We start from the raw sequence: 144,179 nt of genomic DNA, 5'->3' as shown, positions 1-144,179 counted from the left end.
CTCGTGCAAATTGTGCAGTTTAAATCTGCTCTCTCCGGAGTGTGTGTATACATGAACGTACTCCAAGAGAAAATTTAAAAAAACTTTCTTCTCTTTCAAATATGTTCGATTCTCTGCAATTTTCCCCAAGCTCCTTCTCAAGATCTGTTGCTTGATCAGTCCTACTCTTGCTTGCTCACTTGCTTTCACTTCCTACAAAGATCAAAGTCCCTACTCGGTATTGCTAATCCCAAGTTTCCTAGTGCTAGTCGTTTCTTTTGCTCTCTATAGAGAGCCAAAACGCTCCCAATGTCCAACGTTGCCCGATTTTTGATGCTTTTAGTGCTTCTAATTCCGATCTTCGCTGCCCAATTTTCTTTGCAAATTCTTGCTCGTGGCCTGCTACTACTGCGCTAGACTCTGATCCCCCCTTGCTGCTCAGTCCCACCAAGCTACCGAATTGCACACACAATCACTACATAGTGCTCCAATTTTAAGCTCTTGAGCACTTGCTCCCGGTTGATGCCAATTCATTTGGTGCCCAAGCTTTTGAGCCTTGAATCTCCTTGGTTCTACCTTCTTCTTAAGCTTGATGTAGATCTCCAAGCTCATGGTTTCCCCGCAAATCATGCTCTTGCTGAGATTCTCTGAGAATTCTCAAGATCCCCAAAGCCCAAGAGGGGTTGTGCACGTGTTGAGAGCTATGACTCCGAGATACACCCGATCTCCTCCGGTTCAATTCCACCTTCGGTCCAAAACTGCTCGAGGAAGCTCCGTCAAGCTTCCATAGCTGCCACGCTCAAGTCGAGCTCCGTTGCTTCCATCTTTTGTCAAGAAGCCATCACACATACCGATTGCTAGTGTAGCTCTGATACCAATTGAAGGAATCATGTGCACAGATGCCTGCATCTGTGGTGCAGATGTGATGCGGTGTGCATGTGAGAAGGGGAGAGGGAAAGAGTAGACCGCTGTGTGGGTGGAGTAGGGCTCAAATGAGTTACTCCTTATTGTTGTATATATGTACAACTACTAAGGTGAGTAGTGGATGGGCGCCCATAACCTCGGTGGTCGGGCAAGGCATAGACGCCTTTACCCCAACACCTAGCCCCCAAAGAGTCCTTTTGCCAATAATCTGGTCCCACAAGGTGTCAGCTCCATTCTTGAATATGTGCATGGGATCCAAGACATGTTGTATTTTTTAAGTCCTTCCAATATGGAATACCTTGACATACCTTTTGGTGGAGTAGTCGAGGTTGGATCACTGTTGTAGTGCTCTTCCCAAATAGTTTCCCAATCAGCCATCGTGCGCTTTAGTGCCATCCTCCCATTTGTTGGAGCCTTGTATTTGCTATGACTTTGGGACAAGAAATGATGTTTGTTTGGATAGATTACCTTGCGCAAGACATATGGCCTCTCCATCACCACCCAATGATGGCCCACAAGTAGGACATGCATTGTGGCCCGATGTGTACTCATATCACATTGTTAGAGAAAAGCTTCAAACTTCAAATGGTAAGGGGAGAAGAATGAACATAACATACCAAAAATCTCTCCAAGCCCAGGAAGTCATGCATAGTCCACATAAAGATTCCCCTCACAATGGCCTCTCTCCACTCCTTTGGAAGTGAGACATCTACAACGAGGATGCCTCTCCATAGCTCCTCCAGCTCCTCGATGAGGGGGCTCGAGGTAGACATCAATACTCACCACCTTGTACTTCCTTGGCACAAGCAAAGAAACAAGTATATTGCCCTTCTTGGTTGTCTCCCGTGGTGGAATATTGTTGTCATTAAATATCTAATATCTAACCAACCCAAATAATTTTCTCCTATTAAACCGATCATTTAATATGGGATAATAAACGGGAACAAGGGTTAGAATATAGACATGTGCTTACGGATCTATCTCAACACGGGGCCAATGGTAAAGGGGCCCAAATGAGAGATGGTCTGTCAAAGAGCAAGGTTAACTAATGAAGTTTAAAAGACCTTAGGGTTAGCTTCATTAAATACCTCCAATGGTTAGTGTTAAAAGTCCTTTAACCTTAAGCAAGCTAGGACTGAGCTTGAGGTGGGAACCTGACCTAAACTTAAGCAAGCTAGGGCTGTGCTTGAGATGGGAACCGACCTAAACTTAAGCAAGCTAGGGCTGTGCTTGAGGTGGGAACTCCACTAAGGTGCTTATCATGCTTGATGACTAAGGTACTTGAGGTACTTGTCACATTTAATGAGGAAGTTGCTTGAGAAGCTTCCTATGCATGGGGGGTAAGATGCTTGAGTCAAAAAGATAACCTACACACTTAATGAGGAAGTTGCTTGAGAAACTTCCTATGCATAAAAATCTCAAAGTTAGGGGAATTCTAAAAGAGCACATGGGACACATGTCAGACTCTCACTAAGCTTAACCACATGGTGTGCTTGAATGCTATTGATTGGGCTAAAGAGGAGTCCAATGAGATTCTACTTCCATCTAACAAATATCTAGATATTTTCAAGCTCTCTCTCTCTAAGGGGGTAAGGAGGACAATTGTCAAAAGACTACCCATGTGCTTGACTGCAAGTTGCATGTGATTGGCTAGGGGGAGAGGGGTCCAATGAGCTTGTAGAATATAGAAATTTCTCCCAAAGCAAGGGAGGGGGTGCTAGGGGGATATACTCCACACACACACACACACTCATTTGCAAGGCCATTCTCACTTGGTTAAAGTGGAGGAACACCACCTCCTTCTCCAAGCTTGTGAGACTGAAAGCCTACACCAATACTCTTGGCTATGGAATGCAAATCCAACCAAGAGTCATGCTCCAATGCTTAAGCTTGCCATCTTCTCCATCTTCATTACTATGCTATTATGTATGCTAGCAAGAAGAGTAATGATAAAAGAGGAACTATTTCTTTCTCCTATGGAATGCTTCTTCTTCCTCTTCCCTATCCTCATTCCTCGCTAGCTCTCTCCACCTTCAAAGGTGTTTGAGACCTTGGGACTGAGGCTTGGGATAGATAATGCTTTCTTCAAGTTTATGTTATGCTTGTGATGCATGAAGCTTTCCATCTTCATTGCATCACCTAGGTGACAAGGAACACAAAGATTGTATTGTACCAAGTCTCTCTTGATGGGAGAAACTTTCATACAAATGCCTATTGGAGGGGGGACCGGCACCATATGAATCCGGTCCTCAACTATTGTCATGTTCTCTAAACTCTCTCTAAGTATTGTTCATGCCAAGTTAACTAAGTACCATGTTTATGTTGCTACCATCGATTAAGTTCACCCGCTATGCTCACAAAGTAATCTCTCAAAAGTGCTTCACCTAATTTTCTAATTCCGCTACTCTGAAAGTTCATAGGCCATTTCCATTACATTGGTATCAGAGCGTTTGGTTTCTCTTTTCTTGCTTAAGAAGAGAGGTCCTTAAGTAGCCTATTAATAGTTCATTTTTTTAATTATATTAGGGTAAGTGGGATTGGGATCTATTATCGATTTTGTTGAGCCCACTATGTGGGATATGGTGCACACCTCGGGAGCTTTGGTCTTAATAATGGAGTCTTTTAAGATTTGCCTATGGCTTTACCATTATTGAGCCATAAGAAGTCCGAAAGGAGCTATCCCTTGGCAACTTCGCTATGTTAGACTCACTCCACTACTCTCTATAATTGACCAATTCGAGCCGTGGGTGTAGATGCTTAAGTGCCTATTTTCAAAGGCTAAGAGGAGTAGCAACTAAGGTTTTGAATTGCCAAAGCATACACTAAGTAAACACCTAAGTTTAATTAGCATGGCTGACAATAAGCAAGAGAGTAGAATAAACATTAATAACTTTGCTTTTGCACATGAAGGTGTTAATGATGATGTCCCCCATGTTTGTTAATTATCTTGTTACTAGGTTGCAACAAGCTATGGGCAACCCCTCTTTGCAAGCCAAAGTTACTCAACAACTTCGTGCTTATGGGATTTCCTTTCCTCTCAAAGAGGAGAGAGAACTTAGGAGGCCTCTTGGTGAGACCCCTAAAAGAAGACTCTCTCCCATACGAGAGGAGGAATCCAAAGAACGAGAAAGTAATGACTCCCTAAGTTCCTCAAAAGATGTGGCTCCATGAAGATGGTGGTCTAGACGATCGCCAACTCCTCCCAAGAGGAAATGGGTAACCTATAGTCCTTCCCCTCGTCACTCCAAAAGGGAAGAGAGGAAACAAAAGGAAGAAAAGGGCAAGAAAGAGGTCACCCTCTTCTCCTTCTTCTTCACCTTCCTCCTCTATTGATGAAAGCTATGGATATTCTCCTAGAGAATACAAGAGGGGAGGACATCGCAAATCTTACCCTGCACCGCGAAGGTCACAAAAGCTAAAGAAGTTCAAAGAGGGAGGAAAGAGTATCTCTTTTCTCACCTATGATGGCACCTTTGGTGCTACCGACAAAGTATTCACCTTCATCCAAAAATTTGATGGGCCTTTGGAGACGAGGGCTTCATGGAGTCCTCCAAGCTACACCATGTAGCTATGCACTTCCAAAAATTGGCTCGTCAATGGTGGGCTAGCCTTCATGGCAACGACGAAGGCCCAAAGACATGGAAAACTCTACGAGTTTCCATCATGAAGCAATTCTTTGCAAGTGATGCAAAGGAAAAAGTGCTTACCAAATGGTGAAGTTTAAAGATTCTCTCTCATGGGTCTATCCACAAATATGTGGACAAGTTTTGGGATTTACATCTCAAGGCTACTATCTTTCAAAAGATAGACTTTGTCGAGCAAAAGCAACAATTCTGTGCGGGATTACCCAAAGAGATGGCCAAGTATGTCAACTCTCAACGGCGTGGTTCTATCACCAAAGTAATCCACCACACCATGGTTGCTTCGTGCATCAATTTCCAACAAGGGGCTAGACGGAATGTCAAGCTCATGGAAAATAAAGACAAAAATGATGCCAAGCAAAAAACCAATGCCCAAAATTCTTACCAAGGCTACTCCAACAACAACAACAATTGGGCCAAGGAGAAGGAAGTTTACAAAGGTAAATCTCCTAAAGAGCTAGAAGATTTTAGTAAGGACCACATAAGTGTGGGGAGCAAGGCCATGTGTTAGCAACAGTTAGCACAGGCTATAGCAAATATGCATCAAGCGGGAGATATCTATGGTTATGCATAATATTTCCACTCACTTTGTATAAGTCTTGGGCTCACTTGGAGTTTTAAAGTTGTATATGGTAGTTTGAGGGTTCAAGCTTAAACCCATAGTAGAAGGGATTGTGGTGAAAGCCCTTAAAAGGAAGCCTTTATGCAAGAGGCTTCATTCTTGAGTATCCACTCTTGAGAGCTCCCTCTCTGTTGAGTGTTCACTCTTTGGCCTAGCCTTAAGCTTAATGTCTATGCTTGAGAGGCTAGTGCTAACCATTGTAATTAGTGTAAGCTCTTCTTGATTAATCTAATTCTTATTTTCTCATTAATCTACTTCTTCTCTACATTTCATCTTGTCATGAAGTAGTATTACACTTTTATTATTCTAGATTTGAGAGATGTATGTACTTCTTGCTAGTAACCACTCTTATCTCTACGAGCAATTGATTTGTGATATTTAGCATCACAAATTAAGTTGATTAAGGTGGGTCTTAATCTTGTAATTTGTGTGTGTGCCCTATTCTTTGCTTGTGTGTGTAGATAGGTTTTATGAAGCTCTAGCACCATTCACCTCGTGTGTGTAAGCTATTGATGAAGTGCCATAATTGACATGTGGTAATTAGTGTGTGTGCCCTATTCTTTGCTTGTGTGTGTAGATAGGTTTTATGAAGCTCTAGCACCATTCACCTCGTGTGTATAAGCTATTGATGAAGTGTCGTAATTGACATGTGCTTGTCATTAGTGTGCTTGCAGTTTCTAGTCTATGGCAAGTCGGACTTCGGTGGCCTTGATGTGTATAGGAGATTAATTGATTAGTGATTAGAGTAGGTTTAGAGTTAGTCTTTCCATGGCTAATCTCTACTTGCATTGGAGAGGTGATCTTTGAATCCTCTGTCCTATTCATCCGATGCTCGTGCTTCCATACCCTAGCCGGGTTGCCGGATCCACGGATTTGATAATTTTGTGTGGGTTGCGATTAGGTCGTGCTACAATGCCTCCCTACATTTGGCGCCGTTGCCGGGGATCGATAACCTAAGCTAGTGAGTTTAGGATGTGTAGAATAGAGTAATTTCACTACTAATTTTGTTGGTTTTTGAGTATGTATAACTCGTTTTTTGGTTTGATTTGATGATGTTGTGCAAGAAATTGATGCTAATGTTGAGTTATGAATACACCAAACCTCCAATGCCACCCCCAATTTCACTAATTTCATGCTAACCCTTGCTAATTTCGCTTCTTTCCATTCTAATTTTTACTTATTTTGACTAGCCTTGCTAACCTAACCACTAACATTTGAAGTGTAAAGTATGTGAAATCCCCTTGCAAGAGGTGGAATCATCACTCTAATCAAGTTAATTGTACCAATTTATGCTTAATTTGATGATTTGAGTGTTTGATTTTGACCTACAAATGGTCAATTTTGGAGCCGATTTGATGGTGCAGACACTTGTGTGTGCAATGATGCGACTTCGCGTGGAGCAAAGGAATAGCTTGGAGTGTAATTACGATGTAAGTGCACTCACTTGTTATGTCAATTCTTGATTGATTAATGAGGTTCAATGTTGCTAATTATTTTCTAAAATTAGGTGTGTAACACAAATTGACCTACACTTTGCACCTAAGTTGATGCACTTGAAATAAAATTGATAGTCAAATCTTGACTAATGAACTTTGCGTGTATCCAAATAATGCTTAAGTCTCATCAAGAATTCATGTGTGTGAATAAAAATCATTGTGTGTGTGCATACACCAAAGAGAGAAAAAACTATCAAAATTTCAAGTGTGTGTGCACCTAATTTTTAGTGTGTGCATGCATATAAAGTGATGGAATTGATGATACATGAGTATGCAATCATGTAAATGATGAGTATGTGAGGCTAATTCAAACATCGGATAAGCCTAAATGCCAAAAAATTGGGCAAAAATTAACTGTGTGTGCCCATCTATGACCACTTGATTTTTAATGATTGATGGTCAATTGGGACACCTTAATGGTTTTTGATTGTAAAATGTTAATGAAACGTGTGTGCAATCATTAGGTGTAAGCCTAAATGCATTGCAAATTGAGCCAAATTTGAATTTTTGTGCTTAATTTTTGACTGTGTGCATTGCTTGATTGGGTCGAAATAGTGTTAATTTTTTAGAAATTAAGCATGCATGCATTCATTTATGCTTGATTGAGTTTGAAATTTGTGCATTCCAATGTGAAATTGATGTGATTTTTGCATAAAATTTTGGCCTAAATTTGGGTGTGTGTGCCTACTCAATGGCATGTGCAATCCGGTGTTTGAATGAATAATTGGTATTTTTTACCAATTATGATGATTAATTTGGCCATATAGTTGATGTGAGTGCCTACTTAATGGCATTTGATATCCAATTTGGAATGAATGATTGGTGTTGATCACTACTTATAATGATTGAATAGACCTAAACCTTTGTGTGTGTATCGTCAAATCAATTGAGAGGAATGACTCAATTGCGCATAATTGAGAATGATTTTTGAGTTGTATGCCAATTCGATTGGATATGGTAAAAATTTCATGAAATTGTGCATTTACGAGTCGCCATAATTATGAGCATGTAGCCCTGCAAACCAAAATGAAAAGCCGATTCAGTTTGAATGATTAGAGCTTTTGAATATGAGCAATTCATATTGCAATGATTATGATCCATTTTACAATGGTCAATGAGAGAACATATGCGATGGTATTGCTTAAGGGTGTGCTCAAATGAGTAGCATTTTGCATTGTTTTGGACTTGAAACTTGATTATTTGTGCGCACGTGAATCCGAATTAGAAGCATGTGTCCAAGCAAGCAGGTGATTGAAGCAAATGAGAGATTAAGTTATCATGTGCATGTGGTTAAATTTTGGAAAATTGTGAGATGTGATCGGAGGAATTAAAACTAGCATGAACATAAGTGCTAAGTATCGATACACATTTGAGTGGCCTTATATATGTTCATCATCAATGAATGATTTGTGAACATTGCAAAATGATATTTGATCGTTTTTTATGGTTGTGTGTGCTCAATGTTTAAATTGTTAATGAACGTGGCCGATCTTGTGACAGACGGATAAACAAGCTATCACTTTCTCTCTTTAGTTACACATCAACGTGAACATCCCTTTAAGGATATTTCTTTTGAATCAAATGAAAAGCTTGTACCCACTTGTCCTCCCGCTTCGGCATGCTCTGACCTACCCGTGACCTGCCATACCCCGGAATTTTTGGATGTGCTCGCCATTGTAAATACATACTCACACCTTGCTGTGGAAACCTTCTCTTGAGGTAGTTTTCAAAAATAAAAATAAAAAATAAAAACAATGAATGCTTGGCTGGCCGCTAACAAAACAACACACCTACACACACAATACATGGATCGGACCTGCCAATTATGCACACACACACATAAGCTGAGTCCCGCAGCCACACATGCTTATTTTGGCAGCTTGTGACCAACACACAAACACTCACGATGCCCAGCTGCTTGGAATGGCGCTCACCACACCCCCGTTTTCCCTGGTCTTGCCTTGGCCTTGACCCCACGCACACACAATTTCTATTTTCAGAAACGCCAAGTCGGCGACTCGGCGATGGCCTTTATTGTAGCTGCTGGTGTGCAGCTAGCCTGGCCCCCATTCCCTGTTGCAAATACTGTGCCTCATGACCCACCCACTTGCATTAGTTCTTGTCGCTGTCTACTGCCTCGAGCTAAAGCTTAAAATCATAGACACGAACCTCTCCACCTCAATCGACCTCGCTGTGATGATAAGCCCGATTCCATTGACTGAACCCCACACACAAATCCATTTCCAAGTACATGTTGATCAACAAAGATGACATTGAGGATGTGCGTCGAGAAGTCCAGATCATGCATCATCTGGCTGGCCAACCTAACATCGTTGAGCTCAAAGGTGCTTATTATGAGGATAAATACTCTTCGAATTTGGTGATGTAGCTCTATGCTAGTGGTGAATTATTTGACCGTATTATCTCTAAAGAAAAGTACACAGAAAGAGCTCCAGCTTCATTACTCGTGACTTTAGTGCAAGTTATTCAAACATATCATTCCCTGGTGTAATGCATCGTGATATGAAACCTGAAAATTTTGTCTTTTTCAGCAAGGATAAAGGATCTCCTTTGAAGACCACTGATTTTGGGCTATCTGTGTTTTTCAAGCGGCCAAGCGAGACACTCAGAGACATTTTGGGTAGCGCATATTATGTTGCTCCAGAGGTTCTTCGTAGAAATTATGGTCCAGAGGTAGACTTATGGAGTGCTAGCGTCTTACTATACATTCTTCTCAGTGGTATTCCCCCATTATGGGCAAAGTCAGAGCAGGATATCTTCAAAGAAATCTTGGAGGGCAATGCAGATCTTTCAAGTGACCCCTGGCCATCTATCTCTTCTGGCGCTAAGGACCTTGTGAGGAAGATGTTGAATAAAGATGTGAAGGAGCGGCTGACAATTCAAGCAGTCCTTGGCTTGCTACAGCCTGCACTGTTACAAACTTGCCTTGTTGACCCCATTCTCTCTCACACACATTCACGTTGATTGGCTCATTGGCTCATTACCTAGCTTGCAAGCTTGCGAGCAAATCCACCTGCAGTGCAGCGGCGTAGTCCCATCCTCGCAACCCCCATCCTCACCCATGGAAAATAAAGACAAAAATGATGCCAAGCAAAAAACCAATGCCCAAAATTCTTACCAAGGCTATTCCAACAACAACAACAATTGGGCCAAGGAGAAGGAAGTTTACAAAGGTAAATATAAACTCTCTCCTAAAGAGCTAGAAGATTTTAGTAAGGACCACATAAGTGTGGGGAGCAAGGCCATGTGTTAGCAACAGTTAACACAGGCTATAGGAAATATGCATCAAGCGGGAGATATCTATGGTTGTGCATAATATTTCCACTCACTTTGTATAAGTCTTGGGATCACTTGGAGTTCCAAAATTGTATATGGTAGTTTGAAGGCTCAAGCTTAAACCCATAGTAGAAGGGATTGTGGTGAAAGCCCTTAAAAGGAAGCCTTTATGCAAGGAGGCTTCATTCTTGAGTATCCACTCTTGAGAATCCACTTTTGAAAGCTCCCTCTCTCTAGAGTGTTCACTCTTTGGCCTAGCCTTGAGCTTAATGTCTATGCTTGAGAGGCTAGTGCTAACCATTGTACTTAGTGTAAGCTCTTCTTGATTAATCTAATTCTTATTCTCTCATTAGTCTACTTCTTCATTTCATCTTGTCATGAAGTAGTATTACTCTTTCATTATTCTAGATTTGAAAGGTGTATGTACTTCTTGCTAGTAACCACTCCTCTTCTTCCATAAGCATTAAATTTGTGATATTTAGCACACTAATTAGGTTGATTAAGTTGGGTCTTAATCTTGTAATCAGTGTGTGTGCCCTATTGTTTTCTTGTGTGTAGATAGGTTTTATGAAGCTCTAGCACCATTCACTTTGTTTGAGTAGCTATTGATGAAGTGCCGTGATTGACATGTGGTAATTAGTGTGTGCTTATCATTAGTGTGCTTGGGGTTTCTAGTCTATGGCAAGTCAGACTTTGGTGGGCTTGATGTGTGTAGGAGATTAATTTATTAGTGATTAGAGTAGGTTTAGAGTTAGCCTTGCCATGGCTAATCTCTACTTACAATGGAGGGATGATTTCTTGAATCCTCTATTCCATTCGTCCGATGCTCATGCTTCCATGCCCTAGCCGGCCACGGATTGATAATTTTGTGGGTTGCGATTAGGTCGTGCTACAACACCTCCCTACACCATGGTTATCGTCCTTGCCCCAAGAGAATTGCCCGCAATGCGACTCCTAAAGTCTCTATGTTTGAAACTCCAAAAGAGGATGCTCATTGCCAAGGATTTCTCCTTTCCTATGCTTGGGGAAAGATGCAAGAGCATGATGCCTTTATTTTGTTTGACCCTAGTTCAACTCACAACTGCATATCCACGGAGTTGACCACTAAGCTAGGCATACAAGCCCACAAGATGGGAGATGCATTGAAAGCCAATGGAGCTATCAAGGGACAAGACGTCTCAGTTACTTCTTTCATTGGAAAATTAAGGCTTCATGTCCAAAGCTATTTGGACAAAGAGGATTTCTTCATCTCCCCTCTCAAACATGAGAATGTTATCGTTGGGGCACCATGATTTAACCACATGGCTTCCAACATGAAGCTCCTTGAAAGGAGAATCTACTTCACCTACAGGGAAAAGAGCATGGACATAGATGTTTATGAGTTGGGAAACACCATATCCTTGCAATAAAGGGAATCAAGAGGAATTAGAGTTGTCTAATTTCCTAAATGGATTCCAAGATGTTTTCATTGATGACATGCCTAGTGAGCTATCTCTAAAATGAGGGATGATGACCATGCAATTGAGCTCTACCAAGAAGCTCACTGCCTAACAAGCCTCCTTATCGAGTTTCACAAGCCCAACAAGAGGAGATCATGAGGCAAGTACATTAAGTGGTGAAAAAAAAAGGGACGGTGAGGTCTAGCTCCTCTCCATTTTGTTCACCATTGCTTTTAGTGCAAAAGAAAGACGACACATATCACATGTGTGTCGACTATAGGGCACTAAATAAGATCACTATTGAAAAAATAGATTTCCCGTGCCCCAGGTAGAAGATCTATTTGATAATTTACAAGTTTTGGCGTGACAAATGCTCCAGATGCATTCAAACTCTTTAGGCCATTCAAATTCTCTTGAAGAGTACAACAGACACCTCCAGGTAATCTTTCAAGATTGTGAGAGAGAATAAGCTTTTCATTAATAAAAAGAAAAGAGAATTTTTCCTACAAGAGATTCACTATTTAGGTCACATTATCTCTAAAGATGGCACCCATATGGATGCAACAAAATTAGAGATAATAAAAGGATGGCCTAATTCAAGGAATCTATAGGAGGTACGAAGCTTCATAGGTATGTGTGCATACTATAAATGCTTCATAAAAAAAATTCTCTCTAATAGCAGGCCCATTACATGACTTAACAAAAAAAGAACGTTAAGTATTCATGGACTGCAAAAGTGCAAGAAGATTTTGAGAAGCTTATCTCTCAACGTGTGTTCACACTACTAGATCTCTCAAAGCCATTTGAGGTCCAATCTGATGCTTGTGGTGATTGCCTTAGAGATATTTTGCTTCAAGAAGGGCATGCCATAGCATATGAGAGTCAAAGACTCAACTTCAATAAGTGAGTATTGGACAAATACAAAAAAAAGCTACTAGCTATTCTATATGCCCTAAACACGTGGAAACACTATCTCTTGGGGACTCCATTCATCCTACAAATGGATCACAAAGCCTCAAGAACTTCATGATGCAAACCAAGCTCTTCGACAAAAAAATGAGATGAGTCCTACTGACCAAGACTTTAAGTACGTAATTACAGCCTTTGCAATAGGGAAGTAACAAGGACCATTCACCTTGAAGGATGGTTATCTTCCAAATGGCAATAGGCTATGTGTTAATCACCCATACAATAAGAATGTCATGTATGAATCCCATACATCTCTTTATGTGGGGCAAAGAGGAAATCCATAATCTACTCTTCAAGGAGTAGAAATGTATTTATGTTGGTCTACCATGAAAAATAAACATACAAGAGTATGTTTCAAAATGCGTGGTACACCAAAAGTTGAAATTTGATCGAGGGAAGCAACTTGGATTGTTTCAATCGACAGGCTTAAGAATAAAACGCACTCTATGCCTGTCCAAAAGACTATTGAGGCACATCAAATGGCAGCCCTCTTCAGATCTCAAATTTTCAAGCATCATGGATTTCCAACACCCATAGTGTCGGACAAAGATCCTAGAATGACCAGTAATTTCTAGAAGGGTCTCTTTGAGAATCTAGGAAGTAGATTAAATTTCTCTTTCGGCCTATCATCCACAAATGGATGACCAAAGTGAAATAACTAATTTGACGATTCTTGATCTACTAAAAGCCTATGTCATGGAGTAGATCAATGTTCTCAATGATAGAAGTACCTACCTCTTATAGAGTATGTGTACAACAATATTGTACATACTTCTATGGGGAAAGTACCTTTTGAGGTTAAATAAGGAAGATCCAAAAGTCCCTTACTACTTAAAGTACATGGGAAGATCTCCGCTGCTGACGAATATAGCCGAGACCTACAAGAATCCTTTCCAAAGATTAAAGGGGTTATATCCATCTCACATGAAAGGAAAAAAGGTTGCTGCTAATAAGCACACAAGAGCCTTAGCCTTTAAGGAAAATGATTGGGTCTTACTTAAGTTTCCTAAGGCTCGATTGAGGTAAACAATGGGCAAAAATCCAACGGGTCATCAAAAGTATTATGCTAAACTAGCAAAAGATATTACTGTCCTTTTTAAATTCTTAAGCTAATCAATGATATGGCTTATTAATTAAAGTTACCCAACCATTGGCTCATGCACCATGTTTTTCATGTGAGACTACTCAAGCTCTACAAAGGAGAGCCTTCAAATGAACCAATTATTGAAGGCCCTCCCGAAATCGAAGATCAAGAAGACGTACTACAACCCGAAGCTATCCTTCAGCATGAAGACAAGGTACTACGACATGGTAAACCCCTAGCCATACCTAGTGTCATCCAAGAAGAAAGTGACTTAAAGTCATGTGAAAGTGGGCGTACTCACTTCTTGTTGGAAAGACTGTTTACAGAGGGACTACCTGACCCTATCAAAGAAATGGAGATCCCATCTTCCCCACATCAAGGTGTCGTTAAATATTGCCAAATTGATGGATTTCATGGCTTCAGAAGTTAGAACCACCATAATGTCCAAACTATATGGAGACCATGAGCTCTTCGAGCTTTCCTCAATGGAGAAATGAAGGTTGGGCTACCAAAAATTGCACAGATGGATGGAGCTATGGAGATGCCAATAGAGGAGGAACACTTAGATCCACAACCCAACCTAGATGAAAATCCTATTGTAGAGATACCTCTTAACAAGTTTAGACAATACTTTGAGGGCGATGAATCCAATGCAACCATACCAACCACTACCAAGGGATTAACTGTGAAGGGAATCCTTGATGGTGGCGCTGGGGTTAGCATTGTGACCAAAAATTGATGTGAAACTATGGGAAGACCTCACCTTGGGACCACAACCATAGTAGTAAAGATGGCCAATGGGTCTATTGTTAAAGCTATTGGGATGCTAGAAGATCTCAAGATCAAGGTCTTTGGACATAAAATAAGAAATACCTTCATTGTTATGGATTTCCCCAAGCACACTATGGCATCCGAGATTTGGTGCATGACTGGTCTAAAAACCATGTCTACTTGCAGTTCCAAGATTCTGCCATTCGAGTGGATCTTGTAACTAGTCGAGCACATCCTCTAGGAAACACGTTTATAATTGATCATAGATCTGACACCACAATTCACTCGGCCCCATTGCAGTATTGTTACACATGATGTTGGGGAAGATTCTCCTTATATGGATATACTACCTGGGATGAGTGATTCAGACAATGTGGATTGGATCCACTTAGCAGCAACCATATACACTTGGGGAAATAGGGAGACAACCTGGGTAACACCTAAGGGGGACAAAATGCCACCACTCATACCCTTACATATGCAGAAGCAATGCATATAGCTTCTGATGACCTACAAGATGAAGATTTGACTGGTATCGAAACTAGTAGCATCTCACAAGACTATAGCCCACACGATTTGGGGTTAGAATCATCAATTGAAATTGACTATGATGAAATTTGAGTTAAATCTTAGTGCAAATGTGGGACAAACCATTCAGGGCCTAGTGGTACCCTAGATGACAATCTATCCAAGGGAGCAGAAGACACAAGTAGCGATTCATCTAGTGATTCTTCACTAGAGATCGGTCGTGATCGAGAATTAGACAAGAAGAGTAAGAGATACAAGAGGCGACGATATCGAGCAAATGTGCGTGCTAGAATAAATGAAAAGAAATCTACCACAGAATGGCTTAATTATATAGGGGCATGTGATGCTCATCCGAAGTTGGTAGATAACTGGGGTGAATACCTTCAAAGCGTTATGTGGTGTAGTCCACAACCCATTGACATCGCACAACTAGAGGCTACAAAGAAGTCAAAGTTGAGTCGTACCGTAAGGACGACAAAATCGAGAGTTAGCTCAACAACAAAAGGAATCGGAAGTGAAATCACAGTCCACAGAACAACAGGACCCCACAGACTTACACTAGCTCAACTGGGAGAACATAAATTGGACTACTCCATTAGCTTTGCAAGTCGTCAATTGAATGATGCCGAGAGAAACTACACCACTACAGAGCGAGAAGGTTTAGCTATGATTTATGCAGTAAAGAAATTCCACTACTACCTTCTTGCCAACAAGTTTGTTTTCTATGTGTATCATCAAGCCTTGTTGTATCTAGTAAATAAACCTTGTTCCACAAGAAGAATTACACAATGGTTGTTAATTCTCCTTGAGTTTGATTTTACCGTTGTGGTGAGACCTGGTAAAAGACATGTCATGGCAGATCATTCGTCTTGCATACCTAATGGTGAAGCCCCTACTGGAGGAGTCGATGATGAATTGCCCGATTCTTCCTTATTTCTAGTCGAGACCATGACTGAATGGAGTGAGAAGATCCTTGAGTTTGATTTTACCGTTTTGGTTAGACCTGGTAAAAGACATGTCATGGCGGATCATTTGTCTCGCACACTAATGGTGAAGCCCCTACTAGAGGAGTCGATGATGAATTGCCCGATACTTCCTTATTTCTAGTCGAGACCATGCCTGAATGGAGTGAGAAGATTGTGAACTTTCTAGTTAATGGTTTTCCACCCAAAGAGTAGCTCAAAAACTGTTAAAAGAATGTGAACCTTATTCTCTCATTGCAGGAACTCTCTACAGGCTAGGGAAGGATTATATTCTTAGACGTTGTGCCCGTGAGGATGAGTATTTATACATACTGCAAGAAGCCCACATGGGTATAGCAGGAGGAAACTTCTCGGGGGAACTAACAGCTAGAAAGGTGTTACAATCAAGCTATTAGTGGCCTACCTTATTCAAGGATGAATCACTTTTTGCAAAAGGATGTGATGAATGCCAATGTTACAAGATCACACAACGAAAGGATAAGATGCCCTTACATCTTGTTAAAAGTGACTCAACCATTTGAAATATGGGGTTTGGACTTTGTAGGCCCAATTATCCGACAGCTTGTAGCACTCAATCTCGATATATTAACGTTGCCACTGACTATGTGACAAAGTGGGCGGAAGCCAGGGCGACACGTAAGGCTGATGCAAGGTCAACTGCCAAGTTTCTCTTTGAGAACATTATTACAAGAGTTGGTTGTCCCTTTGAGATTGTGAGTGACAATGGCACTCATTTTATAAATGGAGTGATAAAAGAACTCACTACCAACTTCATGATAGCTCACCATAAGTCCACTCCTTATTATCCACAAGCAAATGGCCAAGTTGAGAGTACCAACAAGACCTTAATCTCTATCTTGACCAAAACGGTGGAAGCTCATCGTACAGATTGGGATTTGAAGCTGACTTCAGCCCTATGGGCTTATCGTACTTCTTACAAAGTGGCGATTAATTGTACACCATTCAAAATGGTATATGGCCAAGAAGCAGTTATGCCATGGGAGTTTGTAATTCTTAGTATGCGCGTAGCTTCACAAGAAGGTTGGGATGGTAACCCTTTAGTTGAGCGCTTATACATCCTTGAGAGGTTAGATGAAGAAAGGAAATTGGCTATGCAAAACGCACTTGTGGAGAAAGATAGGAGGAAGAAATGGTTTGACCGTCATCTAAACAACTAAGATATCAATATTGGTGATAAAGTTCTTATGTATGGAGTGCGTAACGAAAAGAAAAAGTTGAAATATGTGGAAAAATGACCATATAAAGTATGTGAAATCACACCACAAAGAACCATTCGTGTGGAGACTCTAGATGGAGTTGAAACCATTGGATTCCTCAATGGGAGTAATTCAAAAGGTACTATGATCCTCTAAGCCAGGAAGAGTTACAAGCCATCCATCAAAAGAAAGCAGCCAAAGAACAAGCAGAGCTTAAAAAGATCCAAGCAAGAGTTGAGGCTCGAGAAAGACAACAACGTCTTAGATGCCAACAAGAGGCTAATCTGGGAATCACGGAAGCGTTTTTGAGGACACCGATGATGAATCATTGGAATCTGAGCCACCTCTACGATATCCAATTGAACTAAATAGCCTCTATGGGAGAGTACTATATAACGCATTATTAGATATATAAGCTCAACATAATTTATTATCCTATGGAGTTTGGTGTCAGTTAGGGAAGCTACCTCTGTATGAGAGTATTATCCAAGTCAAGGGTGTCAACAAAAAAAAAACTGCGGTTTTTGGAATCTGGCACACCTCTGTCAGTTATGACAATGGGGTTGTAGCTCAAGACTTTTTGGTCATGCCTGTTGGAACTATGGAGGGTAATTGAAACCTAAGACGTACGTGGATGATAGCCACCAAATTCACTATTGATTGGGGGAATGGGGGTGTCACAACACAGAAACCAACTCTTAGCCTTGCCACTCAAGCCATAGTCCCTGAGATATTGCCTCTTAAGGAAATAAAACCCAAAACATTGCATGTCCAAGAGGTTGAACCATATGTCCCCATAGCCCAACTCTCTAGAGCTTCAATTGTTGTAGTTGAAATAAAGCTTGAGACACACAAGACCCATCCTAATATAACAAAGAAAATATACAAGTGGGTCCCTAAAGCTTCTTTAGCGACCATAGCTAGTGCTAAAAGATAGGAACCTGGTAAGAGACGTCCCATTCGCCCCAAGAAATATAAAGAAATGTTGCATTGGATTCCTAGAAAACTATTGGAAGCCCAAGGCTACTATGAAGGAAATGATCAAATCTGGGTGCGAAAACGTAAATTGTGCTCTTACCTATCACCTGGCCCATGTGAGCCCAATCCCGTAGCTCCAAAACGAATTGAAGATCGTGGAAAGGAAAAAATCACGGAATGCTACACACCCGCTCTAAAGCTAGTTTGGGTACCGAAGAAAGAACGATTTGTTTCACCTAGCTCAGGAATAGGGAAGTCAAATGAAGCTTCTTGCTCTTCATGTAGTTCATATACAAAAACAGAAGCTTCAACACAACCTCCACCTACCATTGTACATATCCATACAAACAAGAAAGAGTTTGCACCTCCCATTGTAAGCTCACCACCTACAACAACGTTGCAAATAAAATCATGGGAGAGTACCTTACCACCCTTGCAACTATATGAAACGCATAGGGCGGTCAAAAACTATTGGTTAAAGCCTTCACCCATAACAACTTGGAACAATTGGTTTCAAAAGGTGACGACATCATTCCAAAAGGTATGATCTACCCAAGGAAGGGGGGAGTGTTTGCTGACATTCATCGTTCACTCACTTCTCTCTCAACCTTCCTCCCTGACCTCTCAATCTCCAATCTTAGGGAATGTCTATATAAAGCCTCATACTCACAAGACAAAAAAAAAAAAAGTAAAGAGCAAGAGCAATTAGCAAACGAGTGTGCACAATACAAGTCAAAATCATTGACCCAAACCCACACATGTCACATCCAGTACACTGAAACAGAAACCTATGTCATCAAACACCTTTGATCCTCATCACTCAAGTGATGGAGGGTAGGTAGGATTAGTACGATAGGAGTGTTTCTGTTTTAGAGTTTAGTGATTAGCAAAGTTCTTTTTTCCCACTGATGTGCCTCTGGAAGGTGGATGTTTGGTGGTGACTATTGTGCAGTTTGTGACTACATAAGGATGCCTTCGAAGGACAACGACAATGGATGTTGTAATGGAATTTGCCTATTCAATTTGAGAATAGCGGAATTTAATGAGAGTACTTTCAAGAAATGATTTTGTGAGCATAGCGGGTAGACATAATTGAAGATAGCAACATAATCATAGCAATTAGTTAACTTGGCATAGACAATACTTTTGCAAGAGAGAGAGTTTAGAGAACATGACAACAGTTGAGGACCGGATTTATGTGGAGCCGGTCCCCCCTCCAATAGGCATTTGTATTATGATTTCTCCCATAAAGAGAGACTTGTTACAATACAGTCTTTGTGTTCCTTGTGACCTAGGTGATGCCATGAATATGGAAGGCTTCATGCATCACAAACATAACATAAACTTGAAGAAAGCTTTAACTATCCCAAGCCTCAGTCCCAAGACCTCAAACACCTTCGAAGGTGGAGAGAGCTAGCAGGGAATGAGTGTAGGGAAGAGGAAGAAGAAACATTTCGTAGGAGAAAGAATTAGTTCCTCACTTATCATACTCTTGTTGCTAGCATACATAATAGCATAGTAATGAAGAAGAAGAAGATGGAAAGCTTAAGCATTGAAGCATGGCTCTTGGTTGGATTTGCACTCCATAGCCAAGAGTGTTGGTGTAGGCTCTCAACCTCTACTTGCTTGGAGAAGGAGAGGGAGCTCTTGCACTTTGTATAGTACACAATGAGAGTGCTTGTGAGTGTGTGTGGGTGAGTATACCCCCTAAGCACCCCCCCAGCTTGCTTGGGTCGACCCCCCCTTGTAGATCATGCTTGAAGCTCATTGGACCCCTCCAGGCCTAGCCAATCACAAGCAGAGCCTATTACAAGCAACAGGGATAGCCTTGGGACAAGTGTACCCCTTTCCCCTTTGAGAGAGAGGACTTGATAAATGCAAAAACAATTAGATAATTCAAGTAATTTATCATTGGACCCCTTTAAAGCCTAGCCAATAGGCTTCAAGCAACACATGAAGGTAACATGGGTAGGGACCTGACATGTGTCCTTGCTGCCTCTTCAAGCTGGGGCTTCCCTTGTGAGTGTGAGTGTGAGTGTGTGTTCTCTCTCTAATCCCTAGGAAAAGGGCTCGCCCCCCCTCTTGTAGGGATGCTTTTGACTTAGGAGCTCAAGCACCTTAGTCATCAAGCATGACAAAGCACTTGGACTAGGGGGTATTCCCACAAGCATCTCAGGCAAGCATGTCAAGGCACCTCAAGCACCTTAATCAAGCGGCAAGTCAAGCACCTCAAGCATGGAGTAATTCAAGCACCTCAAGCAGGACAAACACCTCAAGCACGACAAGCACCTCAAGCAGGACAAACACCTCGAGCTTGGGCCGGGTTCCCACCTCAAGCTCAACCCTAGCTTACCTAAGGTCAAAGGACTTTTACACACATTATTGGAGGTCTTCAATGAAGCTAACCCTAAGGTCTTATGCTCCATTGGTTAGCCTTGCTCTTGATAGACCATCTCCCATTTGGGCCCCTTTACTATTGGCCCCGTGTTGAGATAGATCTATAAGCACATATCTATATCTTAACACTTGTTCCCGTTTATTCTCCCACATTAAGTGATCAATTTAATATGAGAAAATCATTTGGGTTGGTTAGATATTAGATTTTATGACAGATGTTTACGTGTTACAACGGATGTTCTCCATTATATCAGGTGTACTACTTCCTTTTATCTATGCTTTCCAGAGTTACATGTTTGCATCTTGTCATTTGAGTTTCTAACAATGCATAAACTGTATGAAGTGTGACATTGCCAATTTAGATGCTATAATTTTTTCAAACTTCTAGTACCTTGTCTTATCTTTGAGTTTGGTCTATTAGTTGGCTTTAAGTAGGTATCAAGATCTTAGGTTAAACTAGGCCACTTAATTGCTGACTTTAATTCCTAAATAGTCTATTAATTATAGTAGCTTTAGTAATGTTTTAGGCTATGAGGATATAGTTCTCTCTAACTTATTCCACCTAAGTGTGACTTGTGTTGTGGAAGTCCATGTGTTAAGCTGGTATTTGAGACCTCGAGTCTCCCAGCTGCTTGTATTTGAGACCTCGAGTCCCCCAACTACTTGTAGCAACTATGACAACAACAACAACAAAAAAAAAACAAAAGAGAAAAGAGAAAGCAAATAGCACAAACTTCCTTGTATTTTATGTCGATCACACTTAAGTGGTATAAGTGACAAGATCACCAGTCTTTAGACCCCGACGAGCATTCCTAGGGTTTACTCTTTAGTCAACATTTTTTAATTAACGTTGGTCAATCTAGTACTTACTTTTAGCCCTAGCTCTTGTGTACTTCTCTTAGAGTCAACCGAATAGACCTTAACTCAATTGCATTTTATTCAAGTACTACGCTTGTTCTAGTTGGCAATGTTACAATTCATGAATTTATTTATTTTTGGCATTTCTTAGAATATCATGTATGCATCTCACTTATTACACGCCTGCACATGCTACCTTGCTTTCACAATGTTGTTTTTCTTCTGCTACTACTGGTACTCCTATCGTGGATCCCGATGCTGCACTGTTATATTTCGAGGGCGGAATCTACATCAGGAAGGGGGGCATGTTAACCACCGGCGTCCATTTCTAGTAGTCATGGGCCGGGCTTGTCGGTCCAATAGGAAAAGGGTAAGAGTGATCGCCGATGAGAGGCGCACTCTAACTGGAACATTCAAGGGTTAGTTGGCTAAGCATGGGCGCCCAAGTGTGAATGGACAAGCTCATATAAAAGGCATCTAAACCTAAAAATCACTCATTCTCTCATTTGTGCAATTGAAGAGTGCTCTTACTCCATCTCCATCTTCTTCTTCATCTCCTTGTGTGTGTGTGTGTGTGTGTGCACGTGAGAGAGAGAGAGACCACACAAGCAAACTCCTTCATATCTTTCCCTGAGTCATTATCACTGCTTTCTTCATCATGCTTCCCTTTGCCTTTATACTTTGTAGATCTTTTGGCTTTGCCTTTGGATCAACAATCTTTAAACAAATGACCACACTTCCCACAATTGTAACAACGGCTATTGGTCTTCTTTCTAGAATTTGAAGTAGCAAGTGCTTCACGACCTTTGTCAGAAATTTGAATTTTGCCTTGAGTTACTAACACGGCTTCCTCCTCAATGAGAAAAGAGCCAAGATCATCAAATTCCAGCTTTTCCTTTGTGATTTGTAGCCAAAGTGTCCTAGACACCGTTTTGAACTCCTCATACAATTTAGTGAGTACCGAAGCAACTAATTGAGTACTCGCTAGTGCACCTTTCATAGTCGATAGTTGATCATGAATAATTGTAGCCTTCATAAGGAAAGAGTGCATGGAACTTCCAGTTGGAAACTTGATGGAAAATAATTGTCCAAGAAGGGTGACTACTCGCACCGTATAATCCCAATCAAACATTTGAACGAGCTTAAACCACATATCATTGGCAATCTTGAAAGTCTGTATGGCTAGACAAAATTCCTTTGTAAGAGATTCCACAATAGTCAACATTGCCTTTGCATTCATGGCATCTCTATCAACAAATGGTTTTTAATGCTCATCATCCTAAAGGCGAGTGTATCTATTGTTTAGATCCCTCGTAGGACATGGCTACAAGCTGTCGACAATGTCCCATAGTCATTTTTGCATGAACCAAAGTCACATGATCAAATTCCGATGGGCATAATTATCACCGCTCAGTTTGTCGTTGGTGCTTGAGCAAGGGGGGCATGTTGCAAATGCAAGATCTGGACACTTGAATTGCTTCTTTCTCGTAATCCAAAAGGCCTCAATCAAATCCAAGCCACTCCACAAAACTTGTGCTCCTTGGTTCACACCTCCCTTGGTCTCGAGTTGATGTTCTTCCCCTCGTAATTCCAACAAGGAAGAGAAGAATCAAAAGAAGAAAAGGGAGAGAAAGAGGTCACCCTCTTCTCCATCTTCATCTTCCTCCTCTTCTGATGAAATAAGTGGCTTATCTCCTAATGAGTTCAAGAGGAGAGGACATCAAAAGTCTTATGCTGCTTGGAAAAGTTCCTACAAGCTCAAGAAGTTCAAAGAGGGAGGAAAGAATATTTCTTTTGTTACCTATGATGTCACTTTTGATGCCACGGACAAAGTCTTGGCCTTCATCCAACAATTCGATGCGGCCTTTGGAGATGGGGGCTTCACAGGGTCCTCTAAGCTACGACATGTAGCTATGCATTTTCAAAATTTGCCCGACAATAGTGGGCTAGTCTACGAGGTAATGGCGAAGCTTCAAAGACATGGAAAACTCTAAGAGTTTCCATAATGAAGCAGTTTCTTGCAAGCGATGCCAAAGACAAACTTCTTATCAAATGGCGAAGCTTGAAACTATCTCCCAACGAGTCTATCCACAAGTATGTGGACAAGTTTTGGGTTTTACATCTCAGAGCTACGGTCTACCAAAAGATAGACTTTGGAGAACAAAAACAACAGTTTTGTGTTGGGGCTACTTGAAGACATGGCCAAGTATGTCAACTCTCAAAGTCCTAGGACCATCACTAGAGTCATCCACCATACTATGGTCTCTTCACAAATTAATTTCCAACAAGGGGCTATGAGGAATTCTAAGCCCATGGAAACTAGAGATCAAAATGAGCCTAGAGGGAAGAACAATGCTCAAAACTCTTCCCAAGGCAACTCTAGCAACACCAACAACAAAACCAAGGAGAAGGGAGTCTACAAAGGTAAGCATAAACTTTCTCCTGAAGGGTAAGAGCATTTTTGCAAGACAACCATTGTTTCAAGTGCGGGGAGCAGTGACATGGCTATCACACCTGCCCCAAAAGAAATGCACACAATGAGCCACCTAGGGCTTCTATGGTTGAAGCTCCAAAAGAGGATACTCATTGCAAAGGATCGTCCCTTTCGTATGCTTGGGGAAAGGTAAGGGAGCATGATGCCTTTATCCTTTTTGACCCTGGCTCTACTCGCAACTTCATATTAATGGAGTTGGCCACTAAGTTAGGCATACAAGCTTTTGAGATGGGAGACATTGTGACTGATGATGGGGATTTCAAGGAACAACACGCCTCTGTTACTCCCTTGATTGGGAAATTGAGGCTTCATGTCCAAAGCTACATCGACAAAGAGGACTTTTTCATCTCCCCTCTCCAGCATGAGGATGTTATCTTAGGGGCACCATGGTTCAACCGCATGGCTACCAATATGAAGTTCCCTGAAAGGATAATTTATTTCAACTACAAGGAAAAGAACATGTACATAGATGCTCATGAGTCGAGTCGTACTATACCCCTCGTAAATACGCTTGCTTTTGATAAGTCAATGAAAGCTTAGTTTTCGCATACATGATTTTTGTTAAAGAGTCCATAAATTATCCTAACGTTTTACTAAATCAAAGTGGTAGGAATCAAGAGGAATTAGAGTTGTCTAATTTCGTAAATATATTTCAAGATGTTTTTATTGATGACATCCCTCGAAAGTTACCTCCAAAACGAGGGGATGATGACCATATAATAGAGCTTCTACCTGGGAGATCACCACCCAATAAGCCTCCTTATCGAGCTCAACAAGAGGAGATCATGAGGCAAGTACATGAACTGGTTGATAAAGGGATGGTAAGGCCTAGCTCATCTCCATTCTGTTCACCAATCCTTCTAGTACAAAGAAAGATGGTACCTATCGCATGTGTGTTGACTATAGGGCACTAAATAGGATCACTATCAAGAACATATTTTTTGTGGCGCGGGTAGAAGATTTGTTTGATAAGTTATTACAAGGGTCTACCTACTTCAGTAAGATTGACCTTAAAAGTGGCTATCATCAAATAAGGATAGTGAAGGAAGATATCACTTTTTGCACAACATTTGGTCTTTATGAATATTTTGTCATGCCTTTTGGCTTGACAAATGCTCCGGCCACATTTAACCATTTAATGGAGAAAATTTTAAGGCCCTACCACAAGTTTACTGGAGTATTCTTTGATGATATCATCTACTCTAATTCTCTTGAGGATCATAAACAAGATCTCCAGGTAATCTTTCAAGTTTTGAGAGAGAATAAACTTTTCACTAATCAAAAGAAGAGTGAATTTTTCTTGCAAGAGATTCAATACCTAGGCCTTGTTATCTCTCAAAATGGCATCCGTATGGATCCAACCAAGCTAGAGGTAATAAAAGGATGGTCGAATCCAAGGAATCTACATGAGCTACAAAGCTTTATTGGTATGTTTGCATACTATAGATGCTTCATAGACAAAATATCGCAAATAGCAGGACCATTACATGACTTAACAAAAAGTAATGCTAAGTATACATGGATTGCAAAAGAGAAAAATGCTTTTGAGAAGCTCAAAGAGAAGCTTACCTCTCAACCTGTCCTTACACTAATGGATCTCTCAAAACCATTTGAGGTCCAAGGTGATGCTTGTTGAGATTTCCTTGGAGCAGTCTTGCTTAAGAAGGGCATGCCATATCATATGAGAGTCGAAGACTCAATTCCGATGAGCGAGTATTGGGCATATACAAAAAGGAGATTCTAGTTGTTCTACATACCCTTGATACATGGAAGCATTATCTTTTGGGGATGCCATTCATCCTACGAATGGATCATCAAAACCTTAAGTACTTCATGATGCAAACCAAACTTTCCTACTACAAACAAATGAGGTGGGCAAATTTTCTTTCGCGATTTAACTTTCATATTGCTCACATTGCTAGCAAGCAAATCAAGTAGTTGATGCATTATCACGACAACCAAGAGAAAATGCGGTGTCTATAGCAACTCACAATTATCTATCTTTCATGATAGATGAGTATGCTACTGACCCCGATTTCAAGGATGTCATTTCAGCCCTTGCCTTAGGGAATAAAGAGGAACCATTCACCTTGCAGGATGGTTACCTCCTTCATGGCAATAGGCTATGTGTTACTAACTCACTTCGTGAGAAAGTAATGTACGAATCCCATGCTCCTTCTTATGCAGGGCATAGAGGGATTCAACCTACTCTTTGAAGAGTAGAGACTTACCTCTATTAGCCCACTATGAAAAGAGACATACAAGAGTATGTTTCAAAATGTGTAGTGTGTCAAAAGAGTATGATAAAGGGAAGCAACCTGGATTGCTTCAACCATTGCCAATTCCTATTTGACCATAGGAGAGCATATCCATGGATTTTATCTTTGGATTGCCCAAGTCTATCCATGAGAAAACATGAATATGGACAATAGTCAGGAGGTTTAGCAAACAAGCTCATTTTATACCTGTCAAAAAGACCATTAAGGCACATCAAATGGCAAATCTCTTCATATCTCAAATTTTCAAGTACCATGGCTTGCCAACATCCATAGTGTCAAACAAAGATCCTAGAATCACCAGTAATTTTTGGAAGGGTCTCTTTGAGAATCTAGGTACAAGGTTAAATTTCTTATCGGCCTATCACCCTCAAATGGATGGCCAAAGTGAAATAGCAATCCTTACGATTCTAGATCTACTAAAAACCTATGTTACAGCTGATCAATGCTCACAATGGGGGAAGTACCTACCCCTTGTAGAGTATGCATACAACAACATTGTACATGCTTCTACTGGAAAGGCACCTTTCGAGGTCATAGAGGGAAGATCTAAAAGTCCCTTGCTACTTAAAGTACATGGGAAGATCTTCGCTCTACTGATGAGTATAATCGAGATTTGCAAGAATCTTTTTGAAAGATTAAAGAGGCTATATCCATCTCAAAGCAAAGACAAAAGGTCGTTGCTGACAAGCATCAAAGAGCCTTAGCCTTTAAATAAAATGAAGGATCTTGCTAAAATTTCCCAAGGCTCATCTAAGGCAAATTACGCGCAAAAATCCGACGGGCTACCAAAAGTATTATGCTAAGCTAGCCAAAAGCTTGTGATTGGCTAGGCCTTGGCATGGGCCAATAGGGTGGAAGCTAGTGCTAAGGGAGAGAGGGGTCGACCAAATCAAGATGGGGGGGCTCCTTTTTGGGCATACATTCACACACACTCACACATTCTCTCGTGAGTTGAGCAAGAACTCCATCTCCTTCTCCAAGCTTGAGAAGTAAAGAGCCTACACCAACACATTTTGGCTATGGAATGCAAATCCAATCAAGAGTCAAGATTCAAAGCAATGCTTATCATCTTCTTCATCTCCATTACTATGCTATGCTATACTCTAAGAGTAATGATATGTGAGGAGACTACTTCTTTCTCGTAAGTATACATCTTCTTCTCTTCCCTTCCCTCACTCCGTGCTAACTCTCTTCACCTTTGAAGGTGTTTGAGGTCTTGGGATTGAGGCTGAGGACAAGTTCATGTTTATTGCAAGTTGATTACAAGCATAATATTGGTGCATGAAGCTTACCATCTTTATGGCATCAACAAGGTCTCAAGGAATACAAAGAGTGTATTGTACCAAGTCTCTCTTTATAGGAGAATCTATAATACAAAGCCATTTTGGAGGGGGGACCGGCTCCAAGTAAGTCCGGTCCTCAATTGTTGACAATTTCTCTCTCTCTCTCTCTCTCTCTCTCTCTCTCTCTCTCTCTCTCTCTCTCGCAAGTATTGTTCATGCCAAGCTAGCCGGGTATAATTTTTATTTTGCTATCTTCAATCAAGTACTTTCCTTATGTTCATTAAGGATTCTCTTAAGGAAATTCTCACAACTATCACTTTAATTCGGCTACAATCAATGTTATTAGCCTTATTCCGTTACATAGTGTATCTCTAAAATTGAGAAAAATGAGGGGTCTCCAATAGGAACCTAAAGCGATTAAACCTACCATGCTAGACGACCACTCATAATCAATAAGTGATCATGCTCTGGAACAAGTAGTAGGGAAGGAGACCAACAATTTTCTTGATTATGACTTAATTATAACTCGTGTCAATAAGAGTTGGGCACACTCACGTTGCTTATGAATGGGTAAACATAAGAGTTGAGGGACATGGAAGATGGTATGCTTGTCAAGAAACCTTACCATCAAAGGTCAATTACCCATTGTCAAGTCCATTCTTGTGCCACATTTAAAATGTCCAACAATAAATCTCACAAGATCCCGTTGAAGTAAAATAAAATAATTAATCCATTGATTGAATCAAATTATCGATCCATGTAGTCACATTGTCAATCCACACCGTCATGTAACTACCAAGAGGAGTTTTAGGGTGTGAAATCTTCATTGTTATTTATGGGTGCATAAAAGGAAGGAGAGAGAGAGAGAGAGAGAGAGAGAGAGAGAGAGAGAGAGAGAGAGAGAGAGAGAGAGAGAGAGAGAGAGAGAGAGAGAATATTAAGTAGGTGAAAGAAATTTTGGTGCACCTTGGGTGGAGTATCACCATGAGAAAGCTAGACGAGTAGCCTCACAATCATCACATGGTTGTCAATAGGCATTCTACTTGCAATGTGTGGGGTAGAGTCTTCTCCTAACTCCTATGTTTTGAAAAGCTTCTTACCACCTTGGGGACTAAGTTGAGACTTAAGTCTTTAGGGTGGACATTAGCCCATTTAGTGGCATAGAGGCTTGTCTCTCTTCCTATCAAATTGGATTTTAGGGATAACCTTACTTTTGAAGTTTCAAAGGTTCCATTTTTTGAGGAAACTCTACCGAATTTTTCCATGAATCGTCAGGTGATATTTTACCTTTTATCTCTTGGAGACACCATGCCAAATGATTGTGGAGGTGCAGGGAGCTCGGAATAGGCATGCCTTCTTCTATATATTCTTGTTGTGAGCTTGAGGGCACATTTAGTGGGTCAACATATTCTTCTCCTACATCAAGCAAGTCTTTGGGAGAATCATAGATTTTCAAACCCAAGACAATACTAAAGGACTCAATTGGAGGCTTTTGCTTCTTAAGATCTTCTATAAACGTATCTTTCACGTCTAGCTACACTATCTAAATCTATTATTTGCTTTTCCTTGTTTGCCAAAAAATCCTTTATGTTGTCACTTCATCCTCATAGTTCTTGACTTGTTCATCTTTCTCATCACTTGTGGGTTTGGACCCTACAAGGAGAACTTGCCGTTGAGGTTTGTCATCATCCAATTGCTCTTATAGTTGAACTACTTTTGTTTGAGTAGTAATAGAGGTACTTGGACTAGAAGTGGTTGCCATGTAACATAGAGTGGCTCACAAGGTCAAGAGAGAAGTTCCAGTGGATTCATATGCAGTCTCCAAATTTCACATATGTTTGGAAATATTCTTCATTTTATTTTCAAGGTTGTACTCATCAATATCTTCTTTATCTTCTAGATCAAATTTGAGTTGCTTTTGTATGGCATCATACTTGTCGTTGAGCTTGGCCTTGGATCTTTCTTGCCTCTAGTATATGAGAGAGCTCCAATTTTTTATTTTGTTGTGTAAGAAGTTTGACTTCTCTTACAATATATTGCACACATACAATCTGTTAGTGTTCCCTTGTGTCAAAATTTGGATCTAGTGCTAGGAATGCTTTGACTTGCTTTCCTTTCTTTGAACTTTCTCCTTGGTCCTCACACCCATCGTCTTCCATCTTATCACTTTCTTTGTCTTGGTTGCGGTCTTGATCTTTATCTTTATCACCATCTCTATTGTCTTGATTAATGTCCATACCTTCTTTTTCCTTCTCTTGCTCTCTATTTTCTTTCACTTTGATTTTTGAGGGTTTGAAATTTTTTCTTCAAACCATTGGTTGTGGTCTCATCAACTTCACCTTCATGTTACTTCTAACTTGGATCTTTATCAGCTTCTTTGTAAGACCCACTACCAGATGCTTCATCATCAATCTATTTAGTCTTTCTTTGACCCTCTTTAGGGGTACTTGTTGCTTCAAATTCTTTTGTTTCATTGTTGTTGGAGGAGAATTATCCCTATGGGGAGACAAGGGTGGGGTGTTGTGAGGTGTTGAGTGTCTAGATTCATCCTCTTTTAGCTTGCCACCTCTGCTTTCCACCTTTGAGATAATGGTGGGTGTTGTGAGGTGTTGATTGTCTAGATTCATCCTCTTTCAGCTTTTTATAGGCCTCATCATCTGCTAGAGCCACCTCGAATTTCCACCTCAATTCTTTTCAAAGCTTTTCATGCAATTTTTTGGCAAGATCTAATTCTTTGCTTTGTTTCTTCGGCATTTTTTAAATTCCTTTTTGTGCTCAAGTGACTCAAAACCCTTGTTCTTCATCTTCGTCATCAATTTCATCTTATCGCCTCTTGGCCCTCTAGGCTCCTTTTCTCTTCCTTTCTTCCATTTGCTTCGGTGCAGACTCCATTTTGAGTCTTTCCTTTGTTTTAGAGATTTGATCTTTAGGTAGTTAATGTCTTGCTCTTTGTCACTTAAATGATGCTCAAAATGATTTTCAAAGTCTTTTCTACAAGTGGGGGGTAATGTAAGGACATGGGGCCTACAGGCAAGGCCACCGACACAGTCAGACAATGTGTATGCTAGGGGGAGGCTATAAGATAGCATGGTTGGGTGGAGAGTAGCACACACATTAATCTTGTCCTTTCACTACTCATCTTCTTTATCGGTTTTGTCCAAATCCTTTTTACTTCCCTTAGCCAATGAGCTAGCCGACCTTATTTCCCCTTTATATGATCTAGTTGTAGCAAAGAAGGATGTCTCCAAGACTTTGATAGGCTTTTTATGGTGCATGGTAGCTTGAATAAGCTCCAATCGTGTAGGTGTAGGAAGCAATTGTTTCCTCATGGCTATTGTTTGATAGGATATGCTTAGGACACATGGACCCTGTTTGGTATGCTTTTTATTCCTTTAGGTTTGCATTCACTAGAGAGTTGAAGAGATATTTGCTAAAGTAACAATGGACTATCATACCTAGATGTAGGAAATAGATGTTGCATCATGCGTATCCATTGATGTATGTTTGGTATCTTTCTAATTCCAATAGGGTGGCATCCAGTGGAGAATTGAAGAGATTATCCAACAAAGTAACAACGGACTATCTAATCTTCAAAAGGGCTACCATGGCCACAATAAGATGCCTCAATGATCGTGTGTATCATGTTTGCTTTGGCACCCTAAAAATATTGTAAGATGATTGGTAGTGGCAACTCCGTGTCTTTGTTAACAGAATCTTTGAAGGTAAAGTTTTGACCTGTCGCCTTCACGAAGGCTATGTCTTTGTCAAGAGGTTGGGTGTTTCCAACGAAGTTGTAAGTGTCCTTGGGAATGCTCAAGGATTCCATGATGAAATCTGTGGTGATTTTTCACTATTATAGTTCACCATTGTTGGCATTAATTATGGCATGAACGTCAAAGGAAAGGGTGGTCATGAACTCATGTGCTCTGATGTAGTCAGTGCCCTATGGCTATTGAGAAATACTTCTCAAACTACATTATATTTCATAATTCCATCACTGGTAGTTCCCACTAACGTCTGAATACGTTAAGCGAAACAAGAGTGTCATACTTGGTACATCAATCCTACCACTTTATACGTACATGGAAAATCTCCTAAGATCTCATGAGAATCTTACAAGGCTCAAATGAGTTCCTGATCGATCCAAAATGGCAAAATACAGCTTACGATATGTGGGAAACGGGAGGAAAAGTGGTTAGAAAGGCGGGCGGATGGGTATGAGGGCCTAGAACATCATTTGCCTCTTCAAAAATCCCAAAAAAGGCTACATATCCATGCTCATACGCCCACAACTTGAACTCTTCCACCTCCTCTTAGAAATTCAAATTTACTATTTCTGAAAGGGAGAAAAAGTAATCTGCGATAAATCGCTCATAAGTTGCTCACACAAGAGCGGATCTCAAAACTATTTTTTACCAAAATTCAGCTCTTTTCAAGCTCTACAACGTCGTAGGTGAAGTTGAAAGCTAATCTAGAGATTCAAGAGGTCATATGATAAGATTCATAGAGACCATTATGATTTTCAAGAACCTTTCCTAGTATTTCATATACTACTATGCTATGGGGCCTCTTCTTCTGAGGCTCATAACCACAGCCCTATGGATTCCACTCCTTCTCCTATATATACTTGTACTGATTATTTGTTGATGCTTTCAAGAAGAGAAGACGACATACAATGATCAAGGAATCCACTAAGTTACTTAGATCAAGCTTCTCTTTTTTGTAAAGAGCTCGAAGAGTATGAGTAATGAAAAGCCTTTTGAGGGGAGGCCCGCAATATTGTGTCGGCTCATGTAGTAATCTTTTTCCTTAATTTTGGTTATAATCATGCTAGTAATACATGTGTGAAAATGATTCTTGGTTATGCACCCAAAAATGTAATCGATGCTAAGGTAAATGTATGCCTAAAACAAGCTAAACTTAAGGTTTCAATGTTGGTGATTCACAATAAAAAAACCAATACTCGCATGTGAAATCTAAGTGCATTAAATGCTTGCTTTCCAAGGCTGTCTAGTTTGCATGGTTGTCATATAATTGAAGCATGTAAGCTATGTTAGGTAAAACAAAATTAGAGGAGGCTATTGAAACACTCAAAAAGATAGAGAAAAGGCAGAGAAGAAGACATTTTGTACTTATAAGACAACACTTCACAAAAAGGGTCATAACTTCCATGCCATTTGTCAGAATGGTGTAATACAGGTCTCAATGGAAAGCTCTCTTTGAGCTAGCTCTTCATGTTTATGCTATTGTTTGTATATTTTGATAAGTTATGCTATTTTTAGCAATGTATCTTTGCTCGACAATTATTCTCATGAGTATCAAAGAAGATGATAGAGAAGTTAGTCTTCAAGCATGAGTCATGCACTATATTATAGTTTTTCTCACAAGAAGCAGGCAATGTTTCTAAGACTTTGGCACGCTGTTATGGGATGAAGATGATATTCCAAAGTAGGAATAAGATGATGCTTCTTGATTGAGACTACTCTTTGTAATCTACATTTCTGATCATGCAAGGCCACCTTATTGGCAAGATGAATTATGATGATTGTATTTGATTTGATATAAGCTTCATGTACACAAAAGCCCTAGGGGGGTGTCGACCGTTTCGACCCTCAATAGTGTAGCGTCTCTGTCCCTCTCTCTCTCTCTCTCTCTCTCTCTCTCTCATATTCTCTTTTATGCTGAAGGTCAAAATCAGCTTGCTCAAGTTTTGCACTATTACAAGGTGAGCGATGATGGTGGTGGGCTAAAGTGAGTTGCGAGGTAAAAGCGTGACATTGAAGATGGCTCAATCCTAAACCTGTCTACTTGTGGCTTTGTTCATAGGCCACAAGTATCTTGAACACACTTAACTTGGTGCAAAGATTAAAGTAGTTGTTTGCTCATTTTTCTCCTTGAGCTTTCCTTACTTCCAAGTGGCTTATGGACAAAGAAAAAAGGTCAGTTGCGATACAAATTCCAAGGGGCTTCCACACAAGGAGGGTCTTTCTCACTTATTTTGCATCCCATGCTATAGCTCCAGTGTAGTGCTTTCCTTAACCATTTACTTTCTCTTGCAAACTTACATGATACTACAAAAGACTTATATGGGCAAAAAAACTCAGTGTTAGGAGCTCGAAGTCCATCTTGATCGTGGAGAGTGAGTGGTATTGCTCTTGCTATTAGGAAGCTTGACGTTTCTACCAAAAATCCATAAAATTTCTTTGAGGGTTTCCAATTTTACAGCACACAATGCCGGTTGGAGGCACCCAATGAGTGTGAACGGACAAATGTAATCTCATTGCGTCCCTCAAAACCCTAGCAAACATTTCTGTCCACCTTCTTTCTGCGATCAAAGCTTCCTCCTGTCGCAGCGACTTTGTGAGCCGAGATGGTAAGTGTTCTGCCTCATCTTTGTCCTCGCTCCAGCCCAGACCGGTGCTTGCTGGAAGCCCTCGTAAGCACGTTTGCATCACATTCGTGCCTGATTTTTGTGTCATTATGTGGAGCAGGGCAAGGGTACAGGAAGCTTTGGTAAGAGAAGGAACAAGTCGCACACCCTGTGCCGCAGATGTGGGCGCACCAGCTTCCATATCCAGAAGAGTCGTTGTGCTGCTTGTGCCTATCCTGCCAAGCGCATTCGCCATTGTTCGTGAATTAGATTCTATTCGGAACTTGTTTATCTTCTTCCCCCATAAGTGGATCACAGGTTTTTTTGTTCTTTTTAGATAACTGGAGTGTAAAAGCGATCAGGAGAAAGACCACAGGAACTGGAAGGATGCGCCATTTGCGACATCTGCCGCGGCTTTTCAAAAACAACTTTAGAGAGGGTAAGCATACTCGATGTGTCTTTTTGTAATGAGCACTAAGTTTTGCTATTTGTGTTGTGTCCTCCTTAAATTGTCCCCATTTTCCTGGCTGCAGGGACGACTGCGCCATCTAAACAGTCTAAGGCTGCAGCGATGGCTTAGGATCATTTGATGTCTTTGAGGAAGATGTACGGAGATTCCTTTATCAAGAGAGGTGCATGTGAACTGAACCTTCCTGAGGGGATACAATGTCATTACAATTTCGACCTTTGTAGCTATGGAGCTTTTTTTGATTATTGGCCTCCTGTTACTGGATGCTTTACCAATTTGAGTTTTCTACAGGCCAAGTTTTGGTATTTCCAAGCTCTACTGGTGGTTTCTAAGTTTACTAAGTGAAGATGTAGCTGTCTGTTGTTATCAACTTGGGTGACTTTAACGGTGCTACCAAAAATTTGGCAGCTGGATAGGGTGTTTGTAGCTCAAAGGTAATGCAATCTCAGGAAATGTGTTTCAGACTAACAGGAATCAACACCTTCATTTGAATCCAATGAGTTTAATCGTGTTTATTGCCTGTTCATCGGTGATTCTGCTTGATGGATAGGGTGTTTGTAGCTCAAAGGTAATGCAATCTCAGGAAATGTGTTTCAGACTAACAGGAATCAACACCTTCATTTGAATCCAATGAGTTTAATCATGTTTATTGCCTGTTCATCGGTGATTCTGCTTGAGGTTTGGAGTGTAAGCCTGTATTGTCGCTGGCAACCAGTAAGGGGCCTTTTGTGAATCTGGATGGCTTCTTGGCCCACTCAAAATTGATTTCATGCATCACTGCATTCCATGAGTGGGTTATTATATCATTCTAGTTTCCCATCATTGGTAAAAGGCGGGATTTCATGCATGCTATGAGTGGGTTATTAGATCAGTGAAGTTTGCCCATCGTTAACGATAACAGTTTCCGGCTTAGTCCTTGTAAAGTTGGTCACAAGCTTGCTGCCTTCAGAGCATGGTCTCCCGCTTTTGTGATCAGTCTAAATTGACCATGCAATGCACAATGTCCGTGTCTCTTCACTTAATTAGTCAAATTCTTACTGGGCTAGTTAAAAGTAATCAACATAGTTCCCACAGTTGTATGAGTGAATCTTGTTATCTTGTTATTGGTGAATTCTAATGTGTTAACAAGGCAAGTTTGTAGCCACCCTGAGAGAGAGTTCAATCTCCCCCTCAGTTTATTTAAGAAATTGGGATGGAAATAAATACATAACTTGGGAATTGTGGAAAGGAGATGGATTGATAGATCATTGTGGACTGCAGAGTAATGTGTAGCAAGAGCTAAAAATGTGGAGAATGAAAGGAGAGCTGAGATTGTATAGCTGATGAGATGACTCGCTGGTGGCCCAACTCTGTTTCTTGAAATGTAGAGAATGATAGTCAAGCTGGGTGACCATGATAGTGTGGAGTACACTCATGGGGATGGACTAGAGGTGTGCAGTCTCATCTACGAGGAAAAGACAGTTTTCTAGTTTAGCCCAATGGATGGGGTATATATTCTATCTAAACCAAGTGACAGATATAAAGCACTTTACACCCTTTTCTCTTCTGATTAAGCATAGGGTTGAGTAGATGAGTTTATTAAGTATGAGTAAATTAGAGTGGTGGTCAATGAGCTCAACCTTAGGCATGTCTTTTCCTCCTGATAAATCAGTAAGTCTGGAAGTTCATCAAGGGGGGTGTGGTGGCAGGATTGTTCTTGAATGTGGTCAGCACTGGCTCATTTGAGGAATTTTCATTAAGTGTATCACTAGATTTTGAATCCCAGAAAAGAATGGTGCTCTCACACACGCAATAGTTGAAATGGTGCTCACACATGCAATAGTTGAAATGGTGCTCTCTCTACCTTCTCTCTAGCACTGCTGTACGAATTTCAAAACCCATTGGTATGCCATTGTTTGATTTTGATTCTGTGGCTCATCAAGGCAACATGTTATCCTACATAGCACTTGTAAAGCCTTACCGCTTAAAGCTACATTTTGGAGTGTTGTAATTCTTCTTTCTGCACGCAAGTGTTGATTTGGTTCAAATGGTTGGTATTCTTGTATAAGTACACATCTTTGTTTTCTGCTTTTGGAAGCCTGCAATGGCCTTCCTAACCTATAGACTGAAGTTGACTGCATGCTTCTCCCTAAGCGTCAACAAGGAAATGTTTCATGTGAAGAGTTTTGCAAATGTATACCTCGAGCAAGCTAACGTGAGGATCTATTACGTTCTGTCTCTTGGGTGTATGTGTGCACATGTTAGTAGGTACCTTTGGTTGCATTATGTGCATGCATTGATTGAATAGACTAGGGTGTTGTCCTTGTGATTGTAATTATTAAACATAATTAGTATTAATTATCGAGAATAATGTGTAACAATTGCAGGCTGATTGAGTATCCAGCTTTTGAAACAGATTCTTGAGCATTTGATCAGCTTAGAGGTGTCAGAAACAAAAAGTGAGGATACCTAGGAGTTCAACACACCAAGGGGAGTCTCTAGACAAAATTTTATTCAATTATGAGCAAAAAGACATCCTACTCGTAGGATGTCTAGGAGCTTATTTTGAAATTTTGACAATACCACTGTGTTGCTAGAACCAAATTTTGCTTCATTCTGAGAAGAAAAAAATTTGGGCGTAGGATGTATCTAGGGGGTTTTTGAGCAGGAATTTGGGAATTCTGACACCACCAATGTGTTAAGAGGGTAGGTTTTACCCTAGGATCATGTTGACTTGAGTGTTTTCACATGTTTTTTATGTCCAAAAGTCAAAAGGCAAGTCAGAAAGCGAAAAATTCATAAATTGCTTGTTTGGAGTGATTTTGACATTCAAATTAAATTCTGAGTAAACCAAGGTGTTGCTATACTCAAGGGGAACCTTTGAACCAAATCTTGCTTCATTCTGAGCAGGAAAAAATTTGGGCGTAGGATGTTTCTAGGGGGTTTTTGGGCAGGAATTTGGGAATTCTGACACCACTAGTGTGTTCAGAGGGTAGGTTTTATCTTAGGAACATGTTGACTTGAGAGTGTTTTCTCATGTTTTTGATGTCCAAAAGTCAGAAGGCAAGTCAGAAAGCGAAAAATTCATAAATTGCTTGTTTGGAGTGATTTTGATATTCAAATGAAATTATGAGCAAACCAAGGTGTTGCTAGACTCAAGGGGAACCTTTGAACCAAATTTTGCTTCATTCTGAGTAGAAAAAAATTTGGGCGTAGGATGTCTTCAGGCCAGTTTTAGGGTCCAACTGTAATTTTGACCATACAGGGGTGATCACAGTGTCACAGAGATCCCAAATCTTCTTTTAAAATTGAATTTGGACTCATTTTGACCGTTCTAAACTGCATTTCACTATTTTGGCCATAACTTTCACAAACGGTATTGGATTGGAAAAGTTTTTATATCAAAACGTAGCCTGAGAGCGACACTATAGATCTTAGAGCAAAACTTGAACTAAATGTATGACTTTGTTAGGTCAACTTTGAAAAAAACGTCATTTAAAGCCTCAAAATGCATCCGGAAGTCAGGTGTGTTTAAAACCGACAGTTCGAAAGAATTGTGAGAAAACGGTCACGGTTTTGAACATAGTTTTGACTTTTTCCTAGGAGAGGGGCTAGTGAGCCATAAGCGAGGTCATCGGCTAGAGTCAACCCAAGCTTTGGAACAGACCGCTCAAATCGACCTATAGCGGACACGAGTGCATGTGAGATTTTCATTATCAGAAAGCTGAAATTTGAAACCAGATTTGGTCTCTAGGCCTTCTAATTGACCATTAAAGATAGCTAAGTTAGCAGATTGAAATTATCTTTTGGGAAAACCATTGGTCACCCGCGGGAAGGTGTAAAAGTAACTACGTTCTAGTGTAAAATTTGAGCGTCCATACACAAATCTGGTAGCAGTAAGACCATACACAACGACTCTTGATTTTGCAACAACAGTCGCAAGTTTTGGAGAACTTTAACACAAGATTTTTGCTAGCAAATTGCTGCAACTTGTGCATAAGCGAACTTGAAAGTCACTTCCAAGCACACGGAACAAGTGTGGCCGTCAAAGGCACATCAAGAATTTTTGCATTCATTGTGAAAAAGTTTGCCAGCTAAATAGAATTTTGCAGATTGTGTGCTAAAGTGAACACAAGTTAGCTCGACTCAAGAATCGCTATGAAGGTTGTAGTATAGTGGTAAGTTGCATAACTTATCACAGTGCTTCCAATAGATCGAGACCTGCTAAAAAGCTCTAGGCAAAGCAAGCAGCCAGACAAGTCAGTATCAGCCTTGACAAGCAAGGGAGCTAAGGAGTTCAAGCAGTGTAAGCAAAGCTCAGTTCAGAAAACTCAGAGATTAAGGCATCCACAAAAGCTGAAGGACCTCAAGCGAAAAAGACCGACACAAGGGTGCTAATAATTTTTATTAGCATTGAGGCAAGCAATTAGAGCTATCACTGAACAGGTACAACAAGGGAGTCAAGACGAAAGTAATGGCGTCTCAAAGGAATCAAACCAGTCGAGATGAAGCTTCAAGTACATCCACAGAAATTGCAAGAGAGCAAATTTGGATCTATCTGATTGGCCACTACAAAGGACTGCCATGCTATGAGGATGTCAATCGAAATTTGTACATCAAGACAAAGAAAGATACAGAGGAAACTCGGACATCTCAACATGTGGAAGTTGAAACAGCAAAGAATGTACTACACCCACATCCAGATTTCATGGAAGATTGTCTGGGATCAATTTACATGAGGCACGGAAAATACATCGACAATGAGATAGAAATGTTGTACAAGGATCAACTTACAGAACTCTACGCATATCCTCCAAGTATTTTTCTATACAAAGCTCAAGATGGGAAAGGGCAAATTGGTACCCTCTATGTAGATGAGGACGGTCGCTACTACAAAGCTGCCACAAATCATGAAGTTCCTGCAGAGAGTAACCAATATTTTGCAGCTGAAATATTTGGATCAAGAGGGGAAGACTACAAATTTGAAGGTGGTAATGTTTATCATCTAGTCATGGCTTTACCTCTTGATATGCAGCTATAAGAGTTAACAACTATAGCTGTCACTGCACAAATGAGTGGCACAACACAAGGCACAACATGGAAAGACACGGCACGAGTCTCGTGCGCCGCACCAGCACAAGACAAAGCACAAACACACCAAATTGCACAAACAAGGAATACGCCGGAAGTACCAGCTATGAAGATAGCACAACTTCAAAAAGAACTAGTTCGGTCTCAAGAGCTACTTAACAAAGCACAAGAAGTCATATCATCAGGCATTAAACAGATACCAACATCAGATATGGAACCCTCTCGACGGATGGCGGGAGTTCAAACTCAACAAAGAGACCCTATCTCTTCAAGATTAAGAAGTCCAGTTTTACAAGAAGCAGTGTCCTTTTCAGGCGCCCAAGTGGAATTTCAAGAAGCATTGGAAGATGCTGAGCCGGAGGAGGAGAGACTACTGGAAATTCACAATGCCAAATGTAGAAGGTCAGGTCAAGATGTCATTGTGGTCGAAAAATACGGTAGGCATTATGAAATAGCCGATGTGAAAAATATGGATGAGTTTAGCATTTGTGGGCAACCTGTAAGTCACATACTTGGACCCCATCCAAAAGCACCATCCGAGGAAACGGAAAACAAAGATTCGGTTCGATCTTCACCCTTGGTGCAAACCTCGCCAAAATCAACTCGGAAACATAGCCCTAAGGCTATGCAAAAGCCCCACGTCAAAGACCATATGCTGATGGAAGAATTAGCATTACGACTGCTAGAAAGCATGGATATTGATTTGATCTTGTATGCAAGCAATAATGGAAGCTATTTTCAACTTCTCAAGGACAAGACGGTGGAGGATAAAGAGACGAAGCTAGTGGATACACCTAAGTCAGTCGTAATCTATAGGTTCATGCATGCAAAGAAGAGGTCATATCTGTATCTAGATACCACAGGAAACCATTATCAGCAGTATTATGGAGAGCTGCCTCGTCCAAAGGGTGCACATGTTGAGATAGCGACATATTGCAACCAATGTGCCATTGGTCATTTAGTGAAGGACTGCCCAGCAAAGCTCTACATGGAAAAGAAGAAGCAACAAGCCAAAAGCAAAGTTCAGACAGTGACAACAAGGGAACGGGAGCAAGAATCCCCAACGAGATCTCCGGAAAAGAAGCAGATCTTGTCGTAGAGCACAAAAGATAGGCTCAAGACATAGTTGCTTGAAGTCAAGGGTGTTAACGACATTATCATAGAGAATCAGGCTTTCAAAAAAGATCAATTGAATCAGTTGATTCAAGATCGCTTAAAGAACCTCAGTGAGGACAAGTCAAAGCATCCACAAGGTGATGAAGATGAAGCTCACAGTTCAAGGTTCGAGAGAAAAAGAAGCCAAGATTCTGAAGATGGTAAGCAAACCCAAGAAGAGGTGGCAGAGGTAACAACAATACTTAGTGTCACCTCACAAGACAAAGACATGCAAGTTGAATCAATGGATGAAGCTGAAATTCTACAAGAGAATTCCTCTACAGTAGACTCTACAAGGATGATTGAAGAAATCAAAGAGCAAAAGAAGCTAAAAGAAGATGTAGCTGAAGTTTTAGAACCCACAGAAGAAAGGGAAATGACCGACTCCAAAATTGACTACCAAGGACAAGCAATGCAGGATATGAATGAATATTTTCGAGAAGAGACTCTACAAAAACCCATGGAACAATGGGAACCAAAGGCCACGGCGACCATTGCATCAGAAGAAGAGAGTCAATGTCAGCATCCTGCTACACAAGCTTTAAAACATTTCCAAGAAGAAAAGTCACCATTGAATGACCTTCAAGTGCTAGAATAAGTAAATAGTGACAGAGAGCTTCTTAAATCAAGAGTCAAGGCGTCACAGTCAGAAACTAGCAATGAAGACCAACAAGCAGCTCAGGCTATAGACCTTCCCCAAAGCTATAGATCAGAAAATAGTAAGCACTTGGGACATGCTACAACCAGTCAAATGACAAAGAAGTTCAACATACAAGAGGATCACAAAGCTTCCAAGGCACAAAAGTCCAAGACAAGCACCAAAAGCAAAGAGGACATCATTTACTTGGCAGCCAACAAGAAGATTAAATTCTCGTTGGATGTGCATGAGAAACTGAAAATTCAATTTTACAGCAGAGATAGATTGCACTGCCACGACTAATGTCATGTCTTATGGGCTGTGGTTACTTCTAGAGAAGCCATAACTGTATGAAATTCAGGTACAGTATCCCTATCAAATGGAGTTAAGGTCACCAGTTTGGGGATTGCAGAAGCTACCCTTAAACTACAGTCAAACATAGTTAAAGACAAATTCCTAGTAGTGGATTCTTCCAAAATGAGTATACATTTGATTTTGTCCAAGCTATGGGCAAAAACACTTGAAGAAGAATCTGAATCTTCAATGATGGTCATCACAACTAGCTCTCAAGAAAGTCAGCCTTCAACCGCTCCAAGATTATCTGCTGCTGACAAAGGCAAAGCCAAAATAAGCCCACAAATTTCCTACCAAAAAACACATCCTCTGCAATCAAAGTCTTTAGCCAAACCCATTCAAGTTCAAGAAAAAGCTTCTACATCAACCGTCAACATGCTTCCACATCAAAGGCAGTCTCCAAAGAAAGTCTTTCAACCGAAATATCCTACACTGCAAGATCACCGTCAACAAAGGTTTTCAAAGGTCTACATTAAAGCTGAAGAAATAAAGGTCAAGGACCCAATATAGGTAAATGATCCTAGCCAATTGACGAAAGGTAAACACATGGGATGGATAGCCTCCCACTACAGCTTAGCAAAGCAAGGCTATTATGAGGGTCAAAAGAAACTTTGGTTACCAAAACCACAGACCTCGGCTTATGCGGTGGATAAAGGTTTCAAAAAGCGTCCCCAAAAGCAACAAAGCTCATATTTATATCGCCAAAGGAGACCAACCAACAAGGCTCGCCAAAGGTATGCAGGAAATTTCAAATCCAGTTGGCCTTCATACCAACATAGGACTTCATCGTTAAATAATCCCAAAAATGGCACTCTTATACATCTCAATACGACATCAAAAACATCATGGGAAGTGCCATCTACAATTCTTCAAGCACAAGGTTACTATCTGTTGGAACGAGGGCTGGTATGGGGGGTGGAGATTAAGAATCACCATGGCTAGAAGGAGCGTGCAGAGATATGAGAGAGAGAGAGAGAGAGATCTCGACACAGCTTGAAGCAAAAGAACACGCTATGCATTGATTGTATTATTACATTGTATATATTAAGCCTAAAAAGGCCATGCAAACTCTTCTTTAACTGGTGGTCTATAGCTGCATGCCTTGAGACTTGTTTTCACGGGCTGACTGAAAAAGGGCTTGAACCCAACAATCCCCCCCTCAAGCCCGAACTGGACAAGCAACTCATGATACCTCGAGTTTTTGGTGTACTCGTCAACCGTGAGTATTAGGTTCTCTCACAACCAAGGATTTCTGGTTTATCCATAACCTGGTGCTATGTATGTAACCCCCCCTTGAACAGATAGGGTGTAGGTCAAAAAAGTTAGCTACCAAAAATGGAGTTTTTGGTTCACTGCCAAACCTTGGTTTTAAGGTGTACCCAGTAACCTCATGAGAAGTAGGACAAAAATAGGACTTGAGAAAAAAAACTGATAAATTGGGAGGTCTTACCACTCATGGGTGGCAGTGTCTATAACCCGTACAAAATTTGGCATGATAGTGAAAAAGCATGACAATAACCGACTACAAGGCTTTTGACAGGAAATATATGATTGTTTTTGACAATAGACTGTAGAAAAACTAACATAAAATAGGACAAAACAAATAATGATGATGATAATCGGTTTCGAAAAACCAAACAAATCGATGTAAATTCATCTCAAAGGAAATGTGTCTTGGTTGTTGTGAGCATCGATGTCTCGTAATTCTTGAACAATGAAAGTTTCCATACTTACCAATATGTGTAGGCATAAGACCAACATAACCTCAATAGGCTGAATGTTATTAAAAAACTGCAAAGGATTAATATTGATCCGAAGTGCATGTAATGGATCCATGCTTGATTGCCGATACTGCCGGAGCTGTGGGTGTGAGAGTTGCCTCTTCATAGGAGATTTTAATGAACACTTTATGTTTTTTGTTTATAAGAAATAACGATCTGCAGACACAGCACGCGGCTTGGGAGGCTATGAAGCGCGGAAATATCCAAGAGTAACCGCTTCTGTGGTTTAATCCTTGCATGCACCCCCGAATGACTATAGCAGGCAACAGAGAGCTATCGTTGGCAGCAGGCTGAGAAGGCGGAAACTATTGCAGACTACGCATGCAACTGTGCTGAGAAAATTTGCTTAGCATTTCACTGAGCCTTGCTTTGAGCATGCGCGTGCAGACAGTATTGCAAAATGCTCACGAATGCTTACCAACGACCCATCGAACCTTCTCTAAAGCTTGCCAAGGACACCGGCTCACCGCGGTTTTGAGAAGTCGAATCGCCTGCAGCGTCTTGAGAGATGCCCACTCGCCTTGAATTGCCAGTGCCACCAAGCTCTGATACCAGTTGTTGGGATAGGAGCTAGGGAGGATGCCGCCTAAGGGCCATGGCGAGGAGCTGTGTGGTGCTGCAGAGGACGAGATATGGAAAGAGAGAGAGATTCGACACAAGCCAAAGCAAAAGAACACGCTATGCATTGATTGTATTATTACATTGTATATATTAAGCCTAAAAAGGCCATGCAAACTCTTCTTTAACTGGTGGTCTATAGCTGCATGCCTTGAGACTTGTTCTCACGGGCTGACTGAAAAAGGGCTTGAACCCAACACTATCAAGGAAATCGGAGAATCTGGCTACCAAAGATGCCAGGTAAACATTCTTCAATCAGACGACTTCAGCTTGAAAATAATCGCAATTTCATGGAAGGCAAAATCAAGGACAATGTCCCATTCAAGGCAAAGGATATCTACAAAGACACGCTAATCACACGATGCAGATACAAATGGGTGCCAACCAAGGGACCAACAACAACAAAAAGAAATTTTGACAACCAAGGTCACCCAGGTATGGCAAAAGAAACCAATATTGCCAATATGATCCTTTACAAATCCTCTCTTCGAGGATGGGAGTTTTGAATTTCAAAACCTATTCTTGGTCGAAAGCTCCCGAGAGTAAGTCAAGTCGCCATAAAAATCATGGCATAAGAGTCAAGATTCGGGTAGCTGAGCCACTAAATGAGCAAGCATAAGACCCAAGCTTCATGTTTTAATATTTTTTGTGGTCTATGAGTCTAGATATTTAGATTATAGCTCAAGCTGGAAGAGTTGAGCATACTGTAAAATGGAGTCGCTCATGCTGGATAGGTGAGCAGAAGAGTCAAAGTCTAACAATTTTATTTGGTGGAGAGACGGAGTAATCCACAAAACACTCACGCACATGTACACAGTGAGGAGAGTGAAAAAAACCTCGAGCATCAACAACCCTTCTTGTGAGTAACGGAAGCTCTTGAAGTCAAATATATTTTTGCTTCTCTAGCTACATTCACTCTTGGAAGCACCCATTCAAACTCTTCTCACACAACATATTGTTTCCCATGCATCTATCTCTGCAAGCATATATAATGTCCCATCATTGGGCATTTGCATTTGACACGATTTGTGTTCCACCCATGCACTTACACAACAAAATGACGATGACGAAGCGATAACAGGTTTCATAAGCATTCGCTCAACAACAACGACTCTGACTTCAAGCTACTAACACTTATCCAATGTATATCCAGTCAATAATAGTAGCCATACGGCCATAAGTACTTTAACTCAAAAAAACTCGGTTACATCAAAACATAAGTACATATAGCCTTACATTTAATTGTGACTAAAGGCATTTTTTTCCCACTGGGTTTTTCCCTTTAGTCCTATCCAGGTATCCAAGACCTTCATTTTCTAATATACGCCACATTTAAAGCAGACCAACGACATTCCCAAACAACTACATGCTCATCAACTAGAAAATCAAAGGGGAGCAGCCCAGAAAAAATTCAAAAAGGCTTCAAGTTTACAGGTACACATGCAGGATGAAACCCAAAGAACAAACAATACAGAGCTGCCAAGATAAAGACTTGCTGCAACAACAAACCTCACTCAACCTATTCACGATACAACAACCAATCGGAGGGGGAGAGCTATGGCTTCAACTACACGACATGTACAAGAAAAAGGCCACTGCAGACATAGGGTCTTGTCGGGGACGACAAGGATTCGGAGGGGGAGAGTGTTGACATGCCAACCTTTCAACAATGCTTCCACAAAGATTTCATGAAGATTCCTTAAAGATTCTCTAAAGATTCCATATGAAGATGCTGATGAAGTGATGAAGATGAAGACGGATGCTGTAATGTGAAGATACAAGCTCATGGACATCATCGAATATCCCGTTATTATCATTTTGAGCCATTACGACCACTTTTGTAATGTTTATAGGAACTTCATATTTTAAGTCGGCAATTGTATTTTGGCTGCAGATGCTTGTTGGATGAGCAAAGCCAGCTCACGGTGTTGTAATTAAGCTCTATAGAAGTTTAGGGACAAATCAGGTCATTTTGGTTGGACATTAGGTTTTCTAAGGTTTAATATATAAACCAAAACCTAAAGCTTTGTAAGGCGACTTCTAATAATCTTATCTTCTGTGTCGACTGGGAGACTGCGAGAGAGTGAGAGAGAGTGTGTGTGTGCTACAAGAGCTACGGTGGTCGGAATCGTAAACGGAGAGCAGCAGCGTGTTGCCCACGAGAAGAGCTACGCGTTGATGCTTACATCACGCACGTTCGCATGTGTTTTGGCAGATTCACCCGTGAGCTACTTTTGGAGTTTTGGTGAGTAAACGTTGTCCGTTTTTGCATTTCAGCATATCCACGTGATCAGAGCGAGTAGAGCTACACATTAGGCATGTTAGATTTTAGAAACAATGACTTGTAAAATTCGACCAGACATCCTACACGTTTTCTGCACGGAGGGTATTGGGTTAGGATTTGTGGTCAGGGACCTTAGGGATAACGGCTTTCCAGTGTGTGTAGGACTTCCCTTGAGTTTCGTGAAGTTTCGAGATCGTTTGATGGGCTTTTGGCTTGCGGTAGCATCATAGGAGACTCTCACATTCATAGAACCAATGGCATGTAGATTTGATATCTTTGTAGGAAGTAGTCATTAGTCAGTCGAGTAGAGGTTAACACCCTTTGCTTGCTTCCACGCACAGGCGGGTCGAGCTTCGTCCTCAGTTGACATTATATGTTAGGTGAGTTCTCGCTATGCTGACGTCCGTTGTGACTTATCCGCCAATAAGCGTTCAATCATCGGATGCTATGCTCCCTTGCTTAGTGTTTACATACATGCACATATACACATATATACATATACACATGCATACATATCTACACACACACACACACACATATTCTCTCTATTCTCTCTCCCTATTTCTCTACTCTCTACCTCTCCCTCTTTATATATATATATATATATATATATATATATATATATATATATATATATATATATATATATATATATATGTGTGTGTGTGTGTGTGTGTGTATACATATATATATATATATATATATATATATATATATATGTATACACACACACACATATATATATATATATATGTATACACACACACACACACATATATATGTATATGTATACACACACACACACACACACACACACACACACACACACACACACACACACATATACAATAGGGGAAGGGGGTGGTATGTGCTTACCTTGACTTCTATGTTAGGTTTCCAATTAGGTTGAGAATCCAGCGTCGTTCGCAGTAAGCGCTTCTCCACAAAATCTCCTTCAAATGCAATCCGGAATAGATCACTCTCAGAAAGGGCCTCCGAACCGAGTCTCAGAAACGGTCGGGACTGCCAGAAACAAGCCAAATCGGCTCCACAAAAGGTACATATGGCAGTTTTCGCAACTCAACGTACATCCACTGTCAACAATACTGCAAGGTACAGTATACACGCTCAAACAGGCGCCAAACAAAATGTGCAAGCATTAAACAAATCCCTGCGGGGAGTAAAACCGCTCTCAAAAGTGCCAAAACAATGTATATGCGCATCAAGTACTCCCACTGAAATCTGTGCTGATGCAAAGTACTGCAACTTGTAAGAAACCTAGATGTCGTGTATGTATGCAAGAACCTGTGAGGAGATGGATGCCTAAAAAACCCGAGACAATGTCGATGCCGAAAAGTGCTCCTAATCAGCCCATAAACACCGTCTCAATAGCGCATAATAGCCATAAAACAGCTATATACAATCCCAAAATAGTCTCTGAACAACCTGCACCTGTGTCCTGTACCTATACCTGTAGCAAAAGTGGAGTTGAAAAATACAACTCCTGAAGCGTAGCTCGGATGAAACTTTTGACTGCACGAACAACTTTTGACTGACTCTCTCTCTCTGTGATTGATATTTGCGTGAAATTCATCATTCCATGCTTGCTCCTTTACTTACTCTGTCCCACTTTTTTGTGCTGGTGTTTTTGTGTATGTGTCTTCGAGAAGTGTACGTGTGTGTAGCTTTGATCTATGCCTTTTGCGTCTTTTCTACACTCTACAAAGTGGTATCAGAGTCCCGATCGGAGAATTGCATTCAGCTCACAAATTCATGTAACTCTTGAAAATAGGTAGAAAATCACTTTTTGGCTCTTTCTCCCGTATACAACATCAGTTTGTAGTATGTGAGTAGTCATTCTTGATGTTTTTTGGCCTTCCAAATACATTGACACTTCAAATTTGTGTGATTTTGCACTAAAAATTCTTTACAGCAGCAAGCCGACTACTTTTACATGGAAACAACAAATTTTTAGATTTTTACATATGTAGTTGAAAAAACTACAGGCTATGTGAGGATTGAGTGAGGCCTTTTGAAGCCTATCCTTATGAATTTTGATGCCCGAAGGTGGATTAGGTACCAAAGTGTGGCCCTGGCCAACTCAACAAAGACCTAGTACGCCATTTAAGGCTATGGGATGATGAATATTTTATTATGCAGTGTAGGATAATGTATGTATTGCATCACAAGAAGGGCCATATTACACAATTTAACAACCAAATTTTGATTTGAGACAGTTCACCCTCATTTAATGACAAAGGCTAATTAGTTCTTCAGAAGTTTCATTGAGTTTTTGAAGACTTTTTTAGTTGAGATTCTATTAGAGATATAAGGAAGACTTTGTCAGATTTTTCCAGAGCAGGTAAACATGGCTGACAATTCATCTTACTTCACACAGATCGCTAAAGAGAGGCTAACAAAGGAGAATTATAGTGTGATATTATAGATGGAAAGTTTCATTATGGGCAAATGTTTATGGGATTATGTTTACAGGTGATCAAGTATATCGGGAAGTTGAAAATGAACCAAATGAGAAGATGTTGAAGCACATGCACATACAAAAACTAGATGGGGAATTTTAGAAAGGTAAATTCATTGGATTCCATTATGTGTCGATCATTTTTTCATGCCACATTTGAAGAAGTTTCAATTACCTATACAGAAGCATGGGAGATCCTTGTTGTGAGATTGAATAACACAAACGAATAGCCACAAAAACGTTCATTTGAAGTAGAGGTCACATTGTGTTTGGTATGGAGATTTCATACCATAGAAATCAAGCAAATACCTGAGATTTCACCGGCATAAATGTCAAAATTCCAAACGACGACTTAGTATGAAACGGCTTGGAGCCAAAATATAAGTCTTTTAATACATCAATTTAATTGGAGGGAACATGCAATATTTTGATGAGTTGGTTAGCTTCTGTTTGCAACAAGAAGAGTTTAAGTTGGGCAAGTCAAGCCATCCTATTTCACATAGCAATTGCAACAAGAAGAGTTTAAATTGGACAAGTCAAGCCCTCCTACATAACATAGCAACTTTAATTATTGCGTTTTACTCATAGATCAAGAAATCGTAAAGGTGGAAGAAGAAATTATGGTCGTGGAAACAATGGTGGAAGAAGTGATTGGAAATCGCACAATCAAAGCTACAATGATTACAACCATAAAGGTAGGGCGAGAGCCCATCCCTACACACGCAAGCATGTACATGGTGGTGGCAAATTCATACACCCCTAAAGAGATGGCTATTGCAATGAAAGTCATATCTAAAATCATTTTTAGAGAGAATGCTATACACTCAAACTCATGCCATGGTAGAATCAACCAAGGTGGTGGCACCATGGAGGAAAACTTGTAGGATATAGCTCCCATGATGGTAATCTATATGATAACAAGTCAAGCAAACAATTGTTTCCAATGATGCATGTTAATGGTAGTATGGTAGATCCACAACATATAAACGATTGGTACTTGGACAATGTATATGCTTTTCCTCCTACTTACAAGATTTTCATCACGCATGCGTTGGCCCTTCTTGGTGCCACCCGTACACCTACCAAAAAGGGATCTTAGGCACATCTAGGAACTTTCCATGAGAGCCCTTTGCCCATCTTAGACATGTTCTGCCCTTTAATATTTTTAGAATGAGGGTTTACTTTTGGTGGTGGCATTTGATAGGATTATTTGCCCAACCTTACCCTATCTCACTATATATGTGGCCTAGGGGGCTCCCTGTCCTCCATCTTGTGTCATTCAAAGAGTTACCCATCTTAAATCAATTGGTCTTTTCATTGCGAATGTATAGTAGTTAGAAGACATTGGATGGTGACAATGGCCTACATATGGTGACAATACAGGGTTGAGGGGCAATGAGGCTGCTCCATGCAGAAGTTGAGGTAGGGACAATAATTCAAGGATATGACAACAATGTACGTTTTGGAGATACAAGCAAGCTTCAAGGTTTGTAATCTACCTCGACACCTCCATGCCTATGCATTTGCTTGGTTGACACAACCAATCTACGGGGCAAGGCACGACTTCCGTTCCTTATTATTTTTGGGGAGACAATGTGTCGACTCTCCACCATACTTTTGTATGGTGCTTCTCTATGAATAAGCTTGCCAACCTTTTTGTCCATCTCTCTCTCTCTCTCTCTCTCTCTCTCTCTCTCTCTCTCTCTCTCTCTCTCTTGCCATTGCCTCTTTCCTCTCTCCTTGTGTTGCACACTCTGACATGATATCAAAGCATCATATCCTCCATGTGTTATATCTTCCATCGCCCATGCATGATGGAGACCCTTCTAGAGCATTTTTATCACAATCGCCTTTACTACCCTAGTGTTTTCAATGTGCAATTGCTGTGAATTTTGGTGATAGCCCCGCATTTGCCCCTCTCTTGCCCTAGATGGCTGGGGCTCTCCCCATTCTTTGTGGTGACACATGCAAATACTACATCTGCTCATATCCAAAGATATTATCGAAACATAAAGAGTACATACATGCAACGAGTCACTAATTGTTGATAATGCTATGTCAACAACCCTACATATCTTCAATACAAGGAAAAAGTTGATGAGATTCAAAACCTCGTATATGTTCAATCCATCTAAATAGGTCTTGTACAAATTTTCAGTCCATGGATCATATTGACAATAAGGGCAAAAAATTATCTTTGTATCATAAAGCAATCGAGAGCTGAGGAGAAGAGTAGCAATAGCAAAATAGCGATCCTCCCGAGCCTAAATCTAGATGACCCCTCTACACCCCCCCTGACCCCCCCCCCTCCCAAACCCCACCCACACCCACACATACACATTACATAAGTTAATACAATATCTAGCTCTCTCAATTATACACTCTACATGCAAACAAAAGAAGCTGGGGCTCAGGGGGCAGAGGATCTACACCCTTCATTCGGCCTCCATTATCCACCAGAATGCACCTGCTTGGCCGTGCCACCTCAGCTGCTGTCGTAAAACTGGAGACAAACTGCAATGACAGCGATCGCCCCCTCAACTATTGGAATCGAAGTTGTACTGTACTACCCACGTGTCAGCAGGCGGAATACCTTGTTTAAGCCCCTGATCATGCTGTCACTGATCATCAACGACGACAAACTCCTGCTACCCTGTTGACTATGCCTTCACTGAACTCCTGCAGCGGTGTCACAACCTCCGGCTATCCTCTTCTCTATGATCAGTACTGGCCCCCTTCGCCCCGACACTTGACAACCGGGAATGGTCCCTTGCAGACCATTCACCTAGAATCCATGCTCCCGCCCGGCTCCTGGCCTCCACCGGTCGCCATGCAATCGCCTGGATTCCAAGCAACGGTCAGCAAGGGACCATTCCCTAGACCATAATCTATGCCATGAGAAACAATCCAAATCTCACGCACATTAGAACACTAGCGAGCTTAGCTTACAAGTAATGAGAAGTGTGCTTCAGAGGAAATATAGTATGCTTTGCATTGAAAGTTCTGGTCTTAAACCACATACTTGGGGACTTCATACTTGCTACAGCCTTAGCTTAGCATTTTCGCAAGATAAGGAAAATGAATCATTTCCAACTAAAAATTGGTCTAGCTAGTCAAAGAAAAATTTGAAGGTGCCAGTGAAGTGATTTGAGAAAAGACAACTTTCTCATGCATGCCTTTGTTGAATCGACATGCAAAGCCATAAATGGAAGAGTTTGGCATACGGCCTGCAATAGTTTATCCATGCACGGATTATTCTTGCCAACAGCAGACAAGGCCAATTCCTCTACATTAATTTGGAATGGAACATGTGCTCTCATCACCTTCTACCGAAACAATTCTGTTGAATTATCATGCCCATTGACCAACTTATGAGCCAGGAGAACTCGATAGAAGGTGGGAAATGAAACTTCCACAAGCAGTAAGCTTTAAGCCCCTTTTTTGGTGAGGCGAAAGTTCAGCATGTTAGACTTAAAGCACTTCATTATAAGGAGTGAATCATACAGCAATTTACTAAGTTGAGGGCATAAAGGGTTCCATTCTCAGATCTGTAAAAACGACCCTCTTCCTTGCAAATCAAAGTTCAAGTTGACACCATAAAATAAACTTCTTAATTCTAACCAGTCAAAGCTGGCCCTTACTAACCCTGCTATCCGCATATTTTATAGCTGAATATTTCAAAGTGTACACGCAGAACAGTAGCAGATAGTGCAGTTAAATAAGCACAAGATTAGAAACCTACATTCTGCATTACAATATTGAGAAGCAAAGATAGAATCTAACTTCTTGTAAGACAGCAAAATGAGGGTGGCGTGAGAACAATTAGATTGTGACAGCTTGTATAAGGCACTGAGCAATTCATTCATTCACCCGGACTCCACTCAAATTCCAGCTTAAAGGAAGTCTCCATCTCCTGTGCCAATGTATAGATACCCTTGACCACAGGGGAAATTCAAAATCATCTTCTAGGGGTTCATCGACAGGACCATCCATGGTGAGTGGCAGCCACACATATCTGGAGTCCTTCAAATCATGAGAATTCCACCTATCTGCCATGAATAGAAACAAATCTTGCAGACCAGGCAGAGGCAGGACGAAAGTGCCCTGCGAGAAAAAGGTGGTTTGCCTAAAATCCTCATTACCTCCCATACAAGGATTGCCTAGGGTAACCCATGGACCCAACATTGACTCTGCTGAATGAGCCAAGGCTGCATTCGGTGCCCAACCTGTGCAACCAGACGTAATCATATAATACATACCCCTGTGCTTGAACACAGCCGGGGCTTCTCTATGCATTCCCACCATAATACTCCTCATTTTTCTTTCCAAATTTAAATAATCATCTGTTAAAACCCCTATATGCAGTTCACTATTGTCTACAGAAGAATATACAAGGTAGGCCTCTCCATCATCGTCCTTAAAAAGAGTCATATCTCTGCTTTCATAGGCATGGGGTCGGCCACTGTAGAGGTAAGTAAATGGCCCTACTGGAGTTGGACTGATAGCCAAACCAACCGAGGCCTTGGAATAGTTTGCAGTGTCCACGTGCATCCACATCACGTACTGTTTGGTCTTATCATTGAAGATCACCTTGGGCCTCTCTAGCACATTGCTCACATACAGATCATGAGACTTGTTGACTTTTTCTGCACCTAAGACAATACCTTCATTTTTCCAAATCCAAAGATCCTTTGAGGAATAACAACTGATACCTATTACATCCACCTGGAAAAAAAGACACGAGAGAAGCAATTTGGTTAACTGGTTGACATGTGGATCTTAAAACTTTGCAAATCTCATTGAAATGAACAGCTAAGGACCTTTTCAAACACATTGACAAGACAAAAAACGAATTGCGTATGATTTGGTAGGGTAGCCATGGCACTACAACAAGACGATGTGTCAATGCTGATGTGGTAGCAGGATGGTGTGGCACCCACTCTAGCTTTTCCTGAGATGACCACAAGAGCATTTCTTTTAGCCTAGTTGCTTTTGTAAAACATCAAGCAGTGCTTTTGGCAACCAGAAGCTAGAAGTGGCTTGGGCGCCAGTTGTAAACAAATTACGTCAGTGGGATCACAATATGATTGTACCCATTTGTTTGCAGATATGATAAAGAAATAGTGCAAGGATGCCTGTTTAAGGCCAATGCTTCTGAGACGGTTAACTTTGCCTCTCCAGTATCTCAAGTAAAGTGTTGTTTCACGTTCTGATTTGCTACAGTGTTTCCACCGCCTGTTTCCTTGGTATCAAAACAAAGCACCAATCGATTGTTCTTCTCAAAATAGTTTGATCCAGATAGTGTAGCAATCCATCATGGAAGCAGCCCTACCCCCCAATTCCAATCACTAGGATGAGGAGTGAGAGAAAGTGGAAGTGGAAAATGAAGTTGAGGAAGAGGCAGCAGAGGACCAGTCTGAGACTCAGCACTCTACACCTGCTGGGGACTAGGCTCGGGAAGCTGATGTCAGCATCATCTTCTCATCTAGTCCGAAGTGCTCGCTATGCAAGGTACATGCAGATACAGCTGATAAACAGCATCATTGTACCATGGACGGGAAAGGTGAAGGCGACCAAGTCTTCTAACAACAAGAAGGGGTTCCAATTCCCTTACCAACTGGCAGCAGCAACAGATGCATCATGTGCATGGGGATTCACCAATGTTAGAGATCAGGCATCTCTTTGGATTCGTTCAATCGGTCCCAGTTTCTCCCAGGGACAGGTGATAGGGAGTGAGGGTTGTTTTGTGGCTGTGCCCAACCAGTGTGAGGTAGTTTTCTCATGTCAAGATGTGTTTAGCCATGTTTAACCTTGGGTTTTGGCTTGATTCCATGGCCATTAGGATCCTGCAGGCTGGGGATATTTTTCCCAGTCTTGCTGGTATTTCCCCCCCCCCAGCCCTATGGGCATCCGGTGCCCTTTTCCCCACTCTCTCCTATTTTACCCCTATTTTCTAGGGTTGTGGGGGCTGGAGGAGTGGGTCGGGCAGCCAGCCTTTGGGCATATATATGAGCAGGGCGGGTCACCTCTTACAACATAGCAGTAGAGCCTAGAGCGGGCGCCCTCCCTTGGGTGCCCCAAAGGGGCCTGTAGCAGATGAGCAGATGGATGGGCAGCCAGCATTTTTGTGGCAGATCAGCCCAGCATTTATGCTAGGCAGATCAGTCCCAACATTTTTCATGGGCAGCAGTTGCATTGTTTGGAGACCATGGACACATTGTCTAGACGGCCTCGGGTAAATGCAATTACTTATGTGCATCACCAGGAACTGGAATCACTTCCGGATTTGTCCGAACGACCCAGACTTCTCCTCCATTTGGGGCAAGTTACAAAACTGAGAGAATGAATATCCCTATTCCCTGGATGGTTACCTCTACTGCAATGCCATTGAGGAAGAAAATCATGGACGAAGCACATGCTTCGCCTTATGCGGGTCACCAAGGTATTCTCGCTACGACCTTAGCATTGGAAAGATATTTCTATTGGCCAAGCCTTAAAACACACATCGATCAGTATGTCGAGGAATGTTTGGTTTGCCAAAAAAAGTAAAGTACAATCAGCATAAGACACCAAGGTTACTCCAGCATTTGCATGTGCCCGATCAACCAAAGACTTAAACTAGAAATGATGCAATATGGACCATTCTGAACAGATTTAGCAAGCAAGCTCACTTTATTCCAGTCAAGAAAACAATCAAAGCAGATCATATGGCTAGGATTTTTCTAGCACGGAGCTTTAAGCATCATGGATGCCCAAGTCTATTGTGAGTGATCGAGATTCTCCCATGACAGCGAATTTTTGGCATGCTTTGTTTGATATTCTTGGCACGAAGTTGGATTTTCTTTTGCATACCATCCCCAAACGGATGGGCAGAGTGAGATTCCCAATTTCACAGTGTTGGATGTGTTGAAATCCCATGTGTCGGACAAATAGTCTAAATAGGAGAAGTATTTGCCCCTTGTCGAGTACGCGTATAACAATACCGTACATTCGTCTATGGGGAAGGCACCCTTTGAGATTCTTTATGATAAGCCTTTGCTTCCACCGATCCTTTTAACTAAGGATAAGATATTTGAAGCAACGGATGAGTTTGTCCGGGATATGGACATTGCCTATGGACAAGTAAGGAGAGCAATATTACGCTCTCAGGAAAAGCACAATAAAGTTGCAGACAAGCACAAAAAGGACCTCTCACTTTACAGTCATGTCAATTGGTCTTACTCAAGTTTGAGAGGGCAAGACTAAAGAAACAAGCCACATAAAGGAAAAGTTGTAAAACTTTCCAATCGTTATTATAAGCCGTTAAATATAATTGACCAAGTGAACGATGTGACATTCTGATTAGAGCTACTGCCTAATTGGAGAATGCACAATGCTTTCCATGTTAGTTTACTCTGGCCATATGTAGGACCGCCTCCAAGTCAGCCTATTGCTGAGGAACCTCCTGAGGTTGAGGAACTAGAAGAAATACTCCAACCGGAGCATATCTTCATCATCAGGAGCGTGTCAAACTCGATGATGCGAAAGTGTAGAGACCAAGGAAAGAGAGAGAGAGAGAGAGAGAGAGAGAGAGAGAGAAGAGAGAGAGAGAGAGAGAGTGTCCTGAACCGATCAACCTTGGCAATGAATAATTGAATGCGTAATACAACGGAGGCAAGGGGTTGCATATATACCAACCTCAATAAATTGCCCTACCCAGACTTTGACAAATAAGTAAAATAAATACCTAAAAGCCAAAATAAATAATGGGTTCACATTGAGCAATTCACTTGAGATGCCAAAACTCTAAAACCCTCTCTGCAGCTCATAGTGGACATAAATAGTGAAACCAAGTCGATGAAGAAGCTACCATGGGTACCCCAACAACACCGGTCATGTTGGATACACCTCGGATTTGCTACCCTCAACTTTGTACCCTAGAAGAATGTCATCTTGAGCATCGGTTGCCTTTTTAGGAAATTTAAACCGTAGACCACACTACGTCCAACAATCCCAATTCGTGAACTGTGAACACATCACGTCCAAAAAATTATACTCCAAGATAATGAACTATGGAACACATCGTGACCATGATCCGACCAACAACAATAAATTGGTGCACTCATCCATAGTGTTTTAGATACGTCTAATTGGTTCCCTGTTAGATGCATGTGCATTGAACTCCGACCTACGGGTTTAAACACCGATAACTTGAACTTCAACACAAGGGTCCAAATTAATTTTACCAAGCACTGTTTGCCCCTCTCTGCCACTCACAAGCCTCTCTCTGGTTGAAGCTGGAGGCGGCACTCGTCTCCATGTGACTAGAAGGCGGGAGTCCGTGCCAGTGTAGACTCCACTATTCCAGTAGCCTCTTTGTTGTCCTTCCTTGAATCACTATCACTGCTTTCCTCCTGATGCTTGCTTTTACCTTTGTCCTTTGTAGAATTGTTGTCTTTGCCTTTGGATCTGCAATCCTTAGCCAAATGACGACACTTTCCACAATTATAACAATGGTTCTTGGTCTTCTTTCTGAAATTCGAAGCAGCAAGTGCTTCCTCACCTTTCTCAGAAATCTGAATTTTGCCTTGATTTATCAACAAGGCTTCCTCCTCAATGAGAAACGAGTTGAGATCATCAAATTCTAGCTTTTCCTTCATGACTTGTAGCCGAAGTGTCCTAGACACTTTTTCATACGCCTGAGGCAACTTCGTGAGAACCAAAGCAGCTAACTGTGTACTCGTTAGCGGACTTTTCATAGCCAATAGTTGATCATGAATAACTTTAGCCTTCATGAGAAATGATTGCATGGAACTTCCTCGTGGAAATTGGATGGCAAATAACTGTCCAAGAAGGGTGATTGCTCTCATCATAGAATCCTGATTGAACCACATATCGTTGGCAGTCTTCAAAGTATGAATGGCTGGAGAAATGTCCTTTGTAAGAGATTCCGCAATGGCCGACGTTACCTTTGCATTAGCTGCACCTCAATCGACACACAATTTGATATATTCATCATCTTGCAAAGGCGGGTGTACCTATTGTTGGCATCCCTCATGGGATGGGGCTCCGAGCCGTCGACAATATCCCATAAGCCTTTCTGTGAGAACCAGAGTCGCATGATCAAATTCCAATAATAATTGCCGTTCAATTTGTCGCTCGCAATCGAGCAAGGGGGGGTCATCTTGCAATCGATCGAGCAAGGAAGGGCCATGTTGAAATTGCAAGATCTGAAAATCTGGTAATCCTTCTCGCACTCCAAGGGTGGCCGCACAAACCAAGCAGCAAAATCTCCAAGCTGATCCGCTCCTCTGCACAGAGAGCTCCACACGAAGTGGGCTCCGCAAACTCTACTATTCCTCTCTTGAGCTCCAATCTGCTCGTTTAAATCTCCGCTCAAAGCGCGTGAACCCCTGTCACTTCTCCCAAAGCCAAAAAAAGCTTTCTCCAATGCCCTTAGCTTGGGTGAACTACACTCTCAACACAGCCAGTTAGACTGTTGAAACGCACCACGATAGGAGGGGGGGTGTCGACGTCGTCAAGGGATGCAAGGAAGGGAATGCGTTCTAAAACGCATGGGGTAGAGGAGTGAGGGGTTGCCTTGCAGGGGGAGACTCTGTCGTTGTCCGCCAGCACACAAGCTAGCGTTTTAAAACGCAAGCTCTCGATAGGTCACGAACTGGCCAACAAGGGGGGGGGGGGGAGCATTCTCCACAACGACAAAGGCATTCAAGACACTCGATGACGAGGGGGCATTTGTAACAAACTTGGGCACCCCAAGTCTAGAATTTGTCGCGACACAAGAGAGAGATTCACTTAAAACACTTCACAGACAAATCACAGTTCAATTGAGTCGACACGGCCCAACGTAGTTCCATGCCAAGAGAGATTGGCTTCAAAGACTAGTGCCTCTTTCGGTATTTCTTTTTGTATTAATCTTTGAGCAAAGTGCAACTCCCGCGGGTCCTCAGCTCTCAAACTCTGCGTCCAGATGCCCTGAAGAGTGAGGCCCTTGGGCTCCTTTTATTCTTACAAGGGATGCCAAAAGCAGAGCCCCAAAACCAATTAAACTCAAAAGCAATGTCCCAAAAGCAACTAGCTCCAAAAACTGCCAAAAACAACCAGCGTAATTTTCGAAATTCCGTATAGTATGCCACGTTAGCATTTCAGCGTGAAAAGCGAAAATTTGTATTGATGGTCCACATGGCATGTCAGCGTGTATTTCGTACGTCCGTACAGCTGTCGTACAGCCTGCCACATCATCTGCATGTCCGTGGGTGGTCATGCCACGTCATCAATTTGTGATATACCCCCCTCTTGAAAGAATTGTAATCGCCCTCGATTATGCCTGCAAAACACGCAAAGGCCATAAACCAGTTCAGTAGACACTGACTCTAAGTACCGACACACTAGACATGACACATCTAGCACTTGTACAAAGACAACAATCACATCACTTCACATGACATCACATGACAAATCAAATGAATCACAAAAAAATTCATTCCAAATATCAGACCATGACTGCCAGCGACGTATTTAGTAATCGCATCTAGATCCATCCAGGACCTCACTGATGTTGGATTAACTAATCCTTATTGCGATCATGTCTATAGAGATTTTCAAGACCGAAATATGCAATCATTTCGTCTTTCAGTTTCTGCACCAAACAAGTCACATGAGAGAGTACACATCATTCATGGTCAATTTCGGGAATTCCCATTTCATAAAGTCATACAACAGAATACTGTCAGCACAGCAATACCCCTCAAATCCAAAGAAAAATCAGTGACTCTATTCCATCCAGGTAATCTGTGACAAAGGAGCGGAGTAACTCCCCTCTTGTGTAGTCCCGTCTGCACCAGATTCAACCGTGCTGACCCACGGGATCTTTCAGAGTAGATGCAGCCAACCCGAAAGCCTCAAGGTAAAGTTCCAAAATCTGAGGAGTATTTGCTAGGTCCTCCTCTTGCATCCACTTTGCCTCCAATGCCGAATAGTTCTTAAATTTCAGTAAGAACCGCCGAATCACTTTACCTTTCACTTTTCTTTCCTTGTGTGCCAAAAACTCTTTTGAAACGAGTATCTCCTCACTCTTTCACTTCGGGTTGCTCATCAGACTCCCCATGAACTGACACCTCACCCTTAAAGGATTTCAACAGACTCACATGAAATGCATTGTGAATCTTCCAAGTATCTGGCAACTTAAGTCTAAAGGATACATCATTTATCTTTTCTTTGATCTGGAAAGGGGCATAATATCTCATGCTAAGCTTTGGAAAAAGCCGCTCCTTTCCCTTTCATTTCCTTGGGCGTGCCTTCTCAAAACAAAAGAGCACCCAACCATCTTCCTTCAACTTCAAGTCGCGTAGATGTGCATCCGCTGCCTTTTTGTGCCATGCTTGAGACTTCTCTAGAGCCTCTCGAACCTTGGCAAAAGCAATGTCCAAATCCCTCGTATACTGATCGGCTTAAAAAATATTGTCTTTAGCGCTTAGAAAGGGAGGGACCTTCTCAGTACCTTCGATTACCTCAAATGGTGCCTTCCCCGTCAAAGAGTGAATTATGTTATTGTAGGCAAATTCCACCAAAGGCAAATATTTTTCCCATTGAGTCTTCTGATCAGAAATGTAAGACTTCAATAAATCCAAAACCACTAAATTGGCTATCCAGATTGCCCATCTGTCTACGGGTGGAAAGATGACGAGAACTCCAACTGTGTGCCAGTGTTCTCCCAAATAGCCTTCCAAAACAAACTCGTGAATCGGGGAACTCTGTCGGAGACTATGGTCTTAGGCATGCCATGTAACCAAAATATGTGAGCAATGAACAATCTCGCTAAATGGTCCGGCTTGACTGTTTTCTTTAGTGGAATAAAGTCAGCTTGCTTGCTAAATCTATCAATGACAGTCCAAATGCCATCGTGCCCACTTTGAGTCTTCGGGAGATCAAAGATAAAATCCATAGCAATGCTTTCCCAGGGGCGGGTGGAAATGGGTAAAGGCTGTAGAAATCCCTGTGCCTTATGCCTGTCAAACTTGACCTTATGGCATACTAAACAACTGCCAACAAAGTCGTCCACATCCTTTTTGAGTCTCAGCCAACAGAAGTAACGCTCCACACCCTTCAAGGTGGTATCGATGCCGGAGTGATCCGTAAAAGGTGGACAATGGCACTCTGTCAAGACTTTTTTCCTCAAAGGCTGTGTAGTACACAACATCGTTTTCTTCATTAAGTAGCCATCCCATATGGAATACCCTGGAACTATCTCCCCATTCTATATCCGAGTAAAAATGTCGGTAAAGTCAAGATCTGTGGCGTATTGGTCAACCAAATCCTCAAAAGCTTCTGTGATGAATCGCGGAAATAGCCAAAGACTAGGGGCTTCTGAGACAATGCATCTGCCACTAAATTTTTTTGTACCTGAACATGGACAATCTAGAAGTGAAACTGTGACAAGATGTTAGCCCACATCATCTGCTTTTCCGAAAGCTACTTCTGTGACAAGAAGTAGTGTGGACTCTAATGATCTGTAAAAATTGTGAAATCGGCTCCGAGTAGATAGTGTCACCACTGTGTAAGAGCATGGATCACTGCCAATAGCTCTTTCTCATAGATCTGTGCTACTAATTCTGGCCTTGAAAACATTTTGCTTTCATAAGCAATCACATGGCCTTCTTGCATCAAGACCGCTCCCAGACTATGACCACAAGCATCACAATAAACTTCGAACGGCTTTTGCAAATGTGGCAAAGCCAACACTGGTCCAATAGTCAATCTTTCTTTAAGTGTCTCAAAAGCACTCACCTCTGTCAGTCCCCACGAGAAAGGGACTCCTTTTTGAGTCAATAAATGCAAAGGCGAAGGTATCTCTGCAAACTTCCGAATGACCCGCCGATAATAAGAGCACAAGCCCAAAAAGCTTCGAACTTCATGAACATTCTTCAAATCAGGCCAATCGCGAAGAGTCTCAATTTTGGTCGAGTCCATCTGTACTCCTGTTACTGAGACAATGTGTCCGAGGAAATGTATTTCAGGCAAAAAAAACTCGCTCTTTTTGGCATTTATAACCAATCTATGCTTGCGCAATGCCTGAAAGACATGTAGCAAATGGTGTCAATGCTCTGCTTCATCCTCGGAGAAAACTATAATGTCGTCAAAGAAGGTGCCAACAAAAGACCGATACTCTCGATAAATCATATCCATCATTTGATTGAAAGTTACTGGAGTATTTGTAAGTCCAAAGGGCATCACCAAAAATTCATATAAACCAAAGCTTGTTCGAAAGGCTGACTTGTAGATATCTCCCGGAGCAATTCTGATATGATGATATCCACTTTTCAAATCAATCCTTCTGAAACAAGAGGGTCCCTGAAGTCTGTCAAGAATATCATCGATCCTTGGAATCAAGAACCTGTTCTTGATGGTGATTTTATTGAGAGCTCCATAATCAATGCACATTCTCCAGGATCCGTCTTTCTTTAGTACTAGTAAAACAAGAGAGCAGTAAGGTGATGTACTAGGCTGGATGAGACCCTTTTCAAGAAGGTCTTTCACTTGGTTCATGATTTCTTCATTCTTAGCTCGGCTAACACGATAAGGTGGCCGGTTCGGTGGTGTGCTTCTAGCTATCAAGTCAATGGTGTGGTCCTCAGCACGAGATGGAGGTAACTCGCCTGGTAGGCCTTTTAAGAAACAGTCAACATGTGTGTGCAGAAATTCTTGTCGTTCTTTATCCAATTCACACATGTTGGTTCGTTGTTCATCATTTAATTCTTTCAAGAGATTGAGTAAACAAAAAGACTGGATTTCATTAATTTCGAAGTGACCCCGATACAACAGGGACAGACTCGCCCTTCAATTTTACATCAAGTACAATTTTCCTCGCCTCCTCATTCATCAAAGTCGCTTTCTTGGCCCGATAGTCGACCATGGCGTTCTTCTTGTGGTACCAAGGGATTCCTAGGAGGACATCGTACCCTTCCAAAGGCACGATATAAAAGTCCTCGTGCCCTAAATACCCCTGACAATGCAAACGAAATTTGCCAATGACAGGTGTAATGGCAACATCCCGTCCGGGCGCCGCTAGAACTGCCTCTGCCGGTGGCCCCATCTTGTCGGGCGTAATTTCATGTCGAGCCGCAAATTTAAGTGAAATGAAGTTGGCCTTGGCTCCTCCATCAAAGAAAATGAGGGCTTCCTGATCTTTTACTTTGCCCCATGTGCAACAAAGTTCTGTACTTTCGTCCATCTGACTCAGGTCGGTCCCCATACAATCCGGTACCAATCCTGCCTTTATCTTTCCTTTTCTGCCACGTTCTTCTGCTACTCTAGAACTCTCTAGTCTTTCTTCTGATTGTCCTCGTTGTGCCTTTTTGGGGCACTTTGCGAAGATGTGTCCTTGTTCCTCGCAACCAAAACACTTCCTCTCTTTGAGATAGTCAGCTCTCAGTTTTGCAGTCAATCGGGGTCGTGCATCCTTCTTTTTCTGGGAGTTCTTCTTTCTATTGTCATTTGACGAGTTCTGTCCAGTCCTTTGTGTCAAAACTTCATCAGTGGAGTAGGTCAAGTTACCCGAATGTATCGAGAATCCCCGCTTAGCATGTCCCGTCAGTTATTGTACGGACTCGGACTTTTGCTCAAGGCAGTAATCTCGGATCTATTTGGGGAGTCCGCAGCAAAACTGCTCAATTTGCTCCTTGAAAGTGACCTTCTTAAACAAAGAGGTCGGTAGAAAAGAATCCCAAAATCTTTCACAATATGCATCCAAAGTGTCACCCTTGGTCATCCAAAGATGGTTCCAAGCGGTTCTCACATCTCGTTCGTACTCCTGGGTCAACCAAGAAGAAATCAAGAGCCGTTTGAACTTTAACCACTTGGTCGGGGCTTCTCTTCTCCGAAGAAGAGTGGACCACCATGTTCGTGCATTTCCCTTCAAGAACGATGATGCCCTCTTGATCTTGGAGTGCTCTGAGTAGTGCCCTCCAAAGAATGCTATATCAAATTGCTGAAAAAAGGCCAAAGCCTTGGGAGCATCTCGGAATCCTGAAAAGGATTCAAACTTCATTGGCTGTCCACCCTCTTTAAATTCCTTAGTCTCTTTGTTCTTATCTTTGAGGAAATCATATTGGTTGGCTTTGTAGAAATGTTTCTTCTTTGCATAAAACATGTGACCATCGGAGTCTGAACTGTCAAAAGATGACTCCTCAGTAGAACTATCAGACATTGGTCGGAATCTGATCTTCTTTGTCTTTTTCTTGTTCTTTCCACAACTTTGATTCTTGCTTCGCTTCTTGCCCTTTCTATCCTCCTCGCTCGAGTCGGAAGAGGAAGAGCTAGAAGAACTATTAGAAGAGGAAGAAGAGGAACTGGGTAGTCCTTTGAAACGTACATGCTTCTTTGGTTTTCGTGCAGTTGCAAAAGAAGATTGACGGCCCAAGTAACCGGTGTAGTCAGTCCCCTTGTTGCGTTTCTTCAATTGCTTCTTCGCGTCTAGAAGTTGATTAATTCGGATTTTGACGACATCATTGAGTTCCTCTTAAGTGAACATTGTAACAAACTTGGACACCCCAAGTCAAGATTCTACTGCGACACAGCAGAGATTCACTTCAAAACAGTTCACAATTCACACTTGAGTCGACACGGCCCAGCGTAGTTCTGTGCCTAGAGATATTGGCCGCAAAGACTGGCGCCCCTTTCGGTATTTCTTTTTGTATTAATCTTTGCTCAAAGTACAAGAGAGTGGGTAGGTGATCACTCTTAGACTCCGCGTCCAGATGCTCTGAGAAGTGAGACCATGCCCACTTTTTTATTGGTTACAAGGGATGCCCAAAAGCAGAGCCCCAAAAGCATTCATCTTTTAAAAGCTTTCAAAATAAAGCAACTGGCTCAAAAGCTGTCCCAAAATTCAGCCAACGTAAAATCAAAAATTCCGTATAACAGTGTCAGCATAAAAAGCGAAAATCCATACGGCAGACCGCGTCAGCACTGTTAGCGCTTTTCGCGCCGCAAAATCAAGAACCTACCACGTCAACCTGTCAGCGCTTGTCCGGGTCTGCTGCCACTCTGTGAGTGTCCAAGAGCATGCCACGTCACCCATTTGTGACAAACATCCTTGGAGTAGGAGGTTTCTTGATTGCCGGTTTTATTGGTGACTCAATGGCTTTCTGCCAATGAGTATGCCATCCATTGCGTGTCGGGTCAAAAATTTGGTATACTATGGATCCTTGGCAAACTGGAGCATCTCCATGAGTTGATATTGCATAGGCCGAGGTGGTCCATACTCGTTCTCTACTAGTCTACTTGAATTTTTTGTACCGCCTCTCGTTTCCGAGGCGGCAGGAGGAGTTGTCTGATTCTTTTCTGAATTCATGTGAGTCATGAGAAGAAGGATCGTATTTCTCGGTAGAAGAGAAATCGGCCGTGCTCTGATACCACTCTAACAAACTTGGTACCCTAGTCTAGAATCTGTCGGGACACAAGAGAGATTCACTTAGAACTCTTCACAGACAAATCACAGTTTAATTGAGTCGACATGGCCTGACGTAGTTCCATGCCAAGAGAGATTGGCCCCAAAGACTGACACCCCTTTCGGTATTTCTTTTTGTATTAATCTTTGAGCAAAGTACAACTCCCGCGGGTCCTCTGTTCTCAGACTCTGCATCCAGATGCCCTGAAGAGTCAGACCCTTGGGCTCCTTTTATTCTTACAAAGGATGTCAAAAGCAGAGCCCCAAAAGCAGTTAAACTCAAAAGCAATGAGTCCCAAAAGCAACTAGCTCCAAAAACTGTCAAAAACAGCCAGCGTAATTTTCAGAATTCTGTACAGTATGCCACGAGCATGTCAGCGCGAAAAGCGAAAATCTGTACTGCTAGTCCACGTGGCATGTCAGTGTAGATTTTGGGCGTCCGTACAACTGCCGTACAGCCCACCATGTAGCTGGTCATGCCACGTCATCAATTTTGACACGTTAAGTGCTGCCGACGCCAGCGTTTCAAAACACGCGCAGGGGCACTGGGGGCGTCGCCAAGGGACTGCTGAACAGCGTGCTAAAACACTGCAGTGAAGAAGAAGCGGCATCGGTGTCACAATTGGGAGCGCATAACAATTGTGCTAAAATATGCCGGCCGCCCACTTAATAAGTGGGCAGCCACTTAGAAAATAAAGCAACAAAACCTTATAAGTTTAAAACAATGCTTTTCACAACACTTCCCAGGCGTCCCTGGATGCAACCACATGCACAAATGCAATGCAGACATAGATTCCTCGCGGGAAAGCGTTTGCTTTTCCTAGAAAACTTGTTCAAATTTTTCGCCTTTTAAGAAAAGCTTCTCAGAACCCATCTTTATTCTTGTGCTTGCGTCTTTACGCGTATTCCTCTTTCCAGTTCAGATTTCCTCTTGACTATGGATATCCCCTTTCCGATGCACCCGTCACCCACCTTGTGACGCATCAGGAATACCCATCACCTAGTCCTTTCCTACCGAACTTACGGTACAATCCCCTTCATGATGCTCTATGTCACCCATCTATGACGCATCAGAGATGTCCGTTCCCGGATGGTCGGATACTTCTTTCCGATGCTCCCTGTCACCCATCCGATGTGACGCATCAAAAGTACCCGTTCCTGGTGGCCTTACAGATATTCCCGTTCTCAGTGCTCCCATCATTACTTTCAATGACGCACTAGGAATACTCTGTACTCAGATGTCTCCAGTGAGAAAAACCCTCACTTAAAATTCCAATAATTCATTTAGAATTATTTTCCTTGGTGTTCCAAGCGAGAAAAACCTCACTTATAAATCCAATAATTCATTTAGAATTATTTTTATGTCAAATAAGCCAATTTAGCAACATCCCTCTCACTTATAAACAGTTGTCCTCAACTGTAGAGCTCCAACTGAACTGCTGGGGAGAAGCCGGAAAAATTCCAAATCTTGTTCAATGGTGAGTTGAGCTGGTCCTTTTTCAATACAGAACTTAAAAAGTAAAATAAACAAAAATTTCATAATTCAATACTTACCTTACCAGTTCATGTCCTTCCTCTAGTACTTCGAGGATATCCTTCACCATTCATCAAACTTACGAGCCATGTAAGAACTCGTCATTCGTGTCTTTCCGAGAATCTGTTAACTCAATTCCACCTTCTCGATCCCGAGAAGAATAATCCTCCTAAAAATCAATTTAGGTCTATGTCATTGCGCATAACCTTGCGCTATTAGTCCTGAGGATATTAAACCTTTCTATCCTCCCACATAGGGCATGTAGAGAGCATTAAGCTCATGTGAATCTTCCTATGGCAGTCAAAGTGTGCCATCTTACCAAAGTAAGTTCTTATTCCGAAGCCTTTGCTTTGGGTAGGCCAATTGTTCTGTACCAAAGTTTCCTTATCTGAGACTCTGTTAACTTGATTCCGTCTTCTCAAATTCGAGAAGAATAATCTTCCTAGAAATCAATCTAGGTATCTGTCCTTGCGCATAATCCTACGCTGTTAGTCCAGAGGGTATTAAACCTCTTGTGTCCTCCCACATAGGGAATGCCCAAGTCAGAGAGCATTAAGCTCGATGTCTTTCTTTCACAATTTGCGATCACCTTAAAGAAGGTTCTTGTTCCGGGCCGTCGCTCAACGTAGGCGGACACGACGGCACTTCCTTCCAATCTTTATTACTTCCTTCCTTGCAAAATCTCAGGCAGATAGGATTCTAACCATAGCATTTTCTGAACATACGTTCAAACACGGTTCACAATAGAACGAACCCTCTTTGATTCTCAGAGACGTTCTCCTATATGTAATTCTTACAAACATAATAGTTCGAATTTATTCCAACAGCGTGTAAATGCTACTTGACCTGCTCATGGAGAAACATATACCGCAACCAAAAGTTGCTACTGTAATGGTAAAAGCACATAGCGTACTCAATGATCAACGACCATTAGAAAACCTCTTCTCCGTAGAGAAACTCAAATTCCTTCTACCGAGCACATCTGAAATAGAGATTCTTGTGTCGGAATATCCTTGCGTGCAAAAAGGCGCTCAAGAGAGTATAACAAACTCCCGTCCAGTTCCTTGGTATAGGTCTGCATCTTCGTGTGTTATCCATGTACTCAAAAGTGTACATAATTCTTAAGCTGTGTTAGAGTTTTGGTGAACCTGGGAAATTACCTTCCCTTTGTAAGATCCTTAGAGCGAAGACGCTCAACTTGACGATCCCTTGGCTCGATCTTAAGAGCAAAACCCGCTCATCAAATAATCTAGGATTTCAATCCTTGGATTCCTTGAGCACAGGCCGTAGTCGTCGCTTGTTCCTTCCCTCGTAAAGAGAGTGTCCATTCACTTGCGCGAAAAGCACTACCATATCTTCCCTTACCGGGTAGGGGGTGTGGGCTTAAAGAGTATTCAAGCTTAATGAAAGTTTTTCTTTGCTGGAAAGCTCATAATGGTTCCTTCATAATTTCCTACCCGCAGTAGGAGGTAATCTGTTCGAGAATTACCGGATACCAGATCAATAGTTGACCTTCCGGCTAGTTAAGCAAACCAATTTATCTCAGAAAACAATGTTTCAATTTGATCTTGCTCTCATAAACACTAGAGAGTGAGTAGTCCTAGTCAAACATAACCATACCTCGGGCAAAAGAGTAAACAAGCACCATGCACTTTATGATTTCCTCAAAGATGTAACTTTGATCAAAGACCTGCCCTCTCACTTGAAGTTTGAGGGTCTTCTATTCAAGAACTCGGGAGTTAGATTGAATTCCCTTACTCCAAACTTTCTCCGGATAGCAACGTATCCTTCAAGGAGAAATAACAAAAATTCGTTGTTTCTGTGTTGAATGGTTCTCGTCCCACTGCAGGGATTGTATTCTATGTACACTAAGGTGTACACTTTCAGCTTTTATTGCTAACTCCACCATCTGCTGCAAATCTTGAAGATGCGTTTCCAAAATTCGGGCAAAAGTCCTTTTTTGAATTTGTTCACCTTTCCTTCCTCAGAGAGGATCAAGAATGGAGCTACCTTGGCAAGAGTGAACCACTACTTGCTTTGACTCGCTCGTGCTCCTATTGGACAAACCAATCCCAATCTTCTTGAATGCCTTCCTCAAAGCGTAGAGGAAAAAAATTTGTCCGAAAATTCAAGCCTTGAATTGAATCCAAGTCTTGTTGTAAGTTCCTTGCAGAGCTTTGGTATACCATCAAGTACTTGCAATCCCCTTGAGGTGTTTGGTCACATGCCTCACCTTCGACGCTTCTCAGAAATTGCCATTTGCAAAGGCAACTTCAAACTGTCGAATGAAAGCAGTAGCTTTCGGGGCATCTTCCGTTTCGTCAAAAGTATCAAACTTGACCGGAGTGTTCTGAGGTCTAGAGAACTTCTTCACATCCTTCCCAGAAGGACGGGATTTCATGGCTATGGTTCTGGATTGACGTTCATGGATATTTTTTGGATTCTGAAGGATCTCGAGCATTCCGCTCCTTAGATTCTCTAGGTTCTTGAGCATCATGCTCTTGTCGCCTTCTCAGAGAATCCCAAGTCTTGTGTCGACTTCTTGCAGAGAGAATTTTTTTTTCCAACTTTGTGAGCTTTTCTTGCAGGGCTTAGGGTTCCGCCTGCTTACTTCTCTCTTGGCTTGTCATGGCTTCTTCTCGTATCTTCCCAGAGTCGTCCTCCTTTACAGAGAAAGAGAGGAGACCATGCTCTGATACCACTCTCACAAACGGGAGCGCATAACAATATAAAATATACTCGGATAAATAGAATTTCACTTAATACTGAAGCCAAAGGATATAAAGAGAAATAGATAGAGAGAGAGATAGAGAGTGAGAAGATCGACACACTACTGGGACCAGAAGATGGGCTGGTCCCCCCCCCCCCCTTAAAGAGAATCCTTTATTAGGGAGAATCTTTTTACAAGCACAAGAACCGGAGAAAACCCCTCTGTTCTGATTCTCTGACTCGATGGTCGTTCCTTCCCATAAGGGAAATCCGAGAGACGAGCTCTCAATCCTTTTTCCGTCTTTACTCGAAGTTGAGACTCCGCAGACAATTTCCAAATTCCGTTCCGGAATTTTCAAGCGTAGGCCAAAGCCTTCCCGCTTCTCCTTCGCGATGAAGTACCTGCAAACACACACGCATGGCGAATCCACAATAGATACCTGTCGCTCTTGCACGGGAAAAGCGACTTCCGTGCTTCGTAGTCTCGCGATCTCTTGCGTTATCTGGCGGCAGAGTCTTCTCTTACTGACGTTGGTAACTCCCTTTCAGTGAGGGCATGTGGTGCTTTTATAGCTCCTTGGCCACGGCACGAATAGCTGCTCGCGTAGAGATCGCGGCCGTTTTGGTTTTTTTGTTTTTTGTTTTTTGTTTTTTTTTTTGGCACTGCTATACCCGAAATAGGGAGAGAGAATTCAGTGGCTGGTTTTGTTGCTTTATTTTCTAAGTGGCTGCCTACTTATTAAGTGGGCGGCAGGCATATTTTAAAATTGGTCTGAACCTGCCCAAAAACTCAATAAAACCTTATAAGTTTAAAACAATGCTTTTCACAACACTTCCCAGGCGTCCCTGGATGCAACCACATGCACAAATGCAATGCAGACATAGATTCCTCGCGGGAAAGCGTTTGCTTTTCCCGGAAAACTCGTTCAAATTTTCCGCTTTTTAAGAAAAGCTTCAGACAGGTTCAGACCAATTTTAAAATATGCCGGCCGCCCACTTAATAAGTGGGCAACCACTTAGAAAATAAAGCAACAAAACCTTATAAGTTTAAAACAATGCTTTTCACAACACTTCCCAGGCGTCCCTGGATGCAACCACATGCACAAATGCAATGCAGACATAGATTCCTCGCGGGAAAGCGTTTGCTTTTCCCGGAAAACTCGTTCAAATTTTCCGCTTTTAATGAAAAGCTTCTCAGAACCCATATTTATTCTTGTGCTTGCGTCTTTACGCGTATTCCTCTTTCCAATTCGGATTTCCTCTCGACTATGGATATCCCCTTTCCGATGCGCCCGTCACCCACCTTGTGACGCATCAGGAATACCCATGACCTAGTCCGTTCCTACCGAACTTACGGTACAATCCCCTTCACGATGCTCTATGTCACCCATCTATGACGCATCAGAGATGTCCGTTCCCGGATGCTCAGATACTTCTTTCCGATGCTCCCTGTCACCCATCCGATGTGACGCATCAAAAGTACCCGTTCCTTGTGGCCTTACAGATATTCCCGTTCTCAGTGCTCTCGTCATTACTTTCAATGACGCACTAGGAATACTCTGTACTCGGATGTCTCCAGTGAGAAAAACCCTCACTTAAAATTCCAATAATTCATTTAAAATTATTTTTCCTAGTGTTCCAAGCGAGAAAAACCTCTCACTTATAAATCCAATAATTCATTTAGAATTTTTTTATGTCAGATAAAGCCAATTTAGCAACAGTCGGTCAAGAGACACTACATCGTTTTAAAATACACGTAGCACAGGGAGGGGAAGTAGGACACCGGCGACGAGAGTTCTTCTTCTTCTCCTCTGAGCAGCTCCGCTTCCAAAGATCTTCAAGCACACCACTCCGATACCATGTCAAAGCCTACGATGCGAAAGCGTAGAGACCAAGGGGCAGGGGAGAGAGAGAGAGAGAGAGAGAGAGAGAGAGAGAGAGAGAGAGAGAGTCTCCTGAACCAATCAACCTGGCAATGAATAATTGAATGTGTAATACAATGGAGGCAAGGGGTTGCATATATACCAACCTCAGTAAAGTGCTCTACCAAGACTTTAACAAATAAGTAAAATAAATACCTAAAAGCCAAAATAAATAATGGGTTCACATTGGCCAATTCACTTGAGATGCCAAAATTCTAACAGACAAGTCACTAAAGTCCAGAAAGATTACACAGAAGTATTTGGTAAAGTTCAAGAATTATTCTACTTTAGACGCTCAGTGGATGATCGAGTAGAAATTAGCATCTTATACCGAGATTCTCGAAGTATATGTACAAGCACTAAGGTTGAGAACAATTGTTTAGAAGCCCCAGGAATGTTCTTAAATAAACTATTTTCTTATTTTTCCGAGTAATTGCTATTCATTGAAATTAGGATATTTAAATGTGTACATTTGAACTATAAAGGTTAGAAATTGTACATCTACTAGAATTGATAAAAGCCATAAGGAACGGACAACTCTGATGTGTCATATGATTCGTGACATTAAGCACTTATTTATTGGTTACAAGGGATGCCCAAAAGCAGAGCCCCAAAAGCATTCATCTTTTAAAACCTTTCAAAATAAAGCAACTGGCTTAAAAGCTGTCCCAAAATTCAGCCAGCGTAAAATCAGGAATTTTGTAGAGCTGTGTCAACGTAAAAAGCGAAAATCCGTACGACAGACCACGACAACACTATTAGCGCTTTTCACGCCGCAAAATCCGAAACCTGCCACATCAGCCTATCGACGCTTGTCCGGGTCTGCTGCCACTCTGTGAGTGTCCAGGAGCATGCCCCGTCACCCATTTGTGACATACCCCCCTCTCGAAAGCATTATAATCACCCTCGATTACGCCTGCAAAACAGACATAGGCCATAAATTATCTTGGCAGACACTGACTGTTAGTACTGACGCACTAAGCACAACACATCTAGCACATGTACCAATCGACAGTCACATCACAGGAGATCACATGACAAATCACATTCAAAAATCATTCCAAATCTCAGACCATAATTAATCGACAACGTATTTAGCAATCGCATCTAGATCCAGTCGGAACCTTACAGATGCCCGATTAACTAATCCTTATTGCAATCATGTCTATAGAGACTTATGAGACCGAAATGCTGCAATCATTTCGTCTTTCACTTCCTGCACTCAAACAAGTTAAGTACAAATCAATCAGTATCATTTTCATTATCGGGAATTCCAGTTCATAAAGTCATACAGCAAAATACTGTCAACTCAGCAGTATCCCTTAAACCCAAAGGGACATCAATGACTCTATATAAAAAATCGGGGCAATCTGTTGACGACAAAGGAGCAGAGTGACTCCCCTCTTGTGCAAGCCCGTTGCACTAGATTCGCCCATGCTGAAATCGGGGTTCTATTGGAGTAGACTATCCTAAATCGAATGCTTCAAGGTAAAGTTCCACAATCTGAGGAGTATCTGCTAGGTCCTCCTCCTCCATCCACTTCGCATCCAATGTGGAATAGTTCTTGAATTTAACCAAGAACCGCCTCATCACTTTACCTTTAATCTTTCTATCTTTATGTGCCAGTATCTGTTCTGGAACGAGTATCTCCTCGCTTTCCTCCACTTCAGGTTGCTCATTTGGCTCCCCATCATCAGGCACATCGCCTTTAAAAGGCTTTCAAGAGACTCACATGAAAAGCATTGTGATTTCTCCAAGTATAGGGCAGCTTCAATCTAAAGGAGACATCATTTATCTTTTCTTTTATCTGGAAAGGTCCATAGTATCTCATGCTGAACTTTGGAAAAAGCCGCTCCTTTCCTTTTTTTCTTTCTCGGGTGTGCCTTCTCAAAACGTAAGAGCACCCCTTTAATTTCAAATCGCGACGGTGTCAATCTGCTACCTTCTTGCGTCTTTCCTGAGATTTCTGTAAAGCCTCCCGGACCTTGGCAAAAGCAGTGTCCAAGTCCCTCGTGTACTAGTTGGCTTCAAAAATCTTATCTTTCGTGCTTAGGAAGGGTGGAACCTTCATAGCACCTTCAATTATCTCAAATGGCACCTTCCCCGTCGAAGAGTGGATCGCGTTATTGTAGGCAAATTTGTGAAAGGTTTTGATCTCTTTGTTTAAGAAGGTCACTTTCAAAGAACAGAGTGAGCGATTTTGGCTGCGGACTCCATAAAGAGATCCGAGATTACTGCCTTGAGCAAAAGTCCGAGTCCATACAACAACTGATGGAACATGCTGAGCGGGGATTCTCATTACATTCGGGTAACTTGACCTACCCCACTGATGAAGTTTTGACACAAAGGACCGGACAAAACTCAACAAACGACAATAGAAAGAAGAACTCCCATAAAAAGAAGGATGCACGACCCCGATTGACTGCGGAATAGAGAGCCGACTATCTCAAAAACGGGAAGTGTTTTGGTTGCGGGGAACAAGGAGACATCTCCGCAAGTGTCCCATAAAGGCACAACGAGGACAAACTGAAGAAAGGCTTGAGAGTTCTAGAGCAGCGGAAGAATGTGGTAGAGAAGGCAAGATCAAAGCGGGACTGGTACCGATTGCATGGGGACCGACCCAAGTCAGATGGACGAAAGTACGGAACTTTGCTGCGCATGGGGCAAAAAGTAAAAGGTCAGGAAGCCCTCATTTTCTTTGATGGAGGAGCCAAGGCCAACTTCATTTCACCTGAATTGGTGTATTATGCCCGACAAGATGGGGCCACCGGTGGAGGTAGTTCTAGCGACACCCGGACGGGATGTTGTCATTACACCTGTCATTGGCAAACTTCGTTTGCATTGTCAGGGGTATTTAGGGCACGAGGTGTAACAATGTCAGACTTTGTATCCGTGCCGTCTCTCGGTGACTGCTGTAGCTTACGATAGCTTCTACAACGCAATCTGTTTAGTCTGGATTTGATGGATTCTAAAGGGAATACTGATGATCATGCTGTGTGCAACCAGAGGATATGCATCTACACTCAGTGACTGGGCATGCACGGTCTACGAATAGACTCACAAAAGTGCCAGATCACTTCTAATCTAGACTGACTGGACTGACCAAACCCTGATCATGCTGTAGCTTGTCCATGGACACATAGGGTTGGATGTGTCACGTGACACACACACACACCCAAGTGTGGTAGATTGGTTATGCAATTTCCGTCTTGAATAACAAGACTTGAGTTCAAGTCTCCTCGTCGGATAGATCTTTAAGGTCTCTTGGGATAGTTTCCTACGACGTTAAAACAATCTTCTTCTTCTTCTTCTTCTTCTTCTTCTCTCTCTCTCTCTCTCTCTCTCTCTCTCTCTCTCTCTCTCTCTCTCTCTCTCTCTCTCTCTCTCTCTCTCTCTCTCTCTTCCGTCCGCACACGCGCACTCACAAAGGCAAAGTTGATCCTCTCAACAAGTTCTACGCATTGACACGAACGGATTTTATACCCAATAACTTTGAAAAATTAAGGTTTCTGCAAAAAATTTCAGCATATGTGAAATTAATATATACCTAGATGAATCCAGGATAAGCCCATATTCACCCTTAAAGGAAAGTGCAAGGTATAGACCCATGGTAGTCACCCACAAGACAATATGTGGAATTAATGTTTTTGGAAGATCTTGTCATTTGTGTAAGGATTGCGGGTTTTGTAACAATTCCCATGCGTAACCGCTCTCCATGTGTCAAACTACATTTGTGTGTTGTGTTGCCTACCATGTGTCAACCTACGTGTATAAACATGTTTAGCCTGTGTGTCAAAACCATGTGGCCTATGTAGCTCTATATAAGAGCACTTTTGTACAAACTTCAATAACGAATCAAGTATCTATTTCGCATTTATGTTTGCCTATTTCTGGAGTTATTTTAATAGTTAATTTCATCGTTTAATTATGAATGGCTTGTTTCATTATTCGTCCTAAAACCCTACAACTAGTATCAGAGCTTAATGTAGGGTTTTTATCATTAGCATTATTTTCAAATAATTAAAATAGCTATTTTGCTGTAGATATCTACTTTACTCTCGAGTATTTTCTTTTTGCATGCATGTTAAGTGTAAAGCCATGCCTCATGAGCTTGACACATAGTCATGAGCATTTAATAAATTTAGAAGTCGCTTGACCTTATTAGTATTTAAAATTTATTTTTGTTTTCTTCTCCTCTGCAAGCTCTCACGAGCTCATCACATCATCATCACCACCAAAACGAGGTCTCAACTTGCAAAAGGCCTACGTGTGCAGACGTTCTTGGTTCATCATTAGCTCGACACCATCATCACGATTCAGCCACTCACAATTGCCTCCTGTAGACGTTGTGTGGCCCTACCCTATGGTCACATGTATGCTCATGGCCCCATCTGCTTGCATTGATTGTTGCCAGCTTGCCTTCTAGCGTGCAGTTCGATTCAACTTCGAGACCCCCCATTCTTCCTACTGTGCCCCAAGGCTATTATCGCCTATTAACGTTGCTGGCCTTGAAAAAACCTGTGCTCTGTATTTCGCCAAATTGCGCACGCTATCTCAAATATTTTTGCCTCAGCCCAGCCCAGCCCAAGCCCAAGCCCAAGCCGGCAATGACCTGCACGCTATAACACACTGCCACTGTTTTGTCATCTCAAGGCACTGCCGTTTCTTTGCTAGCCATTTCTCTACTGGTGCACTTCTCTCACCTCAAGACTGATGAGCGCGCGGCGGTGTGTGCAAGTGATAGAGCACGCGAGGAAGTGCAGTGTGTGTGCAGAGAGAGGTGGCGAAGACCAGCAAGAGAGGAAGCGCTAGCAGAAGAAGAAGGGCACGTAAGTTTTCTCAAGGGGATTGGATAAGTGAGTGAGTTGTTAAAAACTCACTATCCCTTTATTATTTGTATAAGGACCAATTTAATAAGTTAGTGGCCAAGTTCAATGTGAACTTGGCCAAAGGTTAGTAACCTTTAAAATATACATTAAAAGGGTACCATTTGGGCCTTTAACCCAACAACCTCCCACTTAAAGGCATAAATGGCACCTTTAAGCTACGTGACTCCCACCATCTCTATGCATAGATAATGTTGTGCTTTGGGTAAGCACTTAGTGAGAGCATCGGGTGGATTTTGTGATGTATGGACCTTAACCAATGTAATAAGGCCATCCTCGAGCACTTCTCGTATGAAGTGATACCGCACATCAATTTGCTTTGTGCGTGCATGAAACATGGCATTCTTTGCCAGACATATGGCACTCTGGCTATCACAACCAAGCATAGGTGCCTTGGCAGGCAAACCAAACTCACTGCATAGGCGTGCTAACCAAATAGCTTCTTTGGAAGCCTCAGTGGCTGAAATATATTCAGCTTCTGTCGTAGACAATGCAACAATCTTTTGCAATCTAGAACGCCATGAAATAGCACCTCCCGCAAGAGTAAATACATAGCCACTTGGGGATTTCCGTGTATCCACATCACCAGCCATGTCAGAGTTACAAAATCCCTTCAACTCCATTGGTCCTTTACCATAGCAGAGGCATTTGTTTTTAGTCCCTTTCAAGTACCTCATAATGGACTTCACTGCATCCCAATGCAACCTGCCTGGATTAGCCATAAATCGGCTCACAACTCCCACTGCATGGGCTATGTCAGGCCTAGTAGCAACCATAGCATACATAAGTGAACCACAAGCTGAAGCATAAGGCACACTTTGCATGTCATTGGCTTCTTATTTGACTTGGGACAATCATCCTTGGAGATCTTGACATATGGCTGTAATGGCACACCAAGAGGCTTTGCTTCAGCCATGTTAAATCTGTCCAGCACCTTTTCAATGTACTTTTCTTGCGACAAATACAATAGGCGCTTCTCTCTTTGCCGTGTAACACGCACTCCAAGTATATGTTCAGCTGCCCCAAGGTCTTTCATTGAAAATGCAGATTTCAGCTGCCCTTTAAGAGCATCAACAGTGCTTCTTTTCTTTGCAGCTATCAACATATCATCAACATAGAGCACAAGAATGATAGGGCTGCCATCCTCATCTTGTTTGGTATACAAACAATGGTCTGCATGGCTTCTTTTGTAACCATGTTTAAGCATGAAGCGATCAAACTTCTTGTACCATTGTCTACATGATTGTTTCAGCCCATACAAGCTTCTATTGAGCATACATACCATATGTTCCTTGCCAAGAATAACAAAACCCTCGGGTTGCTTCATGTAAAGCTCTTCTTCCACATCACCATGCAAGAAAGCGGTATGTACATCCATTTGGTCCATTTCCAAATCAAGAGCAGCCACAATGGCAAACAATACACGCAAAGTGGTCATCTTCACAACAAGAGAGAACACTCTATGCCCTTGGTTTGAACATATCCCTTTGCCACAAGCCTTGCCTTATACTTGGGTTTTGCATCAAAAGTTTTGATTTTATATACCCATTTTGTTAGGAATAGCCTTCCTTCCAAGTATGATTAGCATGCAAAGCTTAATCTCTTCCTGCATAGCAAGCTCCCACTTGTCGCTGTGCTCACATGTCTTTCCCTCTTTATATGTAAGAGGCTCTCCCTCATCTGTCAACATAATGTAGTGCAAAGAGGGGTCATATTGACTCACAGGCAGTCTTTGACAAGTAGACCGCCTCACCCAATGATCCACATTATCCGGCAATGGGTTTACATCAGGTGGCACGACAAAATCATCAACAATGGGCTTCTGTACATCATTTTCAGCATTGTTTCTTGGCTGCAAATGCCCTTCAGGAGCCTCAATTTGCTGTCCAACATCATCAGGCTCAAACACCACTTGATCATCTACATTTTCAGCCATTTGTGGTGCATCCTGAGGATCAAAATTAGGCCTAACAGGTGGCTGGTCATGCTAAAATTTCACCCTTTTATGGTCATGCTTTGAGACATGATTGTTTTGAAGCAGCCTTGCCTCATTAAAAACAACATCCTGGCTGCGTACAACCCTTTTGAGCTGAGGTAACCAAATCATGTAACCCATTTCGCCTTCTTCACCATATCCCATGAAGAGGCCTTTAATGGACTTCGCATCTAGTTTACTCCTCAACTCAGGTCTAACATGCACAAAAGCTTCGCAACCAAAAATGCGTAAGTGATCATATGAAGCAGGCTTGCCAAACCAAACCTCTTCAAGGATGTCACCTTTCAAAGACATGTGAGGGGATCGATTGCATATATGCACTGCAGTTTTCAAAGCTTCTCCCCAAAATCCATGAGAGAGATTAGCTGTGGACAGCATGCATCTCACCCTCTCACAAAGTGTCCTATTGAATCTTTCAACCACACCATTAGAAGAGGGGCTGTATGGCACAGTAAGCTCCCTCTTAATGCCCAAATTTTCACAAAACTTGTTAAATTCAGCACTTGTGTACTCCCCCCCATTGTCTGTACGCAAGCATTTTAGCTTTCTACCTGTTTGGGTGGTCACAAATGCATGAAATCTCTTAAACGCTGCAAAGGCTTCATCCTTAGACTTAAGCAATGCGTTCTCGGAAGATCAAAGATAAAATCCATAGCAATACTTTCCCATGGTTTATCTGGAATAGGTAGTGGTTGCAATAACCCTGGTGCCTTTTGCCTGTCAAACTTGACCTTTTGGCATATTAGGCATTCTCGCACAAAGGCATCCACATCCCTTCTCAATGTAGGCCAATAGAAGAATGTCTCAACCGCTTTAACTGTAGCATCGATACCACGATGCCCTGCATACGGTGGGACATGACTCTCTTCCATCACTTTGCGTCGCAATGGCTTTGTGACACACAATCTGCCATGCATCATCATGAACCCGTCTTTAAGAAGATAGTGTTCATGACGTTGTCCATCCATTAGTTGCTCGAAGACCCTTGCAAAATCTTCATCATTTGCATATTGTTCTCTCATATCATCAAGTTCATGATGATAAGGAATCGACACAGCTGAAATTTGTGGCTTCCTTGACAAGGCATCAACCACAACATTCTTCTTGCCTTCCACATGCACAATCTGAAAATGGAACATGGACAAGATATTTGCCCATCGCATATGCTTTTTAGATAACTTTGTTTGTGTCAAGAAGTATCGCAAGGTCTGATGGTCCGTTTGGACAACAAAGTCTGCACCTAGCAGGTAGTATTTCCAACTTAAGAGCGCATGAATCACAGCCAGTAACTCTTTCTCATAGACCTGCATGGTCATCTCTGGCCCTTGCAAAATTCTGCTCTCATAGGCTACTACCCTGCCATCTTGCATTAGCACTGCACCAATGCTACTACCGCAGGCATCGCACTGGACCACAAATGACTTCCTAAGATCTGGCAACACAATGACTGGATCTGAAGTCATCTTTTCCTTTAAGAGATTAAAAGCTGAAATCTCTTTCTGTGTCCATCTAAAGGTGACTGCCTTCTTTTGAAGAGCATGTAAAGGTGAAGCAATCTCAGCGAAATTTCAGATAAACCTTTTGTAATAGGAGCATAGTCCCAAAAAGCTTCGGACATCATGCACCGTCTTCAAATTTGGCCATGACTTAATCGCTTCAACTTTTGCAGGATCCATTCTGACACCATCCTTTGAGACAATGTGTCCCAGAAAGTGAATCTCTTCCAGAAAAAACTCACTTTTCTTTGCATTGATGAGCAACCTATGACTGCGTAGCTCTTTGAACACAATGGCCAAGTGATGCCTATGCTCCTCTTCATTCTTTGAGTAGACTATCATGTCATCAAAGAATGTACCAACAAACTGCTGGTGTGGACGGAAAATTATGTCCATCATCCTATTGAACGTAGCAGGAGCATTTGTGAGACCAAAGGGCATCACTAAAAATTCGTAAAGGCCAAACGTTGTTCTAAAAGCAGTCTTGTGCACATCCTCTGATCTAATGCGGATCTGATGGTACCCACTCTTTAGATCTATCCTGCTAAACATAGCTGCTCCTTCTAATTTGTCTATAATATCATCAATTCTAGGTATAGGGAACCTATTCTTGATGGTATTCTTGTTCAGTGCACGGTAGTCGATGCACATACGCCATGACCCATCCTTTTTTTGCACCAACAACACTGGAGAACAGAATGGAGATGAACTGGGCTGAATCAGCCCCTTTTCTAACAACTCCTGTACTTGGCCCATTATCTCTTTCTGCTGAGCCGCACTAACCCTGTACGGAGGCTTATTTGGTGGGCTACTGCCTGGCACCAAATCTATCGCATGGTCCTCAGGTCTCTCTGGCGGTAATTGAGACGGTAATGAATCGGAAAAGCAGTCACTATACTGTTGTAAAAACATTGGCCTTTCTTTATCTAGCACAGATAAATTTGATTCATCACAATCTGACACTTCACGTGCAAAAACCAAGTACGCAGAAAGATGCTTTTTCATTACAGAAGTAATAGCAGAAGCTGATACAGTGGGAATAGACTCTCCTTTAAGCTTTACATCCAGAATGTGAGTCTTTCCCCTGCTCTGTACAGTGATCTTTTTGTTGTAGGCATCCATGATTCCCTGTACACGAAATAACCAAGGAATACCTAACAACACATCACATTCGTCCAGTGGCATGATGTAAAATTCTTCAACATCTACATAGGACTGGATATGATGTAAAATTCTTCAGCATCTACATAGGACTGGATATGTAGACGCAACTTTCCAATGATGGGTGTCACAGCCTCTGTATGGCCAGGACATGCCAAACCTGCCTCTGCTGTATACCCCATCTCTTCAGGTCTGATTCCCAACTTTGAAGCCAATTCTGGGGAAATGAAGTTGGCTTTGGCACCTGGATCAAAGAAGATAAGCACTGTTTGATCCCTGACCTTTCACCATGCTCTGCAAATCTCACTTGCATCTGAATTTGGCTTGTCGCCCACCATATCTGGCACTAGACCAGCCATGGGCTTCTTTCCTTTCCTGTCCTCCTTGTCTTCAGAATCAGCTGGCCTTTTCTTTGTAGGACAGTTGTCAGCAATGTGGCCAGGCTGCTCACATATAAAGCATTTGTTCTCTGTCCTCACGACTTTCTTTTGCTCTTCTGACTTGCGAGGAAAACGTCTTTTCCATTTCTTTGCTGGTCCTTTTTCTGATTCAGCCGTAGCTTTATCTTTCCCTGCGTTGGCTGACTCCTGAGTCCCTTTAGGAGCCTCATTGGGAACGTGCTTCTTGGCTGAATTTTTCTTGCCTGATCCTGCCTTGACGCCAGTGTTAAATTCACAATCTTCTCCCTTGAGCAAACCATTGCCAGTGTTTGCTACCTCGATGAGCTGCGTCAAAGTAGTAACTTTTGTCTTCGTGCAGTATTTTCTCAATCCTTTAGGTAGGCCACAACAGTATTTTTCAATCTGTTCTGTCAATGGCACAAACCTATAGGAAGTTACTGGAAGTAGAGCTTTCCAAAACTTCCGATTGTAATCATCCAGATTTCTGCAAGTGGCAGCATTTAGTTGGTGCCATTCTGTCGTGACATCTGCTTCAAAGTCATCAGATAACCATGCTGCTGCAAAAATCAGCTTGAAGTAAATCCATGTGGACGGAGCTTGCCCTTGAAGCAATAAAGTTGTCCACCATTGTCCCGCATTCCCTGTCAAGAAAGTGGCTGCCTTGCGGACCTTTGAAGCCTCTGTAAAGTTTCCCCCTGCATAGGCCTTGTCAAACTGCTGGAGGAATGAGAGAGCCTTCTTCCTGTCATCAAACCCTGTAAAGGTCGTGAATGACACACCTTTGCCACCTTCTTTGTACGGAGTTGGCCTCTCCAACGGCGTTAAATTGTCATATGGAAGTGACTGAAACATGGGAACACTGTTAGGGTTCATCTGTGTTCCTTGGCCGCTATTAACTTGACCTGGAAATGCCATATTTGGCTGCTGATTTGTAATTCCAGCCATACCAAAATTTGCCTGTGGCATCCCAAATTGGCCCTGAATGCTCTGAAACCCTGGTTGCATACCCATGACACTGTACATGGGGTTAGGCATCATCGTTTGAGCACCCCCAAACACTGTTCCTGGCGTGTAAAACTGATTTCCATGTGCATGTCCAGCCATGCTCTGGAATACGGATCCACCTCCAAAATAGCCAGGGTGTACTGAAGGTGGTGGGAAGACCTGTTGCATAGCCTGTAGGTTGCTTCCTTGCCCATTAGAACCGGCTATAGGCTGCTGAAAGGTGGCAGGCTGAACTGGTACAGCTTGAAAGACTGGCATCTCAGCCACCTGTTCTTGCATTTTAGGCATAGGTTGTGGAGACTGCTTGTTCTCCGTTAAGTGTACAGGTGTCTCCATTGACTGTGCAGTATGAATCACCTGTGCTCGAGCCTTAACAGGCTTTTGAATATGATCCAGTGACCCAACTTGCTGAGACGGAACAGGAGGTTGCAGAAAGGCTAAAAACCTCGGATTCTGCATTACTTGTGTGAACAGAGCCACAGCAGTAGCCAACTGGGTCCTGAATATATCGTCATCTGTCTGTGGTGGGCTTGAGGACTCACCCACTTCATGTGTCTGTTGACCCTGTGAAGAGGAAACCTCTTTAGTCACATCATCTGGGCTGTCAGCCATAATTGCAATTCCCTGTATCTGGTCTATGATCCCCTGTGTCTTCAAGCCCAAAACTGACCAAGGCTCACTTCTATGGGAAAAAGTGATTTAATCCCGTCGATGGAACCATGAAATACCCGCACCTGTAGGGCTACTTGCCCTTTGAATCGGACGAGATTTCTGGCGTGAAACCTCTCCGAATTCACCTGTACCTGCGAGGGGATTAGCCGCTAGCTAATCTAGTACCTGTGCAAGAGGCTCTTGCATCGGCAATCGCGCATGAACCCACACAACTGTACATTGGTCAAATGAAAAGCCCACTAGAGGGGCATAACATACTGCCAAAGGGGAGAGAGAGGGCAGTGCGTAGCGTGCAGGGCATCACTCCTGGCACCGCACTGTACATAGGAGGGAAAGCAAGCACTCCATAGCTCTTAACCTGTGACAAATCTGAAAATGAGGCTCTCCCCCTCCTAAATTCAGCGCCACTTCTTGTTGCATGAGGCAAGTGCACCAGAAGGTGCCACTTGGCACATTTATAAGCATTTTCCCGTTTCGGGGTTGCCGTCTAAAAATATCCCAACCGGTTGCCCAGTTGACTTCACGGCAGAGTAAGAAAATGTTCCCCTTGTCATTCCGGAGGTAATGACGTCAACACATTTTCAGGTCCTAAAATCGCAGTTCCCTAAATTTTAGGAGATGCTGCCATTGTATCTTTCTAGGTCATCCGACCCTCTTTGTACATTGTGGCCACACCCATAATTGAAATGTAGCCTCTGTAGCAAAGGATTCCACTTTGGCTAGTCAATGACCCCACTTGGCTAACCATAGTCCTTGTCCAACCTTAGTGCTCTCTTGCCCTCGGGCTTGGACTCCCTCTGGACAGTTCCACACTAGCTATGCAATGCAGGGCAGTTAGATTTCCCGAGGGGTGTTTCCAAAAAGTGAAAGTAAATAGATAATAAGAAAGAAATCAACAAAAGGAATAGATAGTAGTCACGCTGGTGACAACCTCTATTGGATAGCGTCGAATATGCTATAATGAAAAGTGAGTGAAATACTTGTAGTTGTACTTACTTACCCAAAGTGGATGCGTGCAACTAGTGGAATGCCCGTAGTAAAGGCCCAAGCAGGAGGCAGCTTTTGGGGCGGCCGCTTCACGCATTCAGTGTGTCAAGTGCACATCTAACCCTATGTGTACGTGGACAAGCTACTTCATGACATGGGTTCAGTTCAGTTAGATTAGGAAGTGTTTTGGCACTTTTGTGAGTCTGTTTGCAGACCGTGCATGTCCAGACACTTAGAGTAGATGCATATCCTCTGGTTGCCAATAGCATGATCATCAGATTAGAGTCAGATTCCATCAAGAGCATTTTTATAGTGCATAGACCTATTTTCCCTATTTTTGACATTTTTCACTTATTATTTTCAAGTGACTTTTGTTGGAAACTGGGTAGGGCAAATTCACTAAGCAAGTATATGTAAAAACCTAGCGCTAGCACTTTCTGGCAGAAGAGGCAACAGGAACTTCGCATTCAACAGGCACCTTCTCAGCAGGACCCCCAAGATGCCCTAGCGTTTTTGCATCATAGCAAAGAAGCTAGCGTTTTTGGATCAAGACCAACCCTGGCGTTTTTGTACAGCAGATCAGCCCCGGCTACAGCAAAACAGCAGGAACTTTAGCGTTTTTGCAACAGAAAACAGTTTTCAGCCCTAGCGTTTTGGTTTGCAGATCAGCCTCGGCGTTTTGCAGATTCACCGTGACGGAACACCAAGAAGCACCAACGTTTTTAATTTTCAGCAGTCAGACTCCGCAGTAGAAGTCCCGAACCTCGCAGATCTCACCTTCCCGCAGTAGATCCTCGCCGCACGGCTAGATCCAGCGTAGTTTGCAGATTCAGCCCAAAAAATGCAGATTTCAGCATCTGCGTTTTCAGCGCGTCGTCGCCATTGACATCGTCATCGACATAGAGTCAGAATTCAGCAGATAAAGATTTGCAGATTTCAGCCCTTAGCATTTTCAGATTTCAGCCCGTCTCGTCGTCGTCCTCATCGTCGGCAAGTCCAAGCATTGTAGAGATTTGTGCAATCAATAGTAGACCGCTCTCGCCATAGAGAGTGGGGCCTTCGAAGGAGGGTTTGACAACATTCTGGTGTCGTATTCTCTTCTCTCTCTATCTCTCAGTCTCAGCACCTTCATTCAGTGTTTATTCACTTTGTTTGTGTCCATTGCACTCTCTCACTAAAGGAATGGAAGGCTCTCCCTTCCGTAAGTAAAAGGAACCCTTGAGCACAGTTCGGAGCACTCATCTTGAGCACAGTTCAACATTCACTTCCGCTGCACCTTACATTGGTTCAAAGCTTTGGCAGCGTTCTGTATCACTCAAGGAAAGAACCACAAGAACCACTGAATTTTTTTTGCTTGTTGCGGTCGCACGTAACCCAAGTCCACTTGGGCGTGTCGATTCCTAATTGTATTTTTGAAGAGGGACAAGAAACCCAAGAAAGAAGGGCTTGTCCAGCCTCCCCTTGTGCCTCTTTTCCATAGTAACAAGGAATGGCCGTTTTCAGGTCTCCGTTCCCTGTTCCCATTCCAAGTTCCCGTTCCGAATCCCCGTTCCGAATCCCCGTTCCGAATCCCCGTTCCGTGTTTCAAACGTGAGTACCCGTAACAGGGAATGGCATTTTGTTCCACATTCCCGTTCCGGTTTCCCGTTCCTGGTAACTATGCTCTTTTCACTCATTGAGAGCGGACCGTGCACTTAGCGGCCGGCCAATCGATGTGAGGTTGGAAAAAGCAACCTTGGTGTGAGTGCAAGGCCGCCAAGGGGTGCGCCCGCGGGAAAGAGAAGAGCTGGGGTGAAGAGAAGATCCTTCCCTCACGCAGATTGCAAGCTAAAGAAGAACCTCAGGAACCTCAAGAACTCAAGACCCTCGAGAACCCAAGTTCCTCGTGAACTTAAGACCCAAGACTTCAGTGGATGGTCATCACCCGAAGCGGAGTGGAAGCTTCGCATGGAGGTGGTGAGCATGGGAGTGGCGAAGAAGAGTTTTTCCCACCAGGAGGTTTTTTCGACCCTCCCCATTCCCCATCTACGCCAAGGATTGCACTAATTCCTATGGAGGCTTTCGACAAGATGATGATGGACAGGAAATTAGAATGAGAAGCAAGAAAAGCTAAAAGAAAGGCAGAATACAAAGAAAGAATGGCAGCCATAGCACTTGAACACAAAGAAAGAAGAGCCGATTGGATCGCGAGCGCGAGCAAGCGCACTTGGCGGCCGAACAGAGAGCCCAACACATGCAAGAGTTGTCCTGAAATTTTGCTAATGTGCAAGCACAGATTACGAAGGATCAGGAGAAGGAGACTCTCTCAATCTCTTCTTTTCCAAAGCATGACACACATGATTTGCATGACAATGATAAGCATGATGATTTGCATGATCAAGATGTGATTGTTCACGAGAATGATGAGATGCATGATGATGATGTGATTGTTCACAAGGATGATGGTTTAGTTGATGCTTTGTCTAGCGAAGCTAACCTCGTTGCAAATTCGATCAATCACGAAGAACCGATCTTGGCTTTCGAGTCGAGGTCCACGGAACCCCGACAGGAAGATTCGATTGATCACGAAGAACGGATCTTAGCTCTAGAGCCGAGGTCCAAAGAACCCCACAAGAAGTACTATGTGTTCGAATGATTAGTCAGCACGCATTGTTCAAGTGTTTCACTCGTGATGTTTTCTTGTATTTAGTCACCGTCCTTATGTGATCCCTTTTCATAGGCATGACATATTGTACGATGAGCACGGATGTATGCGGATTACTAATGAAAAGATGAAATGTTTGCACCCAAGGAATTCACATTCCATGTCTCTTCCTTGGCATGACACACTATCAGAAAGAGCACAAAAAGGATTGAGCATCAAGCATCGGCATTTCCATTGTGTTTTGCCACAATTGATTGATTTAGATCAGAAAGTCAAGATTGGACCCCATTCTTTGCGTGTTTGATAAACGGTTTGACACTCCGTCACTTTGTTCATCTGCATTGCATGCACAGTTTGTTCAAAAGACTAGAATTTTTCCAGTCACTTTACATGGAATGGGTATGTTCGTGTTTTTGTGTTGAAAGTGGTTTCAGGAATTTTCATCCTCGGAGATTCTTGAAGCAGGTAGATGCATGACTATAGACGAAGTTGAAGCATTGAAGGAGCCACAAATGACTTTGTGTCGCTTTCGGCGCGGCCCAAAGAAGCAAGCGTTGCAGACCTTTATGAAGTTCAAGTATCGCATGACCCACGCATCAGAGTGGGCCGGCGAAGAGTCCTTCACAGGATTCTAGACGCTGTTGGTGATCTCCCTCGACGCCATACAGTTCGGTACCAGTACCTCACTTTGAAAAGGAGGGGATGTCACGTGCACATTTAACCCTATGTGTACGTGGACAAGCTACCTCATGACATGGGTTCAATTCAGTTAGATTAGGAAGTGTTATGGCACATTTGTGAGTTTGTTCGCAGACTGTGCATGTCCAAACACTTAGAGTAGATGCATATCCTCTGGTTGCACACAACATGATCATCAGATTACAGTCAAAACCCATCGGGAGCATTTTTACAGTGCATAGACCTATTTTCCCTATTTTTGACATTTTTCACTTATTATTTTAAAGTGACTTTTGTTGGAAATTGGGTAGGGCAAATTCACTAAGCAAGTACATATAGAAAGCTAGCGCTAGCACTTTCTGGCAGAAGAGGCAGCAGGAACTTCGCGTTCAACAGGCACCTTCTTAGTAGGACCTCTCAAGATGCCCTAGCGTTTTTGCATCACAGCAAAGAAGCTAGCGTTTTTGGATCAAGACCAGCCCTGGCGTTTTTGGTACAGCAGATCAGCCCCGGCTACAACAAGACAACAGGAACCTTAGCGTTTTTGCAACAAAAAACAGGTTTCAACCCTAGCGTTTTGGTTTGCATATCAGCCTCGGCGTTTTGCAGATTCACCGCGACGGAACACCAAGAAGCACCAACGTTTTCAGTTTTCAGCAGTCAGACTCTGAGTAGAAGTCCCAAACCTGGCAGACCTCACCTTCTCGCAGCAGCTTCTCGCCGCACGGTCAGATCCAGCGTAGTTTGCAGATTCAGCCCAGAAAACGCAGATTTCAGCATCTGCGTTTTCAGCGCATCATCGCCATCGACATAGAGTCAGAATTCAGCAGATAAAGATTTGCAGATTTCAGCCCTTAGCGTTTTCAGATTTCAGCTCGTCTCGTCGTCGTCCGCATCGTCGGCAAGTCCAAGCATTGTAGAGATTTGTGCAGTCAATAGTAGACCGCTCTCGCCATAGAGAGTGGGGCCTTCGAAGGAGGGTTTGACAACATTTTGGTGTCGTATTCTCTTCTCTCTCTATCTCTGAGTCTTAGCACCTTCATTCACAGTGTTTATCTACTTTGTTTGTGTCCATTTCACTCTCTCACTAAAGGAACGGAAGGCTTTCCCTTCTGTAAGTAAAAGGAACCCTTGAGCACAGTTCGAAGCACTTATCTTGAGCAAAGTTCAACGTTCACTTCCGCTGCACCTTACACAATGCCTTCCACAATCCGCAGGTGAGCAGCACGAGATGCACAAGATGAGTGTGATGGGCTGTACGCACCGATTAGCGAGCAATGAGAGTAGACAATGCAATGATGGAGATGGGTGGGAATGGGTCTTTAAGTGAATGATGCCTTAAGATTGTAATGAGCGAAGGGTCGTGACCATCCAAGCGTAGGGGCGCATCACCAGGGTCTTAGATGGTAAGCATTGTTGTTAAATTGCATTAGCAAAAGCAAATTGTTGGTCCTCCTTGGTGTGGCACTTTGCGTATGTGCAACAAGGAGTAGATGTAATACTGTAACATAGTCACAATCGTGACAGCTTGTCTAAGGGCGGCTATTCCCAAAGGGACGCACACAAGCTTCTACGGGCTGCCCTTCACCTACAAACGTGCTTTGTAGACTCTGCATGGCCTTCACGGAAGCTAAAGCATGAAATCGTAGGAGAGAGAGAGAGAGGACTGAACTGAGAGTTAAGAGAGAATCTTTGTCTGAGTGTGTGTATTAAGTTGCAATTAGGTAGCGCTACTTGATTTATAGCCAAGCGTGTGATTTTTTTGTGCCAGATGGTGCTCATGAGGGAGAGAGAAGGCTCGTAAGTCTTCCACACTGCTCCCCACTTAATCTGCTTGCTCCCACCGGGATGTATTATACTATGTTTAACCAGCCACTTTCTTGAGCGGCCAAAGTAAAAATGTTAAATCATGACTATTCTGAAAAAACTGAGGACACCATCTAATTCATGTGCTTGTTCTCACGTGTTCTGTATTGCGTCCGACTAGTGCTCTACTTATCTTACTATCCGGACACTGGTAAATTACCCAGATTGTTGGGGTATAGGCGCATGTGCCTTGCCCGGCCGCCCAGAGTCTGGGCGCCCACTGACTTGTATACCTTATACATAGCATAAGTGTATAGGGGGCTGCTCACTCTTTGAGTCTCCCCACCCACATCGTGTGTGTCTCTCTCTCTCACTCTCCGTTTGTGGTGCTCCCCGATCCCCTTCAATTGGTATCAGAGCTATGGTGACCGCGGAGAGCACGACGGCTTTGAGAGCTTCGAGGCGATAGCTCGCTCGCTCTCGACGGTAGAGAGATTAAGAAAGCTTGGAAGCTTTGTGAGAATGCAATGGGAGCTTGTGAGCTCAGTTGAGAGTGATGTATGCTCTTGTGGAAGCTCAGAAAGGAGTGTGGAAGATTGTGTGTAAGTGAAGGTGCTGCCCTAAAAACTGTGTGCGCAGCAGCACTGTTTTCAGATTCGTTTTTCTCCTTGTAGAATGCAGATCTGAGAATTCTATCCACGATGCCCATCCGTTTCGACGTGGTCTACAACTTTGCAGAAGAAACTTTTTGCAAATTCCTCACCGTTTTGCTGATATTCAGCTCAGACTGGCTATATACAGAAATTCCAGATTTTCTGTTGTCGCATTGTGTGCGAGTTTGATGCACTTTTGGAAGCACGGGAGATGCTTGAAGTTGAGTGCATAAATTCTGAGCTGAAGATGCAATTGCAGCTTGTGTTAAGCTTGTGGTTTGAGGGTTTTTTTGGTAGACTTGGGCAACAAAGTACGGACGCGTTTACACACCACCGAGGCGGTCTCTTGAGAGACGCAGTTTTTTGGAGCACACATGTGGAGCTTCTTTCAATGGTTTTCATAGGATACTTTGGCAGTGATTTTGTGCTTGGATTCATGGTCTTTGCGGATGGTTTGCATATGGTTATGGCGCATGGTTGATGCCCATTATACATGCATTTTGACGAGCACTTTCAAGTGCCGGTAAGCTCTCTTGAGAGCATTGTTTTCGCATTGATCACGTTTCCGGATTGTAAATCTTTTGGCGTTTGCTTATGCGCAGTCACTCTGTTGATGTACGTTGAGTGCGGCTTGCCATTGTATGTGAAAATGTGGAGCCATTTTGGCATTTCTACTCATTGGCATTGAGTAGTGTTATGGTTTATGGTAGAGATTGTACTTGAGTTTTTTGCTCAGTTTTCAGGAGAAATTCTGTCGGATTTTTCCCAGATTCTCGCCATAGTTTGTGATCGAGTGTTTACTCTCACTTTGACAGGTTTTGTCAGTTTGTACACAGTTTTGTGTTTTTGTATCCACTCTCGCAAGAGTGAGGATTTGTGTATCTTTCTTCGCTTGAGACAGTGGTTTGCTCTCGGGTGGGAGAGTCTTGTGATCTCGAGCATTGTTTGCCATAGTTTTGCAGAGCTTATGCATGTATGTTGAGTGTAGTTTGATGCGCATTGATTGCTCATTGTATTGAGCTTGCAGGACAATGGTTATTTTGTGTTGATAGCCATTGTGCGTCGAAACTCTGGTGAAATTTTCCCAGGAGTTTTATGCGCATCATTTATGCGATCTAGGTAGAGATTGCGGGTTGCACTCAGCATTTGCGTGCGGTGTTCTGTGCAGGTGGGAGATTTGTGCGTGTGTATGCATCGATACCGCACAGTGTGGGCTTGGTGATTAGCTCACAGATTGCAGTGTGATACTAGAGCATGCGAGGCTTGTATTGACATTGCGGGAGCTCTATTTTGGAGTGTGTCTCACTGGTTTTACATTGTGTTTCTGGCCATATTTGTAGACAATTTCCAGGTGGTGTTGGTGAGGTGGTTTTGCTTTCTAGTTTGCTACATTGTGCTCATGGCAGAGACAGGTGATCGATCAGATTGTGACCTCTCACAGATGCGCGTGTTTGATGGGTCAGACTTTGCGGCATGGAGAGAGTGTATGCTTGATGCATTGACAAAGCGAGGGTTGCATCGACCATTGAGTGGTGATGCAGGTAGACCTTCAAACATGTCTGACGATCAGTGGCAGGAGCTAGAGGAGATGGCACTATCTACACTCTCTTTGCACCTTGCGGAATCTGTATATGCTCTTGTTATGTATGAGACTACTTCGAGAGCACTTTGGCGCAGATTACATGATATGTATGATAGATCTGAGTCATCACGGACTCGTGTGAGACATGTACATTCACGAGCACGCCGACAGGTGACATGTTGGTATTGTGGTCATTCTGGACACGTTAGACGGCGTTGTTTTCGTCATATGCGACATCGTAGGAGACATGGCAGTCTCAGAGATGTATGTAGTGATGCCATGGACTCAGTTTCTTTGACAGTTGAGGCAGATGTAGTGTCGGAGTATACTAGTGACGTGGATGTCACTTTTACCTCGAGCTATGCACGAGATGCTATACATGTGGATAGTGCACTCCCTTCGCAGTGGTTGCTAGACGCAGATGCTATGTTTCATGTCACGCCGCATCGTGAATGGTTTTGTAGCTATTCTAGCGGGATGCTTGGCAGTGTACATTTGACCGATGGATCGGTGCATGCGATAGCAGGTGCAGGAGATGTGAGACTGTCATTATCGAGTGGTGCATCTTACTTGTTACGACATGTGCACTATGTACCAGATTTGACAGTGAGTTTGATCTTGATTGGTCAGCTTAGAGATTTTGGATGTCAGATTTCGCTACGAGAGCGAGATTTTGTGATGCATTCGGGTTCGCTAGTGATTGCGAGAGGTGCCAGGAGTGGTACAGGTTACCCATTGCATGTGGATCACGAGAGAGACGGTGTTGTCTCTGTGATCATGTAGCCAGGTAGAGAGCGAGAGAGCAGGCGAGTCTCTTTTGCTCATGGGTTGCAGGGTACTTTGCATGGAGTGCAGAGTAGTGAGCTCGTTGTGCACACAGTTAGGGCACGACTTGAGCAGTCACATAGAGAGGTGACAGAGTCAGACATGCATGCTTTGCTAGTGACTGAGCAAAGCAAAGAGTCAGTTGTGCGAGATACTTCTATGCAGGATAGACAGGTAGAGCGGTCTTGCTCTAGTGAGTCACGACAGGAGGACGTTGTGCAAGAGTCTATGCATACGGAGTTAGAGCATGAGAGCTCTAGTGAGTCACAGCAGATTGAGTGGTCATGTTTGCAGTGGATGATTGCAGAGGAGGCTGAGACGTCAGCTATTATGCAATCATTCCTTTCTATGCTCGAAAGTGAGCATGGGGATATAGTTGTGCAGGATATGTCTTCCAGCAGACACCTAGAGCAGCTGGTTTGCTCTGAGGTTGCACGACAAGTTGATGCGTCTTTTGTGGACAATCAGGAGATGCATGTGGCTGACACGTCTTGTCAGTCAGAGATGCCTATTGCCAGGGATATATATGTTGATGCATGCTCCGTAGAGCTAGCAGGGCCCGCTAGCATTGCATCAGCATTCGGTGGTCTCATGTATGAGATGCTGATCTTGAGACCGGATATCGCAGCTGCAGTGAGAGCACTTGCAGTTGGGGTTGTCAGTGATGATGGCATAGTGCACAAGGGAGATATGCAGGTATTGCATACATACTTGCAGTACGTGTGCGGTACGTCTGGTGGTGTATGGACTTACACGGAAGCAGGACAGCCGGATGCACACGATCACAGCCAGCCAGTGGGCATCGGTTGAGAGCGGTTTTCTCTCACCTTTTGTAGTCTTTAGACTAGATTCCCTTGCTTAAAGGCACAGTCGCCTTTAAGTGGGAGGTTGTTGGGGTATAGGCGCCTGTGCCTTGCCCGGCTGCCCAGAGTCTGGGCGCCCACTGACTTGTATACCTTATACATAGCATAAGTGTATAGGGGGCTGCTCACTCTTTGAGTCTCCCCACCCACATCGTGTGTGTCTCTCTCTCTCTCACTCTCCGTCTGTGGTGCTCCCCGATCCCCTTCACAGATGACACATTGCACCGCAAAATTTACCCGTCCATTAAAAAAAAAAAAAATCAACGCACGAGAGGGCCAACAAGGGAAGATGCTTATCCCTTCCAAATATTAGCCATGAAACATGGTTGGGCAAGGACCATGTCCATCGAGCAAGAGCCACGCGTAGGCATCACCATGACCACCTAATTGATGCACCACGTGTTTAGAACGAGAGAGAGAACTCGTAGCAACCAGCTAGGAACCTCCTCCTCGGATGACCCACCCAAGGGAGGATGCACTCGAGTGTCCAAGGGCAAGAGTCCTAGCAACATGAACACCAGGTGAGCACAAGGTGTCCCTCTAGAGGTGACCCAACGGGGGATTTAAACCCACAACCCGTAGGTTGAGAGGCCAAAGCCTTACCGTTAGATTAACTCTTTAAGGACCTATAAAATTATTAATTGGTATCAATAGATTCATAAATGACTTCTATGTGCACAAAAATCATTTTTATTCATTTATAGTCGGAGCTAAAAATATTACATAAAGAGATCACACAAATGGTGTAGTAGAGCAATATGTGTCATGTGCCATCTGAGCTTCAATAGGGTTGCCTTCCGTTAATTTGTCAATGCCAAGTTTCTTGGCAAGCAGAGGGAAGAATGAAGGTTTTGGTAGATCTCTAGTCAAACGAGATAAGAGTTTCCTTGTCTCTTAACATGTCCCCATGATCTACAAGGTTCTCTTGAAGTATCATGGTGAACAAGCTCGCCCATCAAATCGAGAACTATAGAAGGTCGAGATCTCTTGTTGTTAAGGTTACCATTGACAATGGGTCGCTTGGTGGGAATGTTGCTTGAAGGGGTAGGATGTTTGTGTCAAGTAAACTAGCGAAATGTATGCCCTATGCCTCCATGAATGTAACGCTTCCCTTTGACTCAATGCTCTGCCATTTATTGAGGTGTCAAATGAAATCAAGGAGGTGGCACTTGTGGTGGTCTAAAATGCCTCTCCTAAGAAGAGGGTGAAGCGAATTTCCAAAGGCTGTCAAGTTTTCCATGGCTCGTAGAGTGGGCTTCTTCAAAAAATAAGCCCTTCATGACATGGTAGCCCACTTGTGCAAGAGACATGAGTTGTCGCATATTACAACTTGCCAATGCACTAATCTCACAAAGGAAAGAGCAAACCACTTTATACCGCTCTATCTGATCTGCTAAAGTATTTCCTAAATGAAGACAAATAAAAAAATCTTTGATTGTAAGCCCCCAAGGTGTAAAAGGAATACATTTGTTAGTTAGACCAAGCCAAAACAAGATCTAACTTAAAAGTGCCATCAAAGAAGTTATGGCGCAAAGTGTTTCTGAAACCTTGCTAAGTTTTGGGCCCATAAGGTTTGTAAGATAAGATAACCCACCATTGCATAGCACTATCTTTAACAAAACATGTAAGTCGTATCAGTTTGAATTCTTCCATATATGTTCTTGTGCAGACGATAGTATTAAATTATTGAAAAATTTGAAAGCATTCTTGGAGTCCTGAACCCCCAAAACGTGAAATTCTGAATCCCTGAAGACGCAAGAATTCACCATCTTTAAAAGTTTTAGAAGATGGTGCAAAAGATGGTCGCGGAGCCTTTTTTGAGTAATGATAATGACCAATAAGTGGAGGCAGTGGTAGTGGTGAAATTGGATTCACTACTTCTCCACAACAATGAAAGTGTATTCTATGCCCTGAAAATTGAGAAGCATGGATCTACTTGGTGTGGTAATCTTGAAAAACATTCATGTTGAACATGCAAACAAAAGGATATGCCAGATCCTGTTCCTTCTCAAAATGTATCCTTTTGAAGTGCGTCTATAATTAAAATAAATGTTTTTAAGAGTCTATGCTAGCACAGTCTTCAGTGCCTGAAAATACTTGTTCACATGAAAGCACCAAGTAAATACCCTCAGATATAGCATGGGTATAATGTTCAAGACTCTCACTTTATTAAATTAAGATCAGTAGTCAAAGAGCGGACTCAAGATTCGATGCACTCATGAAACAAACAAAACTCATACTCAATAATTCTTTGTTTAGCAAAACATGTTGCTCCACAGCACATCAGAAAGCAATGCAGACTTTGAAAACTATCTCTAGCAAGCAAATATACTTCAAATTGAACCATCAAGCGCCTTCTAAAAATGGGTGCACTGATTACTCACCCTTGCAACTGACCGCTTTTGAAGCCGATATGTTCGACCATCTTTGTTCTCGCCATACCAGTAAAAGGTCTTTGTTTCTGGGACAAAAAGGATTCCACCCCCATGAGCTTGAATTGGCTTCCCATCAGTGTCTCGCCATTCTCTGCCTGGATAAAAATGATATCTGTCAACATCAGGGCATTGCAAGGGATTGACAGCAAGGGCTTTATCTGGAAAGTAAAGTGGTCGCTTTAGGGAAGACGGGTTCACAAAATCTTCTGCTGCTGAGATGTTTCGTGTTCTGTGTGGTCGATTGGAAGGGTTTCTGCGCCTTTTAGTTCGTGGTGATCTAAACTCGGCTGCCTTCTCTTCAAATTCTTCAAATTCGCTGTACAGAGGAAGCCTCCTGGAAGAGCCATAGGAGTAGGAGAGGGAAGAACTCGGAGTATGAGACGAGTAGAGATGCAAGAGAAGGATCCACGCTGCCAAGCTCCACGCAATAGTAGCCAAAGAACATCTACTGCAGACGAATTTCATGTCGATGTGACACTATCATGAACCCTCAACCGCATGATACACCACGCAGGCCTTCGTCTGGTCTACGTCTGTCGGTTGAGACCCACCGTGCCACCACACCCGCGATGGGAAATTGAAATGGAGCTTCGCGATCCACCATGTCTCAGCCTCACTGTCTCTTTTCTTTTTGACCGACCACCACCCACTTCACTTCAGGCTTGCCGCTTCAGCTGAGTGCTGCATGTCCCTTTCTTTTGAAAACAAGCAGTTTCAATGCTAACTTGGTTTACAAGGGAACTTTCCCACACTATTGTAAGGGTAATTACTAACTGGTGTGCAATGGTTACTTTACTTAGAAGTGAGCTGTTCAATTATAATTTTCAAAGTGCAAGGAATGTTAAAATTGTAATTAGAAGTCATTGTGCAGGTTTGATTGGTTTGTGCCACATAAATGGTTACTTTAGAGCTTGATTCTAGACAACAAAAGCTATTTCAAAATTATGATTGAATGTGCTTTTTTTCAATAAAAGTGTAGGAGTATGTCCTAACGATTTCGGGAAAGAAAAAGGTGAATCTTTCTAGATGCAAGCCTCGCGCGAAGCAGGAAGGGAGGGACAAATCATAAGGCCGAGGCAGGGACAAAACGAGGATGAAGAAGCAGGCCATGTGGGAGGCGACGGACCCAGGGTGCAGGCAGGTGGATGAGGGGGGAGCAAACAAAAAATATATATTTTTTTTAATAAACCTAAGTGCTCTACAACAGCAATCAGACGGTGAGGTTCAATTGGTATAGGTAAACGGTAGCAAGAGTGAAGGTCAGAAGGGTGGGAGTTCGAATCGAATGCACGGCCTCTTGTTTGACGCAGTAAATGACGAACTGAGGGGCGAGGGTGCCAAGGGTACCATTATTGAGTTGGAAGGAATCTAGTGATGGACTAATAACATTGAGAGTAGTGGAATCAAGATGATTATCATGAGCATTTCTTTAAGAGAATTCATCATGAGCATAAGAAGAGTACTTGATGGTATATAGCAAAATAACCATTATACCTAGTGAGCTTGGCACGAACAATACTTGTAAAAGAGAAAGATAATTAGAGAAATTGACAACAGTTGAGGACTGAATTTACTTTGAGCCGGTCCCCCCTCCAAAAGGCTTTTGTATTATAGATTCTCCATGAAGAGAGACTTGGTAGAATACATGCTTTGTGTTCCTTGAGACCTTGTTGATGCAATGAAGATGGTAAACTTCATGCACCAAATTTATGCCCGTAACTACCTTGCAAAAACATTAGCTTGTCCCCGGCCTCAATCCCAAGACCTCAAACACCTTCAAAGGTGGAGAGAGCTAGTAGGGAGTGAGGGAAGGGAAGAGGACGAAGAAGTAGCTTACAAGAATGACGTAGTTTCCTCTCATATCAATACTCATATAGCATAGCATAGCATAGTAATGAAGATGAAGAAAATGGGAAGCATTGCTTTGAAGCATGACTCTTGGTTGGATTGGCATTCCATAGCCAAGAGGTGTTGGTGTAGGCTCTCTACTTCTGAAGCTTGGAGAAGGAGATCAAGTTATTGCTCATCACGCAATGAAAGTGTGTGTGAGTGTGTGTGATGTGTGTGGGGAAGTATATGCTACAAGCAAGGCCTCTTCTTGCTTGGTTCGACCCCTCCTTTTTGCTCAAGCTTTCACCTCATTGGCCAAACATAGCCAGTCACATGCTTTGGTCATTTCAAGCAATAGAGATAGCATTTAGACAAGTGTCCTCCTTTCCCCTTTGAGAGAGAGGGCTTGAATAATGCTTGAATAATTAATTAATTAAACTAAATTCTCATTGGACCTCTCTCAAGGCCACCCAATACGCTTTAGGCACACTATAAGGGTAACCTTGCTAGGGGCTTGACATGTGTCCTATATGCCTCTTGTGGAAGGGGTGTCCCTTGGGTGAGTGGTAGGGTATTCTCTCTCATCCCCTACTCTTGGATCTCGCCCCCTCTTTTGTAGGCTTCCTTTGACTTCAAGCACCTCAAGCACCTTGGCCTTTAAGCATAACAAGCGTATCAACAAGCACCTTAGTCATCAAGCATGACAAGCACCTTAGTCATCTCAAGCACGACAATCACCTCGAGCACCTTTGTCACCTCAAGCACATGGTTAGCTTACCCTAAGGTCGAAGGAATTTTAATACTAACCTTTGGAGGACTTTAATGAAGTTAACCCTAAGGTCTTTTAAGCTCCATTATTTGCACATTGTTCTTCAGTAGACCATCTCCTTTTGAGCCCCTGTTGAGATGTAACCATCTCCTTTTTGGCCTAGTGCCGAGTTAGTTCTAACAACACATATCCATGTTCTAGCTCTTGTTTCGCGTTTTACCTTCCCATATTAAATGATTAGTTTAATATGAGAAAACCATTTGGGTAAAGCTAGATATTAGATTTTGTGACATTGGAGTACTAGTCTTATAAGACAAAAACATTGTTCATTTCAAAAACATTTACATTTTCTTACTCTAGTGTAGCATTGTAAGCATTGACAAGGTTCATACTATCCTTAAGTTGTGTTCCTTGTATCCATCTAGCATATTCAAAAGCATAATTTTTGACGTAATAAGATGTCGTTGGATAAACTTACCATGTCTTAGTACCTTGCCTTCATGTCAAAGGATGGATTCGGGTTGGAGCACCTCTTCTTGATTCTCAATCTCGAGCGGATCCTCAATTATTGGTTCTCTTGGTGGCTCTCCTTTGTAAGGCTTAAGTAGGCTCACATGAAAAGCATTGTGTATGAGCCAATGATTGGGCAACTTTAGTTGATAGGCCATCTTGCTGATTGGTTTTAGGATTTGAAAAGGACTAGAGTATATATTTGCCAGCTTAAAATAATACTTTTGGTGGCCCGTAGGATTTTTACCCATCGTTTGCCTCAATCGAGCCTTGGGGAACTTGAGTAGGACCCAACCATTTTCCTTGAAAGTTAAGGCCCTTCTGTGCTTGGTAGCAGTAGCTTTTTGCCTTTGTTATGAGATGGATATAGCCTCCTTATCTTTTGAAAAGATTCTTGTAGGTTTCGGCTATACTCATTAGCAGCGAAGATCTTTTCATGTACCTTAAGTAGCAAGGGACTTTTTGGTCTTCCCTCAATGATTTCGAAGGGTGCCTTCCTTGTAGTAGTATGGACAATGCTATTGTACGCACACTCTACAAGAGGTAGGTACTTCTCCCATTGTGAGCATTGATTTACTTCCGTGACATAGGTCTTGAGTAGATCTAGAATCATAAGGTTAGCTATCTCACTTTGGCCATCCGTTTGTGGGTGATAGAGGCCGAAGAGAAATTTAGCGTTGTACCTAGATTCTCAAAGAGACCCTTCCAAAAATTAATGGTCATTTGAGGAACTCTATCTGACACTATGGATGTTGGCAAGCCATGGTGTTTGAAAATCTATGATATGAAGAGGGTGACCATTTGATGTGCCTTAATAGTCTTTTTGACAGGTATGAAATGTTCTTGTTTACTAACCCCATCGACTATTGTCCATATTCCCAAATTCTCATGGATAGACTTGGGTAATCCAAAGATTAAAATCCATGGATATACTCTCCCATGGTGAATTAGGAATTGGCAATGGCTAAAGTAATCTAGGTTGCTTCCCTCTATCATACTTGGTCTTTTGGCATACCACGCATTTTGAAACATACTCTTGTATGTCTATTTTCATGGTAGGCCAATAGAAATACGTCTCTATTACTCGAAGAGTAGGTTGAATCCCTCTATGCCCCGCATTGGGAGGAGCATGGGATTCATACATTACTTTCTCACGAAGGGAGGTAGTAACACATAGCCTATTGCCATGGAGAAGATAACCATCTTGCAAGGTGAATGATTCTTCTTTCTTCTCTAAGGCAATGGCTAACATTGTATCCTTGAAATCAGGGTCAATAGCATACTCATCTATCATATAAGATAGATCATTGCGAGTTGCTATAGACATTGCATTTACTTTTGGTCGTCGTGATAGCGCATCGGCCACTTGATTATGCTTGCCAGCAATATGAAAATTAAATTGCAAAAGAAAATTTACCCACCTCATTTGTTTGTTGAAAAGCTTTGTTTGCATCATGTGGTACTTTAAACTTTGGTGATCCGTTTGTAGGATGAATGAAGTCCCCAAAAGATAATGCTTCCATGTGTCAAGGGCATGTAGAATAGCTAGTAGCTCTTTTTTGTATATGCCCAACACTCGCTCATCGGAATTGAGTCTTTGACTCTCGTATGTTATGGCATGCCCTTCTTGAAGCAAACCTGCCACAAAGCAATCTCCACAAGGATCACATTGGACCTCAAACGGTTTTGAGAGATCTGATAGCATAAGTACAGGTTGAGAGGTAAGCTTCTCTTTGAGCTTCTCAAAAGTATTTTTCTCTTTTGTAGTCCATGAATACTTAACGTTCTTCTTTGTTAAGTCATATAACGGTCCTGATATTTGTGAATATTTTTCTATGAAGCATCTATAGTATGCACACATACCAATAAAGCTTCGTAGCTCTTGTAGATTCCTTGGGTTAGGCCATCCTTTTATTACCTCTAACTTTGATGGATCCATACTGATACCATCGTGAAAGATAATGTGACCTAAGTATTAAATCTCTTGAAAAAAAAATTCACTCTTTTCTTTGGATTAATGAAAAGTTTATTCTCCCTCAAAGCTTGAAAGATTACCTAGAGATGTTGCTTATGCTCCTCGAGAGAATTGGAGTAGATGATGATATCATCAAATAATACTCCAATGAACTTGCGGTAGGGCCTAACAATTTTCTCCATTAAGTAATTATATGTGGCCGGAGCATTTGTCAAGCCAAAAGGCATAACAAGATATTCATAAAGACCAAATGTTGTACAGAATGTGATCTTTACTATATCTTCATTGACTATCCTTATTTGATGGTAGCCACTTTTAAGGTCAATCTTACTGAAGCAGGTAGAGCCTTGTAGCTTATCAAACATAACTTCTACCCGCAGTATGGGAAATTTGTTCTTGATAGTAATCCAATTTAGTGCTCTATAGTCAACACACAACGGTATGTGCCGTCTTTCTTTTGCACTAATAGGACGGGTGAACATAAGGGAGAGGAACTAGGCCTCACCATCCCCTTCTCTAAAAGTTCATGCACTTGCCTCATTATCTCCTCTTATTGAGCTTGAGAAACTCTATACGGAGGCTTATTAGGTAGCGAGCTCCTAGGTAGAATCTCTATAGTATGATCATCATCCCCTTGTTTTGGAGGTAACTCCATAGAGATGTCATCGATAAAAACATCTTGGAATCTATTTAGAAAATTAGACAACTCTAATTCTTCTTGATTCCTACCACTTTGATTCGGTAAAACATTAGGATCATTCATGGACTCTTTTACAAAAATCATGTACGCAAAAATTGAGCTTTTCATTGACTTATCAAAAGAAGGTAAATTTACAAGAGGTATAATATGACCCGACTCATTAGCATCTATGTGCATGTTCTTTTCCCTACATGTGAAATAATTTCTCCTTTTAGGAAACTTCATATTCGCAGCCATGCGGTTGAACCATGGTGCGCCTAGGATAACATCCTCATGTTGGAGAGGGGAGATCCAAAATTCCTCTTTTTCGACGTAGCTTTGGACATGAAGCCTCAATTTCCCAATCGAAGGGAGTAGCAAAGGCTTGTTTTTCCTTGAAATCTCCATCCACAGTCACAATAGCTCCCATCTCAAAAGCTTGTATGCCCAACTCCGTTGATATGAAGTTGTGAGTAGAGCCAGGGTCAAAAAGGATAAAGGCATCATCACCTTTCTCCAAGCATAGGAAAGGGATGATCCTTTGCAATGAGTATCCTCTTTTGGAGCTTCGACCATAGAAGCTCTAGGAGTCTCAATGCGTGCATGTCTTTTGGGGCAAGAACGATAACCATGTCCACACTTGAAACATTTATGATCCTTGCAAAAAGCCTCTAGCTCTTCAAGAGAGAATTTATTTTTACTTTTGTAAACTCCTTTCTCCTTCGTCTTATTGTTGTTGTTGTTGCTAGAGCTACCTTGGGAAGAGTTTTGAGCATTGTTCTTCCCTCTTGATTCATTTTGTTCTTTGTTTTCCATGGGCTTAGCATTCCTTTTAGCTCCTTGTTGGAAATTGATGCGCGAAGTAACCACAGTGTGGTGGATGACTTCGGTGATGGTCCTAGGCATTTGAGAGTTGACATACTCTAACGCTTTTGCTCGGCAAAGTCTATCTTTTGGAAGATTGTAGCTTTGAGATGTAAATCTCAAAACTTGTCCACATACTTTTGGATAGACTCGTTGGGAAGTAGCTTCAAGCTTTGCCATTCAGTGAGCACTTTATCATTGGCATTCTTGCAATAAATTGCTTCATGATGGAAACTTGTAGAGTTTTCCATGTCTTTGGAGCTTCACCATTGCCACAGAGGCTAGCCCACCATTGTTGGGCAAACTTTTGGAAGTTACATGATGTAGCTTAGAGGATTCTATGAAGCCCTCATCTCCAAAGGCCGCATCAAACTGCTGGATAAAGGCCAAAACTTTATCCGTAGCACCAAAGGTGCCGTCATAGGTGAGAAAAAAGATGCTTTGCCTCCCTCCTTCAACTTCTTAAGCTTGTAGGACCTTTTCCAACAAGCAGCATAGGATTTACGTCCTCCCCTCTTGCATTCTCTAGAAGAAACATCGCTGCTTTCATCGATAGGTGGAGAAAAGGGTGACCTCTTTCTCGCCTTTTTCTTCTTTTGATTCCTCTCTTCCCTCTTAAAATGACAAGGAGAAGGACTATATGAAAATCCTTTCCATTTGGGAGGAGTTGGGGATCGTTGAGGCCGCTGTCTTTGTGGAGCCACATCTTCAGAGGAATTTGGAGATTCACTTCTTTCTCATTCATAGGATTCTTCCTCTTCTCTCACCGGAGAGTCTTCTTTTGGAAGTCTCTACAAGAGGCTTTCTAAGCTCTCTCTCTCTCTCTCTCTCTCTCTCTCTCTCTCTCTCTCTCTCTCTCTCTCTCTCTCTCTCTCTCTCTCTCTGCTTGAGGAGTTTGGAGAATCCCATGAGTGCGAAGTTGCTGGTTAACTTTGGCTTGCAAGGCAAGGTTGCCTATAGCTTGTTGCAACCTAGTGACAAGATAGTTCACAAAACATGGGGGCATCATTAGTAGCACCTTCATGTGCAAAATCAAAGTCATCAATATTCATTCTACTCTCTTTATTATTGTTAGCCATGCTAACTAAACTTATGTATATGCTACTTTGTGCTTTGGCAACTCAAAACTTTAGTTTTTACTCTTCTTTACTTTTAAAAATCAGCTCTCAAGTAGCCACGTCCATTGTTTAGAAAGTGTTGATTGCAAAGAGTAGTGGAGAGGGTCTAACATTGCTCAGTTGATTATGGTTCATGTTGAGCTTGCTAGTAGCTCAATAATGGTTAAGCCAAAGGCAAGCCCCAAAAGACTCCATTATTAAGTCTATAGTTCCCAACGGTGTACCTAGTTTATTTCAACCGGGATAATAAATCCCTATCCTACTTACCCTCTTGCAATGAACAAGTCCAACATTTCATGGACAACTTAAGCCTCTCTTCTTAAGCAAGAAAAGAGAAACCAATAGCTCTGATACCAATGTAACGGAATTGGACTAATAACATTGAGAGTAGTGAAATTAAGGTGATTATCGTGAGCATTTCTTTAAGAGAATTTATCACGAGCATAATACTTGATGGTAGATAGCAAAATAACCATAATAGGTAGTTAGCTTGGCACGAACAATACTCGTAAAAGAGAGAGAGCATTAGAGAAATTGACAACAGCTGTGAACCGAATTTACTTGGAGCTGGTCCCCCCTCCAAACGGCTTTTGTATTATAGATTCTCCCATGAAGAGAGACTTGGTACAATACATGCTTTGTGTTCCTTGAGACCTTTGTTGATGCATGAAGATGGTAAACTTCATGCACCAAATTTATGCTCGTAACTACCTTGCAAAAACATTAGTTTGTCCCCGGCCTCATTCCCAAGACCTCAAACACCTTCAAAGGTGGAGAGAGCTAGCAGGGAGTGAGGGAAGGGAAGAGGATGAAGAAGTAGCTTACAAGAATGACGTAGTTTCCTCTCATATCAGTACTCATATAGCATAGCATAGTATAGTAATGAAGATGAAGAAAATGGGAAGCATTGCTTTGAAGCATGACTCTTGGTTGGATTGGCATTCCATAGCCAAGAGGTGTTGGTGTAGGCTCTCTACTTCTGAAGCTTGGAGAAGGAGATCAAGTTCTTGCTCATTACACAATGAGAGTGTGTGTGAGTGTGTGTGGGGAAGTATATGCTACAAGCAAGGCCTCTTCTTGCTTGGGTCGACCCCTCCTTTTTGCTCAAGCTTTCACCTCATTGGCTCTTGCCAAGCATAGCCAATCACATGCTTTGGTCATTTCAAGTAATAGAGATAGCATTTAGACAAGTGTCCTCCTTTCCCCTTTGAGAGAGAGGGCTTGAATAATTATTGAATAATCAATTAATTAAACTAAATTCTCATTGGACCTCTCTCAAGGCCATCCAATACGCTTTAGGCACACTATAAGGGTAACCTTGCTAGGGGCTTGACATGTGTCCTAAATGACTCTTGTGGAATGGGTGTCCCTTGGGTGAGTGGTAGGGTATTCTCTCTCATCCCCTACTCTTGGATATTGTCCCCTCTTTTGTAGGCTTCCTTTGACTTCAAGCACTTGAAGCACCTTGGCCTTCAAGCATGACAAGCACCTGAAGCACCTTAGTCATCTCAAGCACAAAAAGCACCTCGAGCACCTGAGTCATCTCAAGCATGGCAAGCACCTCAAGCACGTGCTTAGCTTACCCTAAGGTCTAAGGACTTTTAACACTAACCTTTGCAAGACTTTAATGAAGCTAACCCTAAGGTCTTTTAAGCTCCATTGTTTGCACATTGTTTTTCAGTAGGCCATCCCCTTTTGAGCCCCTATCGAGATGGGGTTTGATTTTTTTGCGAGCTTCCTTTGGCGAGATTTTTTGAGAAATTAAAATTTTTTACGAGCTTCTCCATTATTGAGAAATTTCTTATAAGTAGCATACCTCTATCAAGACTTCTACAAATCATGAAGGCAAAAATATATGTGATAGTTTACAGAAACCCATCAAAAGTATGGTTGAGCGGTTCCCAAGTTCTAAAACCCTCTATCAATGAACACAAACTAATTGTATGAGTTATTTCATGGGAATGGTCTAGGAATGTATTGCATGTTCTAGGTATTGTTAGAAAACAAACATCTTTATATCAAGGCATGTTATAGAGGACCCTTGAGACAAAAAATGCAAAGTACATATTTATATGGATCTAAGGACGTTGGATTTGATGGCTAGAGTATATAACAAATGGCATGCGGATATAAGGACAATTATGCCCCTATACCCCTGTTTCACACCGTTCCCGTTGGATAGTAGCACTTCTAGATTCAAATTAGAGATGCGTCTGAATTAGTGTTTACAACGCATGCAATGCTTCAATGCACTGCCATTCACGAGTTTTAGGCTCCACATCATCTTTTTGACTCTATGTACTTTGTGTGGGATTGCAGATCATGAAATATTAGTAGCACTTCAAAGTTAAGCATTGTAAGCTCCTTATGCACCAAGTGTGACTCGGCTCTTAGTATCTCTTTTTTGTTGGTATATGATTCAAGAGATTATACGGATTGGTGTTTATAAGAGCAGAGTCCCTCTATGTGCTAATGTATTACTTGTATATTTTAGATTTAGAGGTCCCGTGTGAGATTGTTTACTTGCCGGATATGTCTTTCATAGGTAAGTAATGCTATTTGCCCACTTAATATAATGAAATTTGCCAATATCATTTAGGACAAGAGCAACTTTCCTTCAATGCATACTGTTACAAGAAAAAGGTCTAAGGCTACTAGTCATCAATGGGACTCGGCTCTAAGACGTAAAAATATTATTTCATTTCATTTCATATCTTCATATGGACTTTGCACCTTTAATTTCCCACGTTGGACTCCCGTGTCTACCTAATGTGCCAACTGGCATGTCTACTACCTACTTCTCAATTCACCTTTTCAACCCACTTTGCAGGTTTGCACTCTCTCTCCCCCCCCCCCCCCCCCCCCCCCCCCCCCCCCCCCCTTCTCTCTCTCTCTCTCTCTCTCTCTCTCTATCTCTCTCTCTCTCTCTCTCTCTCTCTCTCTCTCTCTCTCTCTCTCTCTCTCTCTCTCTCTCTCTGTGGAAATTCCTTTTCTTCTGTATTACATTTTCTTACATCTTTACAGGATTCTTGAGGACTATCTTGCTTTGCCAAAGCAATTGCAAAGGCAAATGCAAGAATACTCTCTCTCTCTCTCTCTCTCTCTCTCTCTCTCTCTCTCTCTCTCTCTCTCTCTCTCTCTCTCTCTCTCTCTCTCTCTCCCCTCTCTCTCTCTCTCTCTCTCTCTCTCTCTCTCTCTCTCTCTCTCTCTCTCTCTCTCTCTCTCTCTCTCTCTCTCTCTCTCTCTCTCTCTCTCTCTCCGCATAACCTCAAACAAAGCTCTGGCTTTTTGACACTATAGTAGCTTTACCTATGCTTTACGGAGTTTAGATTTGCAGGGGGCCCTCGGTGCACCACCATGGTAGATTTGGTAGCACTGTTGGATGGAGAGGCCTTTAGTGTCTATGATCTCTCGAAAGGATGGATGGAGAGGCCTTTAGTGTCTATGATCTCTCGAAAGGATGGATGGAGAGGCCTTTAGTGTCTATGATCTCTCGAAAGGATGGATGGAGAGGCCTTTAGTCTCTATGATCTCTCATATGATTTGAGCTGAGGCCTCAGTGCAACATGAGATTATTCAAGCCGAGCTAGCTTTCTCCCCTCTCGTGGTCTATGATCTCTAGGATGGATGGATGGAGAGGCCTTTAGTCTCTATGATCGGATGATTCTGGCTAAGGCCTCAGTGCCACATGACATTATCCAAGCAAAGCTAGCTGCATCTCCTCTCATGGTTGAGGAATTTACTAGATCACATCCTTCATGCATAGTTTATGGGACCTCCCCAAAGATAGATATGCTTGAGTAGCCCTTGAGTCCTCCCGATAGCTAGCACTATAGGGAGATGCATCATGCTAGTATGGATAGATGACATTATGGTTTCAATCACATGGTTTGAGTCACATGGATACACTACCTCCATTCCAATACTCTTTCGATGCACCCTCCCTATCTCTCACATGGATAGAGATCAATAGACTCATATGTCAGGATCTGATTTAGCTCGATACCAGGAGCACATGGATACAGCCGACGAAAGAGTTGGGCACAAAGATGGTTTTCTATAGAGTGCATCTTCTCCAACTAACAGATGATGGATATGTGATCAGACCGGCTTATATGGACACTCATTTAATGGGATACGATGTGTTATTGGTGAGATGTGAACATGATTACAGCAGTTAGAAATTGAGACTCGCATATGTACGAGAGGATCAACAGAGGCCGTATATTTCCAATTGTGCCATATAGAGCTAGAGACAAAGCTACATCACATTTGTTATCGTCCGGTATACTATATATGAGATCGTACGAGGCTGCTTTCATTGTCTATTTAGAGAGATCAGAGATGCTCGAGTTGTTTTTGCTAGAGCTGCATAGACAAAGGGAGAGTTTCTTGAGGTGATCTGGTAGTGGGATACATTAAGAGAGTAAGATTAGGTAGTGTGAGACATTAACAAAAGGAGATCATTGACTTCTCTAGAGCAGGGGCTCGACAATCAGATGGGCAAGCTTCACTGCTGACTTCAGAGCCCACATATACCAAAGGTATATTAGTTGACATTGCCATTGAGCTCGGGTGACCACGACTTTGAGGGAGGCTTCATCAAAGGATCAAGACTATTCTAGCACGACATGGGAGACGTCCAATATGACTATTTAAAAGGGTTGACATGATGATGCTCTTCAACAACTGATGAAATACTTTCCCCGATGTCGGGCATCCTCGGGTATTGATGATGATGATGATGATTTTAGTTCTTCACTTTACTTCAATTTCATTTTTACCTAGACATTGTTTTAGATCCACCAAGATTGTATCAGTTTGGTCTCATAGGTCATTTTGGCCTTTTGACGACGTTTAATATAACATTTCATTTCTCTCTCTCCCTCTATCTGAATTGTAAAAGCAGCTCGCAAAACTCACGCAACTGCTGAACGATCCCAACTAATGGGGCTACGTTGTAGGAGGTGAGGGTGCGACCATCGTCCGTGGTGACTTGGAAGGCCAGCACCTGCTGGCCGACTAGCACCTTACCACATTCCCAGTTCTGGCCCCCGTTGCGCTTCATGGCCAGCCACCCCGTCTGGCCCCCTTTCACGGACACGACTACCACATCCCCACTCCCACCCACATTCGTTAGCAACACCAGGTTGAAGTTGGGGCTACCATTGATCGTAAAGGCGCGCACGCCGCCTTTCTTCACACAAGGAACCCTAGGCACATAGCCACGACAAACTGCGTCAGAGTGTGTGTGTGTGTGTGTGTGTGTGTGTGTGTGTGTGAGAGAGAGAGAGAGAGAGAGAGAGAGAGAGAGAGAGAGAGAGAGAGAGAGAGAGAGATGCTAGAAGGAGCCTTTCCATCTCTCTCTCTCTCTCTCTCTCTCTCTCTCTCTCTCTCTCTCTCTCTCTCAAAATGAACTTCACATTGATACAAGCCAGTAATCTTTACAATTTGTTTATATTTGTGCTGGACAATCAACTGATAATGTTGCAAACGGTGATGTATTATCTGTAAATTTGCAGTTGTGGAAGACTGCGCTGTTGTGTACAAAAGAGAGTGGCCGACCTAGTCAAGTTTTAGTCGTCTAGCTATGACCGTTCTGTGTGTGTGTGTGTGTGTGTGTGTGTGTGAACAAGGATGAAAATGATTTTGATGAAAACATCGAATATGAAAATCTTTGTGAATTAGACACTTTGTTTGTGCAAGCTCACTCATCCAAACTTTTAACCTAATTAGACAGTCGATAAGGGATGGACTAAATCAACCTGAAGAGCACTTTCTTTAATAATTCTCGCAGCTCATGACAGCTCCAGGTTGAGATGAGCCAGTCGCCAGCTCCGCTCTTTTTCTATAGATTTGAAGAGCGCTTTCTCGATCGTACCGTGCAACTCACGACAAAGGACAAAGGGTCATTCGTGCCCCGGGACTTGTAGAAACCAACAAAGAATAGGGAATTTGGCAAAAAAATTATGGGACTTGATTGTAGTGAATTCAACAAAGGGGCATCCATGTTTATGTAGAGGCCCCCTTGCCAGCTCAGTGCTAGAGCATGTAAAAGAAAAGTTGTAATTTCATATGTTCGACCAAGAATGGGCTTGATGTATTCACACAAGGGGTCATCTACGTTAATGGAGAGGACCCCCAATTACCAGCTTAGTGCACTATTGGTATGCTTGGCCAAGAATGGGAGAGGTTGTTTGAGGTCAAATGTTGCAAAAAATTGGGGTGATTTCATTTTGCTTGGCCAAGATTCGGTGAGATTATTTGGGCAGGGGTCATCCGCTTTAAACCGGAGGAACCCCCATTGCCAACTGGATATTCCTTTGGGAACCTCTAGAGGTAAACCTCCTGTTTCACGGCCAACCATTGTAGCTACTAATACGAGACCGTCCCCATCCAAAGCAAGCTAGAATGATATAACAATAGCTAGCCTACCCCTCAGCTCACATGCCATGCATGCTTTGCCATACAATGTACTAATCCTATTAGGCATTGTCATATACTAATTAGTATAGAAGCACATCTTTTTTTTTTTAATCATGACTAGTGAAGGCTTGATTCTTTAGCTATGTCATTTCATAAACAACTTATAAAAGGAAACATTGTGCAAAAAAAAAACCATACGTAGCAAACAACAAAAGAAATTGACTTACTTTTGTATGGTTTGGTCACCCCCAACAAAAGAAACTATCTTACTTTTGTATGATTTAGGAAATAATGCTCATCTGACTCTTGGGATCAAGAAGATACTCATACAAACAATTTACGTTAGCATGCACAAACCGATCAAGTTTTATAATATATATTTTTTTATTTTTGACAAACTTCTTAGTTTTGCAGGCTTTGTGAACAAGATATGGCTCCCAAGAAATGAGGGCAGAAGGCAATGAATATAAATAAAGGTTGGTTCTAAGCATATTTTTTTATTTTATTTTTTGAACTTCAATTCATACATTGACCAAAACATTTGATTTGAACATGTCCTGTAGCAAAAAAGGGTTATTCACTCATATCTGGATATGTATATCGAACTTTGAGTGAAGAAGCGCAATCTGGGACTCCTGGGCACAGTCACATTTATCTACAATTCAACACAAAGATAGATTGGATACATCATCGCATGTCTTGTAGCAAAAAAGGGTTATTCACTCATATCTGGATATGTATATCGAACTTTGAGTGAAGAAGCGCAATCTGGGACTCCTGGGCACAGTCACATTTATCTACAATTCATATCTACAATTCAACACAAAGATAGATTGGATACATCATCGCATGATGGGGGCAATGATCAAGATAGGGAGCAACCAACTACTGCCATGCTATCATCCAGTGCCCCAACTATTATCTCCACTATACAAAATGTTAGCGAATCACAATCTGAGAGGTAGGAGGTTGGGCATAGAAGGCTTCTTGGACAATCACTTAATTTGGGATTGTTAGGTGGACTAAGATACCAACCTACTATATGTAAGAAAATGAGATTAAGAAATGACCCAACTTAGATAAAAAACTATAACCAAAAAGATATTAATTATCCTTCACAAACATAAGCACCAAGGCAGAAGCAAGTCTCTTGTAAAGCAGAACTTCTTTATCCACACTCCATATTTAGTCACACAATAACCACCATCATTTATATGTTACCTTTAGATTTAGGACGTAGTTAGTGCCAATGTTTCCACCTACAATTACCAAAAAAAAATTGACACACTAGAGGGCCCACAGGGGGAGGTGCTTATCCCTTTCAAATATTATCCATGTTACATGCTCGGGCAAGGGCCACGTACGTACAATTACACTTGTGCACACCAATCTATAAAATATATATACCACATATTTTGTTAATGAAGATTAGCACTTAATGATTAAAAAATGTAATTAAGTGTCCCTACTAATTCTAAAATTAGGTGTACTTCCTTAGTCTGAGACTTGAAAACCAATAGCAACTCTCCTTCTTGCTTCTTGTCAATCGTCAAAAATTGACACTGTACATGGCAAGACTAGATGGGACGTGTGACCAAGCTATCAATAAAGGAGCATAATTTTTTAAAGGATATTTCTCTCTCCGTAATACATCTTCAAATATTTTAAAAAGGATCTTACCTTCGCGCACTCGTGACATCCATGCTTTCACACAATGATTACCATCCCAGACTAGAATTTTTTCACCTTTGAGATCCTCCCACTCTGTTCCTTTGATTTTGGTCTTGAAGCTCTCATGTTGAAGAACCCAATTTGGCCCTAACTCTTAAAAATCTAGGTGTGTCCATCAAAGTATATAGAGCTTCCAGAGCGAGTGAGGGAGACCAAGAAAGGGCCAGATGCATCAACATAACCATAGCTATCAAAGGAATCACAAAATTTCTCAACTTGGCTAGAGACCATGTAGATTGCTTCATTAGGAATCAATCTACACAAAGGGATCAATGGAGGAGATCAACTACGCTTCACAAAGAATTTTGAAAACACATCATCTAACAATTCTAAGTCAAGTGATTGTGCAAGAAGCCGTCTATGCCCAACCTCCACATCATTAGTGGTATCATGCCTCTCAGATTGCGATTGGCTAACATTTTTTGTAGTGGAGGTAATACTTGGGGCACTGGGTGATAGCATGGCGGTAGTTGGTTGCTCCCTATTGTGATCATTGCCCACATCATGGGATGATGTATCCACTCTTTCTCTTTGTTGAAATGTACATAAATGTAGTGTGTAGGAGTCATACATTGTGCGTCTTCACTCAAAGTTTGATACACATATCCAAACCTGAGTGAATAACCCTTTTTTGCTACAAGACATGTCCAAATAAAATTTGTTTTGGTCAATATATGAATTGAATTTCAAGACATAAAATAGAAAAATATGCTTAAAAATAACCTTTATTTTTATTCATTGCCTTTTGCCCTCGTTTCTTGGGAGCCATATCTTGTTTAGAAAGTCTACAAAACCAAGAAGTTTGTCAAAAATGAAAAAATTAGATTATTAAACTTGAGTAGTTTGTGCATCCTAACATTTTTGTGTATTGAGTATCTTCTTGATCCCAAAGAGTCAGCTGAGCATTATTTCCTAAACCATACAGAACTAAGACAATTTATTATGTTATGAATCTTGACAGACTAAGATGCGATTGTGGTAAATTGTAACGAAATATTTCCTCATGTGTTTTAAGTGGAGAAAAGCTCGCGCAAATCAACCATTTAGCAATAAAAGCTTGTTGAAGTAAGCTCGCAAAAAATATCCCCCGTTGAGATGTAGCCATCACCTTTTTGGCCATGTGCTCAGTTAGGTCTAACAACGCATATCCATGTTCTAGCTCTTGTTTCCCCATTTACCTTCCCAGATTAAATATCAATTTAATATGAGAAAATAATTTGGTTAAAGCTAGTTATTAGATTTTATGACATCTAGCCACTAAACGAATATAAAAGTGCAGGAGTATACATGGACTTTTTTTGGTAGGTTGATCTGGGGAGCTTGTGTAGAGTTTACTGGTTGACCAAACGTAGCAAAACTGGAGCAATTTGGAGTAAGTAGAAATTAAAACTTGCAGTTATGGCTTTGAAATGCATTATGTGCTCACATGCTTGTGCCAAAAAAAAAAAACCATACAAATGTATGGTGTGGAGGCTACACCATCCTCACCCAACTATTATAAATTGTAAGGAGCATCCCTTTCCCTTCATACTCATTTCCTCCTCTAGTGTTGAAGGGCCATGATATGCTTTTCCTCCAATGTAGGAGGGTCATAATATTCTTCTCCTCCATTGTTGGAGAGTCAATTTGTTTGGATCTGCAACACATGGTGAGGAATTCATTACCTTCAAGTTTACAAAATGATGATATTAAGAGATCATGCCGCGACATGGTAAGCAGGTAATGATGTTGCATCTTGTGTAGTAAGGATTGTGTGTAGACCTACATAACATTGAAGCTGATTCTTGAAGTAAGAGCCTTAATCAGGCTACTACATGTACAAATTATCACATGCATGGACCGTAAATGGGTCATAGACTTTGCATGTGCATTGCTCATTCATTCAAGGCTTGAAACTATTCATGATTGTAAGCATTCAAACTCACTTTAGCTTGGCAACACAATGAGCATTAATAGATCCCCTGTCATCTTTAGTTCTCATTAGAGGTAGAATTTGGACACCAAAAGTCTCGTTTCCAAGGGCTCCAAAGGGTTTCTTCCATAGACGTTTGGCGGTAGGTCTCTGATCGAAGCTCGTGTCCCCGATCCGGTTATAGAACATTGTCTTCCTACCCTTTGCCTTTGTCTCATGCCTTCTAGTCATTGCACCATGTACCTAACAATGATGATTCCATTGTTATATACCACTGATGCTGGAAAATTTCTGAAACCATTTTTTGCAAAGATGGGTCTAATCAAAGCTACATGTTTTTTTGTGTCTCCTATGATACGTTTTTTTGAATGTGGGTCCCCTTGTAGCCCAATTAATTTTTTTCATCTTAACTCTAGCTTATTCAATTTTGAAAGAATTCCTCATTAGGCATATATGCGAATCAAAGTATTATGAAGCATGGAAAGAAGACAATCATTATCACCATGAAGCACTATGTGAACAATAGAGAGCTTATTGGCACTCCATCTGCTTTTACGAGGGCTTCCCATTAGGTGTACTTTTGTGAGTATTTTGTATAACAAATACATGTTAATCAAAACATTGCCAATAATTATCATCTTGGATGCAAACCTTGATAAGAACTCGTTATTCGTGAGGGCATTATTCATGGTGCCCTCATATATTTATCTTTAGTCTACATCACAACATCTAGGCATGCATGCTCCATACAAAAGTTGTGTGTCTCTACCTCTCTCTCCTCTTCCATAGAAATGCTCTATACTGAAGTTGTGTGCCTCTACCTCTCTCTCCTCTTCCATATAAATCCTCTATACTGAATTTGTGCGCCTTTGCCTCTCTCTCCTCTTATGTACAAATGCTCTATATTGAAGTTGTGTGCCTCTGCCTCTCTCTCTCTCTCTCTCTCTCTCTCTCTCTCTCTCTCTCTCTCTCTATCCGTCGCCTTTTGCTCAGTTTACAGTTTGTGCCAATCTGGGTATGCCCTCTTTTTATTAGTCAATCATTTCCACATTGGTAATTATTTTTGGAGATTCACTTTGTGATTGTAAGTGACCATGGTAATGAGCCAAGGAACCCCCATCTAGACATTCTAAGACTGAATCATGCACCACACATCCCTTTAGTAGAAAGCGGGCATGATTGAGTCCTATACATTCTAGGACTCAATCATGCACCATACGTCCCTTCAGTCGAGTGTGGGCATGCTTGAGGTGTAAGCCACATGTCAACGTCAGGCTACGACTTGATTGTGGGGTTTGCCAACCATACAAAATGACTCAAGAGGCACCATAATTTGAGACACGCAATGATGGACCCAAGTGGGATGAGACTCAAGCTAGTTGGGGCCACTTTAGGGCTATGGTAGATAAGCAAGCCAAGTTGACATGCCAAGATGCATCAAAGCACACGACCTTGTGACCTCAAAAGAAGGTAACATCAATCAAGTCAAGATAACTTGTGATGCAAAGGGGAGCCCAAGAACGAAGGGGATCTTTTACACAACAAAGCCGCTCAAAATAAAATGCTTTCCCATGAGAGGGGGTAATGGAGCACTAAAAAAGGAATCAAGCCAAATCAAGGAAGAAGTGGTGAGGTTAGCGAAACTAAGGAATAATGAGTCTCACTTGCATAAGAATTGGCAAATCTTGGAATGAAGCATAGTTTGAAGACTCAAGCTAAGGGAAAATGCTACAATAGCAAAGCAAAGCAACAATGACTATTGTGTGTGTCCAAAATGGGTTCATATGAGCAAGCTGTCTCATTGGATTCATCCAACGAGAATGTATGGGCTTCCTAGATGGCATGAGTCCAAGTTGCAATAATGGTGAAAGGGTCAAAGGTGCATCCATAGATACAACAAGTTGCAAAATTGCAATTGCAATTTGAATGAGGGGAGATACAAGCACGATAAGGTCATAATCGTCATCCAAAAACTATAGTGTACAAAATGTAGGCAATGCTACTTAGAATGATGATACTCATATTCATCATCCAAAAACTAGATTGTACAAAATTTGGCTTATATACCTTAGCCAAAGGTCAAAAGGGGCGTTAAGCATGCCTTGAGTCAAAAAACCTCTCTAATCCTGCAATCTAAGTGTTGATGATAATCCATATACAATTTAGAAGCTCATGGACCCACTGATCAAATAGACTCTCATTTACATCCATAAAAATGGACAATTTACATCAATGGTCGAAACAAAAATTGTGAAGTTTGCTCTTCCTATGAGACAGAAATTACAATTTTTCCAGAAAGGATTTGGCATATAGTAGCATTGGTCGGCTTTACAACTAACAATATCCCTCCTCCAAGTCGCCATCCTGTGGCATCACTATGTGTAGGCCGGTCTCAGGGCTTCTTATGTTTGTGTCAGGTTCTTTAATTCTCTTTTCCAGTTGGTGCATCTTTGCATTTCTTCTTTGTTTATTAGCATCTCTAAAAGTGAGTTCTTCAACCTTGCCCTTAGATATGTTGGGATTAAGGCCTATGTGCCTTGACCGGTCGCCCAGGTCATGGGCGCCCGCCCACTGTTACCCTATACTTATAGTGAGTATACTGTATAGGGGGAGCTGCCACTTCACAGTCTCCCCACCCACATCGTGTGTGTGTCTCCTTCTCTCTCTCTTACTCTCCGTCTGTGGTGCTCCCCGATCCCCTTCAATTGGTATCAGAGCTTCGGTGCAGAGGGAGCGCCTGTGTGCACAGTCACGACGACAACGGAAACGGAGCTTGTGGCCATGGAAGCTTGGAGATCAGATATATGAGCGTGAGCTTTGTAGAAGCTTGAGGGAGAGTCGGCGTGAGATCGCCGTTTCTCCGCCTTTTCAAAGAAGCTTTGGAAGGTTGGATTTATAGATTTTTGTGGAGCAGGGAGAGTGGAGCAAGGAGAAGACGTTTAGGCAGAAAACGTGGGCATCCGATTTTGCAAGTTGTTTTTAGTGCTGATTAGCAATTTTTTTGCAAATCAACAGTTTTTGACATTCTGTTCATTAGGATGTAGAAACTGCCGTTCTGCAACTTTTTGCGTCTCACGCGCTAGGGCTAATTCTGCACGGTCTGGAAGATATTTCAGAAATACACGCTGTAATTCTATTGTGGAGCTAGCTGACAGGTGGTAGTGGTTGAGAGTTTCTCCCACTTTGGCATCTTGGATGCAGGTTATGGTTGCAGAGAAGAGCATGCATGGTTGCGTTTTAGCACAGGTGTAGCTACGAGCAAGTGTTGTTGCGTGAGAAGCTACGCTCCGGGAGTGAGCCTTGTGGCCTTTGCAGTCTCTGTGATCATTGCGGCATTTTGCGGTTGCCAGGCAACTTGATTTGAGTTTTGACTTGCGTTTTCTCACAGGTAAGAGATTCACAGATTGGATTCGGGAGAGCCAGAGAGAGATAGAGAGACGGATTCTCTCTGGGCTGATGCATTTGAGGCTATGTGAGCCATGGGTTATGCATCGGTGGATGCTACTCGCACAGGATACGGGTACTCTTGCTGCAGGTAGAGATCTCTCGGAGATCTGAGACAGCGGGTTGCTTCATGTACGCTGTATGTGGGAGCTTTATGCTTGTTTGAGCATGTTTTCTCTCTTGGATAGGTTTCTTTTGATTGCCAGGATCTTGGATGGATTCTCTTACAAGTTTTTGCATTCTTCTCTGAGTAGATTTTGTGAGCTCAAGACTGAGCCACATGTATGTGACATGTATGGTCATATGAGGTGATTTACATGAGAGCTTACTTGACTCAGGTTTGTGGAGATTTAAGCATGTAGTGAGTGTGGATGATACGCATTTGGTAGCTCTTGTTGTGAGCTTGGTGTTCACTTTATGGTTATTTGGGTTTATAGCCATTTTACGCTGAAACTCTGGCGAAATTTTTTGAAGAGTTTTATGTGCATCATTTATGCGATCTAGGTAGAGATTGCGGGTTGCACTCAGCATTTGCGTGCGGTGTTCTCTGCAGGTGGGAGATTTGTGCGTGTGTATGCATCGATAACGCACAATGTGGGCTTGGTGATTAGCTCACAGATGTATGCTCTATGATGGCGTGAGCATACATCTGTGAGCTAATCACCAAGCCCACACTGTGCGTTATCGATGCGTGTGTGACTTGTTCGGTCTGAAGATCACCTACACACACGCCGTCATAGAGCATACATCTGTGAGCTAATCACCAAGCCCACACTGTGCGTTATCGATGCATACACATGCACAAATCTCCCACCTGCAGAGAACACTGCACGCTAATGCTGAGTGCAACCCGCAATCTCTACCTAGATCACATAAATGATGCGCATAAAACTCTTCGAAAACAGCGCCGTCTAATGTGTCTAGAATGACCACAATACCAACATGTCACCTGTCAGCGTACTCGTGAATGTTTTGCCAAGATGATGAAGATACTATGGCTTGCAAGCAAAACGAGTGAGCAACGACAAGAATTCCAAAATTTGGTGGTGGAGTTCACATGTCTCACATGAGTCCTTCATGACTCAGATCTATCATACATATCATGTAATCTGCGCCAAAGTGCTCTCGAAGTAGTCTCATACATAACAAGAGCATATACAGATTCTGCAAGGTGCAAAGAGAGCGTAGATAGTGCCATCTCCTCTAGCTCCTACCACTGATCGTGAGACATGTTTGAAGGTCTACTTGCATCACCACTCAATGGTCGATGCAACCCTCGCTATGTCAATGCATCAAGCATACAATATCTCCATGCCGCAAAGTCTGACCCATCAAACACGCGCATCTGTGAGAGGTCACAATCTGATCGATCACCTGTCTCTGCCATGAGCACAAGTAGCAAGCTAGATAGCAAAACCACCTCACCAACAACACGTGAGTGTACTGTATAGGGTAACAGTGGGCGGGCGCCCATGACCTGGGCAACCGGTCAAGGCACATAGGCCTTAACCCCAGCAAGATATGTGAGGATAAGTCCAAAGATCTGAGATTGGAGCTCAAATAATCCGGTGTAGAAACCTTTCTCGACTGTCCCATGTAATACGAACATTAGAATGATAGCCTATCATAGAATACAAATAAAACCTCAAAGATTTGCTCTAAAAGGTCGTATCAAATGCCTTAAGCTCATCGATGGTGCATTCTTATACTCTACTCTATTAGATGTTTCAAGGAAAGTCAAAAGCATGTGGAAAATCTAAGCTACAATGGGGACGCTGCGCTTTGGCTTTGGCATGTTCCTGTGCATATAGAGGGAAGACACAAAGAAGTAGGACCTTCCTTGATCTTCTTTGGTACTTTTATAGACTAGACTTCCCACCTTGGGTGCTTTTATAGCTAGCTTCTCTGCTAACTTGGCTCTTGTTTTGGTAGCATTTTGATGTTTTCTTTAATGTCAAGACAAGGGTAATATCCTCATGGTGGGACAGGGTCCTAGGCAAGAAGGACTAGCGTGCTATGTTTAGGGATCTCCTAAAGATAGGCTAAAGGACCCCATAAGGAGGTGGTTGGGTGGAGAAAGACACAACAATAGTCCCATGGGAATCACATTGGTATCAGAGCAAGTGAGATCTTGGAAGGGGGAGAGAATTTATGGATACAACCCAAAAGGAAGGGGCACACTTTGCACACATGTAAAAAAGTTGTGATCTGGGCCACTGGAGTCAAGGCAGATGAGCGTAGGAGCAACCGCTTTGTGCATAGATGATAGAGATGGTAGTCTTGCTTAATTTTCATCACAAAGAACATCAATGGGGATGTGCGTGCACTGGGAAGCTTTCACAACACTGCATGATTTCCATCTGCCATATGTCACCTAGGATGCCCAATAGACTAGGGATATGCTCTATGGTGACTCTAGGACAAAGCCCACAAACCTTACAAAGTGTAAGTCTCTAGAAATCATAATTACCAAAAGCTAGTCTCAAACCACAAGCCCTATATGTGTGTTTCATTGAGCTGAGTCCTTCAAATAGAACCAAAATCAGTAGATCGGTATTGAGGATTTAATGGAACCTTTCTATGGTCTCAAACCCCCAAATTGGTGCTTGGAATAAAATAATGACTATTAACAGTAGGCCTAATGTTAGTAGGTTGATTTTGACATTTGATATACTTGATAGCTTTGTCTGAATGAGCTTTGTCCTATCCTAGTATCAAAATTCAAGACAGACACATGAATCAATCATAATGAGCATCCAAAAGAAGAGGCCAGCCATGCCAAAACCTTGGAAAATACATAAGAAATTGATGTTGCAAAGGCCTTTCACGTGAGAGTGCAATGCAACTTGTAGAATTGCAATTGCAAATCTCATGAGGGGAGATAAAAGCATAATAAGTAAGAATGAAGGCGATGATACTCAGAATGATGATATGCTCATATTCATCATCCAAAAACTTTAGTGTACAAAATTTGGCTTATATACCTTAGCCAAGGTCAAAAAGGGGGTTGAGCTTAGCTTGAATCAAAATACCTCTCTAATCTTGCAATCTAAGTGCTAAGGATAATCGAGATAGAATATAGAAGCTCATGGCCCCACTCTAATTAAGTAGACTCTCATTTACATCTATAAAAATGGACAATCTACATCAATGGTTGAAACAAAAATTGTGGAGTCTGCTTTTCATATAAGATAGAAATTACAGTTTTGTTAGAGTAGATTTGGCATTTTGGAATTGGTCATCTCTGTCGAGTATCTAAAAAATCTTGCCCTTTGATATGTGAGGATATGACCAAAGATCCAAAATTGGAGCTCAAAATATTTCAAGGTTAAAAGCTTCCTCGAATGTCTTACGTAATAAGATTGTGAGAATGATAGCCTGTTGTAGAATGCAAAAAAAACGTCAAGTGAGGGCTATTTTAAAAAGTCATAGCAAAGGCCTTAAGGTCCTTCAAGGAAGCTCATCCATGGTTCATTGGTATAGTCTACATTATTGAATGTTTCAAGGCAAGTCAAAAGCATGTGGAAAATCTTTTGCATTGTGACACAAGCCAAATGTGGTACTCCATGAAGCATCTTTGCCATGTTGTCGAGTGTTTTCTTCATGTAAGCTTCAATGGTCATGCTCTCCTTTAGCTTTGATAGTAGAGGATAATTGGACTAGGTTGGGCTCTTATTCTGCATGTAGAGGGATGTTGTCCAAGCTCTTCTTCATGGTAGAGGGGAAAAAAAGGATCTTCCTTGATTTCCTTTGGTAGTCTTGTAAACTATACATCCCAACTTGGGTGCTTATGTAGCTAGATTTTTTTCTAGCTTGGATCTTCTTTTGGTTGCATTTTTATGTCTTTAATGTCGAGACAAGGGTAGTATCCTTAGGGTGGGACAGGGTCCTAGGCAAGGCCGACTAGCATGCTTTGTTTAGGGATCTCCTAGAGATAGGCTCAAGGATCCTGTAAGGAGGTGGTTGGGTGGAGAAAGACACATCAATAGTCCCATGGGAATCTCATTGGTGTCAGAGCAAGTGATATCTTGCAGAGGGGAGAGAGTTCATGGACACTCAACCCAAAAAGAAGGGGCACACTTTGAATGCATGAGAAAAGTTGTGGTTGAGGAAGCTAGAGTCAAGGAAGATGAGTGTAGGAGAAATTGTTGTGCACATAGAGGATGTAGATGGTCAACTTGCTCGTTTTGCATCACAGAGAACATCAATGGGGATGTATCTGCGATGGGAAGATTTCACAACACTGCATTCTCGCCATTTAAGGCCCACATAGTTTGCAGTGAGTCTTTCTCTCACTCTCTTCTCATTGTTTGCACGTTGCCTGCCATGGGAGCTCATGTTTTCACATTTTTGCTTGTTTTAGTAAGTGCACCCCAACTATGTGCTAGGGGCCACAACAAGGGGCCCATCCCATGTATGGGGCACCCAAGGCTTAGGTCCTAAAGCCTTGAAAGGCTTTAAAGAGTTTTGGGGGTTATAACTTTGACATCCAGCTGGGTGGGCCCAAGCCCAAGGGCATAAGGTCTCAATGACCATTGAGCTCACAAATCATGAGCACTACTCAAACAAGAGAGCAGAGTGCAAAAGTGGTTTCATTGGCTAAGTTACAAAAAGGCAAGTTGTACTTATGGCTAAGGGAGTTGCAAAGAGGCGACTATGCTTCTTGCAAACATTGATTTTATTTTCAAGCTTTCGTCTTCCTCTTTGGTCAAAGAAAAATCCAAGGATGGGTTTTTATAACTATTAGCGGCCTATTTTCTATGGTGATCATCATTTTTCTCGATACTATTTTTTAAGCATATGAGTTGACATTAAGTGCATTTCCTATGAGCCCCAAAGCTCCAAGTTATGCTTTTCATTGCATGCAATTAAGACATGGAATGTAAGCACATTATTCATCCAATTTTGTTGATATTTTTTATGATTACTGGTGTCAATGAAGATCAATTAGAAAAAGTGCTACAAGTTTTGGTGGCGTCATTTTATTTTCACTTGCTTGTCATATATCTCTATTGGACACAACAATATGGAGGGGACATGATTCTAGTACCAACATTAGAAATATTTATGACATCTACAAGGATGTGTAGGTTATCTTCAAGTGCACAATTATTTTGGGATAGATCATGTTTAGATCGTTATTAGTTTACAACAAACATAAGGTACCATGCCCTATTCTATAATTCGTAGGCAATTTTTTAAAGATATACAACGGCATTAAGGTGAGTACAACTCATAGTAATGAGGCCAAGGGCTTGTTCTTTAATATATTTTTGGCAAAGATGCCATGGATTCATAGAGATATTTTTTTTGTATTGGGGCATAGGTCCAACAAAGGTCTCATTTTCTCACCTAGCTTTGGATTATTGGTTCCAATATTGGTTCCTATAGCAATGTGCCCACCATGATTTTTGCACAAAGAAGTAGCAAAAATGCTTGTTGGGATTCTTACTTAGAGGCCATGGTGATGGGTGTCCAAATTTTTGCATTGTTTTTTAATGCAACATCAAGGATGTTCTATGCCTTATGTAGGATGTGCATTTTCTTGTTCTATTGGAGATTTTATCAATGCCTCTATGAGTGGTATGATTTATGAGTGTAATGTTATGGTAAGCTTTCAAACCAAGATGCATTCTCACTCCATAACTTACAAAAAAATTTGCACAAAAGAACAAAATTGCATGCACAATATTGCCTGTAGTGGAAACGGAGGCCAAAATGAGCCCTTGAGTGGGATAAGTTCCTACAAAATCCTGATTGGTAAGCTATGTTTAAGGGTCTCCTAAAAATAGGCTCATGAATCCTATAAGAGGAGGTGGTTGGGTGGAGAAAGACATGTCAATAGTCTCCTAGGAATCTTATTCAAAGTGCAACACTTCATGCTTTATAAATGGGTAGGGTAGGCCTTGCTTGTGCTAGCCTGTAGAAATCTGAACAAGCTTTAGCATACTGACATTCATACTATAGATTTCCCTTTTCTCCCATTCCATTGCACCACCAAATATCTCACCTTATTCTTGAGCAATGGCTATCTGTTTTGGTAGCCTCTAATGAGCTATCTTTTCCTGTAGTTTCCTCTCATGTTGTACAGTCCCCCAATGGATTGGACTCTAGAAGGTCAACTTCACCTGTGCCAAATAAATCAACACTTTTAAAGATGGATAGTTCAAGTGTACGCAATGCCGAGAGTCCCTTGCCAATGAGCTTGCTTTTTCTACAAGCCTAGTCTTTAGTTTTTGCACTTCCATCTTAAGAGCATCTATTTTGGATTGCATCTCATTTTTTTGCCAGAGAAAGTTGGTGACAAGCTTTGTGTTTACTTGGCTCTCATCTCAAATTTTCACCTATTCATCTTTGGTCTCTAATTACTTGTGTGCTACATTTGGAAAAGTGATTGCTCCAAAGTTTGGGTTCTCCCTTATATATTTGAGCACATTTAGCTATTGTTGAAGTCTTTCCTCTGTTTGTACATGCTAAGTGTTAGTTGCATGTTCAGCTTTTTGCCTTGTAGCGTGGTTTGTTGAGATTGTTGCAACTCTTTGACAATAGATCTTGCTCATCCATACCAACCATCAACATTCCAACTACACTTTGCATGTATTCTTTTTCCTAATCTTGCCTATCAATGCAAGCCTCTCTGCTTTGGACTTCACTTGAGAGTGTTTTCCACTTCCTTTTTCAACTTCTCTTTATTTATCTACCTCAAAGTTGGCATATTTGTCAGGCTTTCATGGATATAGTTGGAAAAGTTCACATGCTTTGTGGATGCTATTTCCATTACATGAGATTTTTTTTTGGCTACAACATGGTTAAGTTTGGTATAGCTTGTGGATCTAGGTTTGGCAAAATATAGGTGTTGGTGGCATAGCCTTAGAGGAAGCTCCAAATGTGGCTTTGATAGATCACTAGTAGTCACTACTCTAGCTTTTGTGAAGGCCTCAACATTGGACTTCATTCTTGTCCTTGTGAATCCTCTTGTAGTAGGTAGCTTCAATACCTCTGCTATCACATCTTGTGATCCTTTCTTCTATCTTTTTTGAGTCACAACTAGGTTGTACCCCGTTTAGTGATGGTTGAGAGCAGTTCATGAGCCCTTCTATGATCTACTCTATAAGGAGGTAGCTAAAAGTAGTTTTATAAACCCATTCTTTGGAAGATCCTTTTGACTTCTGGAGAGTTGGGTACAACTTCCAATTATTTAGGCATGATAAGCACTTCCACTATTGTGCCTACTACATCCTTGAATTTCCCTTGAAACACTGTAGTGGAGTTTACTCTCAGTCTTTCTTTGTCCATGCAATAGGTTATGGCTTGATGGATACTCTCTTCTTCTAGTTGATATGGCTCTAATTCTTCCATTCCCTCTTTGAGAGACTTTTACTTTGGTGTGCCCTTGTTGGTTCCAGACGTTGTTCTTGTAGATGTCAAGTAGTTAATGACTCATGTTACAAATTTCAAAATCTAGGGTTTCACTTTTCCTATTGATGATCTTTAGATTAATTGAGCAATGACGACACCAATTTTGGACTTTCCTTTTTAGGAAAAGACAACTCTAGACACTTCGCAAAATGTATGAAAACGTATAAATGGAAAATTGTAAAATCTATTAAGAATCATAATTGTCAACATTATACATGATGCAATGCTTAGGCTCATGTGTTGATTGCATTTTTTTGTCAAGCAATACACATTCATGCAACATAAACAACAAAACAAGCATGGATAGACTAACTTCTATTTATGCCGATATAATTTGGCGAAATTGCTTACTTGCATAAGGAGCTAGAGTCCAAGGTCATGAACAAGGAGGATGATATGGATGTATTTTCTTACAAAGATCAAAGATTGAAATGTGCACTTAATTGCCATTAGTGAGGTCATTCATAAAAATACTCTTATTGCACAACTAGTTTTTAATGTTTTGCCATATTCTTATCAAACTTTTGTCTCCACCTTTAGGCTTGTGAGTGACAAATAATGATGTAAATTTTGATAGCCTTGTATGAGTGTTTCTATAGGATGCCTAATCTATAAAAAATAGGGCAAGCAGTGTGCTGTTGAATGTGCATTTCTAGCTGCAAAAGATAAGAGAAATACATTTTAGTGCCACCTCCAATGCTTTTGTAGGTAGACGGCATACGCCCATAGTTGTTGCCTCTTCAAAAAACAATAAGTCTGACAAGTATGGTGATAAAGATAAGAAGAAGTTGAACTATCATTATTGTAGGGAAGATGATCATCTCATCAAGGAATGCCATAAGCTTAAGGCTTAAGAGGCTCAGAAGAAAGAGGCAAATGTATAGCCATTGCAAATGCTTCTTCGAATGCTCACTTGTTGTCCCTAATGGGAATATTATTATGTGTGAGAATAAATTAGGGACTTCAGAAGATTGTGTTTACTACTACATATGGTAGCTCTTTCACACTTTTGGATGCTTTGTATGTACCTAGGATCAAGAAGATTCTCATTGCAAACATTGTTTGGAACATTATGTCGGGTCATGATGTATGAATAATTCTTTAAATATAGGTCTATTAATATTAGCGCAAGTTCTAGCACTTACATTTCTATAGTTGTTTTGCTTAGTGTTGTACGGAAACACTGGTATGCTATGAACAACCTATTAAGCATTTCATCACTCCACACATTTGCTCACAAAAAACAACAAAATGTGCATGGGGATATTCTAGCTTCTTGGTATGCAAGGCATAATGAGGCAAAAGTTGATTACATGTAGAAGGCTATAATCAAATACTATGCAGGAGGAGGATTATATGGATGTATTGTGCTTCAAAGGTTAAATATCTTAAGGACCAATTGGTTGCTCTTGGTGAGTTTGTTCTTAATAGTTCTCTTTTGCAAACATTTGTTGACGTGTTACTAGATTTGTAACACACTTTTTCCTCCACTTGGAGACTTTTAATAGATAAAGTACGTGATATGTAGTAAATTTTGATGGTCTTGTCTTACATTGATGTAAGAGGACCAATATAGAGAAATAGCACTAATTTAGAGAAATAGCACTAAGCAACATGATTTAGAAATGCATTTGTGGCTACTTGAAAGAAGAATACTAATGCCCCCATCTCTAATGCTCCTTCTTCAAGTAGCAAGCTTGCTACTAATTCTCCCTTGAACAACAATAAGTCTGAGAAATCTGGTGATAAAAACATAAGCAAATCATCACGTCATTAAGCAAGTCCCTAAGCTTAAGGCTATAGAGGGTCATAACAAATATGGCCACCGTTGATGCTTCTTCTAGTTCAAATTTTGCTAATGTTATGGAAGATATAGTATGGGCATTTAGGGCATGACCTTTTTGTTCATGATGCATTTATGGCTTTGATTGCAACTTCACATGTAAGTGGTATCATCATGATAGGTTTATTTCTCTTTAGGTTGTCCCTAACTAGAATACTATCACGTGGGTTAACGATGCATTTTACCACTTAAGGAAGTTTTAAAAATCTGCTTTCTTTTTTGAGTGGTAGCACTTTCACACTTATTGATGCATTGTACATGCTTGGAATGAAGAAGAATTTATTCTCTCTCTACATTTGTGAGCTTGTTTTTGCATAAGATTGGTGGATGGTAAATTTACTAATCAGGGTCCCAACTCAAAATTCAATTGACATGATAAGTAGAGAGAGTTTTTGGGTGCTATGGTTGTGACATTTAGCACCTAGTTTATGGGATGTATAAGCTGAATGCATATGATAAATGTGTGGAAGATTCAACATGCACAATATCAAATTCAAAGGTTGTTGTTAGATGCACATATTGGTCATTCTAATATTGCTAGTTTGCTATCTTTGAAGAAATCCAAAATGGTTGCTTCATTGCCCCCTCTTAAGACACCATCTAAACATGTATTTGAATTCTATATTTCGGGTACAATGCAACATAAGTTTCCAAAGGATGGTTTTGTGTGGGCTTGTCCATAGAGACATTTGTGGCCCTATGCATACTACAACTTGAGGGAGCCATTTGTACTTCATGACTCAAGGCATGTGGTGTCTATCTCTTTACGAAAAATTCCACAGTCTTTATGTTCTTCAAGAAGTTTTTGTTTATGGATGAAATAAATTTGAGGACGATCACTCAAGGCATGCATATGTCTATCTGCTTAAGGAAAACTCCAAAGTGTTTATGTTTTTCAAGCAATTTCTATTTATGGCTGAAATGTATTTAAATTCTTTAGGGGCACACGTCCCTTAGATGGAGGGGGGTTATATGTCTAAAGTTTTAATGTTTTTTTGCCTAGAATTGGGATAAAAAACCAATGTGTAGTGACATATACCCCTCACCAAAAAGGGGTTTCTAGGAAGGAAAATAGGTCATTTATAGAGATGGCATGATCTATGGTTCAAAGGAAAGATTTTCCACATGCATATTGGTGAGACACTACTATGTGTATTGTGTATGTACTCAACAAGTATCATCCCATGAAATCTTTGCTATCAATCACTTTGAATGAAGGTTGGCATGGCAACAAGACTTCTATTACTCACTTCCATGCCTTTGGCTACTTGGCATAAGTTGTAGTGGTTGAAAGAACGAAAAAATTAGATGATAAGTTCATACATGTGTATGGGCTAGAGTTGTGTGTGGAATATTTTGTCTTGTCAAGATTCCCTTTGCAAATAATCCAAGATCCATTTCCCAAAACAATAGTGTAGCCCATGTCATCGAGCTATCCGCGGTTGACACCAAAGTTTTAGTCAACTTTGGTGCATGTTTGACACCTCGAAGCATAGACTTAGTGTCATTATGGATACACATTTTCACATCTCCAATGCCACAAATCTCAAGCTTAAAGGAATCACCAAGCTTGACGAAACCATGTGTGGAAGCATAACTAGAGAACCACTCCCTATGTAGAGTAACATGAAAACTAGCACTTGAGTTAATGATCTATTTTTGTGCATAACACTCATCTAGAGCCAACAATGCATTTGGACTTAAATCAATAGTGAAGATCAACACATTGGATGGCTGCGGAAGGTCAAGGACAACCTGAGTGGGTGGAGACTCAAGTACATTGATCTCCTCAATATTTACAATGCTCTTTGGAAGATCGGACTTTACAATCAATTTCCCGTTCTCACTCATCAAAATATGGTAATCTTGTTTAAATGGCCCTTCTTGTGGCAATGGTAGCATTCCACATTGTGCATGTCACATCCATGGATCTTGCTACAACCATTCTTGTAGTCTTTAAAACAGCCATGACTACAAATATGATGTTGCATCTCTTTGGTGAGCAAAGCGCTAGTAACATCATTGAATGCAAGTTTTTTGCTAGCAAATCCTATGACAAGGGCATGGATAGGGGATCTTTGACAACCATAGCACCGAAGGTATTGCAACATTTGAGAATACCCCAACTCAATAAAATCTCATTCATAGACCTCCAAAAGGATAAGCAGACTTAAGACAGTAGCCACAGTCTTAGAAAGAGCAGCGAGCCTTAGAAATGGCCAAGTAACTACCAAAAATCACTCCAATGTAGGCTCCACAACGACGTACATATGTAGTATCTGCAACAAAACACAACACAAATCTTTGCAAAAGTACATGATACGTGCATAAACAAGTGTGAATAGATATGCAAGCAGTATAATGGATCCCAACAAGGATAACACTCTCCAAAGAGGTCAAAATTGTTTGCAATTCATGTCGCACCATCATCAAAACACCCAAAAAGGAACCATCACTAGCATAAGCAATCCAGAATCCCGCATAGTACGAAGATTGACCAATGAAGTCGTGTTGATTATGCTCCTGTAATACCACTATATCTGCTTTATTTGTACATAATGCCAGATTAGCTTCCACTTATCGTGATTGCACAATCCACGCACATTATACTTAAAACCTGTATGAAGAGAATGCACATGTACAATATTTACAAGAGAAGCACGAGGCACAATCATCAAGTAGAATTGCCCATAGGCACATTTGCTTCCATACTAACAGTCAATAAAGCAGACTCCATATGCGTTCCTTGCGGGGGATTTTAATGCATCTGCAACGACACAGATGTTGACCTAATCATAGCATCTTTATATAAGTGAACCACTCTATCCCACGCTTAACTAACGAGTTATGATCATGAGATGGAGATGTTACCATATACATGTGGTAGTGATGTGTGTGAACACACTAGGACCGCCGGGCATTTTTCCCTCTTTAGGAGGTTTTTTCCCCCGTGCATTGTATATACGCCCATCACTCTAGGGCTATCTATCTTTCCATTGCACACTAAGTTATACACTCTCTGTTGTGTGCCTTGAGCTTCCTTCATCTTCCCCAAGCTGTGTGTGTTTCTCTGCAACCCTAATTCCAACAATTTGGTATCAGAGCAGATTGCGTCCTCCCGGGCTTAGTCTCCAGCTGCTCTAGTACACGCCTGCTTACTTTCTCCGATTTCAGTGAGATTTGGCGAGCATTCGCAGGTCGACAAATACTTCGAGAAGACTCGTAGAGCTCGGTCTGCTAAGATTTTCGATTTGGGCTCATTTCAGCCTCCGTTTCCACTACAGGCAAGTCTGCACGGGCAATTTTGTCATTTTGTGGAGAATTTTTATCAGTGCCATTTTTTGCATAACAGGTGCCTTATAGTCTTCCACGGTTTGTGCTATATAGCACGTGTTGTTCCCGCTCTGTTTCTCCTATTTTCGGGGAGTTTTCACATCAGGTGTAGCATTTACCATGGCTGACAACAACAACACAGATGTGTTCAAGATGTTTGCTGTTGAGGACAGGTTGGATGGGGACAATACCCTATGTGGTCTTATATGATGCAACATGTTCTTGTGTCAAAGGGCGTCTGGAATATTGTGCAGGGCATTGATGTACGTCTTGGTTCTGAGGATGTAGGCGATGTTGCAGGTCTTGCTGCAAGGATTGGTGCTGCTAGAGTTGTTTTGCCTACGGCAGAACAAGCTCGTTGGGATGTTAAGGATGCATAGGCTCATGCATTGATTGCGTTGTCTGTGAAGTGCACCATTGTTCCTCACATCCGTTCAACAAAATCTGCCAAACAAGCTTGGGATATTTTGGCTGGTCTTTATGCAAGTCGCAATGAGGCTAAAATTGCTTTGCTGCGTAAAGAACTGGAGTGGAAGATTATGCATAAGGAAGATGATATGGACACTTTCCTTGCTAGTGTCAAGGATATCAATGAGCAGCTTATTTCTGCAGGTGAAGTCATTTCAGACAGTTCCCTTGTGCAGAATGTTCTTGATGCCTTACCAGATTCTTACCATACTTTTGCTAGTACTTGGAGAATGATGACCCAAGGGTTGTCAAGTTTGATGCATTATGCACATTGCTGTTGCAAGAGTCACTTTCTAGAAAAAACAGGACTAGGCAGCGTGCAGTTGAACAAGCTTTTATTGCTTCTCAAAGAAAGGGTGGTAACAGTAATGCAACCACTTCTTATGGTTCTGCTGCGAGTGGCAAAAATTCCGTTCCTAATGCTTCTGCTGGCAGCACTTCGTCTGGCAATTCTAGTGATAAGGGCAAAAAGAAGATGTGTTGCCATTATTGTAAAGCTAATGATCACTTGATCAAGTCGTGTCCTAAGTTGAAGGCCAAAGAGGCTAAGAAGAAAGAGGGTGGTTCCATTGCAAATGCTGGTTCCACTACAAATGCAACCATTGTTGAGTCTTTTGTGAAAGGAGACTGTGATGCTCATGTTGATGCAGAATGGGCTTTTAGTGCAGAGTGCACTTACAATCCTGTTGTCCATGATGCATGCTTGTCAGTTGCTGCAGATTCACATGTGTGGTATTTCGACAGTGGTGCTACAAAGCACATTACCTCACATCGTGAATTGTTTACCTCTCTAGAGTTTGTCCCTCATGGGAATTCAGTCACTTCTGCCAACAATGCCTCTTATCCAGTTCGGGGAGTTGGAAAGATTGTGCTTACTGCTGCTAATGGCAGTTCTTTCACACTTGTTGATGCACTTTATGTACCTGGGATCAAGAAGAATCTCTTGTCTGTATCCGCACTTGCTAGACTTGGACTTGTAGTCAAATTTGTGGATGACAGATATACAGTTCATGATCTCAGTTTTGGTGATGAAATTGTTGCATCTCGCCTTTTGTGCCGTGGGCTGTATAAGCTCACTTTGTATGACAAGTGTGGACAAAATTTTGCAAACGCTCTTGCAAATTCAAGGGCTATTTCAGATGCAAAACTTTGGCATGCACGTTTTGGTCATCTGAATTTTGCCAGTTTGCTGCGTTTGCAAAAATCTGATATGGTTGCTTCTTTGCCGCCTCTTGAAGCACCTGTCAAACATGTTTGTGAAGGCTGTATTTTGGGTAAGATGCAGTGTTCTAAGTTTCCAAAGAATGGTTCAGTTCGGGCCACATGCAGGTTGCAGCTTGTGCATAGTGATGTTTGTGGGCCCATGCAAACTCCGTCCTTTGGCAATTACCTGTACTTCGTGACTTTGATTGATGATTACTCCAGGCATTGATTGATGATTACTCCAGGCATGCATGGGTATGTCTGCTTAAAGCAAAGTCTGAAGTTTATACGTGCTCCAAACAATTTCTGGCTATGGCTGAAAATGTCTCGAAATGTACTATGGGCACCCTCCGTTCCAATTGAGGGGGGGAGTATATGTCTCATGAATTTAATGCATTTCTGGCTAGTCGTGGGATAAAACACCAATGTACAGTGCCTTATACACCTCAGCAAAATGGTGTTGCTGAGAGCAAAAATAGGTCACTGACGGAAATGGCACAATGTATGGTCAAAAGTCAAGCTTTGCCGCATTCTTTTTGGCTTGAGGCCATCATGTGTGCCACTTATGTACTTAACAGGTGTCCTACGAAAGCTTTGCAGTCTATTACTCCATATGAAGCATGGCATGATAGAAAGCCTTCTATTGAGCACATGCGTGTTTTTGGCTGTTTGGCATATGCTTTGGTGCCACAAGTGCAACACAGAAAATTGGATGATAAGGTTGTCAAATGTATTTTTGTTGGTTATAGTGCTGAAAGCAAAGCTTACAAGTTGTATCATCCGCAAACAACACGTATTTTGGTTTCACGGGATGTAGTGTTTGTGGAAGATTCTGTTTAGCCCTTGCTGTCATGTACTAGAGACGATAATGTAAGCTCACATGACATTTATGACATTTTGTTGCATCTTTTCAGTGGTGGAAATACAAATGTAAGTTCCAATGAGGCAAATGTATAGCCTATGGAGGTTTCTGAAAATGTTTTAGCTCAGCCTATTTACTGATGCCGATGTACATGATGTACTTGATGAGGAAAGGGCTGAAAATGAGTAGGCTAGAGGTATGCCAAAATGGCTGGTACACAATTTGCGTGACAGTAAATTGGATGCACCTTTGTCTAGTCGTACTTGTTCAGGTCTCGCCATGCATCTTATGCATCAGATTGTTATGCTTTGGCTGTGTCTTACATGATGTTGAGGTGCCTCTGTCTTTTGATGAAGCACAAAATTTAGAAAATTGGATGGCTACCATGCAATCAGAATATGATGGGATGCACTTATAGAAAATGACACATGGACTTTATGTGATTTGCCTCCTGGCAAAAAGGCCATTGGTACGAAGTGGGTTTACAAGTTGAAACGCAAGCCGGATGGTGAGATCGATCGCCATAAGGCTCGACTTGTTGCAAAGGGTTATGCACAACAAAAAGGCATAGATTATGAAGAGACTTTTGCTCCCACTTGTCGTATGACTACTGTGCGTTTTCTATGTGCATTGGCAGCTCATTTTGGTTGGGATGTACATTAATCAGACATTGTTACTGCTTTCTTGAATGGTGACATATTTGAGGAAGTTTATGTAACGCGCCTCGCGGTTTTGTCATAAAAGGACAAGAGGACAAAGTGTGCAAATGTAAGAAGGCTTTGTATGGGTTGAAGCAATCTCCTCGTGCTTGGTATGAGAAAGCTGACACTCATCTGTTTAAACGAGGCTTTCGTAATAGTCCAACAGAAAGCACATTGTATGTAAAGCGTGAGGGTGATGTACTTCTCATTGTGGTTCTTTATGTCGATGATTTGCTGATCACTGGACCAAATGAGAGACATATTGCTGAATTTAAGGCTGATTTGAATGCTACTTTCAAGATGAAAGATTTGGGGCTGTTGCATCATTACTTGGGTATACAGTTTAAGCAGTGTGATGGTGGTATTGCCTTGTGTCAGAAATGTTACATAGAGACATTGCTATGTAAATTTGGACTTGAGGATTGCAAACCTATTGCCACTCCCATGGAAACAGGTTTGAAGTTGAGTCTACATGATGCTGGCAATCCTGCTGATGTCACTCTTTACCAAACTGTTGTTGGCTGCCTCATTTATGTATGCAACACGAGGCCGGATATTCAGTTTGCAGTCTCACAGGTCAGTAGATTTATGCATAGCCCAGGGTCTAAACATTGGCAGGCTGTCAAGAGGATTTTCCGCTACCTTAGTGGCACTTTACATCTTGGCTTGTTTTATCCCAAGGGGGGATCATTGCCGCCAGACTTACATGCTTTTTCGGACTCAAATTGGGCTGGTTGTTTTGACACCCGAGTGTCCACAAGTGGTTTTTGTTTCATGCTTGGCAATTCATGTATATCATGGTTGAGCAAGAAGCAACCTACTGTGGCCACTTCAAGTTGTGAGGCTGAGTATAGGGCAGTCTTCACAGCTACGGTTGAGTGTGTATGGCTCAAACGCCTTATGGCTGATTTGGGTGTTGGACATGACACTGCCAACACTATCTACATTGACAGTCAGAGCGCATTGGCAGTTGCGAGGAACCCAGTTTTTCATGCTCGCACAAAGCACATTGAGGTGCATTACCACTATGTCAGGGAGAGGCTCTCAGCAGGAGAGATCAGCTTGGCTTATGTGCCAACACAGGACAACCTTGCAGATCTTTTCACAAAGGTATTGTCTCGTGAGAAGATTGAAGCTTTCCGCAAAGCTTTGGGCTTACTCCCCTTTGTGGACTGATCCTCAGGGCATGGCACTTCCCTTTACTCATGTGCAGCTCTCGTTCATCGCATCACTCCAAGGGGGATTTGTTACCATATACATGTGGTAGTGATGTGTGTGAACACACTAGGACCGCCGGGGCATTTTTTCCCTCTTTAGGAGGTTTTTTCCCCCGTGCATTGTATATACGCCCATCACTCTAGGGCTATCTATCTTTCCATTGCACACTAAGTTATACACTCTCTATTGTGTGCCTTGAGCTTCCTTCGTCTTCTCCAAGCTTTGTGTGTTTCTCTGCAACCCTAATTCCAACATTTTTTTCCCCCGTGCATTGTATATACGCCCATCACTCTAGGGCTATCTATCTTTCCATTGCACACTAAGTTATACACTCTCTATTGTGTGCCTTGAGCTTCCTTCGTCTTCTCCAAGCTGTGTTGTGTTTCTCTGCAACCCTAATTCCAACAGGAGATGCATAAGTTCCACCACTTCTCCCATCCAAAGTAGGTACATAATTTCTTGAGACATGCAAACCAAGAGGCTTTGCAATCTTCTTTGAAGTTTGCCAACTGTCAATGGAATCCCCATTCTTGGCTTTACCTTTGGTATCAGTCTTTGCAACAGAATGCACATTAGCCAAACTTTTATTTTGGTCTTTACGCTCTTTGACCAACATGCTTCCATTAGAATCCCCCATCTTTGGCCTCACACACAAAGCGGAGGAAGAGGCAACATGAGTTCCATAAGCAGAAACAGGAAAGGGTGGAAATTTCAACAAAGACTCTTGGCATTCAGACTGCATATGGCCAAATTTGCCACAGCTAAAACATGCACCTGCAAAATTTCTCCATTTGAGTTTAAATGGCCTTTTGCCTACCATTGGATCACGAGAGTCAACCGTGATTCTTGACGGCATTGAATTATCCATATCCCAAAACACACAATATCTATTGGAATTAGTATCCAAGTTTGGGGGCATTTCACTTTGCCCAACTGAGCAGCCGTAAGAGGTAAGAAATGCATCCAAGTTTGTGGAAATCCAACTATTGCCACCCAAACTGAGCACCTATGTTTTATCAAACTCTGATAATCTTTAGTAAGCACCCATGACAAAACATGTGCATTTGAAACACAAAGGCAATATTTCCAACAATTGCAAACGAGCATCCATGTCTCCCAGTAACATCTCATAAAAACCACGGGCACCAAAATACACCCCTTAGACTGCTTGCCTTTTCAACAAAAAATCAACCCATTGGCCTACATCTTCTGCTGAGGGCATCTTGCCAAGGAAAAAAGGAATAACCGCAATATACATTAGAGTTCACTAAGTAGCGCAATGATGTCATTGTACCACTATCCCACCACTCAAAAAAACAAATGCTAATATATAATACTTACAATGGACTATCTACATAAATGGGCATAAGCCATGTCTAGCATAAGGTTGATGCACATACCACTATAGAATTTCTTTATCATCAAATCTTTTTAAGGTTCAATCTTCCAATTGACCTAGTTAACGACTAGGGTTCCCCCCTTGTTGCAATGCAATTTGAGTATAATTATTGTGAAGAATGACACATGATCTTTGTGTGATTTTCCTCTTGACAAAAAAGGCCATAGATACTATGTAATGGAAATGGCCTATGAACTTTGAGGATAGCAAAATTTAGAGAACTAGAGTGAGCATTTTTATGAGACTATTTTGAGAACATGGAGGGTGAACTCGGCCATTTGTTCAGGTAATCCTGCACAAAAATGTTGCTTTTTCTCGACAAAGTCTATCTTTTGAAAGACGGTAGCCTTGAGATGTAAATCCCAAAACTTATCCACATATTTGTGGATAGACTCGCTGGAGAGCGCAGCTTCAAACTCCGCCATTCAATAAGCACTTTGTCCTTTGCATCGCTTGTAAGGAATTGCGCTATGATGGAAACTCGTAGAGTTTTCCATGTCTTTGGGGCTTCACCATTGCCACGAAGGCTAACCCACCATTGACGAGCAGATTTTTAATAGTGCATAGCTACATGGCGTAGCTTGGAGGACTTCGTGAAGCCCTTGTATCCAAAGGCCACATCAAATTGCTGAATGAAGTCCAGTACTTCGTTGGTAGCACCAAAGGTTCCATCATAGGTGAGAAAAGAGAGACTCTTTCCTCCCTCTTTGAATTTCTTGAGCTTTTGAGACCTTCGTCATGCAGGGTAAGATTTGTGATGTCCGCTCCTTGTATTCTTGAGGAGAATCATTGTTGCTTTCTTCGGAAGAGGAGGAAGGTGAAGAAGAAGGAGAAGAGGGTGACCTCTTTCTTGCCTTTTTCTTCCTTTATTTCCTCTCTTCCCTTTCGGAGTGACGAGGAGGACTATGAGTGGAACGTTTCCTCTTCGAAGGAGTTGGAGATCGTCTAAACCGTCGTCTTCGTGGAGCCACATCTTCAGAGGAACTTAATGATTCGCTTCTTTCTTGTTCTTTGGATTCCTCCTCTCTTCTGGGAGAGAGTTTTCTTCTGGAAGTCTCATCAAGAGGCCTCCTAAGCTCTCTCTCCTCTTGGAGAGGAAGGGAAATCCCATAAGCACGAAGTTGTTGAGTAACTTTGGCTTCTCCTCTTGGAGAGTAAGGGAAATCCCATAAACACGAAGTTGTTGAGTAACTTTGGCTTAAAAAGCAGGGCTGCCCATACCTTGTTGTAACCTAGTAACAAGATAATTGACAAACATGGGGGCATCATCATTAGAACCTTCATGTGCAAAACCAAAGTTGTCAATATTCATTCTACTCTCTTTGTTATTTTCATCCATGCTAATTAAACTTATGTATGAATTACTTTGTGCTCTGGTACTCTCAAAAACCTTAGTCGCTTTGCCTTTGAAAATTAGTTCTCAAGCAGCCACACCTGTGGTTTAGAAACTATTGATTGCAAAGACTAGTGGAGCCAAAGGCAAGCCCCGAGAGGTTCCATTATTAAGACTATAGTTCCCAACGGCGTACCTCAAACTAAGTCCTGTTCAACCAGGATAATAGATCCCTGTTTCACTTACCCTATTGCAATGAACAGGTCCAAACTTTCATGAACAACTTAAGGACCTCTCTTCTTAAGCAAGAAAAGAGAAACCAATAGCTCTGATAGCAATGTAATGGAAATGGCCTATGAACTTTGAGAATAGCGAAAGTAAGAGAACTAGAGTGAGCATTTTATGAGACTACTTTGAGAACACAGAGGGTGAACTTACTTAGCGGTAGCAACATAACCATTATACTTAATTAACTTGGCATGAACAATACTTTTGCAAGAGAGAGAATTAGAGAACATAGACAACAATTGAGGACCGGATTTATGTGGAGCTGGTCCTCACTCCAATAGGCTTTTGTATTATAGATTCTCCCATAAAGAGAGACTTGGTACAATACAATCTTTGTGTTCCTTGTGACCTAGGTGATGCAAGGAAGATGGAAAGCTTCATGCATCACGACCATAACATAAACTTTGTAAAAGCATTAACTATCCCCGGCCTCAGTCTCAAGGCCTCAAACACCTTCGAAGGTGGAGAGAGCTAGCGGGGAATGAGGGTAGGGAAGAGGGAGAAGAAGTAACATACAAGAAAGAGATAGTTCCTCACTTATCATCACTCTTCTTGCATAGCATAGCATAATATCATAATAATGACGATGAAGAAGATGTCAAGCTTAAGCATTGGAACATGATTCTTGGTTGAATTTACATTCCATAGCCAAGAGTGTGGTGTAGGCTCTCAACTTCTCAACCAGCTTGGAGAAGGAGATGGAGCTCTTGTACTTTGCACTTCACATAATGAGAGAGAGAGAGAGAGAGAGAGAGAGAGAGAGAGAGGGAGCAAATTCTACTTGGTGTTTGAGAGACGTCATCATTACAAACATGATTCTAAACATGCATACTACTTAAATTTGTGCACAAGAAAAAGAGAATTAGTCTTATAAGACAAAAAAATTGATCATTTAAAAGAAACATGTACATTCACTTACTCTAATGTAGCATTGTAAGCATTGACAAGGTTCATACTATCCTTAAGCTGTACTCCTTGCATCCATCTAGCATCTTCAAAAGGATAATTTTTGAACTTAATAAGATATCATTGGATAATCTTACCATGCCGTAGCACCTTAACTTCATGCCAAAGGATAGCTTCGGGTTGTAGCACCTCTTCTTGGTCTTCAATTTCTGGGGGGTCTTCAATAATTGGTTCACTTGGTGGCTCTCCTTTGTAGGGCTTAAGTAGTCTCACATGAAAAGCATTGTGTATGAGCCAATAGTTGGGCAACTTGAGTTGATAATCCATGTCATTGATTGGTTTCAAGATTTGAAAAGGACCATAGTATCTTTTTGCTAGTTTAGCATAATACTTTTGATGGCCCGTAGGATATTTGCCCGTCGTTTGCCTTAATCGAGCCTTGGAAAACTTGAGTAAGACCCAATCATTTTCCTTAAACATTAAGGCCCTTTTGTGCTTAACAGTAGTAGCAGCCTTTTTCCTTTGTTGAGAGATGGATATAGCCTCCTTAATCTTTTGGGTGGAAAGATTCTTGTAGGTCACGGCTATACTCATTAGCAGCGAAGATCTTTCCATGTAGTTTAAGTAGGAAGGGACTTTTAGGTCTTCCCTCTATGATCTCAAAATGTGCCTTTCCCGTAGTAGTATGGATAGTATTATTGTATGCATACTCTACAAGAGGTAAGTACTTCTCCCATTCTGAGTGTTGATCTACTTCTGTAACATAAGTCTTTAGTAGATTGAGTATCATAAGATTGGCTATCTCACTTTGGCCAATTTGTTTGTGGGTGATAGGTTGAAGAAAAATTCAATCTTGTACCTAGATTATCAAAGAGACCTTTCCGAGAATTACTGGTCATTCTAGGATCTCTATCTGACACGATGGATGTTGGCAATCCATGGTGTTTTGAAAATCTGAGATATGAAGAGAGTTGCCATTTGGTGTGCCTTAATAGTCTTTTTGACAGGAATAAAATGTGCTTGCTTACTAAACATGTCAACTATTGTCCATATTTCCGTATTCCCATGGATAGACTTGGGTAATCCAAAGATAAAATCCATGGATATACTTTCCCATGGTGAATTAGGGATTGGCAATGGCTGAAGTAACCAAGGTTGCTTTCCTCTACCATACTTGATCTTTTGGCATACCACACATTTTGAAACATACTCTTGTATGTCTACTTTCATGGTAGGCCAATAGAAATACGTCTCTACTCTTTAAAGAGTAGGTTGAATGCCTCTATGCCCCGCATAGGGAGGAGCATGGGATTCATACATGACTGTCTCACGAAGGGAGTGGGTAACACATAGCCTATTGCCATGAAGAAGGTAACCATCCTGCAAGGTGAATGGTTCTTCTTTCTTTCCCAAGGCAAGGGCTGATATTATATCTTTAAAGTCAGGGTCAGTAGCATACTCATCTATCATAGAAGATAGATCATTGTGAGTTGCTATAGACACAGCATTGACTCTTGGTCGTCATGAAAGTGCATCGCCACTTGATTGTGCTTACCAGCAATGTGAGCAATATGAAAATAATATTGCAAAAGAAATTTTTTCCACCTCATTTGTTTGTCAGAAAGCTTGGTTTGCGTCATGAAGTACTTGAGACTTTTGTGGTCGTTTGCAAAATAAATGGAGTCCCCAATAGATAGTGCTTCCAAGTATCTAGGGCATGTAGAACAACTAAAAGCTCTTTTTCATATATGTCCAAGACCCGTTCATTGGTATTTAGCCTTCGGATCTCATATGCTATGGCATGTCCTTCTTGAAGCAAGACTGCTCCAAGGCAATCACCACAAGCATCACATTGGGCCTCAAATGGCTTTGAGAGATCCGAAAGCATTAGAACTTGTTGGGAGGTAAGCTTCTCTTTGAGTTTGTCAAAAGCATTTTTCTCCTTAGTAGTCCATGAGTACTTAACGTTCTTCTTTGTTAAGTCATGTAATGGTCCTGCTATTTGAGAAAATTTTTCTATGACGTGTCTATAGTATGCACACATACCAATAAAGCTCCTTAGCTCATATAGATTCCTTGGATTAGACCATGCTTTTATTACCTCCAACTTTGATGGATCCATATGGATGCCAACTTGAGAGATAATATGACCTGAGTATTGAATCTCTTGAAGGAAAAATTCGCTCTTCTTTTGATTATAAAAAGCTTGTTCTCCCTCAAAGCTTGAAAAATTACCGTGCTCCTCCAAGGACTTGGAGTAGATCATGATATCATCAAAGAATACTCCAGTGAACTTGTGGTAGGGTCTAAATATTTTCTCCATCAAACGATTGAATGTGGCCGGTGCATCAGTCAAGCCAAAGGGCATGACCAGATATTCATATAAAGACCAAATGTTTGTACAGAACGCGGTCTTTAGGATATCTTTATTCACTATCCTTATTTGATGATGCTTTTAAGGTCAATCCTAGTGAATTAGGTCGAACCTTATAACTTATCAAACATATCTTCTACCCGGGGTACGGGAAATCTGTTTTTGATAGTGATATGGTTTAGTGCTCGACAGTCCACACACATGCGGTATGTACCATCTTTCTTTTGCACTAAAAGGACTGGAGAACACAAGGGAGAGGAGCTAGGTCTCACCATCCCTTTGTCTACCAATTCTTGTACTTGTCTCATGATCTCCTTTTGATGAGCTTGGAAAACTCGATAAGGAGGCTTATTAGGCAACGAGCTTCCTGGTAGGAGCTCAATTCGATGGTCATCATCTCCTCGTTTTGGGAGTAATTGCGGCTTCTTGCCCCTTGAAGGCTCCATCAGCTACAACTACATCTCCTATCTCATGAGCTTGAATGCCTAACTTGGTGGCCAACTCTGTGGATATAAAATTGTGAGTAGAGCCAGGGTCAAAGAGGATAAAGGCATCATGCTCCCTTACCTTTCCCCAAGCATAGGAAAGAGGTGATCCTTTGCAATGAACATCCAGTTTTGGAGCTTTGATCATGGAAGCTCTAGGAGTCTCATTGCGGGCATTTCTTTTGGGGCAAGAACGGTAGCCATGTCCTTGCTCCCCATACTTAAAGCATTTGTGGTCCTTGCAAAAAGCTTCTAACTCTTCAGGAGAGAGTTTATTTTTACCTTTGTAAACTCCCTTCTCCTTGGACTGGTTGTTGTTGTTATTGGAGTTGCCTTGGGAAGAGTTTTGCGTATTGTTTTTTCCCTTTGCATCATTTTTGACTTTGCTTTCCATGGGCTTGGCATTCCTTTTAGCCCCTTGTTGGAAATTGATGCGCGAAGCAACCATAGTGTGGTGGATTGCTTCGATAATAAAACCAGGCCGTTGAGAGTTGACACTCGGCCATTTCTTCAGGTAATCCCACACAGAATTTATTGTTTTTGCTCAACGAAGTCTATCTTTTGAAAGACGGTAGCCTTGAGATGTAAATCCCAAAACTTATCCTCATCTTTGTGGATAGACTCGTTGGAGAGCAGCTTCAAACTCTGCCATTCAGTAAGCACGTTGTCCTTTGCATCGCTTGTAAGGAATTGCTTCATGATGGAAACTCGTAGAGTTTCCCATGTCTTTGGGGCTTTGCCATTGCCACACGAAGGCTAGCCCACCATTGACGAGCAAATTTCTAGAAGTGCATAGCTACATGGTGTAGCTTGGAGGACTCTGTGAAGCCCTCGTCTCCAAAGGCCGCATCAAATTGCTGGATGAATTCTTTGTTGGTAGCACCAAAGGTTCCATCATAGGTGAGAAAAGAGATACTTTTTCCTCCCTCTTTGAATTTCTTGAGCTTTTGAGACCTTCGTCATGCAGGGTAAGATTTGCGATGTCCTCTCCTCTTGTACTCTCTAGGAGAATAGTTGTTGCTTTCGTCGGAAGAGGAGGAAGGTGAAGAAGAAGGAGAAGAGGGTGACCTCTTTCTTGCCTTTTTCTTCCTTTGTTTCCTCTCTTCCCTTTCGGAGTGACAAGGAGGACTATGAGTGGACCGTTTCCTCTTCGAAGGAGTTGGAGATTGTCTAGACCGCTATCTTCGTGGAGCCACATCTTCAAAGGAACTTAATGATTTGCTTCTTTCTCATTCTTTGGATTCTTCCTCTCTTATGAGAGAGAGTTTTCTTCTGGGAGTCTTATCAAGAGGTCTCCTAAGCTCTCTCTCCTCTTGAAGAGGAAGGGAAATCCCATAAGCACAAAGTTGTTGAGTAACTTCGGCTTGCAAAGCAAGGTTGTCCATAGCTTGTTGCAGCCTAGTAACAAGATAATTGATAAACATGGGGGCATCATCATTAGCACCTTCATGTGCAAAATCAAAGTTGTCAGTATTCATTCTACTCTCTTTGTTATTTTCAGCCATGCTAATTAAACTTATGTATGAATTGCTTTGTGCTTTGATACCCTCAAAAACCTTAGTCGCTTTACCTCTGAAAATTAGTTCTCAAGCAGCCACACCCGTGGTTTAGACATTGTTGACCACATGCAGAGTGCATATCAAGCAACCATGCTAGCCTTAGGACAAGTGTCCCCCTTTCCCCTTTGAGAGAGACGCTTGATAAATGCATAAACAATTAATTTAATTAACTAAATTATCATTGGACCCCTTGAGAGGCCAACCAATAGGCTTTAGGCACACCATGAAGGCAACATGGAGAGGAACTTGACATGCGTCCTTGTTGCTTCTTTAGACTAAGCTTGCCTTGTGTGAGGATGTGTGTGTGCTCTCTCATGCCCCTACAATGAGGTCTCGCCCCCCGACGAGTAGGGATACTTGTTGACTTTTGGAACACCTTGGCCCTCAAACGCCCTGGTTATGAAGCACCTTAAGCACCTTAGTCAGCAAGCACGACAAGCACCTCAAGCTTGGGCCAAGTTTCCACCTCAAGCACATCCCTAGCTTGCCTAAGGTCTAAGGACTTTTAACACTAACTTTTGAAGGTCTTTAATGAAGCTAACCCTAAGGTCTTTAAGCTCCATTAGCTAGCCTTGCATACCATCTCTCATTTAGACCCCTTTAACCTTGGCCCCGTGTTGAGATAGGTCCATAAGCACGTGTCTGTATTCTAACCCTTGTTCTCGTTTATTCTCCCACATTAATTGATCAATTTAATATGAGAAAATTATTTGGATTAGATATTAGATTTATGACATACTAAGTGAGTTTGAAAGTTGAAACATAAGCCTGATGGTAGTGTTGATTGCTATAAAGCTAGACTTGTGGAAAAAAGGTATGCTCTTGAGAATGGCATTGATTTTGATGAGGGTCCACTTGTTGTATGCCTACAATTCATAACATTGTGCATTGAAAGCTCATAGTGATTGGAATGTACATCAATTGGAGATAAAGACTTTTTGTGAATGGTGATTTGCATGAAGAAGTGTGTGCAACATAGCTTTTGCTTAAAAAGGATAGAAAAACAAGATTTGCAAGCTTAAAAGGCTTGGTAGGGTTTGAAACATGATGTAAAAAGAAACATGCTTATTTAGTTGCACAATTAGAGTGAATACTTTTTGAATCATTGTGCTCAACATTGCTCACTGGACCAATTGAGGGACATATTGCTGATTTAAATGCCTCTTTTGAAGTATCAAACTTAGGGATTTTGCATCGAGCTGTGTCAAACAAAGCATATTGTTGATCTTAATTTTGAGCCTTTTAGCTCACCACCGCAAGCACCCAAATGAATAGCTGGCAATACATTTTATTGGTGATGGGTGATGAGTCATTAATATCGATCATCCTCAACTAGAAAGTATTCACCAATGATAATTAATGCCTAAAAATTCCATGCATTTATAGCCTTAGGAGAAGGGAAAGTGTAAGAAATTGATAGTTGCCTCAAGCACACATATAGGTAGTTAAGCATCCCAATTTTTGTCTCAAAAGTGAGCAAGCTTAACAATCACACGAGACAACCATGAAACTTTATGACAAATCAATTTAGAATCAGTCCTTGAAAAGCTCATGTTTCAGAGCCTCAAATCATTCCTGAGATTCCTCCCATCCATGGCAAGATCCAAACTTGACACATTCAAGTAAAGTCCACATTAATGCTCACCGATACCTTTTTTCGGCAAACGGAACAAAAGAGAACTAAAATAGTCCCGGTTTTTTCAGGTAGTTACCTTGTAAACCCAAAGTGCATCAAAAGAATGGCATTTAACAATGATTGGTTCCACAATCATTATTGTGGTAATATGTCGCAACCACTTTAGTAATAAAGAAAACATGGAATCAAGCATATAGACAAACGTGTGCTCTACCATGCCATGCACCCACTCCACCATACTGGCATTTCAAGTCCCCAAAACAGAATTTTATAGAAGAGCCATTGTAAAAATATTCACCAGTGTAGCTCATGAGCATCCCATTGGCTCCCTGCAACGCTTTTCAAACAGCTGCAACTATGAAGAATTAACTAAAAAGGGCTAATTGCTTACATTAATGACATGAATAACGACGACGCTACTTTGATGGCACCTAAATTCCACAATTAGACAAACCTTGTGTTGTTTTGTTGGTGATGGTGGCAAGTACCAATTGGAGCACATTCAATACAATCAATGGCTACTGCATTCTTTTCAATACAGCTTTCCACTTGTAGACTTATCCACCTAATTTAATACTCCAGTAATTTCAAAGCATCCACATTGAAAAACTTAAGAACCAGGAGACCTCAACAGACCACAAGCAGTAAGGATTAAGCCCCTTTTTTGGCGATTCACTAAGTTATGGGCATGAAGGGTTCCATTCTCAGATTTATAAAAACAGTGCTGTTTCTTAGG

At 41.8% G+C, this 144,179-nt stretch overlaps 2 protein-coding genes and 1 pseudogene across 3 annotated transcripts; 2 read left to right on the top strand and 1 right to left on the bottom strand.

Annotated features, from left to right (window-relative positions):
- The first annotated feature begins 8,964 nt into the window (after positions 1-8,964).
- LOC147458539 (calcium-dependent protein kinase 34 pseudogene) lies at positions 8,965-9,647 on the top strand (annotated as a pseudogene).
- Positions 9,648-33,473: 23,826 nt separating this feature from the next.
- LOC147458538 (large ribosomal subunit protein eL37x-like) lies at positions 33,474-34,383 on the top strand. The gene is made up of 4 exons (XM_086513190.1): positions 33,474-33,612; positions 33,731-33,866; positions 33,947-34,048; positions 34,143-34,383. The coding sequence occupies exons 1-4, from the start codon at positions 33,610-33,612 to the stop codon at positions 34,187-34,189; spliced, it is 288 nt and encodes a 95-aa protein (XP_086369316.1). The 5' UTR covers positions 33,474-33,609; the 3' UTR covers positions 34,190-34,383.
- Positions 34,384-52,093: 17,710 nt separating this feature from the next.
- LOC147458537 (uncharacterized) lies at positions 52,094-95,792 on the bottom strand. 2 transcript variants are annotated; one of them, XM_086513189.1, is made up of 3 exons: positions 95,710-95,777; positions 95,108-95,492; positions 52,094-53,181 (listed from the first exon to the last, which is right to left on the bottom strand). In XM_086513189.1, the coding sequence occupies exons 1-3, from the start codon at positions 95,760-95,762 to the stop codon at positions 52,315-52,317; spliced, it is 1,305 nt and encodes a 434-aa protein (XP_086369315.1). In that variant the 5' UTR covers positions 95,763-95,777; the 3' UTR covers positions 52,094-52,314. The 2 variants fall into 2 exon arrangements, with proteins under 2 accessions (XP_086369315.1, XP_086369314.1); XM_086513188.1 differs by having other exon boundaries at positions 95,108-95,792.
- Between the last annotated feature and the right edge of the window lie 48,387 nt (positions 95,793-144,179).

This window comes from Adiantum capillus-veneris, chromosome 5 (assembly GCF_014529385.1).
Source record: "Adiantum capillus-veneris isolate H3 chromosome 5, ASM1452938v2, whole genome shotgun sequence".
In the NCBI taxonomy this organism is placed as follows: Eukaryota; Viridiplantae; Streptophyta; class Polypodiopsida; order Polypodiales; family Pteridaceae; genus Adiantum; species Adiantum capillus-veneris.
This window is presented reverse-complemented; position numbering and strand designations above follow the sequence as displayed.

What these genes read in the sequence shown, in the direction of transcription:
- LOC147458538 (XM_086513190.1), top strand. An exon ending in TGCCAAGCGCATTCGCCATT is followed by an intron (nt 33,867 to 33,946) that starts GTTCGTGAATTA and finishes TGTTCTTTTTAG; the next exon opens with ATAACTGGAGTGTAAAAGCG. An exon ending in CAAAAACAACTTTAGAGAGG is followed by an intron (nt 34,049 to 34,142) that starts GTAAGCATACTC and finishes TCCTGGCTGCAG; the next exon opens with GGACGACTGCGCCATCTAAA.
- LOC147458537 (XM_086513188.1), bottom strand. Translation starts at nt 95,623, where the DNA reads ATGAAATTCGTCTGCAGTAGATGTTCTTTGGCTACTATTGCGTGGAGC. An exon ending in AAAAGCGGTCAGTTGCAAGG is followed by an intron (nt 53,182 to 95,107) that starts GTGAGTAATCAG and finishes CTTTTTTTCCAG; the next exon opens with GTGGATGTAATAGGTATCAG.